The sequence below is a fragment of the Mesocricetus auratus genome, unplaced genomic scaffold (genome assembly GCF_017639785.1).
Source record: "Mesocricetus auratus isolate SY011 unplaced genomic scaffold, BCM_Maur_2.0 Super-Scaffold_100026, whole genome shotgun sequence".
Taxonomy (NCBI): domain Eukaryota; kingdom Metazoa; phylum Chordata; class Mammalia; order Rodentia; family Cricetidae; genus Mesocricetus; species Mesocricetus auratus.
The window spans coordinates 28,373,508-28,500,017 of NW_024429207.1; the positions used below are offsets into that span (position 1 = coordinate 28,373,508).

The 126,510-nt window shown below is 44.7% G+C and overlaps 3 protein-coding genes across 6 annotated transcripts; 2 read left to right on the forward strand and 1 right to left on the reverse strand.

Moving 5' to 3' along the window:
* The first annotated feature begins 23,483 nt into the window (after positions 1-23,483).
* Ikbkb (inhibitor of nuclear factor kappa B kinase subunit beta) lies at positions 23,484-83,729 on the forward strand. Of its 4 annotated transcripts, none has more exons than XM_040731784.1 (23): positions 23,484-23,493; positions 35,029-35,039; positions 37,241-37,363; positions 47,130-47,224; positions 48,249-48,366; positions 51,188-51,257; positions 60,782-60,870; positions 61,801-61,890; positions 63,974-64,098; positions 67,182-67,289; positions 70,245-70,374; positions 70,865-71,059; positions 71,611-71,725; positions 73,135-73,258; positions 73,800-73,951; positions 74,106-74,167; positions 75,622-75,731; positions 77,148-77,197; positions 77,324-77,423; positions 77,601-77,748; positions 79,271-79,398; positions 81,395-81,485; positions 82,014-82,200. In XM_040731784.1, the coding sequence occupies exons 3-23, from the start codon at positions 37,259-37,261 to the stop codon at positions 82,188-82,190; spliced, it is 2,382 nt and encodes a 793-aa protein (XP_040587718.1). In that variant the 5' UTR covers positions 23,484-23,493; positions 35,029-35,039; positions 37,241-37,258; the 3' UTR covers positions 82,191-82,200. The 4 variants fall into 4 exon arrangements, with proteins under 4 accessions (XP_040587718.1, XP_012966270.1, XP_005066594.1 ...); XM_013110816.3 differs by lacking the exons at positions 23,484-23,493; positions 35,029-35,039; positions 82,014-82,200 and adding exons at positions 36,858-36,984; positions 82,207-82,240; positions 82,410-83,729; XM_005066537.4 differs by lacking the exons at positions 23,484-23,493; positions 35,029-35,039; positions 82,014-82,200 and adding exons at positions 36,858-36,984; positions 82,410-83,729.
* A 7,063-nt stretch (positions 83,730-90,792) lies between these two features.
* Positions 90,793-116,764, forward strand: Polb (DNA polymerase beta). The gene is made up of 14 exons (XM_005066536.4): positions 90,793-90,943; positions 91,122-91,179; positions 94,591-94,657; positions 98,717-98,791; positions 99,775-99,833; positions 101,437-101,486; positions 103,936-103,987; positions 105,175-105,229; positions 105,309-105,381; positions 105,736-105,806; positions 108,018-108,104; positions 114,337-114,401; positions 115,313-115,452; positions 116,521-116,764. Exons 1-14 carry the CDS (start codon positions 90,883-90,885, stop codon positions 116,613-116,615), a joined length of 1,008 nt encoding a protein of 335 aa, XP_005066593.1. The 5' UTR covers positions 90,793-90,882; the 3' UTR covers positions 116,616-116,764.
* A 591-nt stretch (positions 116,765-117,355) lies between these two features.
* On the reverse strand, positions 117,356-121,175 carry Dkk4 (dickkopf WNT signaling pathway inhibitor 4). The gene is made up of 4 exons (XM_040731826.1): positions 120,928-121,175; positions 119,657-119,807; positions 119,122-119,268; positions 117,356-118,101 (listed from the first exon to the last, which is right to left on the reverse strand). Exons 1-4 carry the CDS (start codon positions 121,036-121,038, stop codon positions 117,851-117,853), a joined length of 660 nt encoding a protein of 219 aa, XP_040587760.1. The 5' UTR covers positions 121,039-121,175; the 3' UTR covers positions 117,356-117,850.
* Between the last annotated feature and the right edge of the window lie 5,335 nt (positions 121,176-126,510).

Sequence of the window (126,510 nt, forward strand, 5' to 3'; positions counted from 1 at the left end):
TAGTTTTGCACCTTTAAAGGTGTCCATGATTAATACACTTAGAAAACTAGAGCTATTCTAATCCAAGTTGTCTTTTCTTCCTTATTTTTTTCCCTTGTTTAGTTTTATTTTACTTTGTGGTGCTGGAGATAGTACCCAGTCCTCATGCTTGCTAGGTGAGGCATTACCACTGTCCAGCTGCCCACGCCCAACCCTGGCACTTTAAGCTTGAGGACACAGAAAAGTGACAGCCCCAAATCTCTGCCATCCAACACTGAGACACGAGGCGTCAACCCTTACTCCTCATTTCCCGTGGCGTGGAATGCGTGTTCCCTTTCAGACATCCTGGGAGCTTTTTGGTAGTTTGATTTGCTTGCTTGCTTATTTTAAAATAATGGCAATGACAATAACCCAAGCCAAATGGCTCTGCCAGTCCTCTTCCTTCTGACTCCAAGAGTACTTGGAGAGACCCTGAGCTCATTGCAAGCTTCTCAGGAGAGAGCCACACTCCTAAGCAGTGTAGTGACTTAGGCAGCAGCCTCTCTTACCCCTGCTCTGCCTTCCAGCTGGGGACTGCACATGCCCAGGAGAGAAGGAGTTCCAAGGTTCCTTCCTCCTGCAGACCGCAGGACACCCTTCTCCCGCCTTTGCTTTCTTCCGAAGCCAGGCATTTTTCCTAGCAAACACAGTCTCAGTATCACTTCCCACAACTCCTCTCCCCACCCATGCAAATGATGCATGATTTATAAAGATGCCCTTTTACCTCATTCTAACTGCATCAAACATTTTCCCCCATGAAGGATTTGTAGCAATCCAAACAAACCTGAGGTCATTTCCCCGCTCCCAGCCTTCCTCTATCTATGGGGCACAGGGTTTCCTGTCTGATTTTAGTCACAGACTGGAATGGTGACATCTTGACTGTCCCTTGACCCATCCTACAACCTTTTCAGGAGTGGCTGAGTCCACAGCTTTTATTAGAAATTAAGGAAGTAAATTGGAGGTGTTGTTCAGCAGACTAGAGCACCTGCCTAGCTCTGGTCTTCCATAGCGGCACTGAAACAAACAAACAAAACAAAAGAATAGGAAAGAGAGAAAGAGAAAGAGAAAAAGAAAATGTAAAAGACAAGTTGTGAAGAAGAATCAGCTGAACACAGGGTACTGGACAGAGTCTGTGGAGTTACCTTACCTAATGCTACCTGAAGAGAAAGACCAATTGTTAGTACTAACATGCCAGCCACTCCCCTCATTCTGAAGTTACCCTTGGCTGTGTGAGGACTAAGACAGACTTTACATTGTGATGTGGAAAATCAGATCAGGTAATAAGACCCTCTGGTGTGGGTTTTTAACATGCACTGTACACGAGGCACTCATGGCACAGGAGAGAGTGGCTTTGGCGGTGGATGCAAAGGGCACCTGAAGTGTCTTTTCATGGACAGGGGACAGGTACGACCCCAGAGGGGGGAGTTGTCATCATAACCCACCTGTAAAAGGCACCTTTGGCAAAGTTAGCAGACCTCCCGGAGACAAGGTCTTTTTAAAGATGACTAAAACAAGTTCTTGACAGGAGCTGAGCATCCAGGGTGAGGATGGCGGGAAGGACAAGGGTGGTTAGTGTGGATAAAATCGAAGTGCTCTTTGTAGATTGGTAATTACCAAAGCTAACCACGATACTGCCCTCCCAGGGGATCTTGGAGAGCTGAGGTCATACTCCGAGGGCTACACCCTAAGAATACTTTTAGACCCTGGGTTTCAGCAGGTCACTAGCACCGGGACCTTGGTTTCTGTTGTCCCTTGTTAGTGGTGCATGGAGAACCCAGCACCCATCTCCCCAAGGATTGAGGCTGATAAAATTTCATCTGCCTGCTACCCACACAATTCAAAACCACCGCTGTCTGCTGTTATGGAGGATCTATATACCAAGTGGCTTCCTGGAGTCCTCACCCTCCTACATCCACCTCATCTTCACATGCTCATGGCAAGGCTGGCGAGGCTCATGGCTCTGCGCTGTTCCAACAACCTCGGATAGGTCTTTATCTGCTTGTCTCTCTCCTCGTGAGAATAGAAAGCCCTTCCTTGAATCTTACAACTGTCAACTCTTTCCCTGGGTCTTTCTGCTCCCAAGCCCATCAGAAACCACTCAGCACAGGGGTGCTTGTTCTCAAAGGCCACAGCCTCCTGGCTGCGGGAAGAGTATCGACCTGAGGGGTTGCAGCTTTAAAGGCATTTAACTCTCACCTTTCTCTATGCTGTCATGCCTGAGAGGACAGGCCACTCCATCCCTGGAGATGCCCAAAGCATCTTGCGATGAGAGGAAGTTGTCCCTGTGTCTGGTACCCTGTGGGAAGCAGAGGAATGCTGGTCCACTGCCACTCTCTAGCGGACAGAGGAAGGGGTGGGTGGGGTGGAGTGAGATAAGCAGACCACATCTGGAACACATCTTCCCAAAAGGCTCTAACATTCTGGGTTAGCAGTGACATGGTTCAGAATTCTAGCCATGGCCAAGGTTATCTGTCGAGGGCAACTAAGGAAGGCATTTGACTTCTCCAAGTTGGTTGCCTCATCTGTAACACTGGAATTTGGGAGAACCCCAAACTTTTGTGACACTGGTAAGTGCACATACACTGAATTATTTCCTCCTTGGGGATATAGCTCAGTGGTAGAGCACTGGCCTTGGATGAACAAGGTTCCATTCTCCGCATCACAAACAAAACCTAGTATCTATGAGGGTACTCTACAGACTCCAGGTCAGAAAGGAGGCTGGAGAGGGAGTCACAGCCACCTCTGCACGCCACCAACGAGCAGCCCGATGGATTTTGTGGGGTCACCTTGAGGCCATCTAGCTGTGTACTGTGACTGGGGTGGGTCTGGCAGCCAAAGGTTGGAAAGACTTCATAGCACGTTTTCCTAAACACTCCCGCCTCTCCTAAACAGGAAGAGGGCCTGAGTGCCGCTTTCCTGTAAATGACTTGAGGTAAAACAACTCACAAAAATGCATCCGAAGTTGTTCTATCCTGCTGGGAGTTGAGCAAAAAACAAGAGGGTGTGTGTGTGTGGGGACAAGTATCAATGTTAACTAGAGTGAGCAGGTGATAGCCCTCTTGTACCAAAAGCAGGTCTTGTTTCCACGGTAATCCAAGCTTTCACGACTTCAATGAGCGGTAACATAGACCTGTGACTCCCCCCCACCCTCCAACAGCATGCATTTGCACATTCCCCCAGACAGAACATTCTGGGAGCCCTAGACTCCATCCTTGTTTCTCTAGGCGGCAGGTTCACTGGGTGTGGCTGTGTTCTCAGAAGTGGCTGAGGCAGCCAGTGCACGGTTAGTTCTGGGATGCCTTGGGGCTCCTTTCTGCGAAGGAGCTGGACTTGGAACCTGCAGCACTCCCTAGGGCAGAAGCCTTGGCCTGGGTAAAGAGTGAGCACCTGCCGGGAGCAGACCATGGTTCTCTGCATGAGCTCTTCTCTCAGTCAGGTGCTGAGACCGTGGGTCCATTGACACTATTAACTCCAGGCTCAAGTTTTACAGCCTGTGACCACTGACACATCCTCAGGATCTGCCTAGCCTGGGCTATGAATCTACTACTACGGCGTGGTGAGTAGCATCTCTTACCACAGCAAAGTATCTGGAAAGTCTCAGTGAACAAAGAGAAAAAGGTCGTTGTGGTTCACAGTTTTGGAAGTGCAAGGTCAGGAAAGCATGGTGGAACAAAAACTCCGAGGTCCTGCGCCAAGTAGCCAAGAAGATGGTGAGAAAGGAGTTGGCGCCGCCTCATTGAGTGCTCACAGGACCAGGAAACCTTCCACAAGGACTCACCTGCCACAGGTCCACTGCCTCCTACTAGCTCCGCCTTAGCAACCAAGCTTGTAGCCCATAAGCCGTTGGGTGATATTTTAGATTCAAGATATAGCAAAGGGAGCCCGGATCACATTTTAAATAACGCGCTCCTCCTCCCTGCTCCAAGGTTCTCTGTCCCCAGGAATAGGAAGGGAATCCTGTATTCCCAAAGCAAATACAAAACAAACCAGGCTTTCAGATTCGCAGAACTGAAGAAGGAAAATCTTTCATTTGGCCCAGCTTATTATTTTCTATTTTCGTTTCTCCAGACTCTGATGTTCTCAACCAGCCAGAGGTGTAACCGAGGCAAGAATCTCCAGTTCTCTTGGTAGTAGCACGGTGTGAAATGAACATTATGGCCTAATAAACCAAATCAGATGAAGTTGAATGTCGCCGTAAAGGCTGGAATACTGTGTGCTGAAGAAGACTTGGCTGCTGAGCCGGCACAAGGCAGGTATCGAATGCCATTGCTGGTCAGTGTCGCCATCATGTCATCACAAGCTGACTGGTGTCTGCAGACCCTGATGGTGAACTTCTCCTGGGACAGGGGTCTGTTTCCACTTCAGCTCTCTGCTCCCACTGCCCAATTGTGTGCTTGTCCAGGGAGGGGAGGAGTGTCTGTCATAGGCTCTCTCAGGAGCACCTTGTGGGCAGGCGAATCTCCTGGAAATACTTGGGCTTTTCACCACCCTGACGGGCCTGACCAGCGAGTGGCTCTACTTTGCCATTTCATGCTGATGTCCTTGTTAGGAACGGGATACTTGTCTCCATCAAGCAGCTCCTGTGCCTCTGTATTCAAGGCACACGGTGGCCCCTCTCCCTGGGCACGAAGAAGACAGCAGCTGGGTTTTCTATGGAGTCCTTACCTGCTGCGATCGCTTGTGGAGCCCCACTGGGTGCTGCAGCGGTGAGTCAGGCTCACTCCGGACTCCCGGGGAGCCAGCTGTCTGCAGAGGGAAAAGGGGTGTGCATCAGAGCGGGTGGTTGACACATTTCTGGTAAAGAGCTACATGGTAAGTATCTCAGGCGCAGAGGCTGCGCAAGCGCTGTCGTCATTCTGCCTCTGCCATCTTGCATGGTGTGTATCTGGAATGTTCCCCCAAAGGCCTGTGTGCTAAAGGCTTGGTTCCTAGCTTCTGGCACTATTGGAGATGGTGGAACTCTTAGGAGTAGGATTTAATGGAAGGAGTTAGGTCACCCCACCCCCTTGTGTTCTTGAAGGGTGTATTGGGACCCTGACCCCCCCTTCTTTCCTCTATTTCTCGTTCTTGTTCTCCTTTTTCCCCCTCTCCTACCTCCTCGGTCCTTTTCCCATCTCCCCTTCTCCCTCCCCTACTTTCCCTTCTCCACTCTCCTCCCTTCATCCCCTCCCCTCCCCCTTCAATTCCCCTCTTATTCCTTCTCCTCTCCTTTCCCCTCCTTTCTCTTCTTCTGTCTTCCTCCTTCTTTCCCCTCCTTTCTCTTCTTCTCCTCCTCCCTTCCCTTCCCTTCTTTTTCTGGTTGTGCTGCTTTGAGGCAAGTTGTTTACATTGATGCCTGGTCCTACCATGACCTTCTGGGCTGCCCAAAGAACTGTAGCTGAGCAATGATAGGCTGAAACCATGAGCCCTAGTAAACCTGTCCTTGTGATAAATTGTGTATCTTAGGTATTCTTTACTGAGAGAAAGTTGATGGCATACCCTTCTGGTAGGAAACCAGCCTTCAACAAAATGTAATCCAATGAGTGTGGCTGTGTTCTGATAAAACTTAATTCGGACATTCAGGCGGTAAGCAGGGCATACTGATGCACATTTTTAATCCCAGTACTTGGGAGGCAGAGGCAGGCAGAACTCTATGAGTCTGAGGCCAGCCTGGTCTACATAGTAAGTTCCAGAACAGCCAGGGCTACATAGTGAGGCCCCCATCTCAAACAAACAAACAAACAAACAAACAACAAAAACAAAACTAACAAAAAAAATCAGGTGATGATTGGACTTGACCTAAGTGCCACACTAGAAGGTGTTCAGGAGAGAAATGAGTACAGTGCGGCTCCAAGGAGGACAGGGCACCTGAGGAGGGAGTCAGGATGAAGTGACTTTAAATACGCATGGATTTGCCACGTGGGTCAAGCCAAAGCAGGGACAGCACTGTCACACAGATGTGCTGAAGCCAAGACGGCAGAGTCACAGCATGGGGGTTTAGGCAGCCACCTTGGACCAGTGTGACTGGCACTGGTGGAAACTGGGAGCCAGATTCAGGTACAGGGGACGAGGCAGCGCAGGGTGGGAACCATTGGGACTTCTTTTAAGGGTACAGCAAGGGGGAAAAGGCATCTGTCAGACAGTTATGCAATAATCTCACTTGGTTCTCACACTATAATGTTGTTGATGACAACACTTGCTCAAGTTCCCACAGCGACCAGATCATGATCCATGCTGTGACTCCTGCTGGTTCCATGCCAAAGAGCTGGTTCTGGCCCACCAGCCGCAGGGGTTAGAGAAGACATAATGTCCAAGGACTGGATTGGATATGACTTCACTGACCGAGAGAAAGAAAGCTAAATTCTGGGCAGTGCGAGAGATCTGTGTGTGTGTGTGTGTGTGGGGTGTTCCTGATGGTCTTCAGTCACCACTCACCAATCCATGTGTGTGTGTGTGTGTGTGTGTGTGTGTGTGTTCCTGATGGTCTTCAGTCACCACTCACCAATCCATGTGTGTGTGTGTGTGTTCCTGATGGTCTTCAGTCACCACTCACCAATCCATGTGTGTGTGTGTGTGTGTGAGTTCCTGATGGTCTTCAGTCACCACTCACCAATCCATGTGTGTGTGTGTGTGTGTGTGTGTTCCTGATGGTCTTCAGTCACCACTCACCAATCCATGTTAGGCAGAGGCCCTTTGGGCGCTGCAGTGTAGCTAGGGAAAACCAGAGTGGCTTTGCTCTTTTCCTCAGCCAAACCAGGTCTGAGACCAAGCATGCAAAGAATTCCAGAATGTCCACTGAGCACTCAAGCCAAGCTCACCTCCTCCAGCAACCCCTTTCCCACCAAGACAACTTACCCCCCCAGCACCCTCCCTCCTAACGCATGCACACACACACACACACACACACACACACACACACACACACACACACACACCTTTTACTTAATTGTTCCCTTGGGGGGCACCCACGTTCTCTTTTAAAGTTAATTTTACTTACGTGTTTAGGATGTCACCTTTCTGTATGCTGCAGCACCACGTGTGTGTCTGATGCCCACAGAGGCCAGAGAGAGCATTGGATCCCCTGGGACTGGAGTTAACGAGCATCATGTAGGTGCTGGGAATTGAACCAGGGTCTTCTGAAAGAGTAGCCAGTGCTTTTAACTGAGTCATCTCTCTGGCCCTAACACTTGGGTTCTTTAATTCCACCCTTCAAACATCGGTGGAACCTGCAGGAACAGGTTTCTGTTTTCCCTGCCATATGTGTCAGGCATGGGTAGGTTCTTAATAAATATTTGTTGGGTTTAACAATGGATGCTGGTGTACAGGTATTTCTCAGTCCTTCACGCTTGTTCCACACTGAGGCCTGCCACCACTTTACAGACATTTGTCCTTATAGAAATTCAGCATCTACCATACACAGCAGGACTTGCAACAATACTTACTCAACAGAATTGCAGTCTGGGCTGGTGTACAGCTCAGTGGTAGAGCTATGCTTGTGGGTCTGAGTCCTGGAAAAGCCTCAGACTCCTTCCAGAATACCAAACCTTGGTTATGATCAGATTCCCATGTAATCCATAGGCACATACAATGTTGAGGAACACTGGGGATTTGGTTTCACACTTATATGCAGAAAAAAAATCAAGAGTACTTTTTGGGGGGGATAGAGAATTTAGACTAGGCTATCCTCAAACTCACTGAGGATCCTGAATTTCTGATGCTCTTGCCACCATTTCTAGAGAGCTGGGCTTCTGGGTCTATGTCACCATGCCTGGTGTGTATGGTACTGGGGACTGAACCCAGGGCCTTGTACATTCTGGGTAAGCACCCCATCAACTGGGTCGCATTACCAGGGCTGCTCTCAGATATATGGGAAGTGTTATGATTTGTATATCTGAATCCAGCTCTATTCCAAGTCCAGAAAACATTTGCGGCACCTTCCAATCATGCTCCTATGAAAGTGTCTCTAGACTAACCTGTCCATTGATGGGGCTAGCAGCAAGCATGCTGGGTAGGTCCCCAGCAAACGTGGTGGTTGGGTTGGGTACGTTAGAAGGAAGTGCAAATGGAAAAATGGTTAATGACACATGTGAGGTGAGAGCCAAGCAGCTCGCCTGTGGAATTCCCGTCTTACACAGCTATGCCTATTCTGAGCCCTGTTTCGTAATTCCTTTGCTAAGCCTTTTGAGGTTGAAAATAAGGTAAGGAGAACTTCCTGGGCCACGTGGTCAGTAAAGTGGCAAGCAAATTGTGAGGAATACATGAGCCTTCGGATCTGTTCCTTGTCCCCGCCACCAGGCTTTTGCCTCCAACTCTGTCTTGCCACAGTAGGCAGGGGCTCTATACTTCCGGCCATGGTAGGCCAGATTCAGAGGCAAACGCTTCTGCTCAGGTCTGCAGCTACAGGCAGGATGGTTGGTGCCAGAGTGGCCTCAGGGAGATGCATGCTGTGGAACAGGTTTCCTATGGTGAAATAGGATCCCCATCCACTTTGCAGAATGGCTTTGAGAACTGTAGGAGGAATATGTATTAAGCCTGCGTCCAGTCTGCTGTGCACATACACAAAGTTCAGTAGTTATCAAGCAGGATGTGATGGTACACACCAGCAATCCTGGCACCTGAGAGGGTGAGGCAGGAAGAGTTCAAGGCTGATATGGCTACGTGTGTGTGTGTGTGTGCGTGTGTGTGTGTGTGTGTGTGTGCAAGCACGCACGTACATTTAAATAGCTTCATTCCTCAGAGTGTTTCTCTGGGTTGGGGTGTCTTAGAGCACTTACATGACATGTTCTACCTTACATCTAATGAATGTAAATGCCCTGGAATTTGGGGTGTCGATTCACTTTGCTTTTTGGTGTCTTTGAGAGTGTGTTGCCACACATATGGCCAAAGCCCTGGGTTTGACACTGGCTCTCAACAAGAAGGAGGGAAGAGGAGAGACGGGAGCAAAAGAAGAGAAATGAAGAGAGGGGAGGGTTGAGGAGCAGAATGAAAGACGGGGAGGGGGTGGGGGAAAGGAGGGAGAAGGGAAATGGAGAAGAGAGTTGTCCCCTATAATACCTTCTCTTCACATTGCTGCTTGTCTTCAAAGCCTTGTGACTCTCAGCTCTCCAGGGCAGAATGTGCAAACTCGTTAGAACTTAATTCTTCATCCCCCTCTGTCTTTGCTTCTGGTTTTCCCCCTCCTCCTTTTTCTGATCTTCCTGGTGTTGGGATGGAACCCCAGGGTCTTGTACCTGCTTGGCAAACACTACCACCCAACATGCCCCCAGATCTCTAATCCTCTTCTGGATGTTTTGGGAAAGCCTAAGAAATTTACTTTTTATTTCTTTTTTTTTACTTTTTATTTCTAATTTACATCAATATTAATCTACAAATGTAATAAGTAAGTCTGATGTCTTTAGAGTATTGGTTAATTAGAAGAACAAAGCTGCTGAACTTTTGTATTTTAGTCATTGGCAAAGTAATGTCATGTATTACAAATGCTATTTCTTCCTTTTATTAAAGTAACCTCAAGGAGGCTGGCATATTTCAGTGGTAGGCATATGCTTAGCACACACAAGATTCTGGGCTCAAACCCCAAAACACATCATAAACTAACCTCCTGCCTTGTCTTAGTTAGGGTTTCTTTTGCTGTGATGAAACACCATGACCGAAAAGCAAGTAGGGAGGAAAGGGTTATTGGCTTATGTTTCCATATTATGGTTCATTATCAAAGGAAGTCAGGTCAGGAACTCAAACAGGGCAGGAACTTGGAGATAGGGGCTGATGTAGATGCCCTGGAGGAGGGCTGCTTACTGGCTTGTTCCACATGGCTTGTTCTGCTTGCTGTCTTAGAGAATCCAGGACCACTAGCCCAGGGATGGCATCGTCCACAGTGGACTGGACTCTCTCCGATCAGTCACTAACAAGGAAATGCCCTCCAGGCTTGCCTGCGGCTCAGTTTTATGGCATCTTCTCAATAGAGGTTTCCTCCTTTCAGATGGCTTTAGCTTGTCTCAGGTTGACATAGAACTAGCCGGGATAAGACGCCGCTGCTGCAGGTGGTCGCTGCTGTGATTTAAGTCAAGTCCCATTTACACCAGCAGCCCCTGGCAAAGGCCGCTTCTTCCTTGCTAACAAATCCTCTTGCAATTTTGCAACACAGATGACTTCATCCCATTAATTGCTCATGAACTGTTCATTGATTCCTGGGATTACAAACTAATAAGACGTTAGATGGCTCTGGTTAACTTTTTACGTAAGACATGTCCGTTTTTATTTTTAGTGACATTTATTTTGATTATCATTTACTGATATCGATTTTACTGCCTTCCCAATGTCTTCACATCGATGGTTAAATATGAACGTTTTGAGAAATGTTAAGCAGTTTAATCAAACTGGGAAGAACGGAAGTGAGTTCAGAACGAATGACTGTGTTGACTGAGCCGGGAGTGGGTTCCCTCATGTAGACCCTTCCATCTGGTTGGGGTGCTCTGTCTCAACTGTCTCTATCATTCGTGACTTACAACTCTCCTCTGAGGTGGGTGTGAGAGAACTTTGCACACTGTTTTCTCGTCACATCTTCCTTCGCCTCTTTGAACGCCGAGTACCCTCACAGCAGTGTGTTCTTGGGTTTCACTCTAAACCCTATGCCTGTTCATTAGTTATCCTGGTGTTTGCTCTTCTAGTTAAGCTCAGGCTTTGCTGACACAGTGGGTAAATACTCTGTGTTTTATAGGATAACACTGATTATTAAACAGACACTCGGGATTATTAGCAGAAGCATTATTGCTTATAACCCACCACTAGCAATTCTTTTCTATTAAGATGTATGAATATGCAAACCAATGAGATTCATTATATTTCCATATATGAATATGGCACATCTTGACCAAATCCCACATCCTGGCTAGGATGGTGGTGTCCACTTAAAATCACAAGGTTCAGGAGAGTGAGTAAAAGATCACTCCACCTGGAAGTCCAGCCTGGACTATGTGAGCCTTTGTCTCAACAAACAAACAATAAAAACAATCAAAACCCCACCCACAAATCCAACCTCTCCTTTTTTTTTATTTTTGAGTCAGGGTTTCTCTATATTGTTTTGGAGGCTGCCCTGGAACTTGCTCTGTAGACAGGCTGGCCTCGAACTCACAGAGATACACCTGCCTCTGCCTCCTAAGTGCTGGGATTAAAGGCATGCGCCACCAACACCCAGCCAACCTCTCCTTTTACACATTGGTACTTGTCTGTCTGTGGCTGGTTTATTTCGCTTGTTGCCTTCCCAGTTACATCTGTTTTACCTTAAATGTTAGAATTCCATCCATATTAATGACTGAATAATATTCCATTGTGCACATAGGCCATTCTTTGCATTTATCTGCTGATGGTAACCAATAATAACAATTCTATGACAAGAAAAATGTTTTGTGTTAAGATTAAACATGAAAAATTACTTAGTTCTTTTCAGAGTTTACATTTATGAGTTTTCTTTTGAAATTTATTTACTTTCATGTGCATTGGTGTTTTTCTTGCATGTGTGTGTGAGAGAGGGTGTTGGATCCCCTGAAACTGGAATTACAGACAGTTGTGAACCATCATGGTGATACTAGCAATTGAACCCTGGTCCTCTTGAAGAGCAGCCAGTGCTCTTAACTGCTGAGCCATCTCTCCAGCCCCACTATGACACTAAATTCATATTCTCAAAGTCAGCAGTTTACAATCCCCAATGTGACAATTAATTCAGTCAAGGATGACCTATAGATGCTACAGACAGCAAATGAGAGTTATGGTAAACAGAATTTTCATGGTACCAAAGAATCATCTGTAGATTGTAAATTATAAAGAGAAAACTTACCTCATAATGGAGTTCCTCCTCCTGATTGTATGTTCCTTTTCAAGAGATACATAAAGTGCTCTTTGCCTAGAATGTGTACCTAGAATCCTTTCAAGGCTATAAACTTATCTTCCAGTTTCATAGGTGTGTTAGTCATGGTTCTCTAGAGTAACAGTACTTATAGAATGAATTTCTCTTTTTATACAGAAAGTGGATTTATTAGAGTGCATTACAGACTGTGGTCCAGCTAATCCAACAGTAGCTGTCTTTGAATGGAAAGTCCAAGAATCCAGTAGTTGCTCAGTCTACAAAGCTCGATGTCTTAGCTGGTCTTCAGTATATGATGGAATCCCCAAAAAGTAGACTCAATGCCAGTGAAGGAATGAACTTGCTAGTGAGAAGAGGGCAAGTAGGTAAAGAGCAAAAGCTTCCTTCTTTCACGTTCTTATAAAGGCTTCCAACAGAAAGTGTGGCCACGATTAGAGGTGGGTATCCCAGATCAGAGGTGGGTTTTCAAAAGGTCTGGATTAAAGTTGTGTCTCCCTACCTCAAAGATCTGGATTAGAAGCAGCTCTTCCCACTTCTATTTAAACAAAAACCCCTCACAGGTGTGCCTTCCAATGTTGCGTTTTAGTTAATTCCAGATGTAGTCAAGTTGACAACCAAGAATAGGCATCACAATAGGAGTTCTGAGGAGAAACAAAAGTTAAGTGGTGTCAGGAGACCAAGTAAACAAATCAAAGCAGCCCGAACTGTAGATCACTCCCCAAGACTGTCAAGGTCCCTGAGAGAAGCAAGGCAGGGCAAAGTATTGCTAGACTGTACACACTAAAGAGCACTGAGCAGCGAAGACTGTACAAGATGCACCTGAGATAGTCTGTGGGTTTTGAACACGTACTGTGCACAATGCTGTGTTGGTCAACTTCACATCGGTGTCACAAACACCTGTGATTATCAATGAAGGCAGGGAAGATATATATGGCCACTCATGATTTAGAAGTTTAGTGCAACTGCCTTGGGACAGGGAATGGAGCATGTATATTGCAAAAGGTGCTTTCCTCATGGCTAGAACACCAAAGAAGAGAGGAAGAGGCCAAGGTCCCACAATTCCTTTCAAGGGTGTGGTCCCCCACGGGACCTGAAGACCTTCCACTAGACCCACCTCTGAAAGGTTTCCATCACATCCCAATAGTGCCACACAAGCTTTAACCAATACATGTGTCTTTCAGGGACTTTTTGGAGCTAGATACCAAGTGCACCATGGGATTGTGACTCAACCTTCTAGGTCTGGGAATACCACCAATAATCAGCCTCTGTCACGGTGGATTGCATAGCAAAATATAGGATCAATTTCATATCTTCATCTGTTCCCTGCTCATCTTGTCTGTCTGTCTGTCTGTCTGTCTGTCTGTCTGTCTGTCTGAGAGCGGGCCAAAGGAACAGAGAATGTAGATTTGGCAGATGCCAGGAAGCCTCCCTTTTCTGGGAAGAAAAATTTGAACTTATCTGTATGTTTGACATGACCCTCATTCATCACCATAAAGAGTAGCTAACATACTTCTTATTTTCATCTTTATTTCAGTTGGATTAGTCATATTTTTAAAAAAATAGTTGAATATTTATTTTCTTACCCACTTGACTTTTTAAGTCTTACATATGCTTGATGGTGTGAGTAGGTTTAGGTCAATTACATGAGCTTAGTTACCAGGGTAAAATTTGCCATTCTGAGAACAGCTCGTGTAAACCCTCATTTACACCTGTAAGCCCAGTACTTGGGAGACTGAGGCAGGAAAGTGGTCTGAAGTCAGCCTGGGCCACACAGTGAGACCCTCTCGCAAAGTAAAACAAAACAAAATAAACGAGAAGAGAAATGCCAGCAAAAGCTACTTTTATGATTTTTAAAGATCATTGCTGATCCCATGGGAGCATGGTCAGATAAGACATACTGAGTTGCCTTTTGTTGCTGTCTTAGTCACTGTCTTATTGTTGTAACCAAGGCAACTCTTACAAAGGAAAGGATTTAATTTAGGGCTTGCTTCTTGCACCTTCAGAGGGTTACACTATGGTCATCATGGTGGGAAGCAGACAGGCATGGTGCTGTAGCAATAGCTGAGAGCTTTACATCTGATCTGAAGGCAGGAGAGAGAGAGAGAGAGACAGAGAGAGAGACAGAGACACACAGAGAGAGACAGAGACACACACAGAGAGAGACAGAGAGATAGAGAGACAGAGAGAGATAGTGAGACACACAGAGAGAGACAGAGACAGAGAGAGACAGAGAGACATTGAGCCTGGCCTGGTCTTTCAAAACTTCAAAGCCCACCCCCAGTGACATGCTGCTTCCAACAAGACCACATCTCTTCCAACAAGGCCATACCCCCTAGTCCCTCTCAAACATTTCCACTAACATGAGTCTGTGTGGGCTTGGCTTACTGTCACTCAGTTCTCTACAGCCCAAAAGGCTTCCTCATCAGAGACTGGAGGCCACACACATAACTTGAAGACAGCAACGGCAGGGTCAGGCCCACTGTCTAGGTTCCTGGTTCTTTAATAGCCCAACTTGGATATAACCCAAATTAAATCAGATGTTTTATATGCCTTGTGTCTATTAAAATATAAAACAATATACTATATATATATTTAAACCCAAACTTAAGATTTTATAGCATAATTTGACTTTAGCGTTGCTTAGTAATTAGCCTTTGGATAGAGGATAGCTGGTTGCTATTGTAGAAACTGTAGAAATTGAAGAGGATAATAGAAAGAATGGAGCCACTATCGTTATTCAAAGTGTTTGGAGAGATTGTACTAAACTAATGGAATTGGCCGGGCATTGGTAGTGCACGCCTTTAATCCCAGCACTCGGGAGGCAGAGGCAGGCAGATCTCTGTGAGTTCGAGGCCAGGCTGGACCGACAGCCTCCAAAACAATACAGAGAGACCCTGTCTCGTAAAAAAAAAACTAATAGAATTGGTTTTTTCTATTTCACATTTATCTATAGTTTATACCTAATACGTGTATATCCTGTGCACATTGTGATGGGTAACCTTGGTTGTCAACTTGACTAACCCTTAGAACTAAGAGACAAGCCTTACTATAAAAGGTTAGCTCTTAGAAGGATTAACTGTGGTTAATCCCCGTTAGGTTTGTTGTTGCTGTTTGTCAATCTGATACAGGTTAGGGTCATCTGGGAAGAGGGAAACACAACTGAGAGATTTTTCTTGGTTAATGATAGATATGGAAGGGCCCAGCTCACAGTAGGTGGTATGACACCCCAGCCAGATGGTCCTCAGTTGTACAAGAAATCAAGTTGTTGCCAGCCACGAGGAGTGAGCCAGTAAGCAATGTTCGTCTGTGGACTCAGCTTGAATTCTTGACCTCAGGTTCCTGCCTTGAGTTTCTCTTCAGAGTTCCCTCAGTGTGTGACCTGGGGGTTACAGGGTGAAATAAACCCATTTCTGCCTGAGCTGCTTTTGCCATGGTATTTACCATGGCAGCAGAAATCAAGCTAAGACAGGAGAGAAGATGCTCTTCCAGAGTGCATGGACCTAGACATAGGGAGGTCAGAAGGAAAAGCTTGTGTCGTGTCTAGTTTTCAGATACTGAAATAGCTACACCTGCTTACCTCTTGTTTCCATTTGCTTGGAATACTTTTTTTCCTTTTTTTTTCTTTCTCTAAAGTGCTCCCTGTCCTTGAGAATAGGTACATTTCTTTTTCAGATGCAGCAGAAAGGCAGATTATGTTGTCTAATGGAGTCTGTTAGTCTCATTTTACTGGGGGATTGAGACCATTAATATTGAGAGTTACTGTTGAGCAGTGTGTATTAATTCCTGTTATCTTGTTGTGGTGGTTGTGAACATAGATAGAAAAATTCTCAATAAAATACTTGCAAACCAAATTCAAGAACAAACCAAGGGGCTGGGGAGATGACTCGGCAGTTAAGAGTATGTTCTGCTCCTCCAGAGGATCCAGGTTCCATTCCAGCATGCATGGTGTATCACTGCCACCTGTCACTAAGTACCAGGGGATCGGTTGCCCTCTTCTGACCCCTGATGTCACCAGTCATGCATGAGGTGTGTCTTAGTCAGGGTTACTATGTGGTGTGATGAAACACTATGGCCAAAGCAACTCAGGGAGGGATGGGTTTATTTGGCTTACACTTCCACATCACTGTTCATCATCAAAGGAAGTCAGGACAGGAACTCAGACGGGGCAGGAACTTGGAGGCAGGAGATGATGCAGGGGCCATGGAGGAGTGCTGCTTACTGGCTTGCTTATCATGACTTGCTCAGCCTGCTTTCTTATAGAACCCAGGACCACCAGCCTAGGGATGGCCTCACCCACAAGGGGCTGGCCCTCCTCCATAAATCACTATTTTTAAAAAATGCCCTATAGCCTTTAATATAGCCCCATCTTTTTTAAGGGAAATTTTCTTTTTTTAATTTATTTATTTTATTTTATGCACATTGATGTTTTACCTGCATATATGTCTGTGTGAGGATTCTAGATCTTGCTGGAAGTAGAGTTACAGACAGCTGTGAGCTGCCATGTGGGTACTAGGAATTGAACTCTGGTTCTCTGGAAGAGCAGCCAGTGCTCTTAACCACTGAGCCATCTCTCCAGCCCCCCATATAGCCCCATCTTATGGAAGTATTTTCTCATTTGAGTTTCTGCCCTCCCAGATGACTTTAGCTTGTGTCAAGTTGACAAAACTATCCAGAACATGGTACATAGACATACATTCAGGCAAAACATCATATACGGAAATAGTAAAACATTTTTGAAAGAATAGATAAAAAGGTTATCAACTATGATCAAGTCAACTTCATCCTCAAGATGCAGGAATGACTCACCATACATAACTCAATAAATGTAATCTACTACATAAACAGACTAAAAGACAAATAACACTTGCTTATCTCATTGGGTATAGAAAAGGTCTTTGACAAAATCCAACATCCCTTCGTGATAGAAAGTCCTGGAAAGACTATGGATACAAGGGACATATCTCAACATAATAAAGGCAATTTACAGCAAACTACTAGCAACATCACATTAAACAGAGAGAAACACAAAAGTATTTCCACTAAAATCAGGAACAAGAAAAGGGAGCCCATTCTCTCCATAAATATTTAATAAAGTACTTGAAGTATTAGCTGGAGCAGTAAGACAACTGAAGGAGATCAAGGGGATACAAATAGGAAAATAAAAAATCAAATTATCCATATTTGCTGATGATATGATTTTATATATATATATATATAAGACTCTAAAGACTCTATCAGGAAACTTCTATAACTAATAGATATTTTTATAAATGTACGTAGCTGGATACAAAGTTAAGACACAGAATAAGTAGTTTTCCTATATACAAATGTCAAACATATTAAGAAAGAAATCAGGAAAACATTAATTTTTGATAATAGCCTCAAAAAAATCTCCGAATAACTCTAAGCCAGTGAAAAGTTTGCATAATAAAAATTTTAAGACATTGAAGAAGACATCAGAAGATGAAAAGTAGGATTAATATTATGAAACTGGCCATACCATCAAAAACAATCTACAGTTTCAAAGCAATTCCCATCAAAATCCCTACATACTTTGTTGTTGTTGTTAGTGATTGTTTTATTTTACTTTTATTTTTAATGACAATAAAGGTTTTCCTCATACAATGTATTCTGATCATGGTTTCCCCTCCCTTATTTCCTCTTGGATCCTTCCCAACCCCCACCCTTCCAAGTCCACGTCTTCTTTCTCTCCTAAGAGAGAGAAACACACAGCTAACTAAAAAAGAGAGAGTAAAACAAAAGGAACAAATGAGAAAGACACACAAAATGTACACACACAGAGCAAAATTAGAAACATAATACAGAAGAAATGGCCAGTAAGTCAAAAAAAAAAAGGCTCAAACAAAGCACTATGAGATAAAAACAAAAATACCTTTGAGTTTGTCTTGTGTTGACAATCCACTGCTGGGTCTGGGACCTGCCTTAAATGTTATTTGTATACCCAGTGAGACTCCAAAGAAGAAGTTAATTTTCTTATATTTGTTGAGAGTTGTTTGTGCAAAAGTATGTGGTCAGTTTTCAAGAAAGTTCCACAAGCTGCTGAGAAGAAGGTGTATTCTTTCTCATTTGGGTAGAATGTTCTATAAATATCTGCTAGGTCGATTTGATTTATGACATTACTTAATTCCATCGTATCTCCGTTTAGTTTTTGTCTGGATAGGTATTGAAGTCACTCACTATCATTGTGTTATGGTCAACATGAGATTCTAGCTGTAGTAGTGTTTCTTTTATGAACTTGGGTGCTCTTGTGTTTCATGCATAAATGTTTAAAGTTGCAATACCTCTTGGTGGATTTTTCCTTTGATGAGCATGTAGTGTCCTTCCCTGTCTCTTCTGATTAGTTTTGGTTTGAAGTCTGTTTTGCCAGATATTAAAACTGAAACACATGCTTGCTTCTTGGGGTCCATTTGCCTGGAATATCTTTTTCCACTATTTTATCCCTTTTGAGGTGATGTCTACCCTTGATGATGAGGTGTGTTGAAAGATGAATCTTTCTTTCTAATCTAATCAGTTAGTCTATGCCTTTTTATTGGTGATTTGGGGCCATTAATATTGAGAGTTACCAATGAGCAGTGTTTACTGATTCCTGTTTTTTTTTCTTGTTGTTGTTGTTATGGTTTGAGCTTTCTCCTATCTTTTGATTTGCTGGTCTGGAATTACTTATTTCTTGGGTGTGGTTATTCTTGTCAGGTTGAAATTTTCCTTCTACTGCCTTCTATATAACTGTATAGAAGTTATATATATATATACATATATATATATAATAGATAGATAATGCTTTATTTTTCTTTTCGTAGAATGTTTTCCTCCCTCTATGTGATTGATAGTTTTTCTGGGTATAGTGGTCTGAACTGGCGTATGTGGTTTCTGAGTTTGTAGAACATCTGTCCAGGCCCTTCCAGTTTTTAGAGTCTCAGTTGAAAAGTTGGGTGCTATTGTAATGGGCCTGCTTTTATAGGTTTCTTGGTCTTTCTCCCTTGTAGCTTTTAATATTCTTTCTTTGTTCTGTACATTTAGTGTTCTGATTATTATGTTGGGGGCTTTCTTTTCTGATTCTATATGCTTCTTGAACTTTGATAGACTCTGTAGGTTAGGGAATTTTTCTTCTATGATTTTGTTGAAAATATTTTCTGTGTCTTTGAGCTGGGTTTCTCTTCCTTATTTTAGATCTATTATCCATAGGTGTGGTTTCCTTATAGTGTTCCAAAGGTCCTGAAAATTCTCTTTTGGGTTTTGTTTTGTTTTGGATTTGGTATTTTCTTTGACTGAATGATACAATCCATCTTCTTTGTCTTTAAGACCTGATACCATCTCTCCCACTTCATCCAGTCTATTGGTGAGGCTTTCTTCTGAACTTTGGCTTAAATTCCTAATTTTTTTCATTTCAAGTTGTATTTCACTTTGGGATTTCTTTAGAGTGTCTTTTATTGAATTCTATTTTTTATGTATTTTGAATTGTTTCCATCATTCCATTCAGCTGCTTGTGTTTTCTCCATCACTGTGTTATCTATTCATATTCTCTCTGAGTTCTTTAAGCTTGTTTATTATTGCTATTTTGAATTAATCATCGTGCTTAACATCTGAGTCATTTTTCTTGGGAGATATTATTACAGGAATACTAATTTTGGGTAGAGGTGTATTGCTTTGGTTATTCATATTTGTATGTTTGTGATGGGAGCTAAGTGAGGCTTCTGAGCCCAGGAGCATCCCTTCTGTAAAGTTAGATTTTATAGCCAATCTTTTAGTTTGTTTGTTTTGGTTTGGTTTTTCGAGACAGGGTTTCTCTTTTTTGTTTTGGAGTCTGTCCTGGAACTCGTTCTGTAGACCAGGCTGGCCTCGAACTCACAGAGATCCACCTGCCTCTGCCTCCTGAGTGCTGGGATTAAAGGCGTATACAACCGACACCGGATCCTCTTCCTTTCTTTCTTGAAGACAGGATCTTTTTTGTAGTCCTGAATCTTGCTATGTAGACCAGGCTGACCTAGGACTTGCAAGAGGTCTGCCTTCCTCTGACTCTTCCCTCTCTTAGTATAATATTTTATGTGTTCCTTGAAATTTCATAATACATATAAGCATTGTAATTATATGATGTCCACTACTAACTACAAACTCCAACTCCATCAGGCACCCCCATGTTCCCCACCCACCTTCATGTTCTCTATTTTTAAGGGGTCCCCGAGTGCAATTAATGCTGCTTGGTGGAATGTTGACTGAGCTTGCTGGCTTGATCTTGCACACAGGTATCCACAGCTACTGTGAGTTCATGGATGCAACAGCCTTTTCATATCTAGAAGACAACATTTCATAATGCTCCTCCCCATCCTGTGGGTTTTATATTCTTTCTTCCCCCTGTTGCATGAAAGTATTCCTGGGAAGACATGAGTAAAGTCTCAGATATGGAACCAAGGATAAATCAAACTAAGGATCCCACCAAAGTCCAACTTGATCAATCAATGAATTTTATTAATATTACTAAGTATTATTAAGTATGGGTGAGAGGTCACTTACAAGACCAGGAGTGACACAAAGATAGCTGTCAGCAAAGCCCACCCAGCATGAGTAATGACTCACAAAAGTTGGAATCTTAGAGTGCACCATACATCATGAAGCTCAGTAAGTTGGAGGCTGTGTCTTCCAGGCAGTTCAGTTGGGTTGGGCCATTTCCAGGAAGCTCCTCCTCCTATAGGCAGTTGTCTGGTCTGAGACCATCTCTCAGTATTGCTTACAGCTCGTATATGTTTAGCGTTGGAGAGTTCTAATGAATCTTCTCAACTTGAGGGACTTCTTGAAGTTATTAAGTTGCATACTTCTCTTGTCCTAATGAGTTTGCATATAGAATGGAATGTTTCACTGTTTTGTTTTGCTTTGTTTTAGAACCTTCTGTATCTTAATGAATTTCCTCCAAGAGTAAAAGTTTGATTTCAGAGGAAATTACTACAGAGTGCTTCCTTTCTTGCACTGTTCCCTGAACCTTGGGTATGTGTGTATTGACTGATACATCTATCCCGTTTAGAGCTGATTACTCACTCAGCAGTCACTTATTCTTAGCACCTTCACCAGCTATGAGCCTCTGGATTAACTGGTGACCACTTCAGAGAAAAAATTTCTCCCGCCAAGGTTGAGGGCAGCGCTAACTTCTATGTATAATTGCAAATATTTAAAACTTTTAAAGATTCATTTGTAATTGTGTGTCTCCGTATCGGTGTAGGTGTGTGATTGTGGGTGTGTGTGGGGGGGACAGAGGACAGAGGAAGGTATGACATCCTCTGGAGCTGTAGTTACAGGCAGTTGCAAGCTATCTGATATAGGATCTGGGAACCTCCAGTCATCGGTAAAAGCAGCAAAAGTTATTATGGATGACTTCGCCATCTTTTCAGCTCTCCTATTATTTAGAAGGCAGCTTGACAACATTCCCACTTTACAGGGCAACAGTAGTATGTTCACCCCATTGGGTCTTTGGCCTCCTTAGCCATGAAATTTGGCCAGGTTTACAGGACCAGGCATGAGCTCTTTTCTTTGGACCAGGCCTCAAGTCCAGTCCCCAAACAAATGGTTACCCATGAGCACTGTACCACGGTTGTACTAGTGAGCACATCTTGCCTGGCAGGTCGATATTGTAGTATAAAGGACTTACCACTGGGTAATACCATTGACAGACTTTTCTCCTCCAGGGACCTGAAGAGCAACTTCTGACATCATGAAATCAAACCATCAGGGAAGAAATTTTTAGGTCGGTTCTGGTTTGATTTCTCTACGTTCTAAACCAAAGTGTGTTGTGTCTTCAGCAACAAGGTCTTACCATGTAGCACTAATGGGAAACCAAGAACAATGGCAATACCCTGTGTTGTTTAGGGAACCTCTGGGACCTGACTGACCAGTAACTTACAGGGAAATATCCAACATTTCACACTGAGATTTTCAATTAATAACTCCATGTCTTCTAGGTAAGCTTTGTCTACCCCACCTTAGATACCTACCCTCTTTCCTTCCTTCCTTCCTTCCTTCCTTCCTTCCTTCCTTCCTTCCTTCCTTCCTTCCTCCCTTCCTTCCTCCCTTCCTTTCTTTTAAAAAATTTTTAGGTTATGTTCTTAAAAGAGCTTACAAAGATGTAGATTTCTGTTGGGGTTTGAATAAAAACGTTCTCCCTGAGAGTATAAGACCTCATACTAGTTCCAATTTTCTCTCCTTACTTCATGTTTGTACCCGCAGATGTTATCGCTCAGCTTCCTGCTCTGGTTGCCCTGTCTGTCTGCAGTCACTCCTCCCTGACGTGATGGGCTCTTATTCCTCTGGAACTGAAAGCCAACATGAACTTCTCCTTGTGCAAGTTGTCTTGGTCATGGTGTTTTATCACAGCAACAGAAAAGCAACTAATACAGTTTCAACAGCATTTCCCATGAATCCTTAGTTCTGTTTAACTCACCCCCATTCCTCTCCACCTTCATATCAGGTATATCCTGCTATCCCCTCACCCCTTAAGGCATCTCCCCCTCCCCCTCCTCTCGTGGGTCTTTTCTAGCTTCCTGAACTCTGTAGATAGTCCAAGTTAAATATATAAATCTAAAGGTTCATAGGTAGGATCCGTATATGGGAGAGAACAGGTCGTGTTTGTCTTTTTTTTAAAAAGTGGCTCGAGAGAGAAAGATGCCATTCGACAGAATTCAAGCAGAGGGTTTTTTTAAATTATGGGAAAAGGTTTGTGAAAAAGGGGAAGGGGAGGGGGAGGAGACCGGCTTCCAAGGACAGGAACACTAGGAAGTGGGGGACAGAGAGAGAGAAGGAGAGAAAGAGAGAGAAGGGGATGGGAGGTGAGCAGGGGTCTTTTAAAAGGGAACATAATGACTCTGCACAGGTGGTGCTCTTAGTGGAAGCAGCTGAGGGTGTATCCTGTCAGAACTCCAAAGGTAGGCCAGTGCAGACACCTAAATACTAACATAGGTAGGTCACCTCAGTTTATGTAACATTTTCCAGTTCCATCTATTTTCCTGAAAATTTCACAATTTTATTTTTCTTCCATAGGCTGCTGAAAAAAAATGTGTTCTCTTTAGTGTTTGGATAGAATAGTTTATAGATGTCTGTTAAGTCTGTTTGATTTATGGTGTCTTTTAATTCAGATATTTCTTGTCTGTTTTTTTCAGGATGGGCTGTCGGTTGGCCAGATTGGTGAATAGAGATAACGTGCTTCTATGTGCTGGATTAATCTGTGGCCTTGACTGTAGCCGTCCTTGTCTTATGAAATTGGATGTCCCTGTGTTTGGGCATCTATGTTTATCACAGTAAAGTCCTCTTAGTGGATGGCTTGTTTAGTCAGTATGAAGGGACCACCTGTGTCTCATCTCACTAGTTTTGGTTTGAAGCCTGTTTGGAGAGATATACCTGCTTGTTTTCTAGGTCCATTTTCTTTGAATTCCAACCCTTTTCTGGCTTTCACTCTTAGGTAACATCTGTCTTTTGCAAAGAAGGGCATTTCAGGGGGCAACAAGTATGTGGTTGCTGCTTTTTGATTCCATCTACTAAAATGTGTCTTCTGATTGGCTCATTGAGACCATTAATATTCTGTGTTATTATTATAAGTTTTGTATTGGTTCCTGCCATTGTTGACTTTGTGGTGTTTGAGGGTATTTTTTTCCTTCTTCTCTTTTGCTTAACTATTACTCTAAGCAAGGTTTATTATTTCCTGTGGCCTTGAGGGTAGATTTGTTTTTCTCTTCAGGCTGTAAGATTCCTCTAGTATTTTCTGTGGAGCTGGCTTAGAGGTCATAAATTCCTTTAGTTTATTTTTATCATGGAAAGTTTTTTATTTTTCCTTCAATTATGACACATGCTTTTGGTGTGTATAGTAGCTGAGGTTGGCAGCTGTCTCTCAGAACTTGAAATTCATCATTCCAAGTTCTTCTGGTTTTAAAGTTTCGGTTGAATGATATGGTGCTATTCCGATGGGCCTGCCTTTGCATGTGAAGTGGAACTTCACTTTAAATGCTTTCAACTCATTCTCTTTGGTCTACGTATCTTAGCATTTTAATTGTGATATGATAAGGTCCTGTCTGTTTTGTGTCCTAAGTGTCTTCTTCATGCAGACTGGTGTCTTTTCCTAACTCTGGGAAATTTTCTGTCCCTAATTTTTTTTTGAGAATGTTTGTATCTTTAGGACAAGATTCTTCTTCTACTCCTATAACACAGTGGCATGTATATATTGGAATTCCCACTGCTACGTGCTTATTTTTTTGTCTTTCCCTTATTTTATTCCTTATACATGTTTTCAGTCTTGGGCATTCTGTCTTCTTGAGATTTCCCACAGAACTTTCTCACTTCACTCGCTATGCTTTTATCTCCAACGTTTTAGGTTAGTTTGTCTTCAGTGTTTCTCTCTTTGTTGAGTTCTTCTTTCATATAATCCCTCTCTTTACTTTGTTCAGCTGTTCCTTTGTGCCTCTGACCATACAATTATTTTGAGTACTTTCTCTAGGGTTCCATCTAACTCTACATGCCATTCCTGTAGGGTTAGTAATTCTTGGAAGAGTTACGCTGACTTGATTTGCTCATGCTTTCTTTTTTTAATGTTACTATACGGGGATTTATGTGTCTGGTGTTATTTTTTCTTGGTTTACTTCTTAATCACTTATGTTCTTTCAGTTGAAATGTTTGTAATGCTCATTCAGGGTTTGGTTGTAGTAGAGTTGAATGTGTAGTTCAGAAAATATCTCAGTCCAGGAGCTCAGTATGCCTGATAAAAACTCTATTTTACTCCTACAGTAGGTTATTAACTGGGAGAGCATTTGATTCTGTCACTATTCAATTGTTGTTCTTGCCAATTAACAGTAGTGGCTTCTATAACTTCAACAACTGTTGGAGGATAAGCAACCAACCAGTTTACTCAGACTTTATAGTAAGATAAGAGTGGTATTAGTAGGGTGGAGGTGGAAAAGGATTAAGTATTAGATCAACTATGAAAAGAAAAAAATCAAGGTGGATAAACTAAAGGGGTCATGACCCACAACTTGAGAACCATTGCTCTAGAAGGTTCCACACTGTGCTGTGGGGTGGAGGGGAGCGTGGGAGTCATCAGTTGGTCTCTGCAGCCTTGGCCTTCTTGGGGTTCTGCCATGTAATCCTTCCCTAGCAGTTCCCTAGGGTTCCTAACCTCCATTTTCTGACCCTGAAGTTCTGCTGTAGGAGAGGGGCACGGCTTTCCTAGGCCATTCCTGCTTTCTGACAATCTTTCTCTTTCCTTACAGACCCTCTCTACTCTTATTAATAAAGAATGTCTGCCTCTGCCACTTTATGTTCTTTATAACTCTTTGTCCAGGGACACAAGAACTTGAAAAACAGCAGGTGTTCTTTGGACTCAGATCCAAGTCTGTAATTCTGGTGTACTCACAATACCCTTCCTGAATCTCCTTTTGTAGATGGAATTGCAAGGTGATTCACAAGGTGCAGTGTTCAAGTTTATGGAGGAGGAAGGAGTTGATAATGTGCCTAAGCTCAAAAGTGGCAAAGTGCCTGGCTCTAACTAAGCTTAGCTTTTGTTTTTAATATCTTTTGGGAAATGAGCACTGACCCTGTAGCCAATTTTAATTCTATCACTTGTGTTAAGTGTCTGGCTATCAGGCACCAGGAAACACAAACTAGATCTCAGGATGAGGTGTTTCTTTACCTTTCCAGATCCCCTTATTTTTCTGTCTGTTCATGCTGCCTCATTCTGACAGCTTCAAGACTTTCAGAAAGAAATCTCTTGATTGTCTGTAGACTGGGAATGTCTTTAAGCCAAGACCAAGGCCAATTTTTGTAACATGTCCCCAGACCATGGCACAACTGACTCCATGATAGAAGTATCATTCAGGCCATGAAACTCAGCACGTAGGCAGTTCCACCAGCCAAAACAAAAGCGAAGGCCTGACCCATCAAAGTCCGTAGTTCTGGGAAAGCCTAAATGTAACAACCTTGATTTTTGGCTTCTGTAGTTCCACTTCTGGTCAATTGTTCTTGCTAACTGATATGTCAACCCAGTACGTGGTTTTTATGCTTATGTCACTCTGAGATAGGCCTGGTGCTACCATGGGATCCTGAGCACACAGTCTAGTCACTGCTTGGCTTGTCAACTTCCTATTGTAGTGTCCAAGTAGTCTTCTCTGGTGGATACCCCACAACAGTTTTTCTGAAATATTTTATCCATTCCATAAAGTCAAAATGATTTCCTTAAAACTATCTGGTTGGGCCAGGCGGAGTGGCGCATGCTTTTAATTCAGCACTTGGGAGGTAGAGGCAGGCGGATCTCTGTGAGTTTGAGGTCAACCTGGACTACAGAGCTAGTTTCAGGACTTCGTGGCTGTTATACAGAGAAACCCTGTCTAAAACAAACAAACAAACAAACAAAAAAACCAGAAACAGAAACAAACAAAAACCCATCTGGTTGATGTATACCAGTTTCATAGGTGACTTTGTCTGTCTGCTTTAGTAATACAATGTTTCCAGGTATTTCCATTTACAGTGAACAGTTTCTAGTTGAACCCATGCACATAACTACATTGCCACCAAATAAGAATACTCAACAAATCCCTGAGTTCCAAAAGAGGTCGAATGCAAAAGGTAGACTTTACTAGTGTTGCCAGAAAAACTAGGGTTCCCTCTTTTGGAGTTTTAGTCATATTCATCAAATAACTTAGGAATGGACCCGGAAGGAGGATTGAGAAAAGGCAGACAAGCAGTAAGTGTTACCAGTTTCCAAGAGGAGGGGGTGGAGGAGCGGGAAAGCCATTTTGCAATGGAGGTCAGCAAGAAGGTTCATGGCAGAAGTGAGTGGGAAACTTCAGTGAAGGGATGAGAAGTCCCAAGTGTCTACAAAAGTTTTGGTTAGCATCAGAAAGGAAGAGGTAGAGGGAGGGAAAGGGAAAGTTACAGAAAAGAGGGGAGACCACACAGCAGAGGCCCCATAAGCACTTCTCTGGGAGGATAAATACATTTTCTCATTAGTTATTGTTCCCATCTTCTTAGCTTATCATTGGTTAAATTAGCCTCCCCAAAGGGCGATTTCCTGCCCACATAGCACTTGGGAGGATGGACCCTGCACCTTGTCTGGGCAGCACAGTAGAGTTGACTCTGTGGACAGGGGCACACCTGAGCCAGCCCTGAGCATGCGAGAGAGGCAAAACTGGCACCGCCTCCCTCGTCTGTGGTGTGGTGGGGGGATGAGGGAAAGATGCCCTGCCCCTTGCCCCCACTGCCTCCAGCTGGTGAGAGAAAGCTGACCCTCCCCTTTACCAGCTCCAACACTCGGGAAAGTGGGCCCTGCCCCTCATCTGGACAGCACAGCAGAGCTGACCCTGACGACCAGCACAGGTGAGTCATAAGTGAGTGTGGCAGCATGGACCAGGGGAGAGAAGCCCTCCCCCTCCAACACCTGAGGCAGGTGGGAGAGCTGTCCTTGAGGTTGTAAGAGTGGGAGACTGTCCCTGTGCCTCACCAGCTGCACTCAGAAGAGCAGGTCCTGCGCCTCTCCTGGGCAGCATGATAGAGCCAACCCTGTTGACAGACATGTGGGCAAGCCAGCCCCAAAGTTGTGGGTGTGGGAGAGCTGTCCTCACTACTCATCTGCTGTGCGACTGTGTAGGTGGGGGAGAAATGCCCCCCCCTTAACCCTTGCCCATTACCACCTGCACCAGATGAGTGGGCTGACGCTCCCCCTTACCAGCTGCAGCCCTTGGGAGAGTGGCCCCAATGCCTCACCTGGGCAACACTGAAGAATGTTGGGGGATATGAGTTTAAGGTGTGCGACATTCACTTATGCTGTGGTACATTTGTTTAATGACGCAAAAGTGCGTCATTATGTCACATTTATTTAGCCCTGTGAAGCTGTGCCACTCTGCCTGTCTAAAACACCTGATTGGTCTAATAAAGAGTCGGATGGCAGGAGAGAGAAGTAGGTGGGGCTGGCAGACAGAGAATAAACAGGAGGAGAGATCTAGGGAGAAGAGTGAGGAGTGAGAAAAGGAGAAGAGGAGGTGCCAGGGGCCAGCCACCCAGCATGTATATGAAAGTAAAAAGCCCAGAGATAAAACATAGTTAAAGAAAAATGGAATAATTTGAGCTAAGAAAAGCTGGCTAGAAACAAGCCAAGCGAATGCTGGGCATTCGTAAGTAAAAATAAGCCTCCGTGTACTTATTTGGGAGCTGGGTGGTGGGCCCCCAAGGAGCAAAAAGCAAGCAAAGCAACTATAGTAGAGCTGGCCCTGAAAGTGTAGGTGTGGAAGAGCCCACCCTGAGGATGTGAAGGCTGGAGAACCAGCCCCGCCCCCTTGCTCATCCCTACAGGCAGTGAATGAGCTAGGGCAATGCTGGAGAGCTCTCCCTGGTGGTGAGGACAGGGAGGAGAGCCGGTGGGCTGACCAACCCTGCAACTATCCAGGCCAAGAACTAGGGTTCATGAGTTGGCCCATCCCAACATCACCTCACCTGTGACCTGCTGGTGCACATGAAGGGGCCAGTCCTGCAAACCCAAAGCTGCAAGATCTCCATGACACAGGGCAACAACAGGATATCCCAGAGGAGTCCCAGTGAGGGACCAGCAGTGTAGCAGAAACCGGAGGCATTGAGCCAGACCAATGACTCTCTGCAGTGACCACTTGCAAGTAAAGACACATGGACAAAGGGGTTTACTGAGTGATTCACTGCATCACGAGATTCCATCACGAGACTTTCCTCCTTTCTTTCTCTCTTTTTCTTTTTCTTTCTTTCTTTCTCTTAAATATTATTTTATTTTATTTTGGGGGGAGGTTTCAAGGACACAGGGCAAATACAAAGGGATGGAGAAGTAAATGGGATTTAGATGCATAATGTGAAAAACACAAAGAATAAAAAGAAAGTTAAAAAATTTAATGATAGCATTTATATGAATGATCTCTGTCCTGGCTAGTTTTATGAGAGAAGAGGGAGCTCAATTAAGAAAATGCCTTCATAAGATAGGCTGTAGGTAAGCCTGTGGGGCATTTTCTTAATTAGTGATTAATGGGGAAGAACCCAGCCCACTGTGGGTGGTACTACATACCGGCTGGTGGTCCTGGGTGCTGTAAGAAAGCAGGCTGAGCAAGCCATGAGGAACAAGCCAGTAAGTAGCACCCCTCCATGGCCTCTGCATCAGCTTCTGCCTCCAGGTTCCTGCCCTGCTTGAGTTCATGTCCTGACTTCCTTCAGTGATGGACAAAAATGTGGAAGCTTATGCTAAATAAACCCTTTCCTCCTCAACTTGCTCTGGTCATAGTATGTTTGTCATAGTAGTAGTAACCCTAACAAAGACAATCCTATTATAATTAAAGATTATTTTCCTATGGTCAGATATCATTATGCACTTATATTATTAGCCATCCCACTCCAGGCATTAGGAGAAAACTCCAAAAGCAGACAATGAGACCCACAGACTCAGTTAACTCATAAATCTGCTTTTGTTTTCAACAACATGGATAAAGACAGTCCAGAAGGCACAGGGGAAATATTTATAGACACAGGAACAAGCCCAATTAACAGTGTGAAACCCTGAGAATAACATTTTCTGGGCAGATAATAACCTCAGAGAACACCAGGTTGCAAATGAAGATTCGAAGGAACAACTCTCTCCAGCTGCGGAAAACCAGTGAACTAAAAAGGAATTGCCTTCATAGCATTATAAGGAAGAGAGATTTGCCTCCTCTGCAAAAAAGAGATTACTGGAAGGGACAATGTCCTGTCATTTTAAGGGGTCACGAGCCTTCAACTCCAATGATGCTTCTCTTTAACGTTATCCAGAAGTCTCTGATAAAAGTCCCTCAAGTGACTACAGATTTCAGCTTTCAAGTGACTACAGATGGTCACAGAAGTGCTGCAGGGGACTTTTTTTTTAAAGACAGGTTCTCTCTATTATGTCATACTGGCTGGCCTGGAACTCAAAGGAATCCACCCACCTCTGCCTCCTGAGTGCTGGGCTAAAGTTGTGTGCCACCACACCAGATAGGTGATTTAATGTAGCAGGAAAAAACCTGATTATTTTCTTTTCAGTTTTGGGCTTATTCTCTGCCTTAATGGATAATTCAGGACCCCTTACTAAATGAACTTATGTATAATCAATGCTAATAGGAATGGCCCAGAGCCAAAGAAATTATTATTGTCAACCCTGCCTCAGGAACTGCCCCACGCATGGTCCAATAACAAGGTGTAGCATTGGGTGTTTTCACCTAAAAGTTACAAAATGCCAAGACTTGTACTCACTTCCCCTGAAATTTGTAAAGCATGAATATCTGCATAACTATTTTATCAAAAAGCAATGCTGACAAATGAGGCGTCTTAGAGATATAAATGTCCCCTAATCTGGCTGATACCTTTTCAGGGCAGATGAAGAGCCACCTGCAAGATGGCAAGAACTCAAGATATTCTCTAAAACAACCATTACTGTTCCGAGTTTTCACAGTCTTAGAAACACTTTGGAGGCAAGTCAGCCTTCACACACTTAAAATGAGGCTAAAAGACACAGAAATTCAGCTGGGCACGGTGATGCACACCTTTAAGGATAGCACTCAGGAGTTAGAGGCAGGTGGATTGTTGGGTTTGAGGCCAGCCTGATCTACAGAGTGAGTTCCAGAACAGCTAGATAAAAACTGTACAGAGAGAAAAGAAAATGTTAGTAACTTCTTAAGTTCAAAAATAAGCTTTATGTATTAATCTACCAGTAATGTTAGTCTTCTTTGTACATTAGTTTTCTTCATTAAATTTTCATTTATTTTGTTTTTCAGTGTGTGTGTGTGTGTGTGTGTGTGTGTGTGTGTGTGTGTGTGCATGTGTAAGTTCATTCTCCATCATTTTTCTTTTGGTGCTGCTGGTACTCAATGTTTTTAATCTCACAACAGCTCCATCTTAATCTGCTTCATAATTGTACCCATTCTTCAATTTTTTTATTTAACCATTGATATTATTATCATTAATAATTATTAATGTTAATACAGGGATCACATCATCAGTACCAAGCTATACAAGGATGGATTCCTGGGACTAGCACAAACTAGCTTGTCCTGGCTTTCAACATTTCTGAGGAAAATGATTGGTATTTTTAGTGTTGTGAAATCAGTGTGTTCTGGGACATAGGAGAGTTTCAAACTAAATTCCTATGATACAAGGACTCCCATAAACTCCTACTTTAGTGATTCCAATGTCCTCCCTCTAAAGATGGATGGATTAGAGAGCCTGGCTCCTCTTGGACAAGGGTTTCACCTCTCATCAGTGTGAAAGAAGGTGTAGAAAAATGGCCATCATCTTTCATCTCCCCAGAAAGACTTCTGGGACCACAGCTCTCAGGAGAGCCAGGTGTGGGAAAGATGCATCAGGATTAGCACATGAAATAAACCAATGTCAGAGGGAGACTAGAACCCAAAACTGCCCAACAGGCAGCCAAATTAGAGCATGCCCAAAAATGCCTGCGCGCTCCGAACACCAGAAAAAACAGGTGCTGTGTAAATGACCTGTGAAGTCATGATGCAAGAGCTCTCGAGTGTTGAGCCAGGCCCAGCTCTCTAGCTCTTCTCATGGGTGCTTCCCTCCTCCTCTAAAAACCATCTCTGCTTCTATTGCTCTGCTAGTGCCCCTGCACTCCTAGTCTAATTCTTAGAGAAAAAAATGGTGCTTTGCCTGTTGGTATGTCTGTGCACCATGTGTGTGCAGAGCTCACGGAGTCCAGAAGAGGGCATCAGATCCTCTGAAACTGGAGTTACAGATGGTTGTTAGCTGCCGGGAATCAAATTAATTCCTCAGGAAGAGCGTCCCACTCTTAATTGCTGAGCAGGGCTGGCCCCCCACCCCCAGCCCAATTCCAGGAACCGCTGTTTTGGGGTTTCTGCCCTACCTGGCTCACTTCTACTCCTGTTCTCATCGTTTGAAGTTCTAATTAGTTAAACAGACTTGCAGAAAGTTCAATAGAAGGTTGTTATGTCCAGGAATATCATCATCATCATCATCATCATTCCTTGGATGCCTGCTTATTTCTAAGGAGAGACAGAAGGATATGGATCTGGATGGGAGGGGAGATGGGGGATGGGATTGGGAGGAGTAGAGAGAGAGGAAACTGTAGTCTGAATATACTGTATAAAAATATTTTTTAAAAAGTATTTACAATAAGGGAAACCAAAGACGAGAACACTAAAAGAGATTGCAGAAGTGGGTAGTTAGAGTCAAGGGCAAATGCAAGTCATCCCACCTACCTCAGCGCCACAGAAGCCATCTTCTCTGACACCAAGACCCTGGATGGAAGGGTAAGACCTTGATGGCTTCGAATTTCAAAAAGGATTCATCAATAAATCGATGTTGTGTGCATTTTTTTTGGTAGTGCTGTAGAACCCAGAGCCTGGAACTTTCTAGAAAAGACTATAACCACCAAAATACAGACCCAACCATGAAAATGCTTTGTTTTTGTCTAATTTTTATGTGTGTAGGTGTTCGACCTGCATGTATATCTGTATGATATGAGTCCCCTAAAGAAGCCACAAGAGAGCACTAGATCCCCTACGGCTGCTGGAGTTATAATTGATTGTGAGCACCCTGTGCAGGCTGGTGTGAGGGCTAAAGTAGTGTTTTGTTTTGGTTTTTGTTTTTTGAGACAGGGTTTCTCTGTATGGCTTTGGAAGCTGTTCTGAACTCACTCTGTAGACATGCTGGCCTCAAACTCACAGAGATCCGCCTGCCTCTGCCTCCTGGGTACTGGGATTAAAGGCATGCACCACCAACGCCCGGCTAAAGTTGTGTTTTAAGTTTAAATTACTGTGCTTAAGAGATCCATAAAACAAAATGCCTCTAACCTGTAAGCCCCACTTGCCCAAGGAAAGGTAACTTCCTGTAAAACAACTAGCCACCCTTGGTTGCTCCAGCTGCAGGGTATGTACTTGATCACATGTAACAGGACGTATGGCAGGACTTTTGCTTGTCCCTGGTTGCAAAAAGGTGGGAGGTACATAGCCTTATGGGTCTTGCCTTTATAAGCGTCAATTTTTACTCAAAAAATGTTGCAGTGATCTTACTCTCTTCCGGTGCGGTTAACACTGGGAACTTAACCCAGGTCGTCTGGAAGAGAAGTCAGTGCTCTTAACTGCTAAGCCACCCCCAGTCTGCCAGTTAAGCTTTTATTGAGCGTCAGTGGTGTACCAAGGAGTAAGGATGTCTCAGTAAGCAAGGTCTTGGGTCCTACAGGGTAAAAACAGGCTCTTGGGGGTGAGCCATGAATGATTAGCAGCCAGGGATGCGTCCTTCATATCCAGTGTCCCTACCACCACACCTCGCACAGGTCTTATGTGACCTCTTTCATTTGAAGCCTAAGTGGGTACAGTCAAGAGTGCTTCCTGAATGATTGATCTGCTCTCCTAAGACACCATTGCTCCCGAGGGGGGAGCTCACTTGGGGCTTCAGGCTTTCAGTGCTTCCCCTGAAAGCATGTGGCCTGTGTGGTCTGACTCCCTGGGAGTTTAGCCATTTCTCAAGTATACTCATAGAACCTGGCCAATCCCCACCCCCGCTGCCCGTTCTGTAGACTGCTGGCTGCTGGGTCACAACGGTCTGGCCAAGGCTCATTCATTCTTTCCATCAGTTCACTCCCTTTTACCAAGGAAAGAGATTTCTTCATGCGCTCAACTAAATGAGTGTGTGTGTCCTCCCCGCAACCTCTTGTCTGGCAGATGGCTTTTTGTTGACAGGGCAAGGCCAAGACGCAGCTCACATGGCCCTCTCACTGAAGGCTTAAACAAATATTGACAGATTCAGAAGGAGTAGCTGAATCCCTGAGCCTGTGCTGCTCCCCATCCTAAGAGCTCTGTTTTGTTGTTTCCCGGTCTTCGAGACCGGCTTCTCCTGAAGGTGCAGAACCTGTGTTTTTCTCACTCAGAGGAGTTTAGGGTTGCTTCGTCTACTGTTGTCAGTTGAGTGAACAGCGTTTAATTTGCTGGTGGCAAAAAACAACCAAGAATAGTTTCCTGTGACTTTCTCTGAGAACACAATTTTTATATTAAAGTCAACAGCGTAAGGAAACTACTCCCATCACCACTGCAGTCCCTACCTCAGTCACACAACCAGAGCCTGAATCTACATTGCCTACAACCTTGTTGTCCTCACTCAGTAACCCTCTCTGGATGTTATTGACATGCCCCCCCCAGCAGAGTCTAAGCACCCCTGAACCAAGCTAGGCTCCTTTGATTCCCTGAAATCAAGGATGCCTACAGCTCTGCCTGGCTGTTCAATGGTTCTTCATTGCATTCAGTCTTGAAGCCTACAAATTGAACAATGACCTGTAAACGGGTTGCTCACATCTGCAGAGGCAGAGATTAGCCGAAGGCAGTGATCTGGTCATGGCCTTTTCTGTGGGGGAAATGAACAGGGCTTAAGTTAATAAATGCCTTAGGAAATGACAAAATCTGCAGCCCCATCCAAGGCTATCATTTGTCGTGTGTGTGTGTGTGTGTGTGTGTGTGTGTGTGTGTGTGTGTGTGTGTGTGTGTTTTAACTCTTTACTCTGCTCTTTGGGAGGGGTCTGACACCCAGTTCCCAAATAATCACATGGAGACTTATTCTTACTTATAAATGCCTGGCTTTAACTTGGCTTGTTTCTAGCCAGCTTTTAACTTATCCCATCTACCCTTTTACCTATGAGTCTTTTATCTCAAGATTGAAGTGAAAAGAAACTGAGAGGGAAATGCAATTGTCCTGGCAGGAATGCAGATATTCTAATAAGACATTTGAACCCCTCTTTTTGGCTCCACAACTATAGAAATAACAGACCCCCAACGAATCAGAATTGCCCCAGGAATGTTGTGCTGAGGCCCTGTGGGAGTCTGTGTAAGAAAACTGTGACCTTACTGTAAAGTATGGATGGGGCAGAGATTAGAAGGTTCTTCCCACAAGGTGGCCTTCGAGAAAGAAATGCATCAACTATGGAAGCACTGTGTTGCAGAATACTATTCTAAGGTATGTTGCTTTTGTTTATTCTCTGGAACATTTGTTTAATGATGCAAAGATGTGTTTGATTAAATGAAATCCACCTGCAGTTCAGAGGCTGGGTCAGCAACTAGCTGACAGGAAGTTGTAGGGAGGAACCAGGTGGAGAAGGGTTTATAAGGAGGGGTGAGAGACAGCATGAGAACTTCTTGGGAGATGTGAAGAGGCAAGCTAGGTGAGTTGCTTCCTGTTCAGTCTCTCTGGGATACGGGCTTCTACGTCAGTCTTTGAATCTTTAGTGGGACAGATATTTAAGTAAGTTTCCTTAGTAGCAGCAGAGTGGACGTTGCTGAATAGGATAGTCATAGCTGCAAAGGCAGCAACAATTAAGTAGAAAACAACAGTACTTGAAAGCACAGACATGAAGGGAATGCCCTGGGATACCACATTATCTTTGTTGGGAAAGGCGAAGGCCTGGGTGGAACATTCTTGGCTCTTTTCATATGAGCAAAGATAAAAGAATACCAAATGTATTCCTTGTTGTACTTGTTTTTTTCCTTTTTTAAATAATTCTTTTTTAAAAGTTTCATTTTACATTCCCACCTCAGTTCTCTCTCCCACCCTCCCCCTGTAGCCCTCCCTTCCCTCCCCTCTAGCCCTCCCTCCTACTCTTCCATCCTATTAAGGGCTCCCATGAGGAGTCAACAAAGTCTGGCACATTAAGTTGGGACAGGACCAAGCCCCTCTCCCATGCATTAAGGCTGAGCACGGCATCCCACTATAGGGAATGGGCTCCAAGCCAGCCAGCTCATGTACCAGGCTTGTATCGTGGTCCTACTGCCAGGGGCCTCCCAGCTAGTCCAAGCTTCACGACTGTCTCCCACAAACAGGGGGCCTAATTTGGGTCCACGGAGTCTCCACAGCTGTCGGTCTAGAGCTCATTAGTTTCCACGAGCTTGACTCAGCTGTCTCTAGATTTCTCCATCATGATCTTGGCCTCCTTGCTCATGCATTCCCTCCTTCTCTTTGGATTCTGGAAGCTGGACCTGATGCTTGGTTGTGGATCTCTGCCCTTGTATTTGCTTAAGCTCACTGTCTTGCTTGCTTTAATAATAAAGGAGTGAGAAATGCTTTATTTGCACTACTCTTGAGTTCAAATGCTAAGAGTCCCTTGGTTGTCCAACGAAGACCTTTGGCATATCCTTCAATCCACTGAGCATTAATCTTGCTGGTGGCTGGCCAGTCTAAAGGGCCAGTAAGTCAGAAGTCTCATGCCAGACATCAGAGAAGCTTGTCTCAGGCAAAGAGTTTTCAGGCAGTTCTGACAAATGTCACCATACAGGAGAGACTGAAGTCTAGACAACGAGGGAAGACCAGAATGCACCTTGAGCGGGACTGCTTAGTTGTACATGCCTCTAGCCTTCCACTTAAAACCCAATCCTCATGTTAGGACTCCAGTATTGGCCCTGGGTGGGCAGAGATACGGGTGGGAGTGACTGGGCCTCTTTCATTTCCCTGTGTAGTCACATCGAATAAACCTCTTTTTTCTGCTTTTCAGTGTTAGTTGTGTCATGAAATTAGGCCCTGGAGGGTGAGTGGCTGAACCTGACCTGTTGGGGGTGGGGCAGGAGGCTGTGTCCAGGTTCTTGACCTAATACTGCAATAGTAGACACTTAGTAGACACTACCAGTTTTTAGTTGTTTTGCTTTGTTTTTGTACTTTTCCCCCTCTTTTTTGGGGGGGGGTTGGGATGGTGCTGTTATTTTCTGAGGAGCACCAGGGTCGTTTATCATTCTTTGCAAGCACCAGGAGCATTCAGATTCCATGAACGGCGGTGGGAGGACAGGAAGGCAATTCTTATTACAGTACTAGTAGCGACTAGTACTGTAATACTAATTCTCCCGACCTTTGTTAACCGCCAAGCTTGTCGGATGAAACTCAGCTCGAAAAGCACCCGGGTAAAGCAGTCTCCACGCTGCCTCCACCAAGTCCACTACCCACCTGCAGGCTGTTGCTCCGTCTCAGCGAGCAGCTCGCACGTCTCCTTTAAGAGCCGCCAAATTCCCGTGACGTCAGGGCAGGAAGTGTTTGAGGAAGTGGCTCTGGGCTGGCTGCGTGGGGACCCTAAGTTTTCATGCCCTCTGTGGGTGTCGCTGGCGGCCCCGCGGCCCCTGGGGCAGGTGAGTCCCGCGCGAGGGCCGCTCGCGGCGCGTGGAAGGCTCCGGTGGACGCGTGCCCCGCCTCTGCCCGGGCGCTGCGGCTGCGAGCAGCGGGGACCGGGACCGTCAACGGGCCGGGCCGCAGCAACTTTTTATTAACTAAACCTGAGTCTGCTTCTCTCACCTTGAAGGGCAGCAGCCGCTGCTGCCTCCCCCTGCTTCTCGAGCTCCATTCTTTTCGTTACTCTGAACCTGTCTTTCTTCCTCTTGCTTCCAGAGTCAGCAGGGCATCGATATGAGCTGGTCACCGTCCCTCCCAACCCAGACATGTGGGGCCTGGGAAATGAAAGAACGACTCGGGACCGGGGGATTTGGAAATGTCATCCGATGGCACAATCAGGTAGGGCTCTGGGCCCCGGGAGAGTAGGTGGGCTTCTTGGTGCTGCTAATCCCGGGGCCGGTGCGAATTGGAGGACTCCCTCCTGGTCTTGGCATGGTCTAATGGGAGAGTTTAAGAAAGGGGGCTGCAAAGGGGGGCGTGAGAGCTGCTAAACTGACTCTTAAAAACCTTATTGACCATGCCCCTTAAATAAGAAAAAGGGGCTGTCATTCTAAGTGTTAGACTAATGTTAGGCTAACATGTAATGTATTGCATATCGGTGAATGTCGTAGAATACAGACAGTGTTAAAAGATGAGGGCAATAAAAATATCTTAAGTAACTTTTAAATTTTAAAATAATTGATAATTCCGTGGCCTTTTGTGATGCCGTATTGCACAAAACGCAAAGAGTTAAGGATAATGGGCGTAGATAGAATGCTGAGTGATTTGGATGGATCTTTTTGGATCTGACCATAGTCTCATGTTTTGGTTTGGGCTGGTGGTTTGAGAACACTGAATTCTTTGTGGGACTCCGTTTAAGTCACCCGTCTACTGTGTGAGAGTTATTTTATGCAATTTGGACAATTAGTTCTTGGTGATGACTAAAAAGTGCGTGTCACCTGTGGTGTTTCTGTAGCTCCATCCGTCCATACTTCTGTAGATCACTTTCCTCAGGGTTCCTGAGTACCAGATATGATGTGCAACTGTCTAACTTGGGGGGGGGTGTCACAGCCTGTGCCCTAAGCCAGGCGCTGCTACCCATCCTCAATAAGCCAACTTAGAGTCAGTTTAATAGCGGAGAGCAGGAGATTGGATCAATGTGGTCACATTGAGAGGAGGAACAGAGACCCAGCAAACCTCCCAAGTCCGTCTTCAGGATCCTAAACGAGATTAAGGTTTAAATAGAAAGCCGTGGGTATGTGCATCAAAGCAGTCCATGGTCCAGCCTACCACTGACCCATTTTTGTCACCCTGTAAGATTTTCTGAGAATTTGTTAATTTCTCCAGAAGACAAATTCCCCTTCTGTGTGGTGGCTTCTCCTGTCCCAACATGAAATTCCTGGGGAATCCCCATCTTTGGGGTGCAGTGTTTGAAAGTGTCTCTTTCATTTATATCATCATTTCTGCCTGGCCATTTACAGGACCTTCTGAGAGACCTGGGAGGTGCATTTTGTTTTATTCTATTTTGTTTTGGATTCCAGTATTGGGCTTCACTTGAGAAACATAACCAGAATGAGAAACCACCCTTCTGGGCACTCGGTCTTTCCTAAACAGCTGTAATTCAGGTCTTGAGTAGTCCAGGTGAGAGACTAGCCTGACTGACGCTGGTGATAGGAAGAAGTGGCAGATGTAAGAGTTATTTAGGGGTAAAATGAGCAGGACTCGGGTAGGATAAGAGGGTATTGGGGTCGGGGCTGGAGAGGAGTCCGACTGATGTGGTGCTGGCTGAAGAACCTGCCTGCTAAGTCTGAAGTCCTCTGCCGTCTTCATGGGCCGATCCTCGGGGAAAGCCAGGGGGCTGCTTTGGATGCGCAGAAACCATCTTCAATCCGTGTCTGAGATCAGAAGGTACAGCGTGTTTTCCGGTGGATGTACCTCTATTCCAAGCCTCTTGAAGAAAGCTAGATGTGGTAGTATACTTGGCATTGCGTCTTCTCGCTACTCCCTGTGTTTTCTCCTGTCTACAAGCAAGAGAATGTATGTAGTTATAACAGAAGTGCTGCCTAAGAACCAGGGTCATTGCTGCTAACCCGCTGCATGCCAGCATCGGGCTAGGTGTCTCCTGCGGGTTTTCTTTTGCATTGCTCTGAGCCGTGTACCGCCTTTATCTCACATGCTTTACTTCTGGGGTCGACGACTCCAGATATGATGTGCAACTGAGGCATCAGGGAGTTAGGTAATGTTCACAAGGAGGATAGACTGTCAACATGTACATCTGTTTGGATCCAGATGATATACTCCACAGTGGCGTCTCCGGGATGGAACTGGAGTTTAGGACACGCCTAACACATTCCCAGTTATTTGGAGGTCCCAATTGGTTCTTTACAATCAACCCAAGCCGTTTTGAGGCACTAAGGAGAAACGAAGGGATACCCAAATCTGTATTCCCCAGTGAAAAAGAGTAGGGCCCAGCACAAACTGTTTGTGGTTCAGGTAAGCGAATGTTTTCAGTAGACCTTGAGATATATAGACAGAGGAAAAAGATCCAACTTGAGGGACCTCAGCCTGCAGCTCCTTTTGAGGGCAGGTGGAGGAAGGAGTCACATTCTCAGTCACACAACTTGGTTGGGATTCTGACTGTCGCCTGCCACATTCTTGGATTTGGGTGGCAGCCTCTGGTGTGCATTATGGATTCTCATCCTTTCTGGAAAGACATGAGGCAGATGCCCTGTGGAAATGAAATGTCTCCAGGTTCTTTGCAAATCCTGCACTCTCCATATGTTCTAAGTTGGGGGGAGTATATATATATATATATATAGCAAGTCTGGGGGACCCATGTGAGGATGATGTAGTGACCATGCTGGCTGTTAGAAGGCAAGGTGTTAATCAGTTGTTCTCCTACAAAGCAGTGCTAACCTTTACTGACAAGGCTAGGATCACTTCTGTTTGCCTGTGTGTTTTAATGTGTGGTCTTGGAACTTGGCTCCATAAGGACCTACTGTGCAGCCAAATAAAGAGAAGACACAGTCCTTAGTCTTTACTTACATTGGGTGAATTCTTAAAAATATGACTAGGTCTAGATTTAAGTGTTCACGTGTGAAAATGACTGCTTATCAAGAATTCATATAGATGGATGGTGGTGGAGTTCAAGGCCAGCCTGGTTTACAAAGCTACACAGAGAAATCCTGTCTCAAAAAACAAAAAAAAGTGTCCACCAGACGTCGTGGCGCACACCTTTAACTCCATCACAACACAACAGGCAGAGGCTGTGGATCTTTGTGAGTTTGAGGCCAGCCTGACTTACATGGTGAGTTCAGGACAGCCAGAGAGCTACATAGTGAGATGCTGTCTCACAACAAAAATAAAAATAAAACAAGTAGCGTTAGCTGTGCCAATTGCTCTGTCCATATTCTTCTCTTGCTTGCTCAGTAGCAAGGGAAGACTTTGAGGAAATGGAACTTCCCTCAGGCTCTTGAGAGGAAGTGGACTTTAGGTGGCCTGTCGGGAAAAGGGACAGTTGCATGGGTAGAGCATCATCTAAGGAAATGAGTTTCAGACTCTGCCCAAGGCTTCCTGTGGGTTGGACCCCGCGTTTCATTTTATTTGGCATCACTGGAAGGGTCAAGTTTTTCTCCATTTGTGGATAAAAAAAAAGCCAGAGATCTAATGAATTCAGCGATGCGTATTTAGTTGCTCAAGGAGGCAACAACACTTTTGTCCCTTGAGTCTGTGGGAGCGATTGGAAGCCACTGTGGTGTTTCATGTCTGCATTGCAGGGAGACTGAAGAATTTGCAGTCTTTATTGTAGGGAAAGGTTGTCTGCACCACTAGTAATGTCGGGTCGGGGATAAAGAAGCATCTAGACCTTTTTTTAAAATAAATTTTATTTTTTGGAGATTATAATTACATCATTTCCTCCTTTCCCTTTCCTTTCCTCCCCTCTTGTTATTTCAAATTCATGGCCTCCTTATTAATTATTGTTCCTATATGCATGTTGGTATACATATGTTCATAAATACAACCTTCTCAGTCTGTATAATATTTATGTTTCCAGGGCTGTTCATTTGGTAGTGGATAATCAGTTAGTGTGCTCTTCCCTGGGGAAGACTATTTCTCCTACTGAGCCTTCCTTAGTTGCCTGTGGTTAGTTGTATAGGCTTGAGGCCTCCTAGGCTTTCTCCTGTCTCCGTTAGCACGTCTATTGTTTTGGCTCTTGATCAGCTCATGTTTAGGCAGTCTTGCTTGTAGAACTTCATTGGTGTAACTTGTGACATTGGAGGGAGACATAATCTCATAGCAAACGTCCTTGCTCCTCTGCCTCTTCCAATCTTTCACCTCTTCTGAAATGACCCCTGAGCCTCAGGTACAGGAGTTGTGTGGAGATGTGTAGGTGTAGATTGTGTTCCAGGGCTTTACTTTTTAGGTTCTTATTTGACGATTTTGTACAATGTATTTTGATCATATTCAACTCCTCCCTCTCCACTCTCCCACTTTACATCCTTTTAACTAAACCTCCAGTCTAATTTGTGCTGCCTCCTACTGAGGTGTGATTGACCCTACCACAGAACACACCCTTAAAGAGGACCGATTCCCTCTCTCCCAGCATCTATAAACTGCCAGTAGCTGCCTAGCAAGGGGCGGGACTTCCTGCCTCCCTCCCTCTCAATGCTTGGATTTTCCCTGGTGTGAGCCTGTGCATGCTGTCATACTACTGTGAGTTCATGTATGAAACTGCCCTTCCTGGATCAGAAAACACCGTTCTGTTGTCGTAGCCCACAGCCGCTGGCTCTTAGTCTTTCCAGGATGATCCCCAAGTTTAGGGAGGAGAGGGGTGTGATATAGACATCTCATTTAGGGCTGAGCATTCCAGTCTCTTCACTTTGACCATCTGGGGACTGCATATAGAAACTTCCCTGAGAGTCGAATAGTGCACCGCCCTGAGTCTCCAGGACAACGTAGTAGCTAGTGCCTCTGTACCTTTTGACTCCCCAGCCTAGATCCCATCCACACACTCTTTCTGGGCCCAGCATCACACCCCACCCCCAGCATTGATCTTGTAGGGCAGGGTCTGAGAAAGAACTTGATGGCTTGCTGACTGTCTGCCTATCACACGGTTGCTGCTTGGATGGTCGCAATGAAGTTCTAAGGGGCGTTCTGAGCATTCTGTGCGCTTCCCCTGGATCATTAGGAGGCTAACTGCAGGGAGTAGGGTGACCCTTCTGTTTTCTAAAGACCAGCCTTCTAGCACCCTTCGTGCTGCCAGTATTCTGAACACGCCTCTTCTTACTGACTACCTTCTTTAGGCTTTGTAATCAGACTTATACAAGGTTTCTGTTCCTGTGTAAAGGTCAAAGAGCAGCAAACTCAAAAATTCAGCTGTGTTCAATATAGATAATACAATTGGCCCTTTCCCTTTTATTGAGAATATAGACCATTTTTAAGTTGTATTCTACGTACTAGCAAGTTGGAGGTATTCCTGGTTTGGTTTCTGTTGGCTGTGATAGCCACTATGACCAAAACTAACTTGGGGAGGAAAGGGTTTATTTGGCTTGCAAGTCCTTCATGAAGAGAAGCTGAGGCAGGAACCTGGGGCAGGAAATGAAGCAGAGACAGTGGAGACACACTGCTTACTCTCTGCTTTCTATAGCTTGCTCGGCCTTTCTTATAAAGCCCAGGACCTCCCGTCCAGGGACAACGCCATCCACAGTGGGCTGGGCCCTCCCACATCAATCATTAACCAAGAAAATGTCCCGCAGGCTTCCCTGCAGACTGTTGGATAGGGCAGTTCTCCCGTTAAGGTTCCCAGATGACTCTAGCAAATTTAACCATCATAGAAATAGAATTCAGGCCAGATTTGGCTTTCTGAACTAGGAGTCTTGACCTAAGGATTCTGGGCTGTGTGAATTTTCCTGCCGAAGAGCACATTCCCAGTGTTCATAGTTCCAGAACAAAAGTGATAGACAACCGTGTAAGGGAAAGTTTGTTTCTATTGCAGACGTTCCTAGGCCTCGGAAGTTAGGGTTCGTTCCCTTGTAACCCTCGGGTTAGCCTGAGCTGACACAGGCAGTTCTGGTCTCCGTTAGTTAACTGTTTTCATTTAAGTTTGGAGATTGAAGGCCATCATCACATCTTTATTCTTCAGTATCTGTCCTCATTATGTGAGTTATCTTGGTTTTTGGGTTGAGCTAACTGACAACTTCGTGTTAGCTCCAGTGTTTGCATTGGGCAAGAGATTACAGTCACTCCATGAGTAACCAGACAAGCTTACTACGTCACAGTGGATCTGATCGTTTGTCATGTTGTTTGTATAGTGTGCCCTCCTCCCCGAAAGGTGTCCAAACCCTAGTCTCCTGAATCTTTTGAGATTGCATGGTAAGAGAGAATCCAGGTTGTTAATCAGCTGGCCTTAGATCGGCAGATTGTCCTAGTCTATGTGGGTGGGCCCAGTGTCACTACAAGGTTCTTAGATTGGCAGATTGTCCTAGTCTATGTGGGTGGGCCCAGTGTCGTTACAAGGGCCCTGAAAAGTGGAAAAGGAGGCTGGAGAGTCAGTGTCAGACTGATCCAGGGTGAGCAAGATTCAATTGGCCGTTAGTGGGTTTGAGAATGGGGTAAAGGGCCATAAGCCAAAGAGTATGCCTAAAATGGGCTGCAAGATCATAGATTAACCTCCTGGAGCTGGGAGAAGAGAAGACAGCTGTGTTCTTGATTACTGACTAGGAAAACTCACTGTAGACTTGATATACAGAGCTGTAAGATTGTGGGGATTTTAGGAAAACTCACTGTCGACTTGATATACAGAGCTGTAAGATTGTGGGGGATTTCGTTTTTGATTTTTCAAGACGGGTTTCTCTGTAACTTTGGAGCCTGCCCTGGAACTTGATTTGTAGATCAGGCTGACTTTGAACCCACAGAGATCCGCCTGCCTCTGCCTCCCAGGTGCTGGGATTAAAGGTGTGCACCACCACCACCACCACCACCACCCAGCTTAAAAATATTTTTAAATGTATTACTTGACATCTTTGGATCATATTCACCTCCATTTCCCTCTCATCGATGCTCCCACTGAACCCCTTCTTACTGACAGGTCCTCCTGATTCCGTGTCTTGTAGGTGTGTATGGTCCATTGGATTTGATTAAGGTTGCTTTCCTGAGCAGAGATGGGGTGTGGGGCTGAGTCATTTGTAAGGCTGAGATTGTGGTACTGGTATCTGAGTTTTCTCGCTGTGTCATCACTTGGTGGGGGACCAGAGGCCCCCACGTGATGACATCTTACCATGGCTGCTGCCTTACCACCGGATCCACTCTCAGAAGTCCCTCCTCGTCATACAAACGTAATTCAGTGTCCGCATTCCAGCCCTAGCATACAGCATCGGTGGGATTTGCTGTTGATGAAACTACCCTAGAGCCCAGCAAAATATATTTGAATCTGAACACTAATGGGAAGTGAAACCGAAAACTAAGTTCCAGTCAGTTTGAGAAGGGGCAGACAAACTGGAAACTCATGACCTTGAAGTATGGCACTGTCCAAGCTGTGCTGTCTGAGAACGTACATTGACTAGAGAGCTGCTTTTCTAATATGGCCTCTCATTCTTGAAGAGCATAGGTGACTTCTCCCTGGGTTCGATTGTAGCCACAGTGATTGGTTCAGCATCAGTAGGAGCTACAATATTAAAAGGGAAGTCGGCGCTTCAGAGAGACCCTTGGAATCCCGTCTAAAACTAAGAATTCTAACAAAGACATAGCTACAACATGAATGACCTCTGGAAATACGTTTTTAAGTGAGAAGGTCTGTTTATACATATATGACTCTATTTACACGAAATGTCCACATCATGAAATCCATACAGGCAGAAAGTAGATTGATGTTGCCCAGGGGCAGGAGGGACTCCAGGGCAGATGGGTCATGACTCCTATAATGGGCATGGGGTTTGTGGTGGGGACCCTGCTCCAGCATTACTTGTGATTTTGGTTGTATACTTAGAACATACCAGAAAACTAGGCATGGAGATGACTGCTTTTTGGATAACTGAAGCACTCGTTTGGGATTAAAAACAGATCTGAGAATATTTTAGAGGTTTTGTAATATTTGTGCTCTGGCATTTAGAGTGGTAATGACCACTCCCATTTCTGAAGTTTTCAGTCTTAACCACAGTTTTAGGGTTGATTTATTGGTCGGTGATCACATTAGATAACTGCCCACTGTGTCTGAAGGTTTCCATTTTCCTTGTCTTACCAGCTAGTCCTAAGCCCTTGCAGGAGTTTTGGCCATTTGGGTAATATGAGGCAAGTTGGATCCTAATGACAGCCACCTGCACCCTAGGAAGTCTTGCCACAGTCCCCTGCATGTCACTCACTCCTGTGTGAATTGCACGCTTACAAGATAGAGGATCCTTTTCATAAAATGTACACATGAGGAATAGACTGGCCTCTGGGGCCTCTAGGACGTCCTTCATGGGGGCTAACAGTGTTATCTCTGCTGACGGCGGTTCATCTTGAAGGTCTTTAGTGGGTTCAGTCCTTTGCCTTTTATATATGAAAGTAGAAGTCTTGTTTTGTATGGAAAATAACCCACTATCAGTTTTGAATGAGTGAGGGTTTGGTGGGGTTTTTTGTCTTTGTTTTTTGTTTTGTATATAACAAGCAAAAGTGAAAGAATAGAAATAACATACAGGTAGACAGCAGATGTGCCATCAAATCGGATGCTGAGAACATTCAGAGAGAACATTCCTGAGTAGTCCAATTGGCAGGACATACTTTATAAAGCATCAACATCAGGTGCTTACATCATCCAACAGAAATCAACCCGGGAAGCCCCTTCTGAAACTGTCAGGCGAGAGTTCCCAGATGAGGGATTTCCAGGTTGAACGGAACATTCTTTCCATGGATTAACTTGTACCTTCCTGTCCCCACTACAGGCATTTTTTAGTAATCTGTCGGAAAGGATTTCTTTCTAGCTGTTTTTAACAAACTGGCTAGTGTCACTGAACAGGGATACTGATAACAATTGTACTTCAGCTTTCCTCGAGGCTGCCACGTTTGACCCTAGGATACCTCACACCAGGTCTTTTCTCTGCTGCTACTGCTGCTGCCAAAACCACAAGCTCAGAAACCTCCCATCCTTCATGCTCTCTTGAACTCCCTTGTGTACCAGCAAAGAGACATCTTTTAACCTCAGGAACCAGTCACCCAGCTCATTAGTCACAAAATATTGATTTTTCCATTACAGAGACCACAGTGAGGTTGAGAATGTGGCTCGGTTGGTAGAGTGCTTGCTCGGTGTTCACAAAGCCCTGGATTTGATCCCCAGCACCATATAAACTGGGCACAGTGGTCCATGCACACCTGTGATCCTAGCACTTGGGAGGAGGAATCGGGAGATCAGAGATCCAGTGTCATCCTTGTAGCCATAGTGACTGTCAGTCCAGCCTTGGGTTCATCAGACCATTCTAAAGTAAAAATGTATGTAAATTAATAATGAAGCCAAGCTTCAGAAAAGTATCATGCTTAGGACTACCCTCTTGGAGAGTTGTCAGATACCCACTATCTGTATGGTATTGCTACATCTTCTTCATTTCAGCCTTGAACTGTGACAAGTCAATGTCCTGTTTCTTAAATAAAGACACACAGTCCCTACATGGTTTACCCAGAGGTTACATAACTGGTGAAAGAAAGTGGAATTTGAGCTGTTCTGTGTCCCATTGACTACCCTGTACTTGTCTTATCTCTGAAGAGAAAAAAACTCTTACACGAAACAATGGAGGCTCCCACTGTGCCAATGTTAAGCTGAATTGCATGCATTTTTATATGTGAAACTGGCCAAATTACCAACAATGCCTTATGGTTTAACTTAATACGGCAATGGTTGGGGTGTGGAGAGAGAAGTCCCTGGACAGGAATTCGCTGCAGAGGTTTTGTGGGGGACAGTGGGGACAGAGCAAGGCATCTGAAGGATTTGTGTCCCCTCCGATGGTGGAGGAAGCCGGAGAAGAGCACACTGTGTGTGGGGGTGGTGAAGAGAGCAGCCAGACTGTCCAGGTGCTTTTAGGATACCTGTGTGGCCAGCAAAGCTCTTCATGTGTTTGCTCGTTTCATTGTCCTGATGACTAGTGTGCCCTTCCTGTAGGCAACAGGCGAACAGATTGCCATCAAGCAGTGCCGACAGGAGCTCAGCCCGAAAAACAGAGATCGCTGGTGCCTAGAGATCCAGATCATGAGAAGGTGAGGCTCTGGAAACACTTAAACACTACATTGAGTTTGTGGTCAGTTCTGTTACACTGAACTTTAGATAACATGGTAGCTAGGCATGATGGTGTGCTCTCATATGTCCAGCTACTCGGGAGGTTGGAGACAGGAGGAATAGTTGGGCCCAGGAATTTGAGACCAGCATAGGCAGCATAAGACCCTGCCAGAAATTACTTAATTAAACCAGTCAGTCATAAGTTCTTATCTTCCAGCAAAAATCCTTGTTTTCCTATGTTCTAGTCCCAGAGTGGCATGTGACCCTCTGTTGCTGTTCGCCCTCTGCGGATACTCAGTGTGGGGTTAGGATCTTTTCTGTTCTGGGTGAATACTCTCCTCCCAGCTGGTGAGACCTATACATGAGCAAGAGTTAGCATGAAGTCATCGAGCAGATGTTCCCTCCGCTCACTTCTTTCACTTTTTAAAATGACTTAACTTTTACGTGTTTGAGTTTTGCCTGCATCTGAGTATGCTTGGATCTGTGGGGACTGGAGTTCCGGGACAGTTGTACTCCAGCATGTGGGTGCTGGGTCTCAAACCCAGGTCCTCTGGAAGAGCCCAGTGATCTTAACTGCTGAGTCATCACTCCCATCCTCTACGCACGTCTTAACAAGCGGAGGGAGCAGTTGTCTCCTTCACTGGATGCTCCACACGCATGCGTCATCCCTCCCCCTTAAGTGGCATAAGGTCCCTGTCATCACGTATTGGAAGCAGTCTCGCAGTACAGTAAAAACTTAATGGTACACTTCAAGGACAATTAAATGATACATGATATGCTTGTAGGGTGTTAGAGTTTCAAGGGCTGAGGAAGGGAAGGCTGAGTAAACATGTTAACTTACTAGAGTAGTGGGTAAGTGTCCTGTTCCTAGACCCCTGACTTCTCTTGTTTAGTTACCAAGGGGACTGGTTATTCTGAGCCTTTGTTGGAAGGTGAGAGCAGCTGAGATATGGAACAAAGGGGGGTGGATTTAAGCTGAAGCTTGAATGCTTACCCTCTTTCTAGGCTGAACCATCCCAATGTGGTGGCTGCCCGGGATGTCCCAGAAGGGATGCAGAACTTGGCACCCAATGATTTGCCTCTACTGGCCATGGAGTACTGCCAAGGAGGAGATCTCCGACGGGTGAGTCTTCCGGGGTTGTGGGATGTAGGTTCATCTAGGCTGGGATGCTGGGAGGGAAGAAATGGTGAGACCATTCACCATCATCCAGCAAGCTCAGGGAGTCAGTGGACCAACTTCATCTGCACAAAATCCTCCTTGTATGCCTTCTTTGGAGTGGCTTCTGTAAGTGCAAATCAGAAGGGTCAGTCAGAAGTGCCTGCAAGAAAGCTGAAGCCTGACCACGTGATCACTAACGGGACTAGGAAAGGTTACTGTCAGACCTGGACCACAGGGAAGAATCGGAATGAGTCTCGATACAAACTCTTCCCCTTTGGCGTGTTAGGGCACTGCAGGCCTTTGGGGTCGGCATCCCTGCTGTCCAACGGAGAGACTTGCTTCGCAGATGTGACAGTGCCGCATGGGTCACAGAGGGCAGAGGGGAGCCAGCTTAGTCATCGGAACAGGGCTGCCGCTCCATGTCCTTCTGACTGACCCACGGGCTTCCCCTTTCCTTCTCGCTGTCCTACCTTCTCTGCTCCAAACCCATGCTGGACAGAGGGCAATGGCCGTTCTCCCTGGTCTCAGGGACAGTTCTGAGTGCCACCCAGAGATACTCTTTATGCTTTTATCGGGTGCCTGGTTTTATGGTTTCAGCATATTGGTACCCAGATAGAATTCCTGCTCTGCAAGTAGATGCCATGGCCCAGAGGCATTAATTAGATAGATCTCTAGCTGCATACAGCAGCTGTGGTGGAACTTGGACCACAGACCATCCCAGGAGTAGGCATCTCCATCTGTGAACCTGGGTCACGTCATTTAGTGTTAGAAAGTAAAGCTCCAAGTGAGTGAGTTGTTTTTTAGTCTACTCCTCCCATAGCTCCGTTCCGCCCTTTAAAGGTGTCACAGCATGGGGCTACTCCCGTCTCTTTCCGTAGCAGTCAGACTTACACGTCATGGGCTGTGCTCTGTAGTCTTCAGGGCCTTCCCCCTGTTTTATAAAAGGAAGGTTTCCATGAGTGATTCCCCCGCTGTGGAGGGGTGGGAAGCCCCGATAGTTGGTGTCGCCTGGGAACAGGATGTGACTGGCAGCGTAAGTTGGATGATAACGGAAGTGAAATGGAAACTTGGCAACGCCCCCTGTGATTTCTCCTGTTTTCTGAATGTTGACAGTCGTCCATTGCCAACCGCAGTCACGTAGCCATGCAGCCATGCTGTTGTAAGCTGTTAGAATCAAGTGGCAGTTGGTCAGACTGGAGTGACAAGTGGGTGGGTATGACCAGGTGACAGGGTACTCAGAAAAGCAGTGGAGAAACACGCTTGCCCTTTTAGGTGGCAAAGAACCCGTAAGCCAAGGGAAAAGATGACAGGAATTTCAGCCTGAGTCTTGGCATGGGCTTCAGGGTGATCTAGGGAGAGGCAGTGTGTGGTTGCAAGAAAGGACCTCTGTCCTCACTGTCACTGAAATGCCACTGGGGAGAGGGTCCTCCTGCTCAGAGTCCCTATGATCTTGTTCTTTGTTTCCTAAATAAGGTAGCCTATCTTTTCCTTCTCTTAAAAGTTCAAAATCTATATTAGTGCCCAAAATCTATACCATCTCTTAGAGCAGTAGTTCTCAACCTCCTAACAGTTATAATACAGTCCGTCGTGATGGGGTGACCCCAACCATAAAATCACTCTTGATGCTACTTCATAACTAATTTTTCTACCGTTGTGAATCCGTAATGTACATATCTTGTGCTTCCTGATGGTCTTAGAAGACCCCCATAAAAAGTGTGGTTTGACACCCCACAAAAGGGTCTTGACCCACAGGTAGAGAACTACTGTCTTTGATAAACTTGACAAACTGACAGTAAATTTCAGAATTAGAGTTAATTTCAAGACTTAAGTCTACCATGCTTTGTTTGTACCTGTAGTTCAGCTGTGGGGGAAGTTAAAACAGGAGACTTTTTCAAGAATTTGAGGTGAACTTACAAAGTATGGTGAGACCCTGTTAAAATACACACACACACACACCCTCAAACAAATTCAAACCAGGAAAAGCGTGCAATGTGTGGTGCAGAGGGAAACAAACTCTGGGATATTCATGAATTTGAATGCTAACGACCACAAGTTGACTTGCAGTGTGTCGAGCCCCTTGATAAACTGGAGAGTCAGAAACCAAAGGATTCAAAGCCCCAGCTTCAGTGAATTCAGCTTCGCTTTACAGCCCTGCCCCTCAGCTGTGTGTGCCGGCTGATATTAGACTCCCAGTCTATTTCTTCACCTCTGACATGGAGGTTCCAACAGTTCTTCCGTCAGAGAGAGCCGTGGGGCTCAGGGCAATGATGCTGGGTGGAGCAGGGGCACTCAGGGCGGTGATGCTGGGTAGAGCAGGCAAAGTCTGCCGAATTCGTCCCTGCACAGCTGGGCATAATAGCAAGCGCACATTCCCCACATTAAATTGTCCAAGGAAGACCCTGCTAGCAGAGTGGCCAGTGGCCAGCCCTTTCTGCAGGATCTCGAGCACAAGCTCATTTGCTCTTGACATTAGACCCTGGCCACTCTCTTCAGACTTACAGAAGTAGTAAAGCTGACTCAGCTACTTCCTGCCAGGGCCAGGGAGGTGAATACATGAATATCTACTGACTGCTGTCTCACTTTGACCCTGGAGCAAGTCCTCCAACTGCCCCAGCTGCCTCTGACCAGCTCCCCTGAACCCTGGTATATACCTGCTGCCTCCGACCAGCTCCCCTGAACCCTGGTATATACCAGCACTTGGCTGTCTGATGGACAGGAGACTCTGATGGGCTTCTCAGGGGCATGTGACCACCCACACTGACCCTGCTTTTCTTGTTCTCTGTAGTACTTGAACCAGTTCGAGAACTGCTGTGGCCTGCGGGAAGGAGCCATCCTTACCCTGTTGAGTGACATCGGTAAGTCCCGCCCTAGAAACAAAGCCAGGCCCTGCATGGTAGATGTGAGTTCAGTCAGGCACCTCAGGGGATTGTCTCTACAGAGGGTGTGGTGAGATCTGGAGAGAACCGAGTGTGGTAAGGAGTTCAGCCAGGGCTCCTTCCTCCCTAAGTCATGCTGCGGATGACTGTTCCCTTCCCACTGAAGAGCTCCACTCCCCACTTTCCTGGGACGACCACATCTGGACCGCTCCATCCTTTGGTAGGGAAGCTTTCTACTCTCACAACGGCAGTTATTTGCCGACCACAGGCATAGAAAAGCCCGCTCTTTGATACACTGGTACCGAGTGTCCTTAGATGCCATTGCTTGTGGCACTCTGAGAAGCTGGCATCAGGGAGGAGAGTCCGAGGGCCTGCAGAGCTGTGCGGTGTCTCCTAGATCCTGGGGCTCCAATGGGTACCAAAAGTGGGGCTCTGATGGTCAGCTCTGCCTCTGACCTGGAGAAGCAGATACGAGAAGTGCCACAGAGCTAGCTTAGGGCTTTAAAAATGATTGATGATGATGATGATGATGCCATCATCCAAGGCTGCTGCAAATTGATAGTTTGGGTTCTAGAGTAATCTAGAGTTTACTCTTGAATATGTTCCCATTTTTGAAGAATGACCCAATTTTCATCCCTCCCCTACTTCATCCTTTCAACCTATACGTATGTAATGTTCACTGGAATTTAGATTTTCCAGTTGTCACACAGAAGGTTTGAAGTAATGTGATGAAATCACACACGCTTTCCTTAGGTTTTCCAGTCATTAACTTTTACCCCATTTATGCAGCTGTATTCTCTAACCTCGCAGCCCAGGGGCCTCTTACCTTTCAGAAACTTCGCCAGCATGGGTCTGCTGCCTCTTGCTCTGTTTCTTCAGGTAGAGGGAGGCAGAGCGGTGCTGGAGGGAGCAGTGGGGTGTGGGAGGTCGAGCTCCCATGTATTGAAGACTGAGATTTAAGCAGTCTGACATTCACAATCCGCCTTCCTGTGTATCCCACTGGTTCCTTTTGAATGGAGCCCCATGGAGGGCTAGGTGATGTTACTACAGTCTTCCTCATGGGTAAGGGGCAGCCACCTCTTGGCCTCTCATTTTCCCGTGTGTCTGCCCGAAGGGGCCCTGTCTGAATACCTGTGAGATCTAGTCCAGAGGTCTAGAATTCACTCGTCTTCGTGACACCACGCCTCATGTCTCACCCATGTTTTGCCTTAGATGGTTACGTGACTCTGTCTCTTAAAACCAATCAAATTACTAATTTGCTCCAGTTGGATTGAGTTGAAGGCAGGTTAGTGGGGAGGGGTGGAGAGCGGATTCTTTTGTTCTCCATGGGCAACATGGTCATTTTCCTCAAGTCATTTTCTTTGATGTTACTCTATCAAATATTTCTTCTACTCATTAGATTATTTATGCATCTATCATATAGCTATTAAAAGTCTCTAAATGGGGACTGGTAGCTCACCCCTGTAGTCTTAGTTTTTGGAAGATAGAGGCAAGAATATTGCTGTGACTTTGAAGATAGCCTGGGCTATAGTGGAAACCGTCTGAAAAGAACAAAAATGAAAAGCTCTTAAGATGATTGGTTTGTGTGCACTAACTGGATTGCTGCCTCATTATGACATTACTTTCGTGGGTGTGGTAACTTTAATAACTCAAGTGTGTCCTTGGTCTCACGCCTGCTGGACAAGCACTTTACCATTGAGCTCTACCCAATTCTTGAACCAAATTTTTTTAAAATCAGAACCTTTGGTCACTGCCTTTGTCTTTCACATCTAGAAAGGGTAGTAGCTGGTATATCCTGCCTTATCTGTAGATACTTATAAGATCATATTCTCAAAGGAATTGAAATACATACTCATTAAAAAACTTGACATCCCTGTATTAATACCCAGCTTCCATCTACTAGTCATGTGACCTGAAGTGTTACTTCATTTTTCAGAATGTTTATTAATTATAAGTGAGAGCGTTGCTTGCCTCATTAGAATCATTGAACATAAAACAAAATGCTATACATAAGCTCTTGGCACAGTGTTATCCTAGAACGGTAAGTCAGTATGGTCCCCTTTTCCGCCCCCCTCACTGCTGGATCCTGAAAACCCTCAGTTCCTACTATGGATTATTAATGAGGTTAGAGCCAGCAAATCCAACAGGTGGGAGTCTCATGAGATGCACTTCCTAGAAAATAAATGCCCGATCTTTTCTAGCCTTTTCTAAGCCAGCCATTGCTGGAATGCGTTCCTATCCTTTGACTCTGGCTGAAGTTGCTGATAGATTTACATTTTACCTGAAGCCCCCCTCCCATTTCTTATTTGTATATGAGACCATCAGATTTAGTCTAACTACTAAGCCAGTTCAAAAGCTCTACTTAGAGTGGCTCAGCTGACCTAACCGTTTCATATTCTGAAACACTGCTGAGCATATTTCATTCCAAGTGCCAATCCCACATTCCTTTACTGGAGTCATCACTGCTGTTCCCTGCCTGGTTGATTTCAGTTAATTAGCAAAGCCAACCTCCTGATTTCAGGGTCCAGATTCATTGCCTTCTCATTTGGGTTAAATTTATTTGCCCCTAACATCTGGGCTCTAATTTTGTGGGGCACCCACACAGAACATCACCAAGGTAACAGCCACACAGTAGGATTCTTCCAGTGAATTTTAAGTTACCAAGTATAGCTCTAGCAACTTGTAAGTAGTGTATGCATGAGAAAACAGATTCCTGGCAGACACAGATGAACCCTGCCTCCTAGAGCAAGCCTGTCGGATCATTGCCTTATACTGGCAAGAGATCCTGGGATTGACATGGATGCAGTGGTAACAGTTTGGAATTCCTCATAACATGACCCCAAAATAGCTTACAGGAGTCAGTTAACACTAAATGGTCATTGCCCTTTAGAAAACATCAGTGTTTTTCCTTCCTGCTAATGAGGCAGCAAATTCCCAAGCAATCAGGACTGAGGGGGCAGGTGGAAGCCTTCTTTGTCCCACCACAGAGTCTTGGTCAGTGACCCCAGGCTGTCACTGAACTCATGGTCCTCTTGCCTCTTGCCTTGGCTTCATGAATATTAGAACTGCAGGCCTACTGCGCATGCCCAGACCACACCTTATCTTCCCCATTGCTTTCTTCTTCTCTTTATTCTTGCTCCATCTATACACCTTCCTCTACATGACCAGCTGCGCTCTTTACTGTATTGCTGGTCGCCTTCCTGGCGTCTTGTATATCTACCAACTGTGTCTGCAGGATCTCTCTCCCAGCCTCACTTCCAAATTGAACTCCAGACTTTTTACTAGATCCCTTTGTGATATTTTCTTCTCTGGGCCTGTCTTTCTGCCTACCCAGACATGAGTGTCAAGTTTAAATCTCATCCTTTAGGTCAGTAGTTAACAGTATTTGCTACTCTTTTTTTGGGGGGGGAGGGGGTTTTGAGACAGGGTTTCTCTGTCTTTGGAGGCTGTCCTGGAACTAGCTCTTGTAGGCCAGACTGGTTTCGAACTCATAGAGATACCCCTGCCTCTGCCTCCCGAATGCTGGGATTAAAGATGTGGACCACCACCTCCCGGCTAGTACTTACTACTGTTTTGCAGGACCCAGAATTGGTTCCCAGTCTCCATATGGTGACTCACAATCCAAGAGATGTAAAAACCTCTTCTGGCTTCCATGGGCACCAGACATGCACATAGTACACATGTATGCAGACGAAACACTCATACCCATAAAATAAAATCTTTAAATCTCCCCATCAACAGTCTTCCCCTGCATCATACTTTCGCACATGCCTGGCCGAAAGCGACACCAAAGGACATGAAAACACTCTCCAAATTGAGCTGGGGTAGAGCTCAGTTGCTGGAATGCTTGCCTAGCATGCATGATGCCCAGTGACTCATAAACTGGACCTGGTGGCATGTGTTTCAGGGGTGAGGGTGGGGGAGTAGGAGCAGCAGGATCCGGAATTTAAAGTCATGGTAAGGTTGATGCCTACCTGGGCTAGAGATCAGAGGCCATGCCTCAAAGCGTGCAAACAAAAAGAGTAAGATGACAAAGTCCCCAAGTCCAGTATGTCTGTCTTGTTAATGTCCTCTTCTCTCTATCACATATTGTCATGACTGCATATTGGCCGCCTCATTGGATTCTTTTTTCTGGAAGGGTGCTTTCTCTTGTGTTTTTGAGACAAATCTCACTGTGTACCTCAGGCTTGCCCTGAGCCCACTGTGTAGCCCAGACTGGCCTCAAACTCACAGCAGCGCTCTCCCTCAGCTTCTGAGTCCTGAAGTTACAGATGTGTGTCACCATGCCTGAGGGAAAGGGTACTTCTTATTGCTGCAGACCTCCTCGCCTGCCTTTCCTTCCAACTCGGGTAGCTAGCCTGCTGTGCACAGGATCCCTATAGCCTACTTCCCCATGCTGTGCACTGGCTTCCCCTTGGGGTGCTATTCCTGTACCTCACCAGGGACCCTCAGCTTTCCCATGTCTTAGCCCTAGACTTAGCTCGCCACTCTTGATTTCTCTCACAGGATTCTTAGGCTCCTCGTGGTCACTGAGCAAGCGAGAGACTGATTCTGCTTTCATCTTAACATTCGCTCCTGCCACTTTCTGCTTATTAGTCATAGAGCCTGTTTTAGCCAGACTAAGGCTGTTTTGCCTGGAAAGTTCAACAAACTGGGCAGTTCGTGGTAGGCTCAGTATTTTAATTAAGAACACAGACATCCTCTTACTTTTATTACTCAGTGGCAACTTGGACCACTCATTGGTTGCCCCCATCCCTCCCTCTCTTTTCTTCCTTCTGCCCTTCCCCCTCTACCACTAGGATACACCCCCAACCCCTACCCGTTGCTTTTCGCCTTTTCTTTTTCTTCTGATTTCTAGCGCCCATCCCCCCAACCCCAGAACCTTCTGGTCCATTTGTCTTCCCATTTCTTCCTAGTGGAACATATCTCAAGCATTCTGGAAAGAGCGTACGAGACTCGAGACTCTTAGACTTGTATGAAAATTGGGGCGTCACTGGCACACCCCCTCATACCACTTTCCTGCCTGGAAACCTGGCTGCTCTTGTCTGTTTCCTAACTTGTAGTCTATCATCTGAACAACTTGGACTTCCGGTCCTCTTCTTCCTGTGTAAGCTCAGGGAGGTCCTGGGTGTAGATGTGGGTACCACCCTGACAAGACTCACGGTGATGCTCTCTGCCAGCTATGGATGCTGCACCTGGATCCCTCTGCAGAATCCATGCGACAACAGGCCAGGGTGTGTCCAGAGCGCTGTTCGTTTCTGTGCTAGGTAGGAGTGAAACCCAGGAGCTTACGCTTGCTAAGCCCTACGATGTAGTCTAAAAAGGAGTGTGCGTTAACAGCTCATTTCTCTAACTGGAACATGAGAGATTAAATACTTGTGTTGTAGTTTTCAGATTTTAGGGGTATATTCTGTCACTGCATCCAAGGGTTTAGACACTGCATTACTTGGTTTTCAATGTTGCATGTTTCATCCAGTTTAAGCCAGTTTAGGTTCTCTAAGTTTGAGATCATTTTAATCAGTTCCTCAGGGACTCCTTGTCAGACTGCCTCATTTGAGGACCTGATTTTTAAGAGAAGCCATTTAGAAGCCCTTGCCTGTCAGAATGCTTGCTGTATTCACCACCTAGGGTCTGCTTAGTCCAAGAAAACACCTATAACTCTGTCTGGTTTCAGTTTTTAAGTTAGGAAAGATATTGAGAATACATGGCTGCACTAAAACGAAGATTCGAGTTTGTTAGCATTGTGTATGTGTCAAAATCAGTAGCTATAAAGTCACAGTGAGAAGGTGGATTACCGCATGCTGTCCCTCTCCTCCCCGGGCTTGGTGACAGTTAGTCAGGGCAGGCTGTGTGTTCTCTGCCATCCATGTGTGCTTCCCCTAATGGGGTTCTTGGGGCTCATGCACATGTTTTCCCTAAGATGCTATGCTTCCAACCGCAGGGCCCTTGTTTTAGTTGAGTTATATGTACTTTCCCAAATCCGGTGAGACTCGTCTTCCACATGGCACGCACACTACACTCACTCTCCAGCAGCCGAGCGCAGACTAAAGCGGTGACCCTTTAGACAAGCATTTCAAGTTTCGTCAGGGCCTTGCTCCTCTCTCTGCCCATGGTTCAGGCTCTGTAGCAGCTCCACCCCTTCCTACAGTGCTCTGTGAGTGTACTGATTTGGCTTTTTACATCTTCATGCTAAGATTACAGGCATACAACCACCACGCCCAAGTTTTACTTTAAAAAAATGGTTGTGGGGTCTGATACCATTCAGTTGACAGACAGTATGTCATCTGCATCCTTTCAAGTAAAAAACTATAGACCTTAATTGTTTTTAAGTTGTCTATTGTAATCACTGGAGAGATGACTTGGTGAAGTTCTTGCTTTGTGGCTTAGGTAGGTTTCTATTGCTTCAATAAAACACCATGACTGACCAGGTGGTAGTGGCACACCTTTTAATCTCAGCACTCTGGAGGCAGAGGCAGGTAGATCTCTGAGTTCAAGGCCAGCCTAGTCTACTGAGCAAGTTTCAGGACAACCAAAGCTACACAGAGAAACCCTGTTCTTGAAAAACAACAAAAAATCACCATGATGACTTTACTAATAAAAATTACGAAAAATGAAGTACTGATGAACAACATTAGGCGTTTTACCTCAGCCGTTGAGTGGAATTCTTTGTTTGGATAGCAAGTGAACATGGCAGTCTACTGTTGGCCATTATACAAGAAAATGAGAAGCAAACAGAAAATGTTAGGGCCAGGGCTGAATGGGGAAATATAACCAGTGGTGTTGCAGTGTGGCTTAATGATGTTCTGAATGTGAACTGTCTTCACTCAGTGGTGGCAGTGTGGCTTAATGTTATGAGTGTGAACTCTCTTCACTCAGTGGTGTGAGTGTGGCTTAATGTTCTGAGTGTGAACTCTCTTCACTATTTGACTGCCACATAGGTTTTAGGAAACACCATCTGAAAGTCTTCACTGTCAGCCCTGCTGGCTTGTTGTCTGTGTAGTACTTGTCTTCTGCTCTTTGCTGGTGGGTACCCCTCACCCCCTACCTGGGGGATGACCACCACCTCAGTTTGCCAGAGATTCCAAATGACTCAGTCCCTCCTGATAGGTGGTATCTGTGTGTCGTATGTTTTTGTATGTATAGGTATGGTTTAGTATGTGGATGCACTTGTACATTTGTGATTGCCACAGAAAGGTCTTTGTATTAAATCTTATTGACTTTTATCCCCTGCCCCTTTTGAGACAGGGTCTCTATGTAGACAAGGTTGGCTTTGAACTCAATATTTAGATTAGGGTGACCTCTACCTCATGATAACCTTCCTGTTAAAATTATAGGCATATGCCCACTTTTACTTTAAAAAAGTATGGGGGTCTGGTCATCATCAGCACCCTTTGAAGTCAAAAGCTGTACACCTAAATTGTTTTTAGCGAAGTTGCCTACTATAGTAACTGGAGTGCTGGCTCTGTGTCTTAGGTTTCTATGGCTCCAATAGAACACCATAACCAAAAGCAATGGGGAGGAGAGGGTTTCCTTCATACACTTTGACATCACAGTCCATCATCCAGGGAGTCAGAACAGGAACCTGGAGGCAGGAACTGAAACAGGACATGCTGCTTACTGACTTCTCACGGCTTGCTCATCCTGCTTTCTAAAAGCACTCAGAGCCACCGGCCCAGGGACAGCACCACCCACAGCGAGCTGGGCCCTTCGGAGTCAGCCATCAATCAAGAAAATATCTTACAGGCTTGCCCACAGGCCAGTCTGCTAGGGGCATTTTCTCAGTAGGAGTCCCCTCTTACACAACTCCAGCTTGCTTCCAGGTGATGTAAAACTAGCCAGCTCACTGCAGGCGAAAGTGTGAAGTGTGCACCTGTAATCCCATCCCCGGCAGGCAAACGTAGGAGGATTGTGGGGCTGCTGGGAAACCAGTCTAGATGAATTGCCCAACTGCTAGCTTTAGAAACTCTGGGGGGACAGGGGGAAGATAGGAAATGATGACGACACCTGAGTCTTAGGCTGTCACATGCATGTGTATCTCATGTGTCAACACACAAAGCACACACAGACAGTGCACGTGAGGAGCACACAGGTGCTCAGAGAACTGCCTACAGTGTGGATGTATTGTTTACCTCAGCAGTCCTGGATTATTAACCAAACTTCAGCATTTCTAATTGTCACTCTACGTCCTGCAGTGCCATTTTTGGGGAGAACGATCTTTGGAGGCAGATTCTCCACAAATAAGCCCGTGCTTGCCTTGAGCGCATCACCCTGCAGTTCCCGAGCCCTGGAATTGCAGTCACCACCATGTCCAGATTTCTCTTTCTCTCTCCTTCCTTTCCCCCTTTGAGGATGCTGGGAGTCACACCCAGGTCCTCGTGCATGGCAGGCAAGCACTCTGCCACTGAGTCACAGTCCTAACTCCTGTTCCCTTTGTGAGGTGAGGAAGACTTGAACTGAGCTCTCTACCCACTAAGCAGTGATGTTTACAGTTTTATGAGGTAGTTTTTAAGAAGTGGAAACCATAGGTCAAGACAGATATATATCTATTCTTTCCCTATTTCTAAAAATATATATCTTCTAAAAATACTACTTTGCCATATTACTTTCCAAAAAATAAGTATTTATATTCCTTCCAGCAATGTAGTAGAGTTCTCTTCACTGTGCAGTTTTTGATATGAGTAACTGTTCACTAACTTATGTGTCATTTAGATTTCTTTTGTAAGTCACTATTTTCTTTTGCATTTTTTATTTCATTTTGGTCCCCCCCCCCTTTACTGGGTATTGAACCTAGGCCTTCATTCTTGTTAGGCAAGTGCTCTACCACTAAGCTACATCCCAAGCCCTTTTTGGTTTGAGACAGCCTCACCTAGTTGCCCAGGCTCCCTGTGAATTTGCTGCCCCTTGTCTGTCTCAGGCTCCTGAGAGGCTGGCATTACAGGTCTGCTACACCTGGTTCTTGCTTTTGCTGACTTTAAAGGCTGTTTGTGTGTTACCCATATTTTCTGTGGGGCACGTACTGCATTCTTCCTAGTCCCTTGCTTGAGCTCTGTTTTTGAACCCTTTTTTTTTTTTTGCTCCTATTTCCCATTGTTAATTGGGGCCTTCTGTAGGCTGGCCTTGACACACCTGGAGGATGACCTCAAACTGCAGGTCTTGCCTCCATCCCCCCAAGGGCTCCCATACACCCCCATGGCTTGTCTTTTTATGCAGTACTTCAACACTTCACGGCTGCTGGGCAAGCACTGTACCGACTGAGCTACACCATCAACGAAAGCCAAAATCTCAGTTAAAATTCTGCTCTCTTGGCCTGGTCCCTTTCACCTGGCCTGAGCAGTGTCAACTCCAGGCTGCTTCTGTCCACGGGGAGTTTGTGCAACCGAAGTCAGACAATGTGTCAAGACCACACGCCCTCGTCTCTTATGGGCAAGTCGGTTCTGAAGGAGGAAAGCATTTTCTAGACTTCTAGACGTAATAAGATCTCATTCCCCATTGCACTCCCTTAGCGTCGGCACTTAGATACCTTCATGAGAACAGGATCATCCATCGGGATCTGAAGCCAGAAAACATCGTTCTGCAGCAAGGAGAACAGCGAGTGAGTGGCCTTCCTGGGGCTGGGGTGTCTCCAGGGCTGCTAGGGGGTGGCGCCAGCACTGCTTTGTAGGTTGTTTGTCTCTGTATTTCCTGGAGTCACACTCTGGTTTTCTTAGGAATTTCTTCTTTTTTGGTTTCTTTCCATTTTTTTGAAACAACAGTGCAAACTGTTCTTGCTGGCACGTTGTCGCAAACTTGGATGTCTCACATTGGTTTTTAGTTTGTGTTTTCCTCCAGCTCTGCATGTATTACATTGTTAATTGCCCAAGCTGAGGAATCTGATAAGGAAAATGTTTATTATTTCACCTCTGCCCTCAACCTCTTGGGAACAGGCTTTTTCTTTTCCTCTTGTAAGCCTCATCTTTTGGTGTTAAAATGAGCCGTAGTTGGTTGTGGATGTGGTAGAGAAAAGACCATCATGGGCATGGTTCAGTTTGCCGTTACACACGAGCTGCTCGTGGCCCTGCTTGAGGGTGGCTTAGATACTGTATTCTTTTCAACTTTGTTCAACCAGGGAATCGCCCATCCCTTCCGACAACAGCTTCCCCTACAATTCCTAGCTGTGGCAGGCTCACTGAACACTCATTCTCCCAGGAAGTTTGGGTATTTCCCGACCAGGGCCTGGCCTGGCCTCTCACATTACAAATCAGGCCTAGTGACCCTGAGGTCCAATATGTAGCCTCTTCATTGATTGGTGACAAACTAAGAAAAACATCTGCCCAACATTTTTACAGTGCCCAAAATGTCCCCCGCTGAGGGTGTTCTCCTGTGAATACAGTGGCTCTAAGATATTTAGGAACCAACATTCTTTGGGAATTCAGAAATATCTTTGTTCTAATGGCAAACCAGCTCACGTTATGAAAGGAGACTGTCATCTTACAGCCTTCAGATTTCTTCTCCCCTCCCAACCCCGCCCCCTTTTCTTTTCCAGTTAATACACAAGATTATTGATCTAGGATATGCCAAGGAGCTTGATCAGGGCAGCCTGTGCACTTCCTTTGTGGGGACTCTGCAGTACCTGGTAAGAAATGGGCCCAAGTGTTTGCTCCTCAGGCTCTCATATGTTCATGTTTGTGGCTCTGTCTGTCTGTCCTTGCCTGCATCTTGGGCTTGCTAGCTCCGTAGATGTTTAGGATTTTTTGTGTGAGTTCAGCATTGATAATTCACTCATGTGAGAGTGTTTTTGTGCCCTCTGGAAAGATTTAGTCTCTGCTCTGATGTGAGAAGGGCTACACTGTCTGCCTTTACCCAAATCCTGGAACCTCTCTGTGCCACAGTGTTCTGTCTGGTTGTCTGTAGAGGCAGACTTGGCTTGAAGGGTCACAGGGGTCAGTGAGGGAGAGGTGGCGCTGTGACCCCTCTTGTGTGTGTTGTGTGGTCTCAATACTGGAGTATTATTTGATCAACTCATTCTTCAGGAATGTTGTGCGCCAGACACTGTGCTCAGAGTTGGGAGTACAATGAGAAAAGAGATAAGCTGTTTTCTGCTCATTGAGAGGTTAACACTTGAGAAGAAAGCAGGCATTAGTCACCATGAGACACAGATAACTCAGAAGCCACCATTGTCGTGAGTGCCACTGATAAAAGCACAGAGTCAAAGGATGCGTGTGAGGAGGGCCGAGCAAAGTCTGGGCCAGAGTGGGCGAAGGCAGTGGAAGGGTGGGGAGGAGGAGACATTGGCAAAGGCATAGCACATTGGAAGATACAATAGTGTGACTCAGGCTTAGAGAATAAAGGGGAGGGGTCTGGAGTGAAACTGGGGAGGGAGGGAGGAAGGGACAAATTATCCCTTTTTATTGGCTTCTAAAGGCTTTAAACTGTATCATAAATCTCTGGAACAGTACTGAATGGCTTCACATGGAAGAAGCTGTATTTGAATAGTGTGAGAGTGAGTTGCACCAAGCGAGAGTGATGGCTTGTAAGGCGGCTACTGGAATGGACACATTGATATCTGTGCAAGGAGAGAGGGAGGCACAGAATGATAAATTCAAGAAACACTTACCAGGCTGGGACATCGTTTGTACACACCTGCAATCTCAACACTTAGCGTGTAATCTAAGTACTTGGATGGTGGAGACAAGAAATGCATGAGTTTGGGGCCAGCCTGAACTACGTAGTGAGAGCTTATCGTAAGTAAAGTAGGGTGTAGGTTAGATAAGGCACTAAGGAGGACTTGGATTACTTATTGGTGATAACGGCCATCAGATTGTGATTGAATAATGGAATTTAAGTTCAATAAACAAAAGATTGAAGGACTCGGGGCTAAAAGAGATTAAGCATCCTATTAAGAAAGAAGTTATGTCTTGTTTTTCTGAATTAATGTTTCTTATCTAGCCTACCAACTAGAGTCATGGGAACCTTCTGTTTCTCTTTTGCTGTATGGAATGCAGCTTTCCCCATGGTGACTGTGGGACATAATTCAGGCAGTGTATCCATGTGATATTGTAATTATATACATCCTGCTAAATACCCTCTGGAGTCCCAGCCAGCTCAGCAACTCTTAAGCGAGGTGTACCCATGCTCTGACCATGATTGGCAAATCCTTGTATGACTCCAGGAACTTGACCTGGCTATGGGTAGCAAGGGAATGAAGCAATGACTGACAGAAATGTTGGGATTGCATGGACTGAGCAGAAGCTCATGTTATAACAGAAACAAAATACAGTTGAACAAGGAGGGTGGGGTCAAGAGGTGGGCGAGGGTGGGGTCAAGAGGTGGGCTTGGGTAGGAGCAATCATCAAGCCGTAAATGGTCGGGCAGGGGGAGAGCTATGGTAGACACTTTCTGTGCACACTCGGGAGGGAGGCAGAAGCAGGCTAATTTCTGAGTTTGAGGCCAGCCTGGTCTACAGAGTGAGTTCTAGGATAGCCAGGGCTACACAGAAACCCTGTCTCAAAAAACAAACAAACAAAAAAAAAGAAACAAAAGAATATAAAGTACAAAAAAACCCAATCTCCCACACCCACAGCTGGACCTGTCAGGTTGCTCACCTTCTCACTCTTGAGTGACGTGCTCTACCCTGGTGGTGAAGGCAGGGAGCTGGTTCTGTGAGCTGGCAACTCAACCACAAGGAGGGCATAGGCAGCCCCACCTGTGTGTTTCAGGCTCCAGAGCTGCTGGAGCAGCAGAAGTACACAGTGACTGTTGACTACTGGAGCTTCGGCACCCTGGCCTTTGAGTGCATCACTGGCTTCCGGCCCTTTCTTCCTAACTGGCAACCCGTGCAGTGGTGAGTTAACCTGGTACTGGTGGCGGGGGAGAGAGCTCCTGGCTCCGTGTCTTGTCACCTGGTCCTTTCCTGGTCCCCGAGTGGTCTGTGGTCTGTTCTCCCTTAGGGCCCAGCAGTGACAGTTCAAGCTTCTTAACCTTTAACGGAAGAATGGTTGCTAGCAACATCTGTAAATAGAGCACTGACCCTAATAGGGTTGGTCTCGGCAAGGTAGTCCACTCCAGACCACTTCATAACTGTGCGTTGACGTTGATGAAATGTTAGCAAGTTATTAGTAAAGAGAACAGACGAGCACACATGACAGGTAATGCGTGTAGTAAAATTCGTCAGCAGTAAGTCTTTCTGTAGGAAGTTTTTTCTTAAAGTGGCTTTTGTAGTAATAAGCTTGCATGTCTTAAAGTCCAGTGTAAAAGATCGTCTCATGAGAGTTTCCGTACCACCTGGTCTCCCCCACAAAGGCGTGACAGCCACTAGCTTTGGTGTAGTTCATGCTCCTGCCCTTCCCGCCAGGTCGTGCTTACTTGATTGTTTTTTGCCACCCTCTTTGTGCCACTGTATTGTAACTGATCACTGTTGCGTGTGTGCCTTGAAAGCATTTTACACCAAAACTTCCTGCAGTGCCATTTACTCAACACACACACACACACACACACACACACACACACACACCCTTGTTTGGAACCTAAAAGTGCTGTGCGGTTTGCCCCACAGATTAATTTTGTACTTTTATAGAAATAACTAAAGGTCCTGACTTTGGTAGCACATATGCTAAAATCAGAATTGTTTTTAACTTTTGGAAAGAATCAGCTATAAGCAGATGATCTGGAAACAGCCACTAACCGTTTCTGTCTTCAGAGAGAATAGCTCCTTACACGCCCTTTGATATATCCTGCTTTCATACCCACAATGAGCGTGCTGTATGTCTTCCTGGACTTTGGAAAGTCTGTTTGGTGTTGGAAAATGAAGTGGCTTATAATTGATGTTTCTTAAAATAATACCATAAATAACATCTTGTAGGTAAGCTGTTGCTCACACTTCTCTGGTTATTTATCCATTCCTATGAGTAGAATTAACAGCTTTAAAGAATATACACATTTTAAGTTTTGAGGTGTCTTATGCCACCTGCCAGACAAGGCTGTACAAGAGCCCACTTCTGCAGGGTTACACCAATCTCACCTTTTCCTGTGCTGTTCTTAACACTGGGTCTTCATTTTCCTAAGTGCCTTGTAAGATTAGTAAAAAACACTTAACACCGAGGTCTTCATTTTCCCAGTACCTTGTAAGATTAGTTAAAAAAAAAACACTTATCAAAGGGCAAGAATTTACACCAAGAAAAACTACATAGCAGATGACCTTAATTTGTGGTCCTCCTGCCTGCAGCTCCCAAACACTGGAATTACAGTCATCTGCTACCACACCGCTTTATCCAGTGCCGGAGATGGAATCCAGGACTTTCTTACCTGCAAGGGCAAACACTTGACCAACTCAGCCACACCTCCATGAAAATATTTTCTGATTAAGAAAAAAATGAGGGGGGTGAGGGGGGCGGTGGTGGCACATACCTTTAGTTCCAGCATTCGAGAGACAGAGGCAGGTGGATCTCTGAGTTTGAGACCAGTCTGGTCTACAGAGCTAGTTCCAGAACAGGCTCCAAAGCCACAGAGAAACCCTGTTTCGAAAAAACAAAAACAAACAAACAAACAAAAAAAGAAAACAAAAACCATGGCCTTTGAAGTCAGTTCTAGAAGAAAGATTTGAGTGGTGGCAGCAGAAATCAGTTCCACAGTTAGAGCCACATGCTGGTACAGAGGCAGAAAACACGCCCTAGAAAGCCCACTATTCTATGATAACTACTTACAAACCAGGCTATGGTCTTTTAGTCCATAGGATCTGGGATATGGGAGAATTGGGAACTTAGTTCATAGTCACACAATGTTGTAACCACAAAGTAAACTAGCTTTAAATTACTTGTATTATATTTTCTGTTAACCAAGGATTAGTTGTCTTGTTTGCTATTCAAATGTTAAGTTTTCAGAGTTGGTGGGTTCCATCCCTAGAACAGGAAAACACCACAAATGTTTAACTTTTCTTTGCTTATACCAAGACAAGTTAGAACTGAAAGAAAAATACTATTTGGAAGCAGTGTTACTGGCTCAGCATCCTCACAGTATCCCTGTTGTCTACAGAGGCTTTTCCCGAGACCCACCTTACTGTGGGCTGCGCAGAGGTCAGTTTCACTGAAACCCAGTTTCTGTGGACTTGTTTGTGAGAAGGCCCTGCCACCTGTGCTTTCAGGGTCCTCTACTCCCAAATGACAAGGCGTGCAGCCCAAGCCGTACAAGCTTTGCTTATGCATGTTTATCGTTGCCTGCTGGAAGGCTCTGGTTTCTGTAGGAGAGCATTGCACTCTAGCTAGAAGCCCCAGAGCCCTGACTTCACCTGCCAGTTTCTACTAGAGCTGTACGCCAGCAGTCTTTGCCATGAATATTCCTTCCACCTCTCCACACTTCCCGTTTGCCCTGTAAGCATAGGCCAGCTTACTGCTTGCCAATGATGACTGTTTAAGGCTGAAGCATTTTCTTATTAATCACTGTATTTAAGGGAAAGATGAATTTGCACTTTTATACACTAGAAATTATACCAGAGTTTGAGCCCTTTGTTCTGTCCCTCTCTAGTTGTCTAATATTGAACACCAACTACTCATTTCCTTACCACTAAGTAGCAGACTAAAAATAATGTCACCACACTGGGTTAGCACTGAAACCAAAGGAACTCTGGCAGAGTGTTTGCTTGTTTATAAAGCATTATGCCAGTTTAAGTTGTCCTCATTACCAAGAAGGTTGGAAGGCGCTTGGATCCAATTTTTCCCTTTCCAGCACTCCCTCAAATACCTTTGGAAATTCCCTACATTGGGAACTATGAAAACTCACTCTAGAAAAAAAATGCTTAGCACATACCTGTAAAGGGAAGTGGGCATACCGACCATTATGTCAGCAAGTATACAGTTGTAAAGTGAGGTGACGAGGGTAAACTGGGTATTGCCACTGAGAGACATAAAGGACGTCTTAAAACGGCATTCACAGGCATTCCAAAGTCCGGCAGAAGAGTGAAGTGGACATTGTTGTCAGTGAAGATTTGAACGGAGCAGTGAAGTTTTCCAGCTCTTTACCCTTCCCCAATAATCTTAACAGGTATGGCCACCGGGCGTGTGTGTCGTGTGGATTTTTCTTTTTAGAAATACAGGTTTGAGGTGACATCTGATGCATTCGTTTTCATTGTATTTGCTTGAGTGACTGGTACCTGTGGAAGCCATGTGGATCATGGGGACCAAACCTAGGTCCTAGGCAAGAGCAGCCCCTGCTGTTAACCACCAAGCCATCGCTAGACCCTTTGATAACTTTGGAATGGATAATAGAATACCATCCTATGATTGAACACTTGACCAGTCCAGTTCAGCATTAGACAAAGGATGGATTCTTGTAGCTCATCCCCCTATAATCTTTTTGTTGTTGTTATTAATTGGTTAGCTGGTTTTCTCTATGGAGATGAAATCCATGTCTTTGTTTATGCAGTGCAAGTGCTCTACCAATGAGCTACATTCCCAAACCGTATCTTTGCTAAATTCACATAACAATTTACCTTCTACATCTTATTGTTTTCGAGGGAAGCTAAGACAAGAACTCAAAGCAGGAACCCAGAGTTGAAACCGAAACAGAACCATGGAGGATGCTGCTTATTCCCTTGTTCCCTCTGGCTTGCTCAGCCGGCGCTCTCTCTCTCTCTCTCTCTCTCTCTCTCTCTCTCTCTCTCTCTCTCTCTCTCTCTCTCTCTCTCTCTCTCTCCCTCCCTCCCTCCCTCCCTCCCTCCCTCCCTCCCTCCCTCTCTCTCTCTCTCTCTCTCCCTTCCTCCCCCTCTCTCTCCCTCTCTTCTTCTCTCCCTCCCTCCCCCTTCCCCCCTCCCTCCCTTTCTCTCCCTCCCTCCCTCTTTCTCTCTCTTTATGAGTGAAGCCCAAGCTGTCCTGGAACTCACTTTGTAGACCAGGCTGTCCTTAAGTTCAAAGATCTTCCTGCCTCTGCCTCCTGAGTATTGGAATTAAAGGTGTGCGCCACCACCCCCAGCTCAACCTGCTTTCTTATACAGCACAGGTTCCCCTGTTTAGGGAATGGCACTGCCCACAGTAGGCTACCCCCTACTCCCATTAACAAGTAAGAAAATGCCTCATAGACATGGCCACCAGCCAACCTTTTCAAGGCAATTCATTTGAGGTTCCCTTTTCCCAGGTGACCCTGGGTTTGACATTGACAGCTGAAACTATGACAGATGTCTACTTTGAAGTGTATTCACTTTGGCATAGGGCTTGTCTTACTCCACAGAAAGTCATTTTAAGTGTAGAGATTATACCTCATTCCTCTTTGTGTTCCTTGTCTGGCCCAAACTAACAAATCTTTGAGGTTTGAATGGCATTGTGGTCTAGTCTTAGAGCTAAAATATAAGCAGTTTATTAGTGAATCAGAATTTGGTCATAATACAAAAGAAAGCTCCAGGTTGGTGACTACTCACATATTTGGGGACAGGGGAAGGAGCCATATGGATTACAGCAGTGTGGCATAACATTGGGTGTGCTATAGTTGGGGGGGGAGGGGGGAGAGTTAGAGGAGACTTGGGCAGATTGAAGATTTAGTTCAACAGGGAAGACTATAGAAGCACACGGGGTTGGCCCTAAGGGGCAGTGTGGAAGCAGCATGGAACCTACGTGGGCAGTGGGGCACAGAGCCTAGTGTGGGACAGCAGGAGGGCATTGAACATTGGCATGTTCGTGTCCACTAGGTGCTCTCAAATCCAGACCGGGGCTACTTAAAACTTCTACTCAGAGCCCAGCATGGTGGCGCACACCTTTAATCCCAGCAGTGGGGAGGCAGAGGCAGGTGGATCTCTGTTGAGCACAAGGTCAGCCTGGTCTACATAGTTGAGTATCTGGGATAACCAGCATCTAGGACTACATAGTGAGACCCTGTCTCAAAAAAACAAAACTTTCCATTTGTGGTCCGTTTGTACCCAAGAAATGTTCATATTGCCACAGAAATGTAAAAATAGAGTATATATAGTATATATAAACATATGAAAGTATATATAAACAAAGTATATAAATAAAATACCTACTGATAATCATGAAGAAATTCATTTATAATTTCTTTGTTGTATATAGTTTTACCATTAAACACCAATATCAAGCCGGGCGTTGGTGGCACACGCCTTTAATCCCAGCACTCGGGAGGCAGAGGCAGGTGGATCTCTGAGTTCGAGGCCAGGCTGGACCGACAGCCTCCAAAACAGAGAAACTCTGTCTCGTAAAACCAAAAAAAAAAAAAAAGACCAATATTAAATCTTATTAAAGACAAATATTAAATACATAGATATTAAATTTGTATACTAATACTATTAATGAAATATGTGTGCTTCTATTTTTACTCAAAGAATTAAATCTTGGCTAAATATTTTTTCATATTTCTGTGTGTTTACACATATGTATAAACATGGAGACATACTACTGATCATGAGTCCACAAAGCCAGGCAGTCATGCTACCACTGAGCTACAACCCAGCTCTAGAATGCATTATCAAAGCTTCCAGGTCACCCCCAAGGCCTAGGGGGTGACCTTCTCCAAAGGAGAAAAGCTCCCAACTTGTTACTCTACTTGGAAGTGTTCATGTGTGTTCTGTTAGGTCACTCAGTTTCATTTTTGATAATCATTTGGTTGTCAACATATGTGTGATGTTGAGACATGCTCAAGGCTGTGCTTTTTAAAAAAAAAAATGTGTTGTGTGCCAGTGGGTGTGTGCTCTGGAGCCCAAAAGCAGGTGGGTTTCAGCCCACAGGACCTGTCCACCTTTTTTGGTTTTGTTTTTTTGTTTCGTTTTGTTGTTGTTTTTGTTTTTTGACATCGGAGTCTCTCACTGGCCTGGAATTCAACAAAGAGGCTGAGCTGGCTCACTCTCCAAGGATCCCCTTGTCTGATAGAAGCATTTTTTGTATGAGACCTGAGATTGAACTTGGGTCCTTGTCTGAGCTGTCAGCCAAGGCTGTGCCTTGGAGTTAGCACATGGAGGCAGCTGGCTGGGGCCTCTCTTACCTTTGCTCCCGTCAGTGTCCTGGCTGAACGTCTGGAGAAATGGCTGCAGCTGATGCTCATGTGGCACCCTCGACAAAGGGGCACGGATCCTCAGTACGGCCCGAATGGCTGTTTCCGAGCCCTGGATGACATCCTGAACTTGAAGGTAAGAGCAGAGTCCAGACAGCAGCTGTGGTTCCCAGTGGGACACAGGAGTTCTTACGAGGAAGGGGACATAGCAGGTCATGGGACATTTGGCTTTGGGGGGGGGGGTTCAGGCTCCTGGGAGTCTTGGGGCTAAAATAAGAGGACAGGAAGCCTGAGGGTTAGGGTTGGACATTGCTGCCAGCTGGCATTGAGGAAAGGGGGAGCCTTCACTAACAAGTATTGAAGATGGCAGAGAATCTTGGCAAATCACGTGGGCCTGTTTGTAAAGAAATGTGCTTTCTGGGTTAGTGAGATGGCTATCAGATGAAGATGCTTACAGCCAAGCCCGACCAACCCGATTTCCACCCCTACAACCTGCATAGCAGAAGGAGAGAACCGTCTCCTTTGTCTCCTTATCTCCACACATGCACGGTGGCATACGCATACAAACACAGAAGGCAAATAAATGTTAGAATTTTTCTTCCAGTAACATCTGGGTTGTGTTGCAGCTGGTTCATATCTTGAACATGGTCACAGGCACCGTTCACACGTACCCTGTGACGGAGGACGAGAGTCTGCAGAGCTTAAAAAGCAGAATCCGGGAGGACACGGGGATCCTGGAGAACGACCAGGAGCTGCTGCAAGAGGCAGGGCTGGTGCTGCTCCCGGACAAGCCTGCGACTCAGTGCATCTCAGACAGCAAGGCGAGTTCCTGCCGCGCCCACCCTGCTCTGCTTCCCCCTGACTTGATCACCTAGGGAGACCATCAGCTGACAGGCAGTTAATGAATGTACAACTTGCTTTGTGGGTCAGGACTCCCATGTGACTTGCTAAAAAGGTGTATCATTCTGTATTCAGTTTGTCACTTCTAGACCTCTAATGCTCTTTTTTGTGCCTCTATTGCGAAAATCATGTTCTGTCCTTCTGGTCAACCTAAGCTATTTGTGACCACACAGATGTGCTGGGCACCTGTGCTCACCCCACCAATGTGTGACATGGTGCCTGCCCCAAAGTGCTAACGTAATAACCAATGGGAGGTCATGTTAACATATGAGAAACAGTCTTCACGGGGAAGTGTGTGTACAGGGGCAGGTAGAAATAGAAAGATCAGGAAGGAAAGGAGGCCAAGTCACATGTGCTTCATAGACTGAGGTGACGTCCTCTGTGAGTGGCTGCTAATGCTCTACATGGTCTTGTGTAGCTGGGAACGAAGGGTGAAATCCACAGGTCTCACTGTGTTCTTGTCCCTCTGCAGCCAAATGAGGGTGTCACACTGGACATGGATCTTGTTTTTCTCTTTGACAACAGTAAAATCACGTACGAGACTCAGATCACCCCCCGACCCCAACCTGAAAGTGTCAGCTGTATCCGTAAGTGTGTCATTTATTAAAATTGACCAGTTGTGATATCTGGGGTAAAGTTGGAGGGGGAGATGTGAAGGAAATGTGTCCTCCTGGTCCAGGGGTGCAAAAGCCTTCTTTGAGAGATACAGAGAATAATCCAGACACTTACAGAGTGTGACACAGGATGAGAGATAGAGAATAATCCAGACACTTACAGAGTGTGACACAGGATGAGAGATACAGAGAATAATCCAGACACTTACAGAGTGTGACACAGAGGATGAGGCTTCTGTGCTTCATTTTTGAAGTTGCACTGACATTTTAATAACAAATGTGTGTTGGAGGATAAAGGCAAGAGGATTAGGAGTTTGGCTTTCTGTCAGGTTAAAGACCATCCTCTGCTACATGAGGCTGTTACCCCCCCCAAAAAAATAATGTATGTTCATGATGCAGAAGCAAAACCAGAATACAAAACTTCAAGATACCCCCTAAGACGGATTTACAGTGAAAAGAAAGCACTTTGGCTCTAGTCTCCAGCCAGTAAGATTGTCTCCCAGCAAAACTGCTATTAAATGCGTGGGTATCCCCCTCAAAAAATAACAAATATGCCCTGTTCTGTATCCCCCTTTTCACTCAGTATGTTCATCTTCCTCGTATCAGGACAGAACCACTTTTGTTTTGAATGGCTGTGTAGTACTCCATTGTATGATTGCTTGGACATTGTGAGAATGCACTTCCATTTTCAACCCCCCCCCACCCTGTCTCACAGATACAGACTTAGAATAAAAAGATCAATGATCTAATCTCTCAAAGATCTCTTGGGCTTCTTGATTATTTAAACATTTTTAGTACATCTGGTTAATGATGCATTTATTTCTTTGTTATTGGGTGGGGGGCATATGTGCCACAACTTTGTGGAATCAGTTCTCTTATGTGGGTCCTAGAGACCGAACTCAGGTCACTAGGCTTTTGTGACAAGAGCCGCTACCCACGGAGCCATCTCACTTGACAGTGTGTTTTCATATTTCATGAAAATGTCACATAGCCTTAAATGTGGTAACGATAAGTGCGTCTATTGAAAATACACAGGCATGAATGAATACCTGTAATTATGTCTCCAAGTGGTCCATAGCGCAGGCTGACCTTGGACTATGTATAAGCCTGCATCAGACTCCCAGCAGAGGCCCTGCTTCGGCCACCCAAGTGCTGGGATTGCAGGTGTGTGTCACCGTGTTTGACTACCTAGATTTCTTCAAAACAAATTGATAGTAATATTTTGTTGGTTGTCGTACTATTGTGGAACACTGAAATGTTTAATACCTGCAAAATTGTGTAATGGTATATCGATTCTATAACTCTAAAAATACTAGTGTTGCTGTGGGACAGGGTGTGGCTCCCTGGATCTGAGGTACTCTCTGACAACTCTTTGTTTCCAGTTCAGGAGCCCAAGCGGAACCTCTCTTTCTTCCAGCTGAGGAAAGTGTGGGGCCAAGTCTGGCACAGCATCCGAACGCTGAAGGAAGACGGCAACCGTCTGCAACAGGGACAACGAGCTGCCATGTACGCTGCTGGTTTTACTTAATGCACTGAAAATTGCTGGTTGGCTTTGGCTCTAGAGGGGCGGCTGAGGCAGGGATCCAGAAACAACACTTGGGGAGGGACAAGAGGAGACTCTGGTTTGGATGAAAGGGAGTAGTTGGGTGGGCTGGCTGGAGGGAGGTCTGGGACTTGCTAAGGTCAGCGAGGTTGGCACATGGGGCAGGAGTGTGGAACTTGGGCCTGGGCAGCTCATCTGTGTGGAAGCTGGAGCTTGGAGAAGCTCAGTGAGCCTTGGATGAAGGACATTGCCCTGGTTTGGTATGTGGAACACTTGCTGATGGATTCTCCAACTAGGACGAATGTGTTGGGCTCCGTGTAGTATTTTACCTAATTCCGACTTTGGCATAGACCTTTATGTGTTGGTGCAGGCTAGAAGTTGTCCTTATGAGTTGTCCTAAGAGGTGTTTTGTAAGTGGTGACTGTGATTACAGCCGAGCCTCACTTGGCAAGTGTGCTTAGGTGCCACGTGTGTCCACGGTTCTGTTTCTTACCATCGCTGCAGGATGAATCTGCTTCGGAACAACAGCTGCCTTTCCAAGATGAAGAATGTCATGGCCTCCATGGCGCAGCAGCTCAAGGCCAAGTTGGATTTCTTTAAAACCAGCATCCAGATTGACCTGGAGAAGTACAAAGAGCAGACGGAGTTTGGGATCAGTGAGTGCACTCTGCCGTGAGCTTGAAACACTTCTCCCTTCTCCTTCCGTCTTCCTGAAGTTTCTTTGCCATTTATAATACAGTTTTTAACTTCTGTTTGGGTTTTATGATGTTTCTGGTTTTCATTTTGTTTTCTTTCATTTTTTTTTTTCAGCATCGGAAAAGCTGCTGCTGGCGTGGAAGGAAATGGAGCAGGCGGTGGAGCAGTGTGGGCGGGTAGGAGACCCATGCCAGTGTTGCGTACTGCAGTGTGCCTGGAGCTTTGTCCTGCCGTTTTCCACTTTCTTATCCAACCCTGGTTCGAGCTGCTTTGTCAGAACTCAAGGTTTCCTCACCACATCCTTTGACCTTAAGCAGACTTGCTGGGAGGGAACAAGATGTGACCAGACCTGAGAACTGGGCAGTTTGTCTGGATTTAGAGAAAAGGCAAAATGTTGCATGTCCTTGGGAAAGCCCGAGGCTACCTGCTTTTTTAAAATGGGCTTTGGGCCGGGCGGTGGTGGCGCACGCCTTTAATCCCAGCACTAGGGAGGCAGAGGCAGGTGGATCTCTGTGAGTTCGAGGCCAGGCTGGACCGATAGCCTCCGAAACAATACAGAGAAACCCTGTCTCGTAAAAACCAAAAAAAAAAAAAAAAAAGGGCTTTGGATGGGAGAGCAGCACTCCCTCTTGACAACATGAAATCTATAAGGAAGAAAGAGTTTAAGCAGAAAGATCTCAGGAGAAGAGTGCATTAGATGCCATTGAAAACCCCTCTTCCCAGGGTCAGAAGTAAGTATAACTTGGTGCATCCTCCTGCACAGAGACCCAAGACCCTGCTCGCCAAAGCTTTTTCTATCTCCACTCCCTGTGAGCTGGATTGGGACTTTGCCTCTGTGACTTGGTGTCTAACTTTATAAGTGAGACCTAATAAGTTAATGCATACTTAAAGGTATACCCACTGAGCCAGCAGAGTGACTCAGTGGGTATAGGCGCTTGCTGCAGTAAGCCTACTGACTTGAGTCTGATGTTCAGAACCCCCTTTTTAAAAAACAGGTAATAATAATTTTTTAAAAAGCTGGTAACAGCATACATCTGTAATCTACATGCTCTTACAGCAAACTGAGAGGCAGAGACCAGAGAACTGCCTGGAAGCTCACAGGCCAACTGTTAGCCTGAGTACACACAATGTGTAAGAACCAACAAAGAACATAGAATGAGAGAACCCACTCCTAAAAGTGTCCTCTAACCTACACGCACGCGCGCGCATGGTAGCACACACACGTCAGCATGCACAGACAGAAATAAATTTTAAAGAACTAAAAGTGTGTATCCTACTTACAGTTCCTTGTCTGACCCTGAAGTGTGTTTTTTGTGGACCCAGTAAGAGAAGACAATCTTCTCTGCCAAATACTGCACTTGCTCTGGTTTTTAACCATGCAGTTGATCCCTACCAGAGGTTGTTTTATGGCTTACGGTTAAGTGGCTACTGAGGGCCTCACAGCTGGAAAATGGTAGGCATGAGATCCAGCTTCAGACCATCTTACTCCTGAGCCCACAGCCCTTCTAGCCAATCAGCTGAAAGTCACCTGTGAGATAGGAAGGAGGGTCTCCCCAGCCGGCCCCAGCAAGTCTCTCCTCTCAGGATGCCCTTTTTACATCAGTTGGCATGAGCACGGCTTTTCCATCAGGAGGATGACGTGAAGCGTCTGGTGGAGAAGATGATGGCCCTGCAGACTGACATTGTGGACTTACAGAGGAGCCCGATGGGCCGGAAGCAGGGGGGCACCCTGGATGACCTGTGAGTACACGGGGAAGGGACTGCACTGTGCCCCAGAACACACTGTGACACCCTGTCGAGTTTCTGATGTGTGGGGGTTGCCTCGGGGAGGTTCCTTCTGTGGGGCGTGTCTCCTGGTGTATCACCTTAGCACATTCCCTGGTATTGGCCAAGACAAATGGCTTTCGCTCTTTGCCTTGGCAATTCAGATCTGTCAAATGACAAGGAAAAGTGGCCTCCCAGAGTGTAAGGAGCCATTCAAACTACACATTTTAGAAGCAACCAATAACCTTTAAAGGCTGTGAAATACACAAGCGTGCACATACGCATGCACACACGCGCGCACACGCAGACCTTTTCTGTAGCAGCAGACAGTCCTGCTTCATCCAACCCACCCTTGTCTAGGTGTGGCTCCCAGAGCAGGAAGTAGAACAGAGGGAGGAGCCTGCTGAGTCCAGAAGTTTGGCATTGTGTCCTGCCCAAGAGGGGTCAAGGCATCCTCACACATCATCCTACCTGGAGAACTTAGCGCTCAGCCCTCTGTGCTGACAGAAGGGGTCCAGGTGGGCGGGTGGGGCTCAGCTTATCAAGGGCTCTGTCACCTGAAGTTGTCAGTGTCCCCTGATGCTCTTACTAGAATTTTTAGGGTGAGAAATCTGAAAATAATTTGTTCTCCATTGTATTTTTTAACCCTTTACTCTAAGTTTCCAAATAAGAACGTGTGTGTGTGTGTGTGTGTGTGTGTGTGTGTGTGTGTGTGTGTGTGTGTGTGTGTGTGTGTATTTCAAAACAGGGTATCATTATACAGTATTAGCTGTTCTGGTACTTGCTAGATAGCCAAGACTTGCCTCAAATTCACTGAAATCCCATTTCAGCTTCCTGAATGCTAGGACTGTGCGTGCAACCAGGGCCAGTTGGTCTCTGAGGCTGTTTCCTGTATCAGAGGAAGAGATGGGAGTTTATATCTAGCCTTGGACTTAACGGGGTTGTTGTTTTTGGTTTGGTTTGGTTCGGTTTGATTTTTCGAGACAGGGTTTCTCTGTGTAACAGCTCTAGCTGTTCTAGAACTGGCTCTGTAGACAAGGCTGGCCTCAAACTCAGAGATTCGCCTACCTCTGCCTCCTGAGTGCTGGGATTAAAGGCATATACCACCACCGCCCGGCTGAACTCATGTCATTGAGGGCAAGTATTTTCTTTAGTCAGATCTGGAGGTGGCACCTTGAATCTCTCTTGTAGCCAAGCATAGAAGGGAATAACCCTTAAGTTGGCTCTTGTTTGGGGCATTTGGGTTTTATAAATAGTACCAAAACTGGTGGTTTTTTTCCCATTGAGAACCTGTGTCCGGTTGTCAAAAAGTAGCAATTTGACTGGCAAGAGTTAGACTAGTGTTTTAAATGCCACTGGTGTGCCTTGAGTCTAGCCTTTTCTCCCTTCCAGAGAGGAACAAGCGAGGGAACTCTATAGAAGACTAAGGGAGAGGCCGAGAGGTAGGTGGTTTTGGCCCTGGCCATGTTTTGTCTGGTCTTTGAGACAACACTGCCCCTCCCTTCCCCCCACCCCCACCCCATTCCCCAGAGGCCGGGGAGGAAGAGCTATGCCACTCTCCTCTGCAGACCAGAGGACGGACGGTGACAGTCAGGAGATGGTTCGGCTGCTACTTCAGGCAATCCAAAGCTTCGAGAAGAAAGTGCGAGTGATTTATACACAGCTCAGGTAGGCGCTCTGCTCCTGCTTCAGGACAAGTGTTGGGATGACAGCAAAGGTGAGGGCCAGGTGGGTCTCTTGCTCGGATTTGCCTACACAGTGAAGCAACAATCTGTGGTTGCTGATAGGATCCACAATAGTGCCAGCCCGGAGCTCACGGGAGTGTGGCTCCTTTGTCCTCTGCAGTAAAACCGTGGTCTGTAAGCAGAAGGCCCTGGAATTGCTGCCCAAGGTGGAAGAGGTGGTGAGCCTTATGAATGAGGACGAGAAGACTGTGGTCCGCCTTCAGGAGAAGCGGCAGAAGGAGCTCTGGAACCTCCTGAAGATCGCCTGTGTGAGTGACCTTTGCTCCCAGCCTCTCAGGTCCCGGTGTTGGTGTCGTGTGTGTTGTCCCCTCCGTCCGTCTCCCCTCCCTGACCCATGCTCCTCAGCTCTGCTGGACCGGCAGTTACCTGTGACGTGGAGTGGGCGGAAAGATTCCTGAGGGGAAAGTTTATGTGAGGTGTTACTTACCCATGTGGCCACTGTAATTACCACAAGTAGAGGGGCTCCAAACAGCAGACATTGTTCTTTCCAGAGCTTCAGAGGCCACAAATTAAGAATCCAGTTGGCTCCCTTAATCCCAGCACTCGGGAGGCAGAGACACGTGGATCTCTAAGTTCAAGGACAGCCAGGGCTACACAGAGAAACCCTGTCTCAAAAAAAAAAAAAAAAAGGCAGAGAGACACCCCCACCCCCAGCTTGAGTGGCTCAAGCCTTGACATCTGTATCTGTGTCTTCAGGTGACATCAGTGTTTCTCATCTGAAGATCTCTTACAAGAATATTTAGGGGTGAAGCTCAGCAGAGCCATGTTTGCCTCATGCATAAGGCCCCAGGTTCAGTTCCTAGCAACGTGCACATGCATGCATACATACATACATGTGCACGCGCGTGTGAGCCACACACACACACACACACACACACACACACACGTGCGAACATGTACATACTATCATAACACAGCTATGGTGTACTACTCAGGGAGAAAAAGTAAAACAAAGAAAATCTGGCAAAAGCGGGGAGAGCCAAGTAACAGCACGCCTTAGAATACAGGGACCTGTTGAAAAGATACCAAGAAAGAAGATGGCCGAAGAAAAGTTCAGTCATTAGTAGCTTCAAGAGCAAAGAGAGAACCTATCGTGGAGGCGCATACCTGTGATCCCAGAACCTGAGTGTGGAGTAGGAAGTTCAGGGCTAGTTTGGACAACATAGTAAGACCCTGCCTCAGATAGCAAAACAACCCAAAAGGGCAAGGAAAAGGAGGTGACTTATTCTGGAAGAAATACAAAGTGGTGCATCATAAAGAGCCTTTTTTATGTTTATCTCGTGTTCCTGTGTTTTATCGGATGTGTGTCTGTGTGAGGGCGTCGGAAGCCCTGGAACTGGAGTTAGACAGTTGTGAGCTGCCATGCAGACGCTGGGAGTTGAACCCGGGGCCATTGGAAGAGCAGCTGCTTGAGCCGTCGCTCCAGTCTGCTTGTAAGGGTTCTTGTCTGGAGCGTCTCTGTGGACCACAGGAGGAGCTGGTGTTCCGGGAGATTGACAGCGGCAGGGCGTAGTTCGTGGTCACTCCTGAGAACTGAAGGAGTCAGAATCAGGAGCGTCACTGGCAGATTTGCCTGGGGGTGGGAGCTGGAGGATGTGGCCTCCTGTAAGAAAGGAGGGAAAGGGGGGAATCTGAGCTGATAATACGTGCTGCCCTGCTCTGCCAGGAAGCAAACTCAGGTTTTCTACAAGAGCCTGGGTAACCCCTGAGCCCTCTCCCCAGTCCACTGACTCCATAGTTCTGTTGACTGTCTTTTGTGTTGTCATTCAGAGCAAAGTCAGAGGTCCAGTCAGTGGAAGCCCAGATAGCATGAACGTGTCTCGGCTTAGTCACCCTGGTCAGCTAATGTCCCAGCCGTGCAGTGCCTGTGACAGCTTACCTGACTCAGCCAAGAAAAGGTAAGCCATGCTTGACAGTGCCGAGTGTAATGTTCAGGGGGACACAGGGACTGGGGATGGGTGAGCGTGCTTGTCACCAGCCACTTCGCCTGAGGACCTTGTGTGTGCTTTGTCGTGAATGCCTGTGGACGAGGCATGGGTTTGTTTGTTTGTTTTTAATTCTGTTCCTCTCCACTTGATCACTTGTTTCCCTGTCCAGGAGTTGAATTACAAATTGTTTAATGAGAAAATTGAGATTGTTAGTCATGCTGTCCATCGATGCTAGTTCTTTAAAAGCCACTTCAGGTCTGCCAACTCTGTCACAGCCGAGTCCCTGGCCTTCTCTCTCCCAGGCACCTCCATCTAGAGAGACCAGGCTGCTGTTCCCACCCCGTGTCTCCCCTCACCCTCCATTCAGCCCTTCCTTTTTCTTTCCTTTTTTTAATATTTATTTTTTATTTCCATGTGTGGGAGGGTGTGCCAAGGCACACTGAGTCAGGGGGCAGTTTGTGCAAGTTGGCACCCTTCTTCCTCCATGTGAGCCCTGGGATTGAACTCAAATCACAGGCTTGGCCACGAGTGCCTTAACCTGCTGAGCCATCTCCCAGACTCTTCCTCTTTCCCGGCAGATACCGTAGCCCCTCCCTGGCAGGGATTTTGGCTTCTCTTTCGCTTCCTGCCTCTTAACTGCTAGCCAAGTCTTGTGTTTAACCTGGAGTGACATCTGACCCAGTCGTTTGGTCAGTAACCAACAGTGGGTTTCTCGTTCGTTCTAGATCATGTTTAAACTATTTGAAGCGTCTGTGACCGCCTCAGTGTTGTTCTTGGGTCAGTCTATATTATCTCTTGCAAATGGCTCGCTTTAGTGCGGTGCTGAAGCCATGGAGTTAACAGTGTGAACAGGCAAACTCTATAACATAAATTACATAGCAAAGATGCTTTTAAAATTCCTTGTCTTGATCCTAGGGAGTGTATAGTCTTTGGCATTATGTTACACTGGAAGTCTTAGTTACCTCTCCGATCTCTTGTCAGCTTCTGGAGGTCAGACACTGGGTCATGGGCCTCGGCGATCTCCAGAGCTGGCACGAGCCTTTAGCCTAACTACAGCCCTGTGGATGCCCTTTGGTTTCTTTCCCACAGAGTGTCACATTTGAAGGAGAAGGGAGGTCTGGGGCGCTGTCTCCTGGTACTTTTCTTCCAGTGATATCCCCAGAGCTCAGAAAGGTTAGCCCATGAGTGTGAGCAGGAGCAGGGGTGACCGTCTTATCTCTCATTACAAGGCTATGGTTGGAAAAGGACACATAGTTGTTTGGCTTGCCCCCATGTCATGAAGACAATCCATGACAGAAAATCAGTTATTCGGTCTAGATATAGTAGTATCTTTCCAGAACTTTGCACTGAGGAAGCTCATTACCCATTTCAAAAACTGTGAGTTGGGGCTAGTATATGTTCAATTCCCAGCACTGCTCCAACCCCCCAGCCCAGAACACAAGTGATGGGGAACATGTTTAGATTTTGGCACTTTGGGGAGAAATTCAGTTATATGTAAATCAAGAAGTCTTGGAACTAAGCCAGCACAACAGTTAGGAGCATTGGCTGTTGTTGGAGAGGACCTGAGTTCAGTTCCCAGCACCCACATGGCAGCTCCCAACCTTCTGTACCCCAGTTCTAGGGGAGGTTCAGAGGGCACTACATGTGCATTGTGCAGAAATACACATGCAGGCAAATGCCTGTGCACAGAGAATAAATCCTCTTAGTCTTTTGCTTTTTTTCTTACCTGAAGATCTATTTACTGTTGCATATTTTCAGTCGTTGTTATGTCTCGTGGGATTTAAGTGTCTGTAAAGTATTTAGACACATGAGATCACTGGTCAATGACGCGGTGCATTAAGACGTGAGCAGTTCCTTCGTTGGTTTTAGAGCAGTATGAAAGTTGTTTAGCGTATTTTAAAGCAGGAAATTAGCTCTTGGTACCGTCCTGATGACCTTGTTCTGGTAACGTGATCCTTGTCTTCAGTGGAGAACTGGTGGCTGAAGCCCACGCCCTCTGCACCCGGCTGGAAAGTATGCTGCAAAGCACCGTGAAGGAGCAGGACCACAGCTTCACGGTAACAACCCTCGGGACCCCAGCTTGTCCGCTGCTTCCCTTTCTACAGCAAAAGAGGAGACCTGGACTCAGGACTGTTCATTTTTAAGTCTCTTATAATTACTTCAGGCTTAGAAATGCCATGTGCATCCACTATCTTAACCCTTATGAGCCTTAATCCCGATGAGGTGGCAGTGGTGTCCCCAGAAGCCCCTTCCCTGTCTTTGGGACTGTTGCAGAGCATCTGTATGTGTTAGGCACTGGGCTGGGCTCCACAATGCAAGGGGAACCTGTCACAGCCCTGTGGCTCAGGGGTTCACTGTTTAGCCACAGGCAGAATTAGAGCCGGGGAAACTGACCTGAAGAACATCTAGCCCCGATTCAGGTACTTTCAGACAAAGTGTAAATGATGGTAGGAGTCTAAATGGCCCTTTCCTGCTAATGCAACCGTCTCCTGTTCTGACTTCTAACTTTGGGGGAATGGGAAGACACCGTGCTGCTGCCAGTTGCCATCTTCTCCTCATCTCTAACCTGCTCACGTGGCTTTCAGTGGCGAGCCTCCCTAACTCCTGCTGCCTTTCGCCTCCTGGTACTTTCTTCCCTCCCACCACTTGCTTGCACTTTAACCGGAGAAAAGGGAAGGCTCATCGGATTGGCATGGAAACAGATAGCTCCCTGCAGTGAGTGTGTCAGTGAGCTCCCTATGCTACAGGCCGTACTAAAGTGACCTCCACGTCCCACAGGCACAGAGTTCCAGGAGCTTCAGCTAGTCCAAAGGTAACCTGCTGCACCTTTGCATGTGTAGCTCACTTGGCTCAAAGGTGCCCTGAAGTACCGGGACGGATGCTGATGAAGTTTAAACGTGCTTCTAGACTGGGTTGCTTGCCTCCTGCAGAGGAAAGATGGCCATGGCCACTGAGTATTTAACGTGCCTCTTAACTTTCAGACTCTGGACTGGAGCTGGTTACAGATGGAGGATGAAGAAAGGGGTAGCCTGGAGCAGGCCTGTGACTGAGGTTTGCAGGGATTGGCCCCATCCCATGGCTCTGCATGTGATGATGCTCTGGTGGCTGCAGCACCCAGTTGGAAATCTCACTCTCCCAGCGGCTGTGATGTTTGCCTCAGCAACCTACCGCTGGCCCCGTCTACACACTGGACATCCTCTACCACAGAAGCACAAGTACCAGTTACGGGCATTCACAGCAACAGCGCTTCCTAGCTGCTTCCTCTGCCCTAAGAAGAAAGCGCTGAGTAATTTGCCACATGGAGCATATGGCAAATGTCTACCTTGAGTGTTTCCAGACAGCAGCCAGCTGTCCCCCCTTTGGACCGCTGGAGGGAGGGAGACATGCCCCCCCGCCCATCCTTTTTCTCACCTTACAGCTCAGGCTTCATCTGCATCCAGCCTCTCTTGAACTTCTGATCATAAGTCTGACAGTCCTGACTTTCTCCTTCTTTTCACTTCACTGCTGGTAAATATTCTTGCTTCCTGTGCGGGTCGTTGTGGCAAACGACCTTTAACTCAGTTGCAGTGATGCCAAGCTCCCTGCTGTCTCTGGTCCTTTAAGCTACTTCCAGAGCCAGGCAGAATGGAAATGCAGCCTACCTTCTCTTCAGTCCCAAAGATGACCTGGAATCGGTTGTCATGGAGAAGAAAGGAAGACAAAGGGCTTGTGCCATCTGCTACCCTACTAAGCATTCTCACCATGCCTCTGTACCTGTCAGGTGTGTGTGCACGAGTGTGCGTGTGCGTGTGTGTAGGATGGGATGCTGCTGCCTCTTGCATTAGCTAGAAGCATTATTAAACTGGTTTATTTTATACAGAGTTTCTATATTTTGTAACATTACTCAGATATATATATTCTAGTTTCAAGTGTGTATTTCTACAATATACCATCACTAGTTCTTTTGAGCTCAAAATTCAACACAACAGGAATTTTTGTAAAATTGAGTAGAGTATGTCTAGATTTGTGAGCCATTTCAACAAAACTTGCGTGTGTGTGTGTGTGTGTGTGTGTGTGTACACGCATGTGTATAAAAGCAAAACAGGCTCAGGTTATCATAAACAGGTACATTTGATTAGAGAATAAAAGTTGGAACAGAGAAATATCAAAGTGGCCACCGCAGAGACAATAATGAAGCATCGATGGTCAAGTGATCAGAAAGGGCTTCGTGCTTTATTGCTTCTTAGACAGTCAAACTGTACACTGGTAAACTATTTTTAAACTCATAATAAAGATGCTGGCTTAAGCTTAATGTAAACTCATCCATGAGTAATGTATTCTGGCTATCGAGCCCCGCCCCTCATGTGTGCTCAGTGTTTACTAACATTCAGAAGTACTGGAGCCAGGAAAGCATGATCTTAGGAGTCCTGGAAAGGGCATAGTGTGCATAAGACCAGAAAGGATGAGACCAGATTGGGAAGAGAATGAATGTTGGTCTACGAGCTGTGGTTTAATAAGCACTTGGGAGTCTCAGGAAAACTTTATGCAAGAAAACGACATTAACCCAAAGCAAACTAATTTGGAAAGTTTGTCACTAGACTATCATAATTTATGACAAAGTGAAATTCAAGGGTTATTTGTGTTTCCCCAAAAGATGAATGTCTTAGTCTGTGTTTCTATTGCTATGATGAAACACCATGACCAAAAAGCAAGTTGGGGAGGAAAGAGTTAACATCACAGTTCATTTATCAAAGGAAGTCAGGACAGGAACTTGAAGGCTGGAGCTGATGAAGAGACCATGGAGGGGTGCTGCTTACTGGGTTGCTCCTCGTGGCTTACACAGCCTGCTATGTTATAGAACCCAGGACCATCTGCACAAGAGTGCCACCACCCACAATGGGCTGGTTCCTCTCACATCAGTCACTAAGAAAAGGTCCTACATCCTGCTCTTATGGAGGCATCTTCTTAGTTGAGGTTTCTATGGTCCGATTACTCTAGCTTGGGTTAAGTTGACATAAAACTAGCCAGCATAATAAAATTTTATTTTCCTTCAAGTACGGGTAAAATCCTGGAACATTGTATATAAATCAGAGAAAGCAGACTATGCAGGGATCTGAGGACTGACAATTGATGGTGAATTCCCTGGGGGCCTCTTCTAAATCAATTAGTGGATTCCCATAAAAAATAAAATGGCCTAAAAATTTGTTCTCTCTAAAACGAATGACATGGCTAAAAACAAATTTATTCTTAACATATAAGGCAAGAAATTGAAATCTAGATGTCAGCAATACTGTACTTCCCCTAAAGGTTTGAGGAGGGGGAGTCTTTGCTGGCCTCATCCCATTTCAGTGGCTCCAGGATAGTCTTCAGCTTGAGATAGCACCTCTTAGGGTCACTGGATCACTTCTTGTAGCTAAAGGAATGTTCGGTCATGGCAGAGGGCTGGCCTCTGGCTGAGACAGAGAGGTGAGGGTGGGAAGTGAAGGTGACCTCTGACCCTCAAAGCTCTTTTCTGTGACCCTAACCTAGGCACCCTGTCCCAACATTTCCACTACCTCCCCTAACAGCACCACCAAGTAGATCCCATATTCAAATACGAGCTGTGGAAGATCATTTCACATTCAACCCATAATAGTCCTCCCTGCAGTCTCTTCTGTCAATTTTACCCTTGCACATTTTATAAGAAAAATTGTTATTTGATTTAGAACCGATCTGGAAAATCTGGTGAGTCCCTCCTCTCCAGATACTAATGCAGTATTTTGCTGTATGATGTGACATTCATAGGTTCTAGAAATTAGGATGAAGATATATCCTGGGGCCGCCATCACCCAGTCTAACATCCAAACCAGCAAGACTCTTTTCCAATATGCCCACTTCCCAAAGTCTTAACCCAGTGCAGCATCAACTCAGACCAAAATCTCATTTGAATGGCATATCCAAAGTCCTAAATGACATCTCATGTGCGGACAAAATTCCCCCATTGAGGGCCTGGGGAGATACGTCAGCCATTAGAGTACTGGATACTCTTCTAAAAGACCAGGGTTTGACTCCCAGCACCCATATGGCAGCTCAGAGCCATCTGTAACTCCAGTCCCAGAGGATCAAATGCCCACTTGTGACCTCTGCTGGCATCAGGATGCATGTGATACAGACATAACATGCAGGCAAAACACCCACACGCAAAATAAATACAAGTATTTAAGATTTCCGGTCTTTGGACCTAGAACACAAATCACCTGGTCCAGACCCTGTGATAAAGGCACGTGATGGATGTCCCCCTTCTGAAGCTCCAATAGGTGTCAACTTCTGTACATAATTCATAATTACCTGGCTTGTGACTCTTGTCTATTAGACTCTAAGCAAACCATGGTCCTCTGCCTATGCTAACTTCTTAGGCTATGACTCCATCCATAGGAATGAGGCAGAAATGCATAAAAGATAGCTTGGTTACCCCCGTTTAGTTTTGGGGTTATACATACACACTCTTCTAATAATGTACTTGTCCAGAGCTATGTAGAGAGATCCTGTCTCAAAAAAGCAAGTAGTGCCCTTTGCAGCCTGGTCTCTTCATCTGCATGTGCTTCGTGTACCTCTCTCCTAAGGGTACACCTAACTTCAGAACCCCTACTGCCCCCGGCTTGCCTCACCCCGGTAACAAATATAGATGTTATAACAAGCATACTATTTATCCAGAATATGTATGAAGAATAGAAGGTCAGTCCTGGCTGACCTAGTTTTGAGTGCCTGTTCAGTAAAGGCAAAACTTTGCCTTCCGGTAACCTTTTAGGGAGACCTCTGCACTTACTGCCTGATATTTTTCTGTTGCTTTGATAAAACACTAACAACTGTAACTTCAATAAAATGTTTATTTTGCTCCAGAGGGTTAGAGTCCTTAATGGCAGGAGCAGAAGGCTGGGTGATTGCATTTTTCTTCCACAGACAGGAAGAGAGACGGAAGAGATCAGGAAGGAAATGGGCAAGACTGTAAACTTTCAAACGCCAACCAACTCTCTAGCAAGACTTCACTTCCTAAAGGTTACACACGTGTGCACATACCCTCACTGCACCACCTAGTGGGACCAGGTGTTTAAATACATAGGTCTGTGGGGAATATTTCTCATCCAAACTCCAACACTCAGGCCCTGGCCCTCAAGGCTCATGGGCAACGCAAGGTGCAGTTAGACCAACTTCAAAATATCCCATAGTCTTTAAAAGTCTCAATGCTTCAAAATTCTAGTCTCTCTGGAACTCAAAGCAATCTCTTAATAGTGAACCCCTGTAAAAATAAAACAGCAAATTACATACTTGAAAAACATAGCGGTGCCGGACATTGGTGGTGCATGCCTTTAATCTCAGCACTCGGGAGGCAGAGGCAGACGGATCTCTGTAAATTCAGGCCAGCCTGGTCTACAGACTGAGTTCCAGGACAGCCTCCAAAGCAATACAGAGAAACCCTGTCTCAAAAAACCAAAAAGAAAAAAAGAAAAACATAGCGGCACAGAATATACATTTCTATTACAAAATGGAAAGAATAGTGGCATTAACATGGAAAGGTTGGTCCAAAACAAGACTGAACCCCAGTAGGGTAAACGTCAGATCCTTATGACTCCATGTCTGTTATCTGAAGCTTGGATTTCTAAGGACTTAGATGGCTTGGCCCCTCCAACTTTGCTTTCTGTAATAGACATTTCTCACATGGATTGGTTCCATTCCATGTATGTATGCAGCTCTTATTGGCAGGTATCTCATGGCTCTGGAATCTCTTAACATGTTAGGGTCTCCAACACACCCCAGACTCCTCCTCTTCAACTCCTTGCAATGCCCCTGCAGACACTGCCCCTGCTGCACAATGCCTGGTCTCAGTGGCTTTCTGAAACCATGGAGAAGCAATCTGATCCCCTCGTTCTTGCATCTTTTTTTTGACTCCAAAAACCACCACATGCACAACACCTCCAGATGTGGCTGCCAGTTTGGGATGGACTCTTGCATCCTTGGACTACAATAGTAGCAGTTTTTGTATGTCCTTGCCTCCCAAGTGCCAGGATTAAAATTGTTGGTCATCATGCCTGACCTGAGTTTGGGTTTTTTTTTGTTTTGTTTTGTTTTAAGGGGTTTTTTGGTTTGGTTTGGAGTTTTTGTTTGGTTTTTCAAGACAGTTTTTCTGTGTAGCTTTGTAGACCAGGCTGACCTCAAATTTACAGAGATCTGCCTGCCTCTGCCTCCTGAGTTCTGGGATTAAAGGTGTGTGCCACCACCATCTGGGTCAAGTTTTGTTTCTTTTTTTTTTTTTTGGTTTTTTGAGACAGGGTTTCTCTGTGGCTTTGGAGGCTGTCCTGGAACTAGCTCTTGTAGACCAGGCTGGTCTCGAACTCACAGATATCCTCCTGCCTCTGCCTCCGGAGTGCTGGGATTAAAGGCGTGCGCCACCAACGCCTGGCCAAGTTTTGTTTCTTAATCAGAGACATTCAGTGGGAAAATGAGAGCCTGTTCCACTCGAAGGAGAATGAAATTAGACTCTCATCTCTGACCTTGTACAGAAAATAATTCAAGGTGTATGAAAGACATCAATTTAAACCTGAAATGTTGGAAGTATTGGGTGAAAACTTAGGGAATACTCTTTACAATGCCGAGGTGGGCAAGAGCTTTCTGAACAGAGCTTTAATAACATATGAACGAGACCCAGGTGTCAGCAGACAGTACTACATGAAAATAAAATGTTTTGACATGGCAGGGGAAACTATCACTAAAACCAACCGCCTACAGAAGGGAGAAAATCTTTACCAGTTATACTTCAGACGAGGGGCTAATATACAGAATTTACAAAGGATCAAGGAAATAAAACTTCCTTTCAACAAATGGTCTAATAAACTCGATAAACAGTTTTATAAGAGGTCTAACCTCTCCCTTTTTGGGTTTGGTGTTTTAGAGACAGGCTTTTTCTGTGTAACAGCCCTAGTCTTGGAACTCATTCTGTAGACTAGGCTGACTTCAAATTCACAGAGATAATCCCAGCATTCAGGAGGGAGAGACAGGCAGATCTCTGTGAGTATAAGGCCAGCATGGTCTACAGAGTGAGTTCCAGGACAGCCAGTGAAACTCTGTCTTGAAAAACAAAGCCAATAAATATTTAAAATGTTCAAAATCCCTATTCATCAGGGAAATGCAAACTAAAACTACTTTGAAATACCACCTCACTCCAGTCAGAATGGCAATCACAAGAAATCTTAGAACAAACGTTGTGGAGGATGCAATGGAAGAGGAACCCTTATTCGTGTCTAATAGAGGTACAAACTCATAACAGCCATTATGGAACTCAGAGTTTCCTCAGAAATTAAAAATAGAACTACTATATGCCCAGCATTTCACCCCTGGGCTTATACTCAGAGACTTCCACACCCTGCCCTGGAGATATTTGTATACCCATTTTTTGTTGCTGCTCCATTTACTATAGCAAGGAAATGGACCAACCTAGATGTCTAGCAACAGGTGGATGGATTAATAAAAATCTGGTACATACGTATAGTGGGGTATTATTCATCTCTAAAGAAAAATGAAAGAAAATCACAAGCTTCAAGAAGATGGATGGACTTAGAATGTATAATTCGTGAGGATACTCAACCTTGGGAAGAAAATAGGCTGCATGTTCTACTTCTTGTGTATTATGGCCCATAATGCATCTGTGTGTACAAAAGAAGTACACCTGGGTATAGTACAGCATTTAAAAAGAGCAAGAGAGATAGTAAGTGATGAGTATGTAATGCAGGACAGGTGAGTCAGTCGAGAGGATTTAAAGCTACTTGTTCTGGTTTTACCACCCACACTGTCTTCCCTGCTGATCCTCGGATTTCAGTCCAGATGAACTTGTTGTAATTCATGCAGAGCTTTGTAGCTGAAGCTTTGGAGATGGTTTTGCTGCTTCTACCAGGACCACTCCAGTTGTTATCCTCATGCCCTCCTCATCTTCATTGTCTACACGGGGACCTTTATGAGAGAGGTGGTTTTTAAGCATTTTCTCTATAGCAGTGATTCTCAACCTTCCTAAGGCAGAGACCCTTTAATACAGTTCCTCATGTTGTGGTGACCCTCAGCCATAAAATTGTTTTCATTGCTACTTCATAACTAATTTTGCTACTGTTATGAGTTTTAGTGGAAATATCTGTGTTTTCTGATGGTTTTGGTTGACCCTTGTGAAAGGGTTGACAGGTTGAGAACCAGTGCTCTTACTAACTCCTGTCTCTCACTTCCTAAGGGCTGTCCTAGTTCCTTGCTTCGTTTTGTTTATTCTGGCTGTGCTGTGGGTGTGCAGTGAATCATACTCATTCTTGACCTGCTTTTAAGTCACTTTCTCACTACCTGTCATGGAAATGTGCACAAGACTTGACTTGTCACTAAGGTATATCCCACACCCAAAGCAGTGCCCTATCCTTGCTACTAAAAGTAAGTCATTTATGTAAAGCATTTCTTCATTATTAAAATAATAACAATGCATCGATGGGCCTGGTGGCGCCTACTTATCCCAGCACCCTGAGTTTGAGGCCAGCCTGAGTAAGCTACATAGTTATAGGACAGTCTGGACTACATAGAGACATCCCATCTCAGAACAAACCAAAAACTAAAAGCAAACAGCAACAACGATAATGAAAAAATTAAAAGTTATAACTGGAATAGAAAAGTGTGTGTTCCAAAATACTAAATGGCTAAATTGGATGGCAAACTACCATTGATTTTAATTTCCTTTCTTCTTTCATACTCTTCAGATTTACCTACACCGGTATGTATCATAATAACAATTTAACTTTATGCTCAATCAGTTGCTGCAATTGAAGTTAATATGAACCCCATGAGATAGACTTATAAATAGCGCAGGCGCTATATTTCAACTCAAGCATGACGTAAGGTTTTGACATATAAGCCATATGGTATGAGGGCGCCATTGTCGATCAGCTGGGTCAAACACTTCTTTCTTGTGGTCTTTTCATAACTTTAGCCTCTCCCACAAAAGGCATGGATATATAAAAAAAAAAAACAGTACACATCTCTAGCCGTTGGTTGGACAGGCACGCTTAAAAAGTTTTGGTGGGCGTATTTCCTTCCCTGTTTCACCCGGTGCCCAAGAGCACAGAGCCGCTCTTGGATCCTGACAGCCAGCGGACCTGGCGCTGGCACTCCAAACAGAAAGTACAGGCCATGCGATCCACAACTAATGCCTACAGCAGCCAGCCGCCACCGCCGACGGCATCTCACGCTCTAAATCGGATTGTTCTCTGACCAGGCGAGCAGATGTGATCTCAGGTTAACCCACTAAAGGATAATTCAGACCTCCGGCTCCCACGGCCGCCGGTGGATACCCTGCTAAGCCCCGCGACGTCAAAGCCCCTCCCCGCCCCGTCGCCTGGCGCGTGACGTCATCGCGCTGCGCGCTGTCAGGGCCGCCATTGTCCCACCGGCAGCTCCCAGGTACGGGTCCCCGGCGCCATGAGCAAACGCAAGGCGCCGCAGGAGACGCTCAACGGCGGCATCACCGACATGCTCGTGGGTGAGTCCCGGGCCGCCCTCCGGCGCCTCTCCTCAGCCGGGCCTCGCTGCTGTCCGCCCTGGTCGCAGCCGCAGCGTCCGTGCCGGCTGCGTCCGTCCCGGCAAGAACCCACCCACACCCCCTTCCCGGGACCGCAGTCCCCCGCTGCCTGCTCGTTCACTCTTTGTTGTCCTTTCAGAACTCGCCAACTTCGAGAAGAACGTGAGCCAGGCAATCCACAAGTACAACGCGTACAGGTTCGTTGCTGGCTCGCACCCCAGGACATCCTGGTTTGGTGTAGTCATTCAGCAGGGATGGAGGGCGGGTGTCCCGGGGTGGTTTGCACGATCTGAAAGAGGTTTTTAAAAAGGCAAAAACCGAGTGGCACTTTATTTAACAGATACAGAATTTTGGCTGAGACTTATAGACTTAATTCAGGTGAGCTTACAGTTGTGACTGAAAAATAGACGTGGTGGATACACATATTCCCACCATTGTCATGAGTGACTGAAAATACCGTGTGACTTTAAAACGTAATGAACCACAGTAGATGGGATCTGTATGATGAAATAGAGGTGGCCAGCACTCGGGAGGCAGCAGCAGATGATTTCTGAGTTAGAGGCCGTCTTGGTCTCTAGAGAGAGTTCCAGGACAGCCAGGGCTACACAGAGAAACAACCAGCCAAACAAAAAAGAATAGACGTGGTTCTGTTTCAACTATAGCTGATCCTATCACCTTCCGGGAAAACCCATTGGCCATCACCACAAACCTCAGCAGGCACTTTTTCCTAGCCATTATTCCCACAGTCACCTACTTCAGATACTTAGCCTTATAGACGTGCCCAAAGCCCTCAGCATTTAAAAATAAGAGCAAACCATCCTCATTTTCCCAAGATAGTTCTTTCCTCCTTACAATAATTGTTCTTTGGTAGTCTGTTCATGCCAGAATTTCCTCATCTGGAGTCATTATCATCATCATTATTATTATTATTATTGAGAATATAATTACATCATTTCCCCTTTCCCTTTTTCCCCTCCAATCCCTTCCGTATGTACCCTCCTTATCTCTTTCAAATTCATGGCCTCATTTTTTTATTTTTATGTACACATTTGTATCTACATATATATATTCCTAAATACAAAAATATAATCTTCTCAGTCTGTATAGTGTTACTTGCACGTGTGTTTTCGGGCTGACTATTTGGTCCTGGCTAACCAGCTGGTGTGCTCTCCTCCGGGGAAGACTGTTTCTCCCTTAGTCTCCTGCAGGGTTGAGGTCCTGGCCGCTTTGGGGTGTCTTTTTGGCCTAGTTCAGCTCATGTTTAGGCAGTCGCATTAGTGAGACTTTATGAGTGTGGCTCCTGATATTAGGCAACACAATCTCGTAGTCAGCTCCCCGATCTTCCAGCTCTCACAACCTTTCCATTTCCTCTTCTGCAGGGTTCCCCGAGCCTTAGGTTTGGGAGTTATTTTGTAGAAGAATCCATTAGGACTTGGCTCCATAATGTTGCATTTTGATTGGTTGTAGGTTTTTTTTTTGTTGTTGTTAGGTGTTCTTTGGTTCTTAGAGGGAGCATTGTCTGCCCAGATTTTAAGCTATGTGTGTATATTTATACATAGACTTACGTTTATAGAGGTTTTTTAGGAAGACGGTTAATAATAGGATTCCTCCTGACACTTTCTGACATCCACTCTGTTAGTTCACCCTTCCCCGTCATCACTTGACCCTCGCTATTCCTCTCTACTGCTCCCCAAAGCCCCTCTCCTACCCAGTTTCTGCAGTTACTCCAAGGTAGGTGCTCACATCTGAAGATGTGGCATGAGGAGCCTCCCAAGGGAAAGGACACACAGCGGACACACAGCGTTTATCTTCTGGGTCTGGCTTACTTGATACGACCTTTTCTAGTTACATCCATTGTTTCATGTTGTTGCTTTTTTGTTGTTGTTTTAGGCAGGGTGTCTCTATGTACCTCTGGCTGTACTGGAACTCACAGAGATCCTCCTGCATCTGCCTCCCAAGTGCTAGAATTAAAGGTGTGCGCCATCACAGCCAATTTTTTTACAGCTGAATTGTGTCTACATTTTCCCTCTCCATTTGTTGACTGAGGGACGTTTAGCTGTTTGCATTTCCTGTCTATTGTGAGTAGAGCAGCAATTAACATGGCTGAGCAAGTGTCTGTGGAGTAGGATGTCAGTCCTTTGGGCAGATGCCAAAGAGTGGTCTAGCTGCGTCATACGGTAAATTTCTTTTTAGCCTTTTGAGAAGTTTCCAGACTAATTCCCTGAGTAGCTGCACCAGTTTGCAAGTCCACCCACAGAGACTCAGGGTTCCCTTCTCTCCACACTCCCTCCAGCATTTGTTGTTGGTTGTTTTGTTGACTTTTGCCATTCTGACTGGGTTAAGATGAAATTTCAAAGTTTTGATTTGCATTTCCTTAATTGCTAGCGATGATGAAAATTTTTGACATATTAGACATTTTTATCTCTTTTGAGCTCTCTGTTCAGATCTCTGGCCCATTTTTTGAATAACTCAATGGTTTGGCTTTGTTATTGTTGTTCATCAGGTTGGACTTTATTATTATTGTTGTTGTTGTTGTTTGCTTTTTGAGTTCTTCATATTAAACCTCTGTCAGATGTGTGGCTGGCAAAGATTCTCTCCCACCCTGTGGACTTCCTCTTCACCTGGTTGATTGTTTCTTTAGCTGTGCTGTTTAGTTTTATGAAGTCCCACTTGTCAGTTTTTGGCCTCATTTCTCGGTCAAATGGAGTCTTACTCAGAAATTCCCTTCCTACACCTATATCATGGAGGGTACTGCCTATGTTTTCTTCTAGAAGTTGTAGGTTTGGATTTCAGGTTTAGGTCTTTGGTCCATTTGGAATGGGTTTTCACTCTAGTGCTTGTGGACATCCAGTTTTCCCAACAGCACTTGTTGAAGATATTTTCTGAAACTGTGCTGCGTGTGTTGGATGCTGATTCAAAGCATCTGCCACCTTCTGGAGGACTCTGCCCCAGCCCTCCAGGCTGCTGCCATCTAACTGGTCCTGTCTTCCAAAGGCCATTCTGTCTTTCTCTCAGGCCAGCTGCTTCAGGGAGGTAGGGAACATGGTAAGACCAGTGGATCCCATGAATGTGGGCCACTGTTGCACTTCTCTGCTGTGGAGTGAGTTCCGTGGTCAGAAGCAGTGCTGTGTTGAATACTGTAATGTTGGATAAGGCATTCTGTAAGCCCACAGATGATGGTTTTAGCAGAAGCATTGCGTGCAGGAAAGGCAAATCCATAAACAGAATAACTATCTACTCCGGCAAAGACAAACTGTTGTCCTTTCCATGGAGGAAGTGGTCACCCTGCCACCAGGTCTCTGGCAGATCACACCAGGAAATGGTGCTGTATCTGGGACTCAGTGCTGGTTTCTGCTGTTGGCAGACCTGGCAGTCAGGAGCAGCTGTAGCCAGGTCAGCCTTGGTGAGTGGCAGTCCGTATTTTTGAGCCCACGTATAACCTCCATCTTCTTCCCCAGATCTCTTTTTCACCAGTTTCCAATCATACTCTTTCCAAGTGTCTGAACATTCAGTGATCAATTAATGTGGGTACTTGTATGTATATTTCAGTTAAGAAAAAAAAACTGTTTGCTGGATTTTAATGGCTCCCCCCCCTTTTTTTTTTATAGAAAAGCAGCATCTGTTATAGCAAAATATCCACACAAAATCAAGAGTGGAGAAGAAGCTAAGAAACTGGTAAGCTTAATGAGCATGTAGTCGAAGAGTTCATGGGTGTAAACATTTGATATGTTTCTATTAAATGAACTCACCTCTCCAAAGCACCTTTGACCCCCACAGATCAATTTCACTGCTTCTGATTTCTTAGAATAATATTAGTACTTTCCAAGCTCACATACTTTTATTTGGAAGGGAGAACTTATGCAGTCTGTTTCCTTTCGGTACTTTGCCGTACATCCATGCACTCATTCACAAACTGAAGCTGAACTTGACTGTGAGTCCTTTAGAAGGCCATGGTCACAGGGGATGCTGTCAGTCTAGTTAGAGTGATACCACAGCCACCCTGTGTTCCCTAGATGTAGGAATTCTCCAGAGAGCTCTTCCCAGCCAGTCAGCAGGTTATATTATAGTAGCACTGTTTCCTTGAAACCCACTATGCCACAAGTGTCATGTTTTCTAGAGGGTCACATCTCAGTGATTTGTGATCCCCTGCAGAGTGTCCTGGGCATCTGCCTATAGATGCTCTTTCTCATCCAAACCTTAGTAAGTGAGCTGAAGTTCCTCACATTTAAGGACCATATCTGACATGACCTTTAATTAGGTCCAGGTACCAAGAGTGTTGCTTCTTCCCATTGTTCCTATTTGTGTTTCACAAAAGTCCTCTGGACTTTAAATACCGCTGTTTGGCTGTCCTTGACTTTCTCATAAGAAGAGCCTTGAGACTATGAACCATATCTTTCCTTATAACTCCATTGTTCAAAGTGGTGACATTAGTGTAAGTCTGGTACTCACTCTTCCGTAACTGAATGAGAAGCTTCACATTACCATGTGTCACATCTTAACCTTGGGTTTGTTACTCAATAAACATGCCTCAGTGTGTGGCTTTTAAATCCTGTGTGCTGTAAGCTGTGTTGTGTTCAGTGTCAGCAGATCTTTCCTAAATAGTAAGCCACCAAGTTATAATTCTTGCTCTATGCTCTATGCACTAGACTTTAATTCTTGCTCTATGTTTCTGTCTTGACATAAGTCTAAAAAGTCATTCCTATTTCCATTTTGTCCTTTTATCACCGCTGACAATCCTTTTTAGGGCATTATTGCAAATAGCCCACTTAAATTTTGTTTTTTGTTTTTTGTTTTGGTTTTTCGAGTCAGGGTTTCTCTGTGGCTTTGGAGGCTGTCCTAGAACTATCTCTTATATACCAGGATGGTCTTGAGCTCACAGAGATCCGCCTGCCTCTGCCTCCTGAGTGCGGGGATTAAAGGCGAATGCCCCCACTGCCCGGCTAACTCACTGATTTTTTTTTAATGAGTCTTGAAAACCTGATATAGGTAATCCCAATCTGAATATGGCCTCCAAAGCAATAAAAAGAATCTAAAACTTTCATGACTGAACTTAACATTAAAAATATTATTCTTTTTATGATTATTTAGGATTCTCAGACCTATCTGCTGTCTGATTCCTGTAAATGCTTCTGAATAATTCTAGAAATCTGAAATTTTCAAAGTGAGCTGTTTGCCTTTTATTCTGTTATGTTAGGTATAGAAATAGCCAGGGTCCGAACTGCTTGTGGCCAGTATGTTACTGAGTAAAACTGTTGCATCATTGTCTATAAACATTTACGTTTTTATTACCTAATTTAGAAAATGAGAAGCCTGAGTAAGCCTTTCGGAAGTTAAATATGTACTCAGTAGCTTTTGAGGCTTTTATAAATTATCAAATAAAAGCAGAACGTAAAAAGGTGAATGTAGGGCCAGACATTTTGGCACATGCCTTTGGTGTCAGCACACAGACACAGAGGCAGGCTAATCTTTATGAATTCAAGACCAATTTGGTCTACATAGCGTGTCCCAGGTCAGCCCGAGCTCTATAGTGAGCCCTGACTTGGGGGGGGGGGTAGAGAAAGCAAGAAACTGAGTTATGTTCAATTATTGTGCATAGTGAAGGTTTAAACAGGGCTGGGCAGATGAGTCAGTAGATTAAGGCACTTACTTGCTGCCAAACCTGCTGAGCTTGAATTCAGTCCTTGGGACTACATAGTAGAAGGAAAGAAATGACTAACAATTTATCCTCTGACCTCCACATGCACACTGTGGCTATGTGCTTACACTCTCACAGATAAATAAGAGGAGCAGTAAACATGACGCTTCATTAGTAAAGTTAGATTGAGACAAGATGCTGTGCAGTGCCTGACTAATTATCAAGTATAATATGACATGTGAGCAGAAATATTTACTGCTTAAGGAAGTATTCTTTCCGATGCATCATTTGACAGACTGTGTATATCTTTTTCCCCCCTTTTTGAGACATAATGCCATTATGTATCCTTGGCTGGCCTGGAACTCACAAAGATCCCCTGCTTCATCCTTGGGAGAGTTGGAATTAAAGGTGACTCCATGAAATATGTATATTTTGACCCAGGATTTTCACTTCAAAGATTTTGTCCTAAGACCAAATAGAGCTAATAAGTAACAAAAATTCATTAGTTGGTAACCTTGAGCAAGTATATGCCAAGTATAAGCACTGGGGAAAATGCAGTAAAGAGACAGGTTGTTTATTCTTTTATGGTTTACATTTGAGATGAATGCTATCTAGTATGGCAACCACGAGCCTCTTCTAACTATTGAATTCTTGAAATGTGGGTTACCATAGCTGAAGAACATAAAATCTTAATTACAATTAAATTGGCATGTGGCTAGTGTAATAATAGCAAGACCTTGTTGGATGTGCCCATCTGGTAGTGGTTTTTGCTGTGGGGTGTCTAGACTAGCAGCGTCAGTACTGTATGGCAACGTAGAGGTGCAGATTGATCTTCTTTCTACTTACCTGTAACATAGCAAATCAGAAACTCTGACGTGAGACTAGGTGTTCTGTGTTTTAATAGTGGATTTTCTTTTTTGTTGGTGGATTTTCAAGATAGGGTTTCTCTGTAGCCCTGGCTGTCATGAAACTCTTTGTAGATCAGGCTGGCTATAAACTCAGAGATTGGTCTGCCTCTGCCTCCTGAGTGCTGGGATTGAAGGTATGCACCACCACCACCATCCAGCTCTTTTGATTTTTTTAATTAAAAATGAAATTTTGCTCTGTGTATATGTATATTGTTATGTGGGTTTATGCACACATTCTAGAGGCCAGAAAAAGACAGGAGTCACTAGAATTTGACTAGTTACAGTTGCGAGCCACTCTAGGTGCTGGACTGAAGCCGGTCTTCTGCAGAAGCAATAAATGCTCTTAGCTGTTGAACCATCTCGCTAGCCCCACTGTATCTTCTTTTTCTTAGCACTTAAAACAAATTTATTTTACCAGTAAGTGCTGCAGGGTTTTTTTTGTTTTTGGGGGGTTTTTTTTGTTTTTGTTTTTGTGGCTACATGTTAGTCCATTAACATAATGGCACCATGGACAATCCTGTTCTAAGGGATCCTTCGTAAAATAATACAAGCAAATGTTAGAGGAAGGGAGTACAGGTGATTTTTTTTCCATTTAATTTTCGGGGCAATAAGATTAATAAGCGATCTTAATTCTGTGTGTAACATTATTTTCACATTTCCCTTTTTTAGTTAAAAATGGTTTACATTTACTTAGTTGGGGTGTGTGTGAGTACACGCATGTGTGGGGGTCAGAGGACAACGTGCAGGAATCAGTTCCCTTCTGGTGGGTTCCAGGGGTTAAACTCAGGTCATGACACTTGGCCACAGGTGCCCTTACTCACAGAGCCATCTTGCCAGCTCTGTTTTCTCAGCTTCCCATAGTAAAAGTAACTGTGTGTGTGTGGGGGGGGGGTAATGGGAGCACATCCAGGGCCTCTCATGCGCCAGGCAACCACCTTTCCACTGACCCACACTTCCAGCCTTCAGAAGTTAATCTTACGTAAACAAGAGTCGTTTAAATTTATTTTCTACTTTTTCTCTGTCTTTTAAGCATTTTATTCTTGGGAGTTTCTTCCCGGGGCTCCGTTTTCTGTACCTTTTGTTTCAAAACTTGTCCAATAACCCCTTGCTTCTTACTCCTCAGTGTTTATCTTTTAGTGATTTGTAAACATAATATTTAAATGACTTCTTTATTTTTAATTTTCTGTATAGCCGGGAGTTGGAACAAAAATTGCTGAAAAGATTGATGAGTTCTTGGCGACTGGAAAATTACGTAAACTTGAAAAGGTAGCGTTTTAACTTGACTCCTTGTTTGAGTACAGTGTCCTCCCCTGTGGCGCAGAGTGGAATAATTGATGTGACTCGCTCGTCGTAGTGAGACCCAGAAGCAAACACGATTGCACTCGTGGTGTTAAGCACCCTGTTCTGTAACACTCAGTTGGCAGGACGGATGGAGCACACCTGTGGCTCCAGCTGTGTGGGCTGACTGAGGCAAGGAGGTCTCTTGACCTGATGAGTTTGAGCAGCAGAGTAAGACTGTCTCAAAAAGAAAAGACCCTCTTCTCCTGCTTACTGTATGTGGCCTTGAGAGACTGTTAGCGTCTGGCAGAGTTGCCTCTCATTGTACCATTCAAAGTGATGTGTTTTGATGAAGAAAAAAGAAGCATTATCCTTCATTCATTCAGTCTGTGTCTGAACTCTCTTGAGCATTTTTTAATTTGTTTGCTTTAATAATATAATTTCTGGTCTTTTGTGAGCAGACCTTTTGTTTTGTTTGTTTGTTTGTTTTACTTTGTTTTGTTTTGTTTTTTGGTTTCTCTGTGTAGCTTTGGAGCCTGTCCTGGATCTTACCCTGTAGACCCGGCTGGTCTTGAACTCACAGAGATCCACCTGCCTCTGCTGGCATTAAAGACATATACCACCACTGCCCAGCTGAAACAGATCTTTTAAAAGTTGTAGACAATTGAAAGGACAGTGGGTATTAAATGTTCACACTACAAAAGGTAATGCAATTTTGTAATTAGCTAGATCTTACTATTCTATAACATATGTATAAAAACAAAACCAAGAATCCCATATGTTGCAGAAAACACTTGTGACCTGAGTAGTTAGTGAGCAAAGCAGAATAGCTAGCTATGCAGGTCACATGTGTTTCCTGCAAATGCAAATAATTTCTTGCTTTATTTTAGCATACTGGTGTATTATCAATAAGATAATCTCAGTTCACAAAGCATTCCTAAGTCTTTAATAGATTTTATTTTTCCTTAAAGATTCGTCAGGATGATACGAGTTCGTCCATCAATTTCCTGACTCGAGTTACTGGCATTGGGTGAGAACTCTTTCCTAAGCAGTCAGTGCTGTAGATTAATCTTATTATCATGTCAACCAAGTTAAATACATGCTGTTGCCTTTGAAAAATTGCTCTTCTCCACCTACCTTCGTGCCTTCAGTGTCTCTAGTTCATCCTTGTATAGCGTAGGACTCTGCAGCTGGTCCTCTAGCTGCTGCTCTGTGTTAGCCCATCTGAGGCAGGTGGTGTCCTTCCTGAACCTGCCTGACTCCCAGACAGTGCTTTCTTCCCCTCCAAACTTCAGCATGCTTTCATGTCTTTTTATTGTAGACTATGTCTGCTGCGTGTTTATCTTGAGTATTTCTTTACAGCACTGTGTGACCTTGGAGCAAGAACTCAGCCATTTTAAAAATGTGGGCTAACAAACTTTTATCTTAATATTAATTTGGGGCTAGCAACAAAGGAAGCTCTTTGAACACTGGATACATGAAAGGTTAACATTGAAATATTAGGTCTGTGGTACTTTATCCTTCTTCAACTTTATAGGTTCTCTTACTTTACCAGACCATCATGCTGCGTGTGTTTGTGTGTGTGCATGTGTGTAACCCTCCTGTTCTCTTACTTTATCAGACCATCATACTCTGTGTGTGTGTGTGTATGTGTGTGTGTGTGTGTGTGTGTGTGTGTGTGTCCCTCCTATTCTCTGCTCTTACTTAATAATACTGAAAGTTGACACAGTGTAAGAGGGTTGGGAAATATAGGGATTATTCCTATTGCCACTGCCAGCTAAATTGTTTACCATAACACATCACTTCATTGTTGAGCCCAGGAATCGTGGTGGTAATCTATAAACCTAAAACAGGTTTGTGACTGGCTTTTCCTCGGTTTTGATAGCTATTCACTGTGCTCAGAGGAAGACCCAACCTCACCAGCATGGCTAGTGGAGTGCTCTAGCATGTGACCCTGTGTGCCACTTGCTGGTATTTCGTATCACCCTGTGTCATTAGACTGTACGAATGAACACACCAAGCTCATCTTACCTGAGGCTCATGAATTGTTTTTCTACCTGAAATGGTTTTCATTTTGGTCTCCCAGACAGCTGGCTTTTCATCATTCGTGTGTTAGTTCAGCATCTCAGAGGTCTGTACTTGCTATCCAGTCCAAAGTGAGATGCAGCTGCTCTCTCGTGTCACACCATATTCATCTACCTGACTTTTTCTCGTTTATATTCATATCTACTCTCTTTCTCTACCTACTGGCGTATAAGTGGGTAAATGCCAGGGCTGCTATTTGTCTTATTGTGTAGTGTTTCCAGCAGTCTGTGTGGCACATAATAGCCCTCAGTAAGTCTCAACTGAGTTAATGAGTGTCCAAGTGCACACATGTCTGTGCATGAGCATTGTGGCAACTAGCTGCTTAGGTGTCTTTTTATGTTCAAGCTCATGGTTGATCACCAATTGACTCAAGATCCAAAACTTTTTTGTGTAAAATGGACATTAATAAAGTAACCATGCAGCATTTAGCTGCATGTAAGCTTGTTAGCTTAATAATGAGCTCTGTACCTGACAACAAAAGACATAGTTGATTATCACAAAGACCTTGAGTTTCACCTGACACTGAGATGGTTGTTTTGTTGTTGTAGTCCATCTGCTGCAAGGAAGTTTGTAGATGAAGGAATTAAGACATTAGAAGGTAAGTACCACATGAGCCACTAAGTCCAAGGGAAATCTCTAACAAGGTCATCTTGAAAATCCCATCCTCAATAAGTCACTGCACAGTAGAGAGCAGAGCTAGGGTGAGATCTACCTTGTCTTAAATATTTCTAGATTTTCAACCAGCAGGAAGTTGCTTTGTGCTATAAGAGCTGGATGGAGAATGAGCTATAAAGTCATATTTGTGCTTTGGATCAGCATATGTAATAGCAAGTCACATAAAACAATAAATAGCAGATAAATAACAAAATGTCATCCAACTGAGCACTCAGTACATGTAACCCAAATCAACTAGGGAAGCCTCTTTAAGGCATCAGGTGGCATCCCCAGTAGAGTCCTAAGGAAAACAGTGTGCCCTCTAGGGGTCTTCTGAGTAAAGGGTCAAATATGGCAAGGAGATGACATCATCAAATTAGGTGCTCACAATATCTGTGGAATGTGACTGGAGAAGATGAAGCCTCTGTTGGAATTCCTGGGTGAGCTTTTTCTTCATGGATGAGCTTCCCATGGCTAAACCTCCAACTCTTTCTCCCACTGCAGACACTTTTATATCAGGGATAAACAGTGACCTCAGTTAGCAACACTCTGCCTTCTGGTTGATAATCAGGACAATGTTCTTACTTTTGGGCTGCTTTGCCCCTTGTCACAGTTGAGAAGGCCTTGAAGGACACTTTGAGGTGCATATGCTTGGGTCTGAAATGGGGGGCAGGATGGTCAACCCCGCTTTGAAAATTAGGCTCAACAGCGCATGACAGACTTCTCAACTTAAAGACAACCAAGTAGCGATTATTTGAAAAATTTAGGTCTAAATTGTTTTTGTTTCTTCAGTGCTTAGACAGTGAAGTCTTATGCTAAAAGCTAGATTGTATATGTTGAGAACATTTCTTTTAGAGATGTACAATGCTGTTGGAGGAATGTTTTCTTCAAAACGATGGGGGGAAATTAGAACCTAAACCAAACAATTTAGCATATCTTCCTTAGCTTAAGGTAAGCATCCTTAAATGTAACTTATCTCCTCATACTTTCCCAAGAGGATGTAGGGATTCATTAGCACGTACTTGTGGGGTGTTTACTCAGCCACCCTTAGCATAGGATGAAATATTTATGGGTTTGGCTACTTCGAAGCTACCCAGATAGGTTAGGTGGACAGGTTTTGGAAACTGATCGAGATTTGAATGCCACTTCCAGTACATCACTGTAGTGGATTAGCTTAGTTCTTCAGTTTCTGTGCCAGGTGATATGTATTTCTGACTCATGGGATTTGATATCATAACATACATAAAGCACTCAGGGTGTTTGATGAGTAGTAAGCACTTGAAGATGGCAACTTATACTTGTGGGGGTACTTTATGTCAGTAATATTATTTTTGAGCCAGATAGCCAGGAAATAAACTGCCTGTGTGTCTCAGGAGGGAAGATACAGTTTATCCACCAGTGAGATGATTGGTCAAAAGGACAAGAACTTGTGAGTTTGACAAAGTTATTCACGGGGTAATGTCTAGAATCTCCTAGTTTTTATATTTCATAATTCAGATATGTAGTATAATGGTGACTGTGTAACAGACTTGTAATCCTTTCCATTTCATTTCAGATATATTTGATAGTGTTTTCCCTGGGAGGTAGTATATGTGCATGCATCATAGATATGCATATTCTCCATTTCTTCAGAGGGAACTTATGTATCTCTGAGTATACTAGTGATTAAATATATTATATGTGAAGCTTAATTGTATTGCTTTTTCTTTAACAAGACAATTGCTACCGCATTCATGCCTAGAAAGACACATTAATACTACAACTTTAACAGATTAAAAGATAAAGATAATACCTTTCTCTCCATTAGGAGTTTTAGCACAGTGCCTTTACAAATTCATCTCAATACTAACTGAACAAGAGAGGTAACACGTTTAAGAAGATTGAGTGTAGTCCGGACATGATGGTGCACGCTACTAAACCTAGCTCTTGGAAAGGCAAAGACAGGCTGATCTCTGAGTTCAAGGACAGCCAGGACTACATAGTGAAACTCGGTATCAAAACAACAATGTAGTCAGTTATAAAACATTAAGAAGCTGTGGTTACTATTGCTGCTATAAACAGTATAGTAAGCAACGTTGGATCTGTTTACAGTGCTCTAACTATAGCTAGCAAGATTGCCTGTAATTTCTGGTTGTTTTGTGTACTCTTTCATGAACTTCTAATTGAAATTTTGATGTATTACATAAAAATGATCTTAAAATCATCTGTTTGCAACATTGATTTGGAAAGTGGTTTTTACTAGTTCTCAGTATCTGTGGGTTTTTCCATCATGTTTTGAAAATCATTTCAGTATCTTTTTCTTCAGAGTAGTTCTTTGTAGGAAAGGTAATTAGGTTTAATATCTTTTCTAAACTGTATTTAAATTAAACACCTCAACTTTCTCTTCTATTCAGATCTCAGGAAAAATGAAGACAAATTGAACCATCATCAGCGAATCGGGCTGAAGTAAGAGAGCCAGTTCTGATACTTAAGACGGAAAAGCTTTCAGAGGCACCTTTTACTTGTTGAGATTATAATATCATTATAGTATCATTATAATATTAACAACATTTTCCCTTTTCTCTCCCCCTCCTTCACACATACCTCTCCTTACTCAAGTTCATAGCCTGGATTTTCAACAGTTGTTACAAATTTGTGTATAGACATTCTTTCACACACCATAACCTTTAGACTTAGCTAAATACAACCATTTTTCTATTCAAAAATGCTAATTTGTTGTAGTCTTGTAAAGTCTGTGCTTGTGTTCATATATTTTATTATCTATAGTTTTTTTTCCCCCACTTTCTTTGGGGGATTCCTTTCATTCTCTAACTTTTAATCAGGAAACTTTCCTTTAAAGCATGGAGACCTGAGATCTGATCCATAAAAACTAAATCGCACATATTTATGGGGTTAAAAACAAAAATTGCACTTATGTCTAGGGTACCATATTTTATTACACGTATACATTGTATAATGTTTTACATCAGGGTAAACATACCCATATCCTCAACATTTGTCATTTTCATGTTGTAAACATTCAAAATTCCTTCTAGCTTTTTGATGCTGTGTGTTACTGTTATTTAGAAAGGAAATAAAATAAAACTACACATAGGTTCTTTAGCATCTAGGGTGTAGCATATCAGAGCCTCGTTTCTGCTTTTGCAGTTTTTAGTGCTTTGACCTTTAACTCTTAACCTTTCAAAGTAGAGAGCGGTCTACTTTGGAATCATGCAGCAACAATTTATATGTACTTGCTGTGGTTTTGGTTGTTTGTTTGGACTGAATCTTGTGTATCCTGAACTGGCCTTGAACTTGCTTGAAGCCAGAGAAGGATGGCTGCCTCCTCAGTGCTGTAATTGTGGGCATGTGCCACCACGCCCGGTTCATGCAGGCCTGGGAATGGAACCCGGGGCTTTGTGTTCACTAGGCAAAAAGTCTGCCCACTGAGTTGCGCTCTTAGCCTGGGTTCTTTACTCCTGTTGTGTGAATATGCAGTCTGAAATTTACAAAGGATGCAGTTGAGAACTGAGTCTCCACACCTGCCCTGGCTGTCCTGTCTTCTCAGTGAATTCTAGTCTTGGCTTCTGAGTACGATCTGCTTCTATGCTTGATATGGTAGACAGTTCTCTCTGCTTGGTCTGTCTTTTTAGGTATTTTGAGGACTTTGAGAAAAGAATTCCTCGTGAAGAGATGCTGCAGATGCAAGTGAGTGTCATTTGTGCTCTCCGTCAGCACGAGGCGGCCCGTCATGTTTGGATTACTCACTTAACTGTTCTCCCATTAGGATATTGTCCTTAGTGAAGTCAAAAGAGTGGATTCTGAGTACATCGCTACAGTCTGTGGCAGCTTCAGACGAGGTAACACTTCGTAATCTTATTAATCATGGCTTGATGGTAAAGTTGCCTAGTGTATGCGACAAATGTGGATTAAAAAGAGGTAATTCAATGGGTGGTAGTGGTACCTGTCTCTAAAAACCAAAAACAAACAAACAAAAGTAATTTGTGCCGCTTCGTATACATAGCAAACATAGTATTAGTTAAGTCTGCTTGTTCATGGACAGGAATATGTAAATCTATTGCTTATCACACATTCCGTTTCTGCCATACCTGAGTAGTTAGGAGTTACAGTGTAGTAGAAAGTTCTGTCAGAAGTAAGACCCCTGTGTGTCTTCTATTTCATTCTGACTTGGTATGTGTTCTTTGTTATCACAGGTGCAGAGTCCAGCGGAGACATGGATGTTCTTCTAACCCACCCAAACTTCACGTCAGAGTCAAACAAGCAGGTACCTCACAATGCATAATCAGATGTGATCCATCTTACAAAGGAGGGAGTATCATTTCCTGATATTTTCACCATGTTCGTTTATGGTGCTGGGGATTGAACTTGGGGCCTTGTTCATGCTAAGCAAGAGCTTTACCACTAAGCTATAACCCTAACCCTTAAGTTTATTTTAATTTTTATAAAGTATTTTATATATACTTATATATCTGCAAACTATTATTGCAGATTAAACATAAATGAGTAAATGAAGGAATGAATCATTGGGAGTAGAATCTGCTAGTGCTCTCCATGCCATGTAAAGTGAAGAAGTCTGAAAAACTAATCTGAAAGAGCTTCTAAATGACAAGTAGGCACTGGGCCGAGATCCCACTCTTGACATGTGGACACCTTTGAGCTCCTGGTCCTATAGTGCAAAATTTGTGCCCGTCTCTGCGCTTGGCAGCTTTCTGCCTGGTCTAAGACCAGAGCATTTTCCTGCAGTAGGAGGAACCCTGCCCTTCTCAGTGGATACATGGTGTCTACTGATTGTCTCTTAGACTGATTGAGTTCTGTGAGAGGCAAAGTGAGGTATAAAGAAAGATGCATAGTTTCTTGAGCCTATCCTTATATTTGAAAGAGATGAAATTAAGAAAATGTTTTCAGAATTATTTACTATCAATTTCAGAAATACTTAACATAAAATATATTTTTCATTAAAAGAATTCTTTTCTGTTACAGTAGGGCCAGAGATATGGCTCAGCAGGTAAAAGTGCTTGCCTCCAAGCCTGACTACATGAGTTCAGTCCCTGGGACCCACATGGTTGGGGGGAGAAAACAGATTCTCCCAACTTGTTCTCTGACCACCACGTGTGTTCAATGGCATGTGCGTATACACATACACAATAAATAAATGCAAATAAGCTCATTGTGAAACTTTACTTACTGGAAAATGTATAAATTTTAGAATATTATGCTTTTTAAAAATAGAGCTAATTCTTTGATTTTGTGAAAACAAATTATGTTTGTTTATTCTCGTTGAAAGCATAAGTGGTTTCTAAGAAAAAAAAGATCCATTGCATTTGATGGTCAGGCATGGTGATATGTGCTTATAATTCCAGCATTTGGAAGTAGAGGCAAGAGGTTCATCATGAGTTCAATGTTAGCCTGCTCTGCAAAGTGAGTCCCTGGCCATCAGGGTTATGTAGCAAGATCTTGTCTCCAAAAGAAAGAAGGAAAAGAAAAAAAGAAAAACAGTTCAATTTGGTGAGTTTTCAACTAGAAGGAAAATATACTCGACATATGAAACAGGTGCCTGGGAAGATGACTTAGCCTGACAGCCTGAGTTGAATGGGTAGAGCCCACTTTGAAAGTCATGTGTGGTGGCTGGTATGCACCTGTAATCCCAGCACTCCATGACAAGGTAAGAAGTAGAGACAGAACCATCAGTGGAATGTTGCAGGCCAGCTTTCCTGAAAAGTACTGAGTGGAACCAAGAGACCCCCACAGAATGAAAGTGCTGTTCCATACACATGTTGGTACACACACACAAATTTTGAAGCCTTATGTCTGTAATTATGTGTGTCTGTATAGAAATGTACACATATGTACACAGGTGCCCTCAGGACCAAAGGTGTTGGATCCCCTAGAACTGCAGTTACAGACAGTTGTGAGTCACCCGATATGAATGTAGAAATTGAACTGGGGTCCTCTGGAGGAACAGCAAGTGTTCTTAACCACTGAGCCATCTTTCTAACTCCAAATAAGAATTTTCTTTTTGAAAGAAACAGTAACTCAGTAGGTAGAGTATTTGAATTTGTAGCATTTAGAAGGGTCTGAATCCCTAGCAGTGTATGATGGTACAATAGCAGGTTATCGTGGTCTACACATTTCTGTCTTTTTTTTTTTTTTTTTTGTGGCAGGGTTTTTCTGTGTATCTCTGGATGTCCTGGACCTCAATCTGTAGACCAGGATGGCCTTGAACTCACAGAGATCCACCTGCCTCTGCCTCCCAAGTGCTGGGATTAAAGGCATGCACCACCACCACTGCTGGTCTACATGTTTCTAACACAGCCTTGATAGACCTTCTCAAAGAAAGAAAGGAAAAAAGAAACAGGAGTTTAGGGGACATAGCTCAGTGGCAGAGACTAAGGCCCTGGGTTCACTCTCCAACACCAAAGAAAGTTTTCTTGTTGTAACGCTAATCTTTTTTTATTTCTTGATGGTGATTATGCAGCCGAAGTTGTTACATCGCGTTGTGGAACAGTTACAGAAAGTCCATTTCATTACAGACACTCTGTCAAAGGGCGAGACAAAATTCATGGTAAGTGTTCAAACTCAGCTGTGACTTGTAGCTTTCTGTCACCATTACAGATAGCTACAGGGTGTGGTAATCTGTTACAGCAGTGGAGGGAGAAAGGGAATCCAGGTTTATCGTAGGACACACTGGAGAGGAACCATGTACAAGGAGCAGATAGAAGGGACACTTGTAGAGGTATTTCTAAGATCCACTATGCTGAACTGTCAGAATTCTGTGTACTTTGGTTTGAGTTGTTAACTGCCATGAGTTCAAGTCCTGCCTAGGCTACATAGTGAATTCCAGGCCACAGCAGGCTACAGTGTGAAACCTTATTGCAAAAAGCAAAAAACAAAAAGCAAGGTATATGGCAAATATATTAAAAACAAATTTATCTCTCTGAATAAGAAAACAGGAATGCTAATGGAAATCCAGGTCCAAAATTCTTGCTTTTCTTTCATTGGCTTACCTTTATTTTGTTTACTTCATGTGGTCTCTTTTCTCCATGCTGCACTTTTCACATGTCACATGACTAAAATGAAAGCATTCTTTTTGAGCATGAACATTCTAAACTTCATAAGAGCTTTGACACTTAGATTTGACGGGGTTGTGAGCTGAAGTACAAGTTAATGACTGAGAAAGACAAAATACATCATTATAGAGTGGTGGTTTCCAGAGCCTAGGAGAGGGGAAATGAGGAAGCATTGTTTAGTTACAGTTTAGGTAGGATAAAAATTAAAACACTTGAAGACATGGGTGATGACTGCACAGTATATAAAGTACCCAGTGCCTAAGAACTTTTAAGCTGTGTATATTTAGCCACAACACAATCGTGTCATTAACTGTAGTGATCTTAATGGACTATGACCATGTATTGCTTTAGTCACAGTATTTTCTAAAGAACTTTGAGAAATATATTAAAATGTGCTTGTCAATTAACTAATGACTATTTGAAGACAAAGATCCCGAATGTGTCAGAATTTAAGGATCTACTTTGTGTCCACAAGTAAACACACATGTGAGATGGTATTGAAAATAGGGTTTGGGGGCCAGTCACATAGCTCAGCAGATACAGATGTTTGCTAGGAAAGTCTATGAGTTGAGTTTGATTCCTGGAATCCACATAAAGGTGTAAGGAGAACCAACTCCTAGAAGTTCTCCTCTGGCTTACACACACACACACACACACACACACACGAGATAAAGTAGTATAAAATAATTAGAAATAGGGTTTGCATGAAGAACATTTTCTAAGTCTTTAGTTTGAGTTTCACCCAGAATGAGGGTGCATATAATTTACATTAAGAAACACTTAAAACAGTGTCTTCCAGATATGATAGGACTGACAGATATATGAGCTCACAGAGAGTGACAGCACACACAATACCTGCACAGTTTCAAGCCATGCAAAATCCCAGCACGGAGAAGGAGAAGTGGACAGACACAAAGTCCTGCCCCTAGTGAGAAGCTTTTCCTGGGAAGGGAAAAGTCAGTTCTCTCCAGTGGGACGGCACTGGGCACATCGACTCACTGCGGGACAGACCCCAGTCTCAGGGATAGTTGGCCAACACCAAATGGACCTCATGGCTTTGGTTATTGTTGTTTTTTGTATTTTGTATTGTGTATTTTGTTTCAATATTTTAGTCTTACTGACATTTTTTTTTCTTTTTGGTCTGTTTTGATTTTCCTTTGTTTTTCCTTTTTTCTTTTTTTTTTTTCTTTGAGAAAAAATGAAATTGGTGAGTACGGAGGTGGGGAGAATCTGGAAGGAGCTGGAGGAGGGGAAAGAATATGATCGTATACATTGTATGGGAAACAATTTCTTTTTGGAAAAGAAACAAGCATCCAGTCCTAAGAACATGTGCTGATTAAGAATTTTTTATGAAAGTTACAGACTGTCATTATAGGCCAGAGCATTTTCTGATGTTTCTGTGGCTTTTGTCTCTTCCTCTATGAATTTCTGTGACAGATAACTAGGTACAGCAGTATTCAGAGTTAGTGAACCAGGGATAGGGTATATGGGTTTATATGTTCTCAGCGGGTGTAGGGTGGGTGTAGAGGTCAAAGGCCTTCCTTTGGGTGCCTTCCTCAATCGACTTAAGCTTATTTTCTGAGACAGGGCCTCTTGCTGACTCTGGACTCAGGCTGGTATAGACTGACTGCTGGATTAGCAAATCCATGGGTCCTCTTACCTCTGCCTCCCTAGTGCTGAGGTTATAGGGGTGTACTTCCCCTGCCATGGTACTAGGATCAAACCCAGGTCCTGGTGCTTGTATCACAGTCATTTTGCCTACTGTATTGTCTCAAAGATCCATTAGCTTTTTCTTTCTTTCTTCCTTTCTTTCTTTCTTTCTTTCTTTCTTTCTTTCTTTCTTTCTTTCTTTCTTTCTTCCTTTTGCATATATGAACTACAATAGTGAGTTTTATTATAACATTTTTTTGCATGTGTGTAAGATGCTATGATGTATTTGTGTCATATATTTTGATCATATTATTCCAGGAGAGTTAGGAAGTCCTGGCCACAGGAACTTGAGGCAGCTGTTCATGTTACAGCCGCACTCAGGAAATAGAACAATGAATACTTACACTCAGCTCACTTTCCTTTTTCTATGGTTCAGAACCTAAGCCCAGGGAATGGTGCTACCCACAGTGGACAGGTCTTCCCACCTAATGAAGATACTCTTCCACAGTCATTCCCAGAGCCCTGTCTTCCCAAGTGATTTGAGATGTCATCAAGTTGACTATTGAGATTAATTACCACAGTGGTTCATGCCTATAATCCCAGCAGTAGAAAAACTAAAACAGGAGAATTGCCAGTTTGTGGCCAGCCTAGGTAGGTTTTTGTCTCCTTGCCATTAACCTAGACATATCTGAGAAGAGAGATGGGGGTGGGCAGACAGGGTCTCTAGTCCTGGCTTTCCTGAAGCTTGCTGTGTAGACCTTGAACTCACAGAGAAAACAGAATCTTAATTGAGAAAATGCTTCCATAAGACTTGTCTGTAGGTAAGACTGTAGGCATTTTCTTGGTTAATGGTTGATGTGGGAGGGCCTTGCTCACTGCATAATGCCACCCCTGGGCTGGTGGGCTTGAGTTAAATAAGAAAGCAGGGTGAGCAAGGCAGTAAACATTGGTTCTCTGTAAGCTCTGCTTCAGCTCTTTTCTTGACTTTCCTCAGCAACAGAAAATGAGCTGAGAGCTGTAAGAAGAAAGAAACCCTTTCTTCCTAAGTTGCTTTTGGTTTGGTGTTTCCTTACAACAGTAGTACAACAATCCAGGCTATACTATAAGACCTTGTCTCAACAAAAAGCAAAAACCACAGTTGTCTAAGATAGTAGTAATCAGCTGGGCAGTGGTGACACACACCTTTAATCCCAGCACTCTGGAGGCAGAGGCAATCGGATCTCTTTGAGTTTGAGACCAGCCTGGTCTACAAGAGTGAGTTCCAAGGACAGCCTTCAAAGCAACAGAGAAACCCTGTCTCGAAAAACCAAAAAAAAAAAAGATAGTAGTAATTAAATCCTATGCAAATCAGCATATTCTAGATTATTTCTTTTATTCAAGATTTTATTTTTTTAATATGTGTAAGTGCTTTGCCTGCATGTATGCATTTGCACCACGTGTGTACTTGTGCTTGTGGAGGTCAGAAGAGGGTGTCAGGCTCCTGGAACTGGAGTTACAGACAGTGGGTGCTGGGGACAAAAGCTGGATGTTCCTGGAAGAGCAGCAAATGCTCTCAGCTGCTGAGCCATCCATCCCTCCAGCCTCACAGGTTATTTTACAAAACCACAGCCTTTAGATTGTTGAACTGTTCTCTATATAAATATAATACTTGGAAACAACAATCATTTCCTCTGTATTTAGATGTCTCAACTTTTTATAAGGTTACTTTCATTCAAATGACAATACAAGATATCTTGACTGCTCTGAGGACTTGAAAGGGTTTATTCTAGACATTCAGCATGAAACAAAAATCTGTGCAGTCTAAGAATTTTTACAGTAACACAGAGGAACACTTTAACATTAGCACATCAAAAAGTAAACCTAGCCTTGAGGAAAAGAACAAAGCAGTGATGACAGACACCAAGCCTGTGAGTCCAGGCATCCTTGGCTGCGACTGAGTGCCTCTTGATAATTCCAGCTGGAAACAACCATGACTGGTCCACTTGAAGTCAAGTTGAGACAGAACTTGTTGATGCCAGGGAAAGTATGTTTCACATTATCAAGATGAGCGTGTTTCATTTACCTTCCATCTAGAAGAACAGCTAAAGAAAATATCCTTCTTAGATCAGACGTCTCTGTTTTGCTGAGTGAGATAGCATGGGTTTTAGTGACACATGAGCTTGTACATTAGGTCTGTGTATTGTTCTTAGAATATGACAGTAGGCACTTGTAATTGGAAATATGTGGTTTGGGGCTGGAGAGATGGCTCAGCACTTAAGAACATGCAGCTCCAGGTGGTCCATCACCTCTGGGCTCTGTAGACACCTGCACTCAATTATACACATACATCCACATTTACAGAGATGGTAAGAAGGCACAGATTACATCACATTTTACTTGATATAATAAGAGGGTTTTTCTTTTAACTTTATTTTTGTTTTTATTTATTTTTTTAAAGACTTTATTATGTATAGTATCCTGTCTGCAAATATGCCTGCAGGCCAGAAGAGGGCACCAGATCTCATTACAGATGGTTGTGAGCCACCATGTGGTTGCTGGGAATTGAACTCAGGACCTCTGGAAGAAGTGTTCTTAACCTCTGAGCCATCTCTCCAGCCCCAAGAGGGTTTTTAATAATCAAATAAATCCCCATTTTACTGGTTTCTTATGTCCCAATGACTCTGCATTACCTTTGTCAAGTCTATAGCCCTAGCTCAAAACTACCATCTACGAGTAATCACCAGATCTGAGGCCCTTCCCACATGTACATAGTTAAAAATGGAAATAAATCTTTAAAAAAACAAACCTGTAAAAGTATAGTGAAAACCCAAGTGTAGAGAAGAAAGATAGTCCAATAATCTTGTCTTAATTTTTGTTGTCTTTGTTTTGTGTCTTTCTCTGAGCTCTTCTTTTATATCCTATTTGAACTTTTCTTGAATGTTCTTTATCTGTAATATTCTGCCTGCTTCTTGAGTCAGATATCTTCTGTTGTCCGTGAATATTGCCAGCAGTTTTCTCAATTTGTTTGCTTTGTGCATAATCTTTATTTTATCGAGGTTGCTTTTTCCTGTTTGTTCTGGTATTCGTCTTTCATGCTTGGTGCTTTCCTTGACTAATCTCTAGTTTAGAACATGCAAAGGTCAAATCCTAGAAGCGGAATCCTTGTTTGCTCTCCGTGTGATTCGTTAGTTATGAATACAGTGAGAAGATAAAGGTCGTACACCCTCTCATGTGCACACTGTATGAGAAACCTGTCTTTCTACAATGTGGAAATTCACTGAATGATAGTGATGTTTACAAACTACATAGAGGCTTCTCACCGGCTGTGGTTTACCACACAGTTCCCATTCCCCAGCTGGTTAAATAAATTGCTTACAAAGCTGGCTGGATTGTTGCTGGAAGCATACAGAACTGAGTAGTCATGGGGTCAGGCGGAACCTCACAGTCACCAGGACCCCCAAGGCCAGGCCCAGGACTAGGTCTGGAGGGATGGGCAGGTGAACACATGGAAAACAATGGGACTGTCACAATAAGCCGTGAAGATAGTTAGGCGTGCCCTGCCTGCTCATCCTTTGACACATGCCCAATGGTGACAAGTCAATTGAGACCATGGACTTAACAGTGTTGAATGACCCTTTTAAAATAGGGGCTTCAGGTTGATGATTTACATTTCAGGCTGGTTTCCCTAGCATAGTTTTAATAATCCATGTACCCAGATGTTTCCAGTCTTCCTCAGTAGGTTTGTGAATACCACTTTTCACCTATAGGAGTAGGATTGGTCTGTCCCTCATGGGCAGTGCTGGGCGGGCGAGTGGTCTCTCGGTGTTGTGCTTCCTCTGCATTTGTGCTCAGAATGGAACCAGATGCGGCTCGTGACATGGAGTCACCCAGGGCAAGGGGTCTGAAAGCCACTGTCTCACAGAGCTGAGAGCAGCGCAGTGTCTGCACAGGACGCAGCTTGGTCTTCTGACAGAGTTCAGAGATGCCAGTGTGATAAAAGTGCTCAAAGTTCTAGGACTGCTGCGTGCCTCTTAACGTTTGATGAAAAATAAGCCTTAAATTTAAGCTCTCTAAACAGTCTTTAAAATATCCATGTAGGGTGTTTGCCAGCTTCCCAGTAAAAATGATGAAAAGGAATACCCACACAGAAGAATTGATATCAGGTATGATTCAGATTGTGTTTGTTGAACTCTTCATTCCTCTACTTCAGGTGATATACGTATGTAGAGCCTCCTTTTAGTAAGGCATGATAAATTCCTACAAAGTACAGTGTTGGCTGAACTGTGTACAGAATGGGAATATCCCCAGATGTCAGTTTCTCCAGATTTGCCCCTCAGAAGAACACCGGCCATGGCTGAAGTGGTCTCCCACACTGTAATAAGTAGATGCTACTTTTTATTTATGCACACCTTTCTTACTTCCTGGGTGTGTAGTTGCAGTTTGGAGGTAAAAGCCCGGGCCCCGCAACCTGCACTCGCTGCCTGTCCTCAAATGTCACTGGGAAAGACAGATAGATGCAAGCTGCTGACATCCCCGGCTCCATTTTCTGGGCCCTGGCTTGAGCTTTAGGTCTAAAAGGGGAAGAAATAGAGCAGGGACTGAGGGAGGTGAAGTGTGGACAGTAAGCAGTTCTGGATCCAGCACTGTCCATGTGGTTCTCGAGGGATGGTCATTTCTGCTCCCGAGTGCAGCCTCAGCCTCACAAGTAATTGCCCCTGTCAGAAGGATGATCTATCTATTTGAGGGCCCCCCCATTCTGGAACCCCAAGTGACTCAGGAGGTTAGGGGAAGGGTAGGGACAATAGTGAGAGTAAAGCAGAAAGCATAAGACCAAGGCTTTCCTACTTTTAGTTGCCTTATGAGCAGTCACTTTTAGCAAAAGTAGCTTGTAGCAGCATAGTGACTAGTTGCAAGTCTAGATGACAGGATGACCACTGAATATCAACTTAACAACCTGTTTTTCTTAGGTTATAAGACCATGAAGTCTTTAGGTATTCTTTAGGTATTCTGATTTTACTGATATTAGAAAACCTTTGCTAAACTTGAAATATGTGGTTAATTTTTTCCCCCTAAGGTTGATCCCGAAAGATCAGTATTACTGTGGTGTTCTCTACTTCACTGGGAGCGACATCTTTAATAAGAACATGAGAGCTCACGCTCTGGAAAAGGGCTTCACAATCAATGAGTACACCATCCGCCCCTTGGGGGTCACTGGTGAGTATCTGTGACTGTTTCAGCTATCTATCGTCTTCCAGCTAGAGAGAGTGCTTTCCATAGGTGTTTCCCTGGGGTTGTAAGCGTGCCACTGTGCCTGTAATCCCAGCCTTGGCTACTCAGCAAGTCTGAGGGCAGCCTAGGCTCCATGAACCACTCTCAAAAACAAGGTGTTTTAAGATAACAGGGCTTTCGGGGCTGGTGAGATGGCTCAGAGGTTAAGAGCACTGACTGCTCTTCCAGAGATCTTGAGTTCAATTCCCAGCAACCACATGGTGGCTGACAACCACCTACAATTCAATCTGATGTATATGTAATAAATAAATAAATAAAAATTAAAAAAAAAAGATAACAGGGCTTTCTATGGTCTCATAAAAATCAGGATTGATCTATCTCTATAACATTTCACAATCTACTGTAAGGTTTACTAGTAGTGTCAACTGGGAGAATGAAGTTTTACCATTTTTTCTAAATGTTTCATAAAGAGGACTTCTATCATGTAGATTGGAGCGTTGCTTTTCTAATTTAAGCATGCATATAGTTCACGGGTCTTCATTAAACGTGGATTTAGTGGACACTGCTTTCATGGTCACTCAGGCATCTAAATATATAGCACTCTAGCCCAGGCTGGCCTAGCCGTGTACCACCACACCTGACTCAGGAGTTCATAATTCTGGTAAACTTCTAAGTGATGCCATTATTGTTAGCCTAAGAACCACAGTCTGAGATGCAAAAGAAACTCAAGAATATTTTATGATGGGTACAATAGAAAGAGATCCAGTAAAGAGGGAAATCATGACCTAGGGTGGCTTTCCTGGCCACAGTTGGGGTACCCAGACTCTGTAGCACTGGTAACATGTGACAAAACATGCATGCAGGCTTGTGTCAGAAAGTGGAGGCAGGAAAGTAGGAACTTGTTCCCCTGTGCTGGAAATGGAACCTTGTTCATGCTGAGTCCGCCTGCACCATTGATAGTCACCTGGAGTCACACGGGCCAGCATAGCTCGCAGTCTGCAGTAATTAACTTCTCAGACTAACTCCTTTTGTTTGTGGTGGTCTCTCTTGCAGGAGTTGCTGGGGAGCCCCTTCCAGTGGACAGCGAGCAGGACATTTTTGATTACATCCAGTGGCGCTACCGGGAGCCCAAGGATAGAAGTGAATGATACCGCCACCCCTCCCACCCTGGCATATCCCACTAGGAGTACTAATTTATTTCTTAACCTTTGCTATGTAAGGGTTTTGGTGTTTTTAAGTGATTGTTTCTTCTTCATGCTTACCATGTAGTGTAGTCAATAAACCTCTTGAGCTATTATTGAGTACTTATTTTCTTAGCAAATGTGCTTAAATTTAGTGCGTTTATGAGCATAGTAAGCCATGGGTTTAGTAGAGAATAATAAGAGCCAGGGTGCTAGAAAATGTTTAATGGACATTTTTATTTCTGCCTTACAGTGCAACCACATTCTCCTCTACTGGCTCCTGTTTGCTCTTTACTGAAAGCTGGTTCAGTACTCTCTAGAAACTAGGGGCTGCCAGGCATGATAGCACACACCCTTAATCCCAGCACTCGGGAGGCAGAGACAGGCAGATCTCTGAGTTCAAAACCAGCCTGGTCTACAGAGTGAATTTCAGAACACCAGGGTACCAGAGCTACATAGTGAGACCCTGTCTTAGAGATAGAAGAAAAAGAAACGAAGAGACTTCATCAATGCAACTTTTTTCTTTGACCCATTTTCTGTTTGCAAAACATCCTAATAACTAGAAGAATAGGTGTGTGCTTTATCTCAGAAGTAGGAGCCCCTCACCTTAAATGACGTGTGATTCTGGGGACAGGCACATCCATTAGTTTGTCTGGAAGGCAGTTCACAGTATATCAGAAGATCCCGTAATAAACCCACATCCAATCTCAATTTTTTAAAAAGCTTTATTTGAACAGATTGAATGGCTGTGTCAATTGTTTTATTGTAGAATCTTGTCAATATTCTAGACAGGATACAAAAAGCCAAAAGTAATTCACCGTGCAGCATCTCGTAGTACACAGGTTGCTGTGTATTTCAGTTGCTAGATTTGGCTTTTTATATATGCTGTGTGTAGTAATATTCATCTGTGATCCCAAGCCTCGGGTATAAGAGGATCATGAGTTTGAGGCCAGCCTGGGCTACAAAACTTACTTTGAGACCCTGTCTGAGAACTCCTCCCTCTAGCCCAAGAAGTACCCAAAAGGCAGAGGCAGGCAGATCTCTTTGAGTTCAAGGCCAGCCAGGTAGACAGCAAGTTCTAGCCTAGTCAAGGCTTCACAGTGAAGCCTTGTCTCAAAAACACAAAATAAAATAACAATAATAAAATTAGTTCCTGACTGTGTGAACACAGTGAGTCCCATGTTTACAATTGTGTTTACAACTCATATTCTTTGGCATACTCTTAGCCTTGTCTGTTGGCGACTACCAGTCACCTGACTTCGACACAACAGTCCAGGACCACAGTCACAGCGCTGAAAGATTTCTGGGGTTTGGGCAGTGTCTTTCTGCCCTCTCCTGGAGCAGACTTGTCCTTCTAGTAGAACTGGCTTGCAAATTTTTGTCCAAAAATGGCGAGCACAGCAAAGTCCAGGGCCACAGTCCGAAGTTCTCAGACAGCTTTCTCCCTCCTGTCCTGTAACAAGTTAGACACAGGCTTTAGTGGCAGATAGACAGCACAACTCACGGCAGGAAGGTTAAGGGTGTATGTTGTTCTAATGGCATGAGTTTGGAAACCTAGGTATGAAGGCTACAACCTAAAAATAGCAACAGCCAATAGGACCCATGGGTCTCACATAATGAGGGGAAATTCTAACCCTTCCAAATAGGGCTTATCGTTTTTTTATTAAAGACCTTGTTTCAACAAAAAGCAAAAACCACAGTTGTCTAAAATAGTAGTAATCAGCTGGGCAGTGGTGGCACACACCTTTAATCCCAGCACTTGGGAGGCAGAGGGGGGGGATCTCTGAGTTGGAGACTAGCCTGGTCTATAGAGCAAGTTCCAGGACAGCCTCCAAAGCTGCGGAAAAACTCTGTCTCAAACAACAACAACAAAAGACCCTAGTAATAAGTGCTTAGGAAGAAAACCTTCCAGTGTTCATTTACACACAGGCACACACACACACTCACTATGCTGGTGGCATAACAAGTGCCATTTTCCCTTTCTGTAGCCTTCGCATACACAGCGGATGAAAGTAAATGCATTCGCTCCAACCTTGTACAAAATACAGAATGGATTTTGTTGTTTCGAAACAGGATCTATGTAGCTCTGGCTGGCCTGGAACTCACTATGTAGACCAGGCTGGCCTGGAACTCAGAGATCCAACAGCCCCTGCTGGAACTAAAAGGGGTTTGTTACCACACTTAGAGAGAGAGAGTGTGTGTGTGTGTGTGTGTGTGTGTGTGTGTGTGCTCACACACATGCACGTACTGTACCAGTGTGTTGGGAAATGGTGTGTGTGTGTAATTGAACACTGGAAAATTTTCTTCCTATGCACTTATCACTAGGGTATTGTCCTGTCCTGGCTAATGGGGTCTCTTGAGTTGTTCCAAGAGCTCACAGACATTGGGTGGAGACAGAAGTTAGTTTCAACCTGTGGAGCTGAGAGGGAGAAAATTGTTTTCAAATAAAATGTGTTCAGAATGGTGCTCTTACTGCTTTGTGATTTCTTAATGCTGGGCTTCCCCTGAGCACTGTTTTCCTCCGTGGGCCGTTTGGTGGCTCCTTCTGCATAGGTGCTGTCTTGGCCATCATTGTTTCTGTCCATTACTGGTCTTGTGTCTTCCACGGCAGTGCAGACATCTGAGGGACAGCCAGCTTTGGTTAGTGTTATAACTGAGGGACACACGTGCAGATAATGCGGTTACTGTGTTGCTAAGTAATTCGGTAGCTCTTCTACCTTCCATTTCATAATATTTTATATTTCTAACACAGACACCATGTCTCACACACATGCACACACATACAGCAAATAAAATGGTTGATTAATAAAGTCCAAGTGAAAATAGAAAGATCCAACCAGTCTACCCTGAATGTCCTTTAAAGTCATTTTATCCATGTCACCAGTAGTGAATTAATCTGTTTCATCAAAAAAGACAGCTGCTGCAGATCCAAGAACACCCTAGAGCTGCCTCCCGTGGACTGTCCTAACCTACGTGACTCCGATGATGCCTTCAGACGCATGGCTCACCATTCACGCAGACTGTTCCCGGGCAGCACACGGCACTCCTCTCGCACCTCCTCCGAACTCTGCGGCATGTGGCACAGTATGACTTGTCATCATGCAGCATAAAGCAGAATCTCCCCACGCTGCAGTCCTTGTCTGACGCACACTGTGAGCCCTGAGAAGGAAAACTTGTCACAGGCTGGGAAATCCAATGAGCCCTAAGAGGTCTTCATCCCACACATGGGGGGAGGGGCTGTTGAGATGTTGTGTTGAGCTCCGGGCACCCTCTTAATTTTTCAGCGTAACTGGTTTTCCCCCCAAAAGAATACATCAGACTACCTGTGAGAACACCTTGTTTGCTACAGAGCTTGTATTTGAGAGCTTGTCTTTTTTTTTTTTTTTTTTTTGGTTTTTGGAGACAGGGTTTTCTGTATTGCTTTAGAGGCTGTCCTGGAACTAGCTCTGTAGACCAGGCTGACCTCGAACTCACAGAGATCCACCTGCCTCTGCATCTCAAGTGCTGGGATTAAAGGTGTGTGCCACCAATGCCCGGGGAGAGCTTGTCTTTAATCAGTTATGAACCAACCATGCTCCAACCCTCGTTTTACTTCAAAACTCAGAATTTAATACTCTTACGCTCTTCATGAAAATCCAAGGTTTCTCCTGTGTCTTACAGATAACACACATGTCCCACTGCCACTGCACCCACCCCTCCCCAACTGTCCTTCATTATGTATGCACCACATAGGATAGAGTATAATGCATAGTATACATAAATGATAATCAATGACCCCCGAAACAACTCTACAAAGTAGATTATTACAATAATGTGTCATTTCCCAATGTGTTTAATTCGTAACTCCTACACACCTGCTGTGTAACCTTGGTCCAAATGACTGTCTTCTTCATTGATAAATAGAAAGCTATCTCAAGTTGTGAGAAAGACAGTTGATCATAAAGGTCTAGCACATGGTACCGCTTCGTTATACACTGATTTGTAGACAAATTCAGAGCCCTGGCTGGAAAAACACTTTATTGCCTTTTGCTTTTCCTGGCTTTTTGTTTCATCTGCAGTCCAGGTTGGCCTCTGACTCACTGTCAGCTCCTTATTGTCCTTCTCTGCCTTCTGAGTAATGGGATTACAGGTTTGGGCTAATAGTCAATGACAAGAGAGTGGGATTTCCGTGCAACCTCAGTCCTCCATCAGTTCACTTAGAGGTGAGGGCGGCCTGTCTGACCGAGGTTAGTTACCGTTGCTATGGGTCTCGGTGCTACCCTGCTCTAGCTGCACTTACCTTTCCAGCGCCTTGCACATCCGTAGAGATCTTGATGTTGTTGAAATCCAAGACCAAAGCTCCCAGGGGTGAACAGAACCAGCTGAGTCCAAGCAAGGCCACCAGCACCATCCTTCAGTCATTCAGGTCTCCCAGGACTTGCCAGTACCCTTGAGTCCTCTGACGATGGGCTACTGCAAACGGAGCTGAATGAGCCTGCTCCGCGTGCGATCTGCCAGTCGCCTGGGGTGGCCCTTTCTGAAAGAGAAGCAAATCTGCCCAAGGACCGTGTGTTAAAGGAGGCAGGCAGGGTCTGACCAGCATGCTTTTCCGAAACTATTTATAGCCAGACGTGGCCCCTCTTCTCCCTTCCAGCCCACTGGCTTCCTTCCTCTTTACCCCACACAGGCTACAACAGATCCCTTCACATCTTTGATCAATAGTTCAAAACAAGGACTCAGTGGAAGGAGACCAGAGGCAGGGCCACAGCGGCTGCTCCTCCAGGCAGGAGTCCCTCTTAATTATTGCATATCAAAGTCAGTTCAAAGGGCTCCCAGGAGAGAAGGATGTAGGTATCAAAGGCAGTCCTGATAATCACCTGCATTTCCGACCCTCAAACCTTTGGGGGGGGGGCAGACTAAGATGTACTCAAAGAGAATGACTCACATTCGCCAATACGCTGTAGATGCTTAAAAGGAATAAAATAAGAATGACAAATTACTGAATCTACCCTGAAGGCTATAGCAGTGAAGGGTACCTTTTCCTTAGCCCCGACGCCTACACACGAATGTCACTTGAATGTCCCAATAGCTTTGGAACTGTGACAGTTGCATCACCTGCTCCGTTCAGATGAGTGTCACTTGGGAAATCACTCTTCTTACAATGAAAGTTGAGCTGTTTGAAGTCAGAGTTATTTTACTAGAAAACTAAAGGAGTACATGAATATTTGATTTTATTTTCAAATGTCTTAATTACTCTTTAAACTGACACACAATAAAAGCATAAGTTGCCACCTGTACTTCCAGCACTTGGGAAGAGGAGGCAAAAGGATTAAGAGGCCAAGGTTAGCTCTGGCTACACAGCAGGTTGGACCCTGTACCAAAAATCAATAGTGAGGTTTTTTTAAGATTTTAGTTTTAATTATGCACACACATGTGAAGGAGGGGTTGTGCATGTGAGTGCAGTTCCTGAGGAGTCCAGAAGGGGGCATGAAAGCCCTGGGAGGTGGAGTTTCAGGTGGTAAACTGCCTAACCGTAAGTGCTCTTCATTACCAAGCCATCTCTCCAGCCCCTAATTGAATTATTTTTTGTTTTGTTTTTGTTTTTGTTTTTGTTTGACACAGGGCTTCTCTGTGTAGCCCTGGCTGTCCTAGAACTCGCTCTGTAAACCAGGCTGGACTCAAACTCACAGAGAACCTCCTGCCTTGAACCTTCTTGAACGCTGGGATTAAAGGTGTGTGCCACCACAGCCTGGCTTCTGAAATTGAATTTTTAGAACATCCGCTTTCACCCTTTTTCATATGTAAACATCTTATCTCTGAAATGGAGTTTTGCTGTGTTTCCCAGGCTGCCCTCAAACTCCTGGCTCAAGTATCTTCCTGCACCTCCGCTGAGTAGCAACCGCCAGGGCGCCGCCATCTCGGGCTGTTAGAGAAGAGAGTACTTGGAGTGTGTGCTTCTCTGTGTTCTGAACACTTTAGGGAGAAAACAAACTAGATGTGGGAGGAAGATGGCCTTTCAGTCCTCTTCATGGTAGTCATTCTTTTCGGTGTCTAAAATCTAACAAGGCAGGGGGCTGGACAGTTGCCGTTAAGAGCACTGACTGCTCTTGCAGAGGACCTGGGTTCGATTCCCAGCACCCACATGGAGGCTCCCAACAGTCTAACTCCAGTACTAGGGAACAGGATGCCCTCTTCTGACCTCTTCAGATACAAGGGACACATGTAGTGCTCACACACAAGTAAAACACTTGTGCATAAGACAATAAAGTCTTTAGACATTAAATACAATCTAAACAAGACCAATTTTCTGTTAAGTGGGATGGGCTCCAAGGTGCTGCTGGGTCTTCCATCAGGACTCCCAACACAGCCAGGGAGCCCTGTGACACGCTGTGGCAGTGAGGACATTCTCAGTTGGGAGTTCCCCAGCAGGGTCATGCTCTCAAGTTCCCCAGGAAAGCTCTCCAGATAATCACCTGGGCTGGATGTCTAATACCAAGGTGTGAAATTAACCACTATGCTTTCCGTGAATAGCACTTTCCACTCTACTGGACAGAGTAGATACAGTGCCAGCACAATATTGGAAAGTGTCTCTGTCTCTGTTTCTTTCTGTGTTCTCTCTGTCTCTGTCTCTCTGTCTCAGGTCTGGATTCCTGGCTCTACTTTCTGTTCCTCCACACAGCACTTAGAAAACACTCCTCTAGTTGGTTACTTACTTGGCTTTTCACCTAGCCCTGATAGGGTAGGGCTCTCACTAATTGATCTTTGGCTCCTCAGACTTGAGTACTAAGCGCATAATAAAAGTTCAAAATGAGGCATGATTTGCACTATGATCCGGTCTACCTAGAATCTAGCAGCTTCAGCCGCCTTAGTTTTGGATCTGCAAATGTGAACCACCATACTAGACAAAGCTCTGAAACTTTTTATGTGACACACAAGTGCAGAAAATAGATGTATGTGGTATTCTGATGTGCGGCAAGTTGCCAAGGCAGTTCATAGAGGGATGAGCTCATTTTGGGTTTATGGCTCCTCGGAGTCCATACTGGCGAGGACACCATGACAGCAGGCAGCAGGCCTGGCGGCAGGAGCAGGAAGCTTGGACCTCACATCTTCAGCCGCAAGCACAACACAGAGAGGGCAAACTAGGTCTTTTACTCCAAAGCTGTCCCCCCCCCGTGACACACGTCCCCAGAAAGACCACACAGCTTAACCCTCCTGAAACAGCAACAACACCTGGGAACTAGGAGCTCAGATGTCAGAGACCCAGGGGATATGTCTGCTTCAGAGCTCCAAAGTGTTTCTTACTGCTGTGGTTTGAATGTGAAATGTCTTCCATCAGTTCCTGTGCTTTACCTAGTTGGTTGTGCTGTTCCAGAAGGTTATGGAACCTTTAGGAGGTGGAGCCTTGCTGGAGAAAATGAGCCACTGGGGATGGGCTTTTAGGTTTGGTAGCCCGGCTGGGGACAGAATGTGACTAGCCGCCTCATGCTCTGTCACTGTGCCTTTCGCCACTGTGATGTACTCAAACCTTAAAGCACAAGGTAAGCACCCCACCCCCGCCCCGGACTCTTGTCAAGTCAAAATTGGTCACGGTGACAAGAAAAGCCTGGGCTACCCATTTCCCAGGCCTGGGCTTACACCACCAGCTAAACTCCAGCAGCTAGAGATTACATTGCTTTGTTATGCTTCATGGGGTTCAGCAGAGAAAAATCTCCCCCAACCTCATGCCTCCTTTTACAACAAGGCTGCTGTTTCTGGCTCTGAAGAGCCAGGGTAATTTTTTTTTTCCTGAGACAGGGTTTCTCTGTATTGCTTTGGAGGCTGTCCTGGCACTCGCTTTGTAGACCAGGCTGGCCTCGAACTCACAGAGATCCGCCTGCCTTTGCCTCCCGAGTGCTGGGATTAAAGGTGTGCACCACCAAAGCCCAAGCCAGGGTAATTTTAAGAGTGGAATTACAAGGCCAGGGTGACTTGGAAAAAGACTTCGGTATATCTTTGAACCTGCCGAGGCCACTTGCCCGTTAGTAACCACGGTGTTCCTCATCTTGGAGATCATCTTGGCTATTTAAGGATTGGAGATAATGGAGCAGTGGGGAGAGGATGAGGAAGGAGAGCAAGAAAAGTTTTAAAAGGCATCTGCTCTGTTACAGTTTAGATTTAAAATATCCTCCATGGGCTCCCGGAGTTGGACACTGGATCAACAGATGGTGATGGCTGTGGGGCCTCTGGATGGCAACACTGTCATCAACCAAGGGCTCCACACCACACCAGTAGCTGCATAAGGGGTTCTCCACCCAGGCCAAACCAAGACTCACGGCCGCAGCAAAGAAATTGATCTCAGGGAGAACCAAATAGGAAGCAAGATGGGTTTATATTTTAGTTGCTGTGGTCTCACTATGTAGTCCTGGCTGTCCCGGAACTCTCTCTGTAGACCAGGCTGGCCTCAAAGTCACAGAGATCCGCCTGTCTCTGCCTCCCAAGTGCCAGAATTAAAGGTGTGCACCAACATATTTGGGCTTTTCAAAAAAAAATCAAGTTACATTTATGCATGTGTGTGTGTGTGTGTGTGAGTGTGTGTGTGAGTGTGTGTGTGAGAGAGTGTGTGTGAGTGTGTGTGAGTGTGTGTGTGAGTGTGTGTGTGTGTGTGTGTGTGTGTGTGTGTGTGTGTGTGTGTTTGGTGGGGAGGGCATATGGTGCCATACACCAATGCTTGTATATAGAGGTCAGAGGACAACTTTCAGTGGGTGGGTTTTCTTCTCCCCGGATGTGGTTCCCAGGGGTTGAACGCGGGTCATCAGGCTTAGCAGCAAGCCCCTTTCCCACTGAGACACCTCAGTACTCAGAGGTTGAGTTCCTTTACAATGGGGGTTTCTAGCTTCCAGGTTACACCTCTACGGTTCCTGAGGAGCATTCCCACCCTGTTTTTTTTTCTGACGTTTGCCCACGGAGGGTAATTTGTAGCAATGTTAAAAGTTAAAGAGTTTTTCTGAGTAAACAAATTTGTAAGGTGGATTTAGGAGGGGCACTCTTTGTGTTTTAGGGAAAAGATGTGACTCCCAGAAACTCAGCTTCTATTTCATTTTGGCCATAAGTAAGTACAATCTAGTTATGTCCTTGACCGTCTAGGCTGAGGAGTCTTTGGGAATGAATCATCTGGCCCTGAGTGAACATAATTTATTAATTATCTGTGGCAAGCTGTCTTTGGAAAATACATTCTGTCTCTGTGGGCCAGCAAGTTCTTTTATACACAGAAACTTACTTACATTTAGTTATTTACTGGGGGAAGGGCATGCATGTGTCTCGGAAGTCAGAAGATGACTTGTAGGAATCAATTCTCTCCTTCCACCATGGTGAGTTCCGGGAATTGTGGTTTCCCGGTTCAGCAAGTGCCTGTGCCTGCAGAGACATCTCGCCAGCCCATTTCAGGCTCTTCCCAGTGGAGACTGAGGTCTCCTGACTACGTCGGCGTCGGCAGTAAAAACACTTCAGGGTGTAGACTTCCCTTCCTCTCCCAGCCTTTTCTCCCCGTGTCGATATCATTCCCATCTTTCCGTTTTGCCTCAGCATGACTGGCAAAGGTAGCTCACTCGGAAGATCTTGGGGGGCTACAGCCCACCCCACTGGAAGTTTGAGCCCGGATGTGACCAGGCTCACATCCGATGTCACAAACCATGGTGCCATCCTGTCATAACGCACTGCATCTCCTGAAGCTGCGCCTGAAAATACATCTCCTTGGTGTTTTGTGGCCTGGCGTTTTGTTGCAAGAACAGGAAGAAATAACTAATCCACGTTCAAAGGAGTCCTCCTGTCCTCAGCCAGTCCACTGAAGTTCACATGAGGCCTACAGCAGTCAACTCCTTGCAGAGGCCAGCTGGGGCCCTCGAAC

What these genes read in the sequence shown, in the direction of transcription:
- Ikbkb (XM_040731784.1), top strand. Translation starts at nt 37,259, where the DNA reads ATGAGCTGGTCACCGTCCCTCCCAACCCAGACATGTGGGGCCTGGGAA. An exon ending in GGGGGCACCCTGGATGACCT is followed by an intron (nt 75,732 to 77,147) that starts GTGAGTACACGG and finishes TCTCCCTTCCAG; the next exon opens with AGAGGAACAAGCGAGGGAAC. An exon ending in ACTAAGGGAGAGGCCGAGAG is followed by an intron (nt 77,198 to 77,323) that starts GTAGGTGGTTTT and finishes TCTCCTCTGCAG; the next exon opens with ACCAGAGGACGGACGGTGAC.
- Polb (XM_005066536.4), top strand. Translation starts at nt 90,883, where the DNA reads ATGAGCAAACGCAAGGCGCCGCAGGAGACGCTCAACGGCGGCATCACC. An exon ending in AGGAATTAAGACATTAGAAG is followed by an intron (nt 101,487 to 103,935) that starts GTAAGTACCACA and finishes TCTTCTATTCAG; the next exon opens with ATCTCAGGAAAAATGAAGAC. An exon ending in AAGAGATGCTGCAGATGCAA is followed by an intron (nt 105,230 to 105,308) that starts GTGAGTGTCATT and finishes TTCTCCCATTAG; the next exon opens with GATATTGTCCTTAGTGAAGT.
- Dkk4 (XM_040731826.1), bottom strand. Translation starts at nt 121,038, where the DNA reads ATGGTGCTGGTGGCCTTGCTTGGACTCAGCTGGTTCTGTTCACCCCTG. An exon ending in ATGTGCAAGGCGCTGGAAAG is followed by an intron (nt 119,808 to 120,927) that starts GTAAGTGCAGCT and finishes TTTCCTTCTCAG; the next exon opens with GGCTCACAGTGTGCGTCAGA. An exon ending in GGGAACAGTCTGCGTGAATG is followed by an intron (nt 119,269 to 119,656) that starts GTGAGCCATGCG and finishes GCTGTCCCTCAG; the next exon opens with ATGTCTGCACTGCCGTGGAA.